General features: G+C 55.0%; 32 protein-coding genes and 7 pseudogenes across 39 annotated transcripts; all 39 read left to right on the top strand.

Moving 5' to 3' along the window:
• Positions 1-16,708: 16,708 nt before the first annotated feature.
• On the top strand, positions 16,709-17,121 carry LOC144735423 (histone H4). Its single transcript, XM_078617828.1, has one exon. It carries the CDS (start codon positions 16,758-16,760, stop codon positions 17,067-17,069), a length of 312 nt encoding a protein of 103 aa, XP_078473954.1. The 5' UTR covers positions 16,709-16,757; the 3' UTR covers positions 17,070-17,121.
• A 761-nt stretch (positions 17,122-17,882) lies between these two features.
• LOC144735218 (histone H2B type 3-B) lies at positions 17,883-18,559 on the top strand. Its single transcript, XM_078617700.1, has one exon. The coding sequence runs from the start codon at positions 17,948-17,950 to the stop codon at positions 18,347-18,349; it is 402 nt and encodes a 133-aa protein (XP_078473826.1). The 5' UTR covers positions 17,883-17,947; the 3' UTR covers positions 18,350-18,559.
• Positions 18,560-18,886: 327 nt separating this feature from the next.
• Positions 18,887-19,851, top strand: LOC144735409 (histone H3). Its single transcript, XM_078617804.1, has one exon. The coding sequence runs from the start codon at positions 19,191-19,193 to the stop codon at positions 19,599-19,601; it is 411 nt and encodes a 136-aa protein (XP_078473930.1). The 5' UTR covers positions 18,887-19,190; the 3' UTR covers positions 19,602-19,851.
• A 582-nt stretch (positions 19,852-20,433) lies between these two features.
• Positions 20,434-20,919, top strand: LOC144735414 (histone H2A-like). The gene has a single exon (XM_078617816.1). The coding sequence runs from the start codon at positions 20,492-20,494 to the stop codon at positions 20,870-20,872; it is 381 nt and encodes a 126-aa protein (XP_078473942.1). The 5' UTR covers positions 20,434-20,491; the 3' UTR covers positions 20,873-20,919.
• A 2,817-nt stretch (positions 20,920-23,736) lies between these two features.
• LOC144735210 (histone H1 pseudogene) lies at positions 23,737-24,541 on the top strand (annotated as a pseudogene). Its single transcript, XR_013588590.1, has one exon. The product of XR_013588590.1 is annotated as a histone H1 pseudogene (transcript).
• Positions 24,542-33,962: 9,421 nt separating this feature from the next.
• On the top strand, positions 33,963-34,358 carry LOC144735195 (uncharacterized). Its single transcript, XM_078617665.1, has one exon. The coding sequence runs from the start codon at positions 33,996-33,998 to the stop codon at positions 34,305-34,307; it is 312 nt and encodes a 103-aa protein (XP_078473791.1). The 5' UTR covers positions 33,963-33,995; the 3' UTR covers positions 34,308-34,358.
• A 765-nt stretch (positions 34,359-35,123) lies between these two features.
• On the top strand, positions 35,124-35,784 carry LOC144735188 (histone H2B type 3-B). The gene has a single exon (XM_078617651.1). The coding sequence runs from the start codon at positions 35,173-35,175 to the stop codon at positions 35,572-35,574; it is 402 nt and encodes a 133-aa protein (XP_078473777.1). The 5' UTR covers positions 35,124-35,172; the 3' UTR covers positions 35,575-35,784.
• A 130-nt stretch (positions 35,785-35,914) lies between these two features.
• On the top strand, positions 35,915-37,120 carry LOC144735181 (histone H3). The gene has a single exon (XM_078617638.1). The coding sequence runs from the start codon at positions 36,415-36,417 to the stop codon at positions 36,823-36,825; it is 411 nt and encodes a 136-aa protein (XP_078473764.1). The 5' UTR covers positions 35,915-36,414; the 3' UTR covers positions 36,826-37,120.
• Positions 37,121-37,545: 425 nt separating this feature from the next.
• On the top strand, positions 37,546-38,418 carry LOC144735205 (histone H2A-like). Its single transcript, XM_078617676.1, has one exon. It carries the CDS (start codon positions 37,716-37,718, stop codon positions 38,094-38,096), a length of 381 nt encoding a protein of 126 aa, XP_078473802.1. The 5' UTR covers positions 37,546-37,715; the 3' UTR covers positions 38,097-38,418.
• Positions 38,419-40,957: 2,539 nt separating this feature from the next.
• LOC144735142 (histone H1 pseudogene) lies at positions 40,958-42,412 on the top strand (annotated as a pseudogene). The gene has a single exon (XR_013588585.1). The product of XR_013588585.1 is annotated as a histone H1 pseudogene (transcript).
• Positions 42,413-42,787: 375 nt separating this feature from the next.
• LOC144735166 (histone H4) lies at positions 42,788-43,200 on the top strand. Its single transcript, XM_078617613.1, has one exon. It carries the CDS (start codon positions 42,837-42,839, stop codon positions 43,146-43,148), a length of 312 nt encoding a protein of 103 aa, XP_078473739.1. The 5' UTR covers positions 42,788-42,836; the 3' UTR covers positions 43,149-43,200.
• Positions 43,201-43,961: 761 nt separating this feature from the next.
• Positions 43,962-44,638, top strand: LOC144735158 (histone H2B type 3-B). Its single transcript, XM_078617600.1, has one exon. The coding sequence runs from the start codon at positions 44,027-44,029 to the stop codon at positions 44,426-44,428; it is 402 nt and encodes a 133-aa protein (XP_078473726.1). The 5' UTR covers positions 43,962-44,026; the 3' UTR covers positions 44,429-44,638.
• Positions 44,639-44,768: 130 nt separating this feature from the next.
• LOC144735151 (histone H3) lies at positions 44,769-46,238 on the top strand. The gene has a single exon (XM_078617588.1). The coding sequence runs from the start codon at positions 45,269-45,271 to the stop codon at positions 45,677-45,679; it is 411 nt and encodes a 136-aa protein (XP_078473714.1). The 5' UTR covers positions 44,769-45,268; the 3' UTR covers positions 45,680-46,238.
• Positions 46,239-46,398: 160 nt separating this feature from the next.
• Positions 46,399-47,272, top strand: LOC144735174 (histone H2A-like). Its single transcript, XM_078617626.1, has one exon. The coding sequence runs from the start codon at positions 46,570-46,572 to the stop codon at positions 46,948-46,950; it is 381 nt and encodes a 126-aa protein (XP_078473752.1). The 5' UTR covers positions 46,399-46,569; the 3' UTR covers positions 46,951-47,272.
• Positions 47,273-58,192: 10,920 nt separating this feature from the next.
• LOC144735330 (histone H1 pseudogene) lies at positions 58,193-59,647 on the top strand (annotated as a pseudogene). The gene has a single exon (XR_013588604.1). The product of XR_013588604.1 is annotated as a histone H1 pseudogene (transcript).
• Positions 59,648-60,022: 375 nt separating this feature from the next.
• Positions 60,023-60,435, top strand: LOC144735394 (histone H4). The gene has a single exon (XM_078617797.1). It carries the CDS (start codon positions 60,072-60,074, stop codon positions 60,381-60,383), a length of 312 nt encoding a protein of 103 aa, XP_078473923.1. The 5' UTR covers positions 60,023-60,071; the 3' UTR covers positions 60,384-60,435.
• A 761-nt stretch (positions 60,436-61,196) lies between these two features.
• LOC144735362 (histone H2B type 3-B) lies at positions 61,197-61,873 on the top strand. Its single transcript, XM_078617794.1, has one exon. The coding sequence runs from the start codon at positions 61,262-61,264 to the stop codon at positions 61,661-61,663; it is 402 nt and encodes a 133-aa protein (XP_078473920.1). The 5' UTR covers positions 61,197-61,261; the 3' UTR covers positions 61,664-61,873.
• A 130-nt stretch (positions 61,874-62,003) lies between these two features.
• On the top strand, positions 62,004-63,172 carry LOC144735346 (histone H3). The gene has a single exon (XM_078617793.1). The coding sequence runs from the start codon at positions 62,504-62,506 to the stop codon at positions 62,912-62,914; it is 411 nt and encodes a 136-aa protein (XP_078473919.1). The 5' UTR covers positions 62,004-62,503; the 3' UTR covers positions 62,915-63,172.
• Positions 63,173-63,762: 590 nt separating this feature from the next.
• LOC144735378 (histone H2A-like) lies at positions 63,763-64,458 on the top strand. Its single transcript, XM_078617796.1, has one exon. It carries the CDS (start codon positions 63,805-63,807, stop codon positions 64,183-64,185), a length of 381 nt encoding a protein of 126 aa, XP_078473922.1. The 5' UTR covers positions 63,763-63,804; the 3' UTR covers positions 64,186-64,458.
• Positions 64,459-75,420: 10,962 nt separating this feature from the next.
• LOC144735102 (histone H1 pseudogene) lies at positions 75,421-76,153 on the top strand (annotated as a pseudogene). Its single transcript, XR_013588581.1, has one exon. The product of XR_013588581.1 is annotated as a histone H1 pseudogene (transcript).
• A 1,084-nt stretch (positions 76,154-77,237) lies between these two features.
• On the top strand, positions 77,238-77,650 carry LOC144735135 (histone H4). The gene has a single exon (XM_078617564.1). The coding sequence runs from the start codon at positions 77,287-77,289 to the stop codon at positions 77,596-77,598; it is 312 nt and encodes a 103-aa protein (XP_078473690.1). The 5' UTR covers positions 77,238-77,286; the 3' UTR covers positions 77,599-77,650.
• Positions 77,651-78,411: 761 nt separating this feature from the next.
• Positions 78,412-79,088, top strand: LOC144735120 (histone H2B type 3-B). The gene has a single exon (XM_078617540.1). It carries the CDS (start codon positions 78,477-78,479, stop codon positions 78,876-78,878), a length of 402 nt encoding a protein of 133 aa, XP_078473666.1. The 5' UTR covers positions 78,412-78,476; the 3' UTR covers positions 78,879-79,088.
• Positions 79,089-79,218: 130 nt separating this feature from the next.
• Positions 79,219-80,387, top strand: LOC144735109 (histone H3). Its single transcript, XM_078617528.1, has one exon. It carries the CDS (start codon positions 79,719-79,721, stop codon positions 80,127-80,129), a length of 411 nt encoding a protein of 136 aa, XP_078473654.1. The 5' UTR covers positions 79,219-79,718; the 3' UTR covers positions 80,130-80,387.
• Positions 80,388-80,977: 590 nt separating this feature from the next.
• LOC144735129 (histone H2A-like) lies at positions 80,978-81,722 on the top strand. Its single transcript, XM_078617551.1, has one exon. It carries the CDS (start codon positions 81,020-81,022, stop codon positions 81,398-81,400), a length of 381 nt encoding a protein of 126 aa, XP_078473677.1. The 5' UTR covers positions 80,978-81,019; the 3' UTR covers positions 81,401-81,722.
• A 17,636-nt stretch (positions 81,723-99,358) lies between these two features.
• LOC144735061 (histone H1 pseudogene) lies at positions 99,359-100,149 on the top strand (annotated as a pseudogene). The gene has a single exon (XR_013588578.1). The product of XR_013588578.1 is annotated as a histone H1 pseudogene (transcript).
• A 1,022-nt stretch (positions 100,150-101,171) lies between these two features.
• On the top strand, positions 101,172-101,584 carry LOC144735085 (histone H4). The gene has a single exon (XM_078617493.1). It carries the CDS (start codon positions 101,221-101,223, stop codon positions 101,530-101,532), a length of 312 nt encoding a protein of 103 aa, XP_078473619.1. The 5' UTR covers positions 101,172-101,220; the 3' UTR covers positions 101,533-101,584.
• A 789-nt stretch (positions 101,585-102,373) lies between these two features.
• LOC144735079 (histone H2B type 3-B-like) lies at positions 102,374-103,016 on the top strand. Its single transcript, XM_078617480.1, has one exon. The coding sequence runs from the start codon at positions 102,411-102,413 to the stop codon at positions 102,810-102,812; it is 402 nt and encodes a 133-aa protein (XP_078473606.1). The 5' UTR covers positions 102,374-102,410; the 3' UTR covers positions 102,813-103,016.
• A 136-nt stretch (positions 103,017-103,152) lies between these two features.
• On the top strand, positions 103,153-104,321 carry LOC144735069 (histone H3). The gene has a single exon (XM_078617467.1). The coding sequence runs from the start codon at positions 103,653-103,655 to the stop codon at positions 104,061-104,063; it is 411 nt and encodes a 136-aa protein (XP_078473593.1). The 5' UTR covers positions 103,153-103,652; the 3' UTR covers positions 104,064-104,321.
• Positions 104,322-104,755: 434 nt separating this feature from the next.
• LOC144735094 (histone H2A-like) lies at positions 104,756-105,656 on the top strand. The gene has a single exon (XM_078617505.1). It carries the CDS (start codon positions 104,954-104,956, stop codon positions 105,332-105,334), a length of 381 nt encoding a protein of 126 aa, XP_078473631.1. The 5' UTR covers positions 104,756-104,953; the 3' UTR covers positions 105,335-105,656.
• A 2,547-nt stretch (positions 105,657-108,203) lies between these two features.
• LOC144734960 (histone H1 pseudogene) lies at positions 108,204-108,990 on the top strand (annotated as a pseudogene). Its single transcript, XR_013588576.1, has one exon. The product of XR_013588576.1 is annotated as a histone H1 pseudogene (transcript).
• Positions 108,991-110,030: 1,040 nt separating this feature from the next.
• On the top strand, positions 110,031-110,443 carry LOC144735024 (histone H4). Its single transcript, XM_078617434.1, has one exon. The coding sequence runs from the start codon at positions 110,080-110,082 to the stop codon at positions 110,389-110,391; it is 312 nt and encodes a 103-aa protein (XP_078473560.1). The 5' UTR covers positions 110,031-110,079; the 3' UTR covers positions 110,392-110,443.
• Positions 110,444-111,232: 789 nt separating this feature from the next.
• On the top strand, positions 111,233-111,875 carry LOC144735008 (histone H2B type 3-B-like). The gene has a single exon (XM_078617433.1). The coding sequence runs from the start codon at positions 111,270-111,272 to the stop codon at positions 111,669-111,671; it is 402 nt and encodes a 133-aa protein (XP_078473559.1). The 5' UTR covers positions 111,233-111,269; the 3' UTR covers positions 111,672-111,875.
• Positions 111,876-111,989: 114 nt separating this feature from the next.
• LOC144734992 (histone H3) lies at positions 111,990-113,355 on the top strand. Its single transcript, XM_078617432.1, has one exon. The coding sequence runs from the start codon at positions 112,512-112,514 to the stop codon at positions 112,920-112,922; it is 411 nt and encodes a 136-aa protein (XP_078473558.1). The 5' UTR covers positions 111,990-112,511; the 3' UTR covers positions 112,923-113,355.
• A 293-nt stretch (positions 113,356-113,648) lies between these two features.
• LOC144735054 (histone H2A-like) lies at positions 113,649-114,515 on the top strand. Its single transcript, XM_078617443.1, has one exon. It carries the CDS (start codon positions 113,813-113,815, stop codon positions 114,191-114,193), a length of 381 nt encoding a protein of 126 aa, XP_078473569.1. The 5' UTR covers positions 113,649-113,812; the 3' UTR covers positions 114,194-114,515.
• A 3,944-nt stretch (positions 114,516-118,459) lies between these two features.
• Positions 118,460-120,048, top strand: LOC144734976 (histone H1 pseudogene; annotated as a pseudogene). The gene has a single exon (XR_013588577.1). The product of XR_013588577.1 is annotated as a histone H1 pseudogene (transcript).
• A 375-nt stretch (positions 120,049-120,423) lies between these two features.
• Positions 120,424-120,836, top strand: LOC144735040 (histone H4). The gene has a single exon (XM_078617435.1). It carries the CDS (start codon positions 120,473-120,475, stop codon positions 120,782-120,784), a length of 312 nt encoding a protein of 103 aa, XP_078473561.1. The 5' UTR covers positions 120,424-120,472; the 3' UTR covers positions 120,785-120,836.
• Positions 120,837-129,976: 9,140 nt separating this feature from the next.
• LOC144734949 (histone H2B type 3-B-like) lies at positions 129,977-130,470 on the top strand. The gene has a single exon (XM_078617424.1). The coding sequence runs from the start codon at positions 130,014-130,016 to the stop codon at positions 130,413-130,415; it is 402 nt and encodes a 133-aa protein (XP_078473550.1). The 5' UTR covers positions 129,977-130,013; the 3' UTR covers positions 130,416-130,470.
• A 335-nt stretch (positions 130,471-130,805) lies between these two features.
• On the top strand, positions 130,806-132,390 carry LOC144734933 (histone H3). The gene has a single exon (XM_078617399.1). The coding sequence runs from the start codon at positions 131,256-131,258 to the stop codon at positions 131,664-131,666; it is 411 nt and encodes a 136-aa protein (XP_078473525.1). The 5' UTR covers positions 130,806-131,255; the 3' UTR covers positions 131,667-132,390.
• Positions 132,391-132,477: 87 nt separating this feature from the next.
• Positions 132,478-132,984, top strand: LOC144734940 (histone H2A-like). Its single transcript, XM_078617412.1, has one exon. It carries the CDS (start codon positions 132,557-132,559, stop codon positions 132,935-132,937), a length of 381 nt encoding a protein of 126 aa, XP_078473538.1. The 5' UTR covers positions 132,478-132,556; the 3' UTR covers positions 132,938-132,984.
• Positions 132,985-133,536: the final 552 nt, after the last annotated feature.

The raw sequence follows: 133,536 nt of genomic DNA, 5'->3' as shown, positions 1-133,536 counted from the left end.
TTCCAACAACAACGCCCACGGAAACGGTGACTCCTGGCGACTGGCTACGGGAGCTGGTGGCGGGGATCATGGGGGCCACGTCGCTGGTGGAAGGGGAGGTACACGGAGTGCGTACCCGAATTCTGCTGGACACGGGGGCGGTGGCCTCGCTCGTGAGCGCAGCGCACTGCAGCGCGATCGGGGTCGACGTGCGTCACCTGCAGGCACCGGACCGCGCGCTGCACACGGCGAGCGGAGCCGGAATGGGGCTGCTGGGGAGAGCCACCCTAGAGGTCCGCATAGGAAACCAGGTGTGCACACAGGAATTCTACGTTTCGAGTGTGTTGTGCCACGAGTGCATTGCAGGAACGGACCTCCTGGAAAAGTTGGGACTTAACGTACAGCCCCGGCAACGATGCGCTACGGTGGAGGGCAGCGGGGAGCGGATTCCGTTCCTAGGACAGGAGCCGAATCGCCCACGCTTCACACCCGTGGCCGCTACGCTGGTGTCGGCCGTCACCATCGGGCCTCTCGCCAAGATGCTGGTGCCAGTGGCAACCCTCTCCACCGACCCAACCCACCGACCATCGGGCGAGGTAATGCTGACTCCTCACCCGGAGTTGGCATCGCGATACGGGGTGGTAGGGTCAGCCACACTGGTAAACGCAGATGGGGGCCGGCTGTTTATACGTGTGTTTAACCCACACAGTACCCCGGCAATGATACGACGACGCACCCCGGTAGCCACCGTACACCCCCTGCATGCTCGCCACTCGAACGACTCGGTGTTCGCACTCTGGGCGGAGGACCCTGGCCGCCCCGAGGACAGCCAGGATCTGGCCTGGCGGGTCGGCCCGACCCCCCGAGCCGAGATTGTTCCCCTGCAGGATGCGTTACATGTGCCTTGGGCAGCCTTACCTAAGGGGGAGGCCGATCAGCTGCGCGGGTTATTGCGGGAGTACGCCGACGTGTTCAGTGAGCACGATTCGGACGTGGGCCGGACCGACCTGGTCAAGCACCAAATTGACACAGGTGCAGCCCGACCCATCAAACTCCCCGCATACCGAGTGGGCGCGCCTGAACGGACCCAGATCAAAGAGGCAGTCACGGATATGCTACGCGATAACATAATCCAGCCCTCCGCGAGCCCTTGGTCTGCCCCGGTGGTACTGGTAACGAAAAAGGATGGGTCAACCCGGTTCTGTGTCGATTACCGTAAACTAAATGCAGTCACGCTCGGCGATGCCTTCCCCATACCCCGCATCGACGACACCTTCGACAGTCTCGCAGGAGCGCGGTATTTTTCCACCCTCGATCTGGCGTCCGGTTACTGGCAGGTGGAGATGACGGAGGAAGATCGGCCGAAAACCGCATTCACCACCCCGATGGGACTATTCGAGTTTCGAGTACTCCCGTTCGGACTCACCAATGCGCCTGCGACGTTCCAGCGGCTGATGGAGTTGGTGATGCGGGGCTTGCAATGGGAACAGTGCCTGATTTACTTGGACGATGTGATAGTGTTCAGTAGATCTTTGTCTGAGCATTGGTCCAGGCTTCGAGAGGTGTTCCAGCGACTGCGAGCGGCTCATCTCAAGCTCAAGCCACGTAAGTGTTACATCGCACAACGCGAGGTGGGGTACCTCGGGCATCGCGTCAGCGAGGCAGGCGTGCACACCGATCCGGAGAAGGTACGCGCCATAGTGGAGTGGCCACGGCCAAGGAATCTGACGGAGATCAGATCATTTTTGGGGCTCGCCACCTATTATCGTCGATTTGTAAAGGGATTCAGCGAGATTGCACGCCCTCTCACCCAACTCACCTCCCCTAAGCACCCCTACCAGTGGACGGGGGCCTGCCAGACGGCCTTCACCACTCTCAAAGATCACCTCACCCACGCCCCCACCCTCGCTTTCCCCGATTTTACCACCGATTTTATTTTGGACACCGACGCCTGCAGCAGCGGGCTGGGCGCGGTGTTGTCACAGGTACAGGAGGGGACGGAACGAGTCATCGCGTACGCCAGCCGGACCTTGAGTGGGGCCGAGCTGAACTATTGCGTGACCCGCCAAGAGTTGTACGCCGTAATTTTCGCATGCAAACAGTTCCGGCCGTATTTGTACGGCAGGAGATGTCGCGTACGCACTGACCATTATGCTCTGCAGTTCCTTCTTACATTCAAGGAGCCGCGGGGGCAGATGGCCCGGTGGTTGGCGCAGTTGCAGGAATACAACCTGCAAATCGAGTATCGGGCTGGCCGGACGCATGCAAACGCGGACGCCTTGTCGAGGCGACCCACGGTGTTCGCCGAGACGAGGGCGGAGGAGGCCTGCCCGTGTTTCACGGGGGGACGCTGCCGGCAGGCAACGGACCCCCGAGCGGCCGCGGCCACTGACCCCCCCCAGCGAGAGAGAGTGCAGTGTGCGCCACAGAGACCCTCGCAGGTGGCACCGAGGATCCCGTCGACCGCCCGGCAAGCGCGGGACCCGCAGCTCGGGACCCGATCGGACGGATCCAGGAGGACGTCGGCTGCGCCTTCCCGGGCCTGAACGACGAGCAGCTGAGACAGACCCAGCAGCGAGATCCGGATCTGGCGGCGGTGGAGGCGGCACTGCGAGAGAAGGAGGATGCACTACCAGGGCCCTGGAGCGGTTTGTATGCCCGGTTGTGTGTGGAAAACGGGGTGGTGAGGGAACTGGCCGACGCTGGGCAGCCTGGGTGCATCTGCGTTCCCGCCCATGTGCGACCCCAACTACTACGACTGGTACACGACCACCCGCTCGGGGGCCATGATGGGGAACGGCGCACCCGGGAGACTCTGCGTCGCCAGTATCTCTGGCCTAAATTGGCGCAAGATGTGGCCGCCTGGGTGCAGGGCTGCCGGGCCTGTCAGCAGTGTGGGCAAAAGCCGGCGAGGTACCAGGTACCACTGAGGCCGTTCCGAGTCAGTCGGACGAATCAGTTGGTCGGAATCGACCTGCAGGGGCCCTTTCCACGATCCCACCGGGGCAACCGATATATTCTTGTAGCGGTGGAGTACTTCACCCGCTACCCCGTGGCGGTGGCTATCCCGGATAAAACAGCCCTCGTAGTGGCCCGGGCCTTCGTGGAAAACTACGTACTTAAGTGCGGGATCCCCGAACGAGTCATTACCGACCAGGGTAGTGAATTCGAGGCCGAACTATTCCAGGCGCTGTGCCGAGAGTTCGGGATCCAGAAGGACCGAACCACGGCATATCACCCCCAGGCGAACGGGATGGTAGAGAGGATGAACCAGACTCTGGCCGGGAAGCTTAAACGCATGGCGGCCGCGAATCAACAGGACTGGGACGAACACCTCCCCTATGCCCTGTTCGCCTACACCACCGCCGTTCACACATCTACAGGACAGACCCCGTTCCTAATGATGTTTGGTCGCGAGTCTCGCCTGCCCGCAGATCTGCTGTTCGGTGTCCCTCCGCCGCAACGGGAGGAAGGGAGCCACCCCGTGGAGCACTTGCTGGAGACCCTGCGAGGGGCCAGGGGCCGAGCCTACCCGAACGGAGAGGCCGCGCACCAGCGGCAAGAGCAGGGCGCCCGACCCCGTATGGAGCCCCCCTTCTACACTGCGGGCTCCGAGGTGTGGCTGTACACTCCCCGCGTCGGTGCCGGACAGGTGGGGAAGCTGACCACCTACTGGCGAGGACCCTGGATTGTGAGATGGCAGATCTCACCATGGACGGTGCTGATTCAGGGAGGAGAGAGGGGCCGGGAGATGGTGGTCAACATCCGCCGACTGAAGCCGTGGCGAGCAGCCCCCGAGGGGGGGAGCCCCGCCGTCCAAGTACCCCGAAACCCCGGGGTCCCCCCACCCCCCGTGCCCGGGGGCCTCGCGCAGTATATGGGCCCCACGGAGCCCCGGGCTCCGAGGGGCCCCGGGCGGGGCCGGGGGCGACGAGGACGGCGACCCTTAAACCCCACCGCCTCTGAGTTTGATCCCCAGCCCGCAGGTGCCAGAGACCGAGGGGAGCCGTTGGAATGGAGGAGGAGACCACCGCCGGAGCCCCAAGAGACGGAGCCGCCACCCCCGAGGCCAGCCACAAGGGCCGGGCGAATCCCGCGGACCCCACGGCGATACCTCGTGGGGGCAACCCAGGCGAGGTGCTCCAGTCAACCCGGGACGGGGACTGGCACCCCGGGGGGCTATGTGGTGCCACAGCGACGGAGCCGCTCGGCCGAGCCAGGGAGCTGCCCGGCTTCCACCGCCGCACTGCCCCCCATCACCCCCCCCACATAAACACGCACCCGCACCCACGTAGGGCCTCGTGGTCGGGTCACCTACCCTGAGTTTTCACCCGAGGGCCCCCTAGGGGGGTTACCCCACGGTTTCTCAGGGCCAGGGAATTGGACAGGACCCTTCCCAGGCCAAGTAACACTGCGGCGCCGTGGGCGGATTTGAGATCGCACGACCACGGCGAGCTCAGAGAGCCCCGCAGTTAGAAACGCATACAAACACAAACACGGGTCAGCAAGGCAGATAGCTGGGATCAGGACCCGGGACGACTGATTGGTCGAAAGTTCAAAGGCCGGCGGGATCGCAGGGGAGCGGGAAATCCTGGGCTCAGGATTGGTCGAGAGACCAAGGCGGTCGGGACGGGGGCGCCTAGCCTTTGATGTAAATAGTTTAAAAGAAAACGCAGGGGCAGTAGGGAACTCTCTTCTTCTGGAGTTTGGACACGGGGTCAGCGACGAAGGAGTCATCGGGCGAGCCGCTAGATTGTCTGCAGGACGATCTGAGCGCCGCAAGGTCACCAAGGACTACAGACGGTATCGTGTTGCGCGCCTTACAACACCTCAGAGCGGAGAGTAGGATCCGTGGGAGAGGGTTAGTTCGGGGTAAGGACGAGTAGGGAAGCGGTTTGGCAGAGAGCGCAGCATAGAATAGGGCTACACGGCACCAGAGTGTGGGTTAGAAGCGCCTTGCTGGCTCGCACACACACACGGGTGGCTCGGTTGGTTAGCAAGGGCTAATAAAATCTCGAGCGTAGTAACAAAACCGTGTTGTTGGGTGTTTTTGGAACGTGGTATTAGCGTGCACTGCATTCGCGAGTGTGTGGTCGTTGTATGCATAAAGGCCGTGGTCTCTGTACGATTGTGCGGGTACGGAGGTGTGTGCGTTAACGCCCGGGGGGAGCACTTTTGTGTGTTGGCGTGACTACGCAGCCGTGTGAGAGGAGAATCGTCCTTGTACGATATTTGTGTTGACGTGCACGCGCGAGTGGGGGAGGGGACGAGTCGTCGTGTCGGCGTGTGCCCCGCTTGCGTGTGCTCGTTACTTGCGTAAAGTGCGGCGCGGTGGTGGACCCCTGACCCCCGACCCCGCCGCTCGAGCGCGTAATCGGCTGCGCATTGTTGTACGGTTTGTCTCGCGCGCACGGCGGCGGCGGCGGCTTGAGTCGTTGTGTCGGCGTGTGCCCCGCTCGCGTGTGCTCGTTACTTGCGTAAGCTCTCGGCGTGCGTAATCGGCGTACCCCAGGTGCGCGATCGTAACGTGAGCGGCCAGCGTTGGGTGAGTGCCGTGCAGAGCTGTGTGTGGGTGTGCGCGTATGTGGTGCCACAGCGACGGGGCCGCTCGGCCGAGCCAGGGAGCCGCCCGGCTTCCACCGCCGCACTGCCCCCCATCACCACCCCCACATAAACACGCACCCGCACCCACGTAGGGCCTCGTGGTCGGGTCACCTACCCTGAGTTTTCACCCGAGGGCCCCCTAGGGGGGTTACCCCACGGTTTCTCAGGGCCAGGGAATTGGACAGGACCCTTCCCAGGCCAAGTAACACTGCGGCGCCGTGGGCGGATTTGAGATCGCACGACCACGGCGAGCTCAGAGAGCCCCGCAGTTAGAAACGCATACAAACACAAACACGGGTCAGCAAGGCAGATAGCTGGGATCAGGACCCGGGACGACTGATTGGTCGAAAGTTCAAAGGCCGGCGGGATCGCAAAAGAGCGGGAAATCCTAGGCTCAGGATTGGTCGAGAGACCAAGGCGGTCGGGACGGGGGCTCCTAGCCTTTGATGTGAATAGTTTAAAAGAAAACGCAGGGGCAGTAGGGAACTCTCTTCTTCTGGAGTTTGGACACGGGGTCAGCGACGAAGGAGTCATCGGGCGAGCCGCTAGATTGTCTGCAGGACGATCTGAGCGCCGCAAGGTCACCAAGGACTACAGACGGTATCGTGTTGCGCGCCTTACAACACCTCAGAGCGGAGGGTAGGATCCGTAGGAGAGGGTTAGTTCGGGGTAAGGACGAGTAGGAAAGCGGTTTAGCAGAGAGCGCAGCATAGAATAGGGCTACACGGCACCAGAGTGTGGGTTAGAAGCGCCTTGCTGTCCCGCACACACACACGGGTGGCTCGGTTGGTTAGCAAGGGCTAATAAAATCTCGAGCGTAGTAACAAAACCGTGTTGTCGGGTGTTTTTGGAACGTGGTATTAGCGTGCACTGCATTCGCGAGTGTGTGGTCGTTGTACGCATAAAGGCCGTGGTCTCTGTACGATTGTGCGGGTACGGAGGTGTGTGCGTTAACGCCCGGGGAGAGCACTTTTGGTGTGCTGGCGTGACTACGCAGCCGTGTGAGAGGAGAATCGTCCTTGTACGATATTTGTGTTGACGTGCACGCGCGAGTGGGGGAGGGGACGAGTCGTCGTGTCGGCGTGTGCCCCGCTTGCGTGCGCTCGTTACTTGCGTAAGCTCTCGGCGTGCGTAATCGGCGTGCCCAAGGTGCGCGATCGTAACGTGGGCGGCCAGCGCGGCGCAGAGCGGCGCAGGAGTGGGTATCGCGTGTGGAGCTGTATGCGTGTGTGCGCGCACGTTCACGGCGTGTGTAACACAGGTGCGCGATCCTAACGTGAGTGGTCAGGGTTGGGTGAGTGCCGTGCAGAGCTGTGTGTGGGTGTGCGCGTGCGTGGTTATCCATGCCTGCTACGCGGACCCGCGGTGGAGGGGAATCCTCGGGTGACGGCTCCCACACCCTGGGTGAGGAGCCTAGCGGCGGTTCGCTTAGCAGCGGGGGGGCGATTGATGATGTTAGTCCGGCCGTTAGTATTATCGAGGGAGGGATCTCGGGGGCTAGCGACCCCCACAAATTGGTGTCGGAAGCGGTACGGACCCCCGCGTTACCTCACGCTAAAATAAGACTGATATTTACCGGCCGGGGGGCCCCTTCGTGGAAGGCATTCGCCCGCAATCTCTTAGGGGCCAAGGAAATTAATGGATGGACGGACGCGCAGGCAGTACGTCAACTTAATATGAATCTTGATGGGCGGGCAGCCGATTTTGTAGAAGCGTTACCCGCGAGCGCACAGACACAGCTAGAGGAGCTGATGCGCCGACTCGATCAGCGTTTTGGCACACGGGACGAGGAGGAAGCAAAATCGGCCTTAGAGGCGCGCCGTCGCCAACCTGGCGAAGATCTCCGTGATTACGCCGAGGATGTGCGCGAGTTAACAAAGATCGCACGCCCGGGGTACGCAACTGAGGTTATTGAGGAACTGGCTGCCGAGAAAATCCAGCGGTACCTGTCTCGCACGGCGTGGTGGCAGCCAGACATGAGCTGCCCACGTCTTCCCTTTAACACCCTTGTCGAGCGCGCACGTAAGTGTGAAAGAATTCACAGCGAACGCGCGCAGCTCCGGGGGCTGGGACGAGAGCGCGCCATTGCGAGCCTGCTCTCGGAAGACGAGGAGGAGGAACAGGAGCTCGCGAGGACGGTAAGGGGCCGGGAAAGAGAACCTCCAGTGTCCCGCGAGACAACCCCGGGTTGGGTAGCTGGGTTACAGACCGGCATGGGAGATATAGCCGGCCAGGTAACCCAGGTGCAATCCTCCGTTGAGACCATCCGATCCGAAATGGGGGACATACGCGCCACGGTGGGAGGGTTATCTGGGAGGGTAGCCCGACTAGAGGCAGAGTCGGGGCAGCGGCGTGCCGGAGGGGGGATAGGAAACGGACGGGGGGGCTCCTACGGGACGGCCCCCCGTGCGTGTTACCTGTGTGACCGGCGAGGGCATCTCGTGAGAGACTGTCCGCAGATCGCCCGCGCTAGAAACGCGCCGGGGTTAAACCCCAACGCCCCCTAGAGAGTGGACCATCTGGGGGTGCATTCGAAGCGGTCCCGATGCAAAAAGACGGTAATAATGGCGAGCGAGTGATCTCCACACAGGTTCCAACAACAACGCCCACGGAAACGGTGACTCCTGGCGACTGGCTACGGGAGCTGGTGGCGGGGATCACGGGGGCCACGTCGCTCGTGGAAGGGGAGGTAAACGGAGTGCGTACCCGAATTCTGCTGGACACGGGGGCGGTGGCCTCGCTCGTGAGCGCAGCGCACTGCAGCGCGATCGGGGTCGACGTGCGTCACCTGCAGGCACCGGACCGCGCGCTGCACACGGCGAGCGGAGCCGGAATGGGGCTGCTGGGGAGAGCCACCCTAGAGGTCCGCATAGGCAGTCAGGTGTGCACCCAGGAGTTCTACGTGTCGAGTGCGTTGTGTCACGAGTGTATCGCAGGTACCGACCTCTTAGAACGGCTGGGACTCAACGTGCAACCCCGCCAGCGATGCGCCACCATGGAGAGCAACGGCGAGCGGATACCGTTCCTGGGACGAGAACCAACGCGCCCCCGCTTCGCACCTGTGGTCGCTATCCTGGCGACGGCAGTCACCATCGATCCACTCACCGAGATGCTGGTGCCGGTGGCAACATCCCCCACCGACCCCGCGCTCCGACCATCAGGAGAGGTAATGCTAACTCCTCACCCGGAGTTGGCAAAACGGTATGGGATAGTGGGATCCGCCACGTTGGTAAACGCAGATGGGGACCGCTTGTTTATACGTGTGTTTAACCCACACAGTACCCCGGCAATGATACGACGACGCACCCCGGTAGCCACCGTACACCCCCTGCACGCTCGCCACTCGAACGACTCGGTGTTCGCACTCTGGGCGGAGGACCCTGGCCGCCCCGAGGACAGCCAGGATCTGGCCTGGCGGGTCGGCCCGACCCCCCGAGCCGAGATTGTTCCCCTGCAGGATGCGTTACATGTGCCTTGGGCAGCCTTACCTAAGGGGGAGGCCGATCAGCTGCGCGGGTTATTGCGGGAGTACGCCGACGTGTTCAGTGAGCACGATTCGGACGTGGGCCGGACCGACCTGGTCAAGCACCAAATTGACACAGGTGCAGCCCGACCCATCAAACTCCCCGCATACCGAGTGGGCGCGCCTGAACGGACCCAGATCAAAGAGGCAGTCACGGATATGCTACGCGATAACATAATCCAGCCCTCCGCGAGCCCTTGGTCTGCCCCGGTGGTACTGGTAACGAAAAAGGACGGATCGACTCGGTTCTGCGTTGATTACCGAAAATTGAACGCAGTCACCCTCGGCGACGCTTTTCCCATCCCACGCATCGACGACACCTTCGACAGTCTCGCAGGAGCGCGGTATTTTTCCACCCTCGATCTCGCGTCCGGGTACTGGCAGGTGGAGATGACGGAGGAGGATCGGCCAAAAACAGCATTCACCACCCCGATGGGCCTGTTTGAGTTTCGAGTGTTGCCGTTCGGACTCACTAACGCGCCCGCGACGTTCCAGCGGTTGATGGAGTTGGTGATGCGGGGCTTGCAGTGGGAACAGTGCCTGATTTACTTGGACGATGTGATAGTGTTCAGTAGATCTTTGTCTGAGCATTGGTCCAGGCTTCGAGAGGTGTTCCAGCGACTGCGAGCGGCTCATCTCAAGCTCAAGCCACGTAAGTGTTACATCGCACAACGCGAGGTGGGGTACCTCGGGCATCGCGTCAGCGAGGCAGGCGTGCACACCGATCCGGAGAAGGTACGCGCCGTAGTGGAGTGGCCACGGCCAAGGAATCTGACGGAGATCAGATCATTTTTGGGGCTCGCCACCTATTATCGTCGATTTGTAAAGGGATTCAGTGAGATTGCACGCCCTCTCACCCAACTCACCTCCCCTAAGCACCCCTACCAGTGGACGGGGGCCTGCCAGACGGCCTTCACCACTCTCAAAGATCACCTCACCCACGCCCCCACCCTCGCTTTCGCCGATTTTACCACCGATTTTATTTTGGACACCGACGCCTGCAGCAGCGGGCTGGGCGCGGTGTTGTCACAGGTACAGGATGGGACGGAACGAGTCATCGCGTACGCCAGCCGGACCTTGAGTGGGGCCGAGCTGAACTATTGCGTGACCCGCCAAGAGTTGTACGCCGTAATTTTCGCATGCAAACAGTTCCGGCCGTATTTGTACGGCAGGAGATGTCGCGTACGCACTGACCATTATGCTCTGCAGTTCCTTCTTACATTCAAGGAGCCGCGGGGGCAGATGGCCCGGTGGTTGGCGCAGTTGCAGGAGTACAACCTGCAAATCGAGTATCGGGCTGGCCGGACGCACGCAAACGCGGACGCCTTGTCGAGGCGACCCACGGTGTTCGCCGAGACGAGGGCGGAGGAGGCCTGCCCGTGTTTCACGGGGGGACGCTGCCGGCAGGCAACGGACCCCCGAGAGGCCGCGGCCACTGACCCCCCCCCAGCGAGAGAGAGTGCAGTGTGCGCCACAGAGACCCTTGCAGGTGGCACCGAGGATCCCGTCGACCGCCCGGCAAGCGCGGGACCCGCAGCTCGGGACCCGATCGGACGGATCCAGGAGGACGTCGGCTGCGCCTTCCCGGGCCTGAACGACGAGCAGCTGAGACAGACCCAGCAGCGAGATCCGGATCTGGCGGCGGTGGAGGCGGCACTGCGAGAGAAGGAGGATGCACTACCAGGGCCCTGGAGCGGTTTGTATGCCCGGTTGTGTGTGGAAAACGGGGGTGGTGAGGGAACTGGCCGACGCTGGGCAGCCTGGGTGCATCTGCGTTCCCGCCCATGTGCGACCCCAACTACTACGACTGGTACACGACCACCCGCTCGGGGGCCATGATGGGGAACGGCGCACCCGGGAGACTCTGCGTCGCCAGTATCTCTGGCCTAAATTGGCACAAGATGTGGCCGCCTGGGTGCAGGGCTGCCGGGCCTGCCAGCAGTGTGGGCAAAAGCCGGCGAGGTACCAGGTACCCCTGAGGCCGTTCCGAGTCAGTCGGACGAATCAGTTGGTCGGAATCGACTTGCAGGGGCCCTTTCCACGATCCCACCGGGGCAACCGATATATTCTTGTAGCGGTGGAGTACTTCACCCGCTACCCCGTGGCGGTGGCTATCCCGGATAAAACAGCCCTCGTAGTGGCCCGGGCCTTCGTGGAAAACTACGTACTTAAGTGCGGGATCCCCGAACGAGTCATTACCGACCAGGGTAGTGAATTCGAGGCCGAACTATTCCAGGCGCTGTGCCGAGAGTTCGGGATCCAGAAGGACCGAACCACGGCATATCACCCCCAGGCAAACGGGATGGTAGAAAGGATGAACCAGACTCTGGCCGGGAAGCTTAAACGCATGGCGGCCGCGAATCAACAGGACTGGGACGAACACCTCCCCTATGCCCTGTTCGCCTACACCACCGCCGTTCACACATCTACAGGACAGACCCCGTTCCTAATGATGTTTGGTCGCGAGTCTCGCCTGCCCGCAGATCTGCTGTTCGGTGTCCCTCCGCCGCAACGGGAGGAAGGGAGCCACCCCATGGAGCACTTGCTGGAGACCCTGCGAGAGGCCAGGGGCCGAGCCTACCCGCACGGAGAGGCCGCGCACCAGCGGCAAGAGCAGGGCGCCCGACCCCGTATGGAGCCCCCCTTCTACACTGCGGGCTCCGAGGTGTGGCTGTACACTCCCCGCGTCGGTGCCGGACAGGTGGGGAAGCTGACCACCTACTGGCGAGGACCCTGGATTGTGAGACGGCAGATCTCACCATGGACGGTGCTGATTCAGGGAGGAGAGAGGGGCCGGGAGATGGTGGTCAACATCCGCCGACTGAAGCCGTGGCGAGCAGCCCCCGAGGGGGGGAGCCCCGCCGTCCAAGTACCCCGAAACCCCGGGGTCCCCCCACCCCCCGTGCCCGGGGGCCTCGCGCAGTATATGGGCCCCACGGAGCCCCGGGCTCCGAGGGGCCCCGGGCGGGGCCGGGGGCGACGAGGACGGCGACCCTTAAACCCCACCGCCTCTGAGTTTGTTCCCCAGCCCGCAGGTGCCGGAGACCGAGGGGAGCCGTTGGAATGGAGGAGGAGACCACCGCCGGAGCCCCAGGAGACGGAGCCGCCACCCCCCGAGGCCAGCCACAAGGGCCGGGCGAATCCCACGGACCCCGCGGCGATACCTCGTGGGGGCAACCCAGGCGAGGTGCTCCAGTCAACCCGGGACGGGGACTGGCACCCCGGGGGGCTATGTGGTGCCACAGCGACGGGGCCGCTCGGCCGAGCCAGGGAGCCGCCCGGCTTCCACCGCCGCACTGCCCCCCATCACCCCCCCCCACATAAACACGCACCCGCACCCACGTAGGGCCTCGTGGTCGGGTCACCTACCCTGAGTTTTCACCCGAGGGCCCCCTAGGGGGGTTACCCCACGGTTTCTCAGGGCCAGGGAATTGGACAGGACCCTTCCCAGGCCAAGTAACACTGCGGCGCCGTGGGCGGATTTAAGATCGCACGACCACGGCGAGCTCAGAGAGCCCCGCAGTTAGAAACGCATACAAACACAAACACGGGTCAGCAAGGCAGATAGCTGGGATCAGGACCCGGGACGACTGATTGGTCGAAAGTTCAAAGGCCGGCGGGATCGCAAAAGAGCGGGAAATCCTAGGCTCAGGATTGGTCGAGAGACCAAGGCGGTCGGGACGGGGGCTCCTAGCCTTTGATGTGAATAGTTTAAAAGAAAACGCAGGGGCAGTAGGGAACTCTCTTCTTCTGGAGTTTGGACACGGGGTCAGCGACGAAGGAGTCATCGGGCGAGCCGCTAGATTGTCTGCAGGACGATCTGAGCGCCGCAAGGTCACCAAGGACTACAGACGGTATCGTGTTGCGCGCCTTACAACACCTCAGAGCGGAGGGTAGGATCCGTAGGAGAGGGTTAGTTCGGGGTAAGGACGAGTAGGAAAGCGGTTTAGCAGAGAGCGCAGCATAGAATAGGGCTACACGGCACCAGAGTGTGGGTTAGAAGCGCCTTGCTGTCCCGCACACACACACGGGTGGCTCGGTTGGTTAGCAAGGGCTAATAAAATCTCGAGCGTAGTAACAAAACCGTGTTGTCGGGTGTTTTTGGAACGTGGTATTAGCGTGCACTGCATTCGCGAGTGTGTGGTCGTTGTACGCATAAAGGCCGTGGTCTCTGTACGATTGTGCGGGTACGGAGGTGTGTGCGTTAACGCCCGGGGAGAGCACTTTTGGTGTGTTGGCGTGACTACGCAGCCGTGTGAGAGGAGAATCGTCCTTGTACGATATTTGTGTTGACGTGCACGCGCGAGTGGGGGAGGGGACGAGTCGTCGTGTCGGCGTGTGCCCCGCTTGCGTGCGCTCGTTACTTGCGTAAGCTCTCGGCGTGCGTAATCGGCGTGCCCAAGGTGCGCGATCGTAACGTGGGCGGCCAGCGCGGCGCAGAGCGGCGCAGGAGTGGGTATCGCGTGTGGAGCTGTATGCGTGTGTGCGCGCACGTTCACGGCGTGTGTAACACAGGTGCGCGATCCTAACGTGAGTGGTCAGGGTTGGGTGAGTGCCGTGCAGAGCTGTGTGTGGGTGTGCGCGTGCGTGGTTATCCATGCCTGCTACGCGATTTGTGGGGGTCGCTAGCCCCCGAGATCCCTCCCTCGATAATACTAACGGCCGGACTAACATCATCAATCGCCCCCCCCCGCTGCTAAGCGAACCGCCGCTAGGCTCCTCACCCAGGGTGTGGGAGCCGTCACCCGAGGATTCCCCTCCACCGCGGGTCCGCGTAGCAGGCATGGATAACCACGCACGCGCACACCCACACACAGCTCTGCACGGCACTCACCCAACCCTGACCACTCACGTTAGGATCGCGCACCTGTGTTACACACGTCGTGAACGTGCGCGCACACACGCGTACAGCTCCACACGCGATACCCACTCCTGCGCCGCTCTGCGCTGCGCTGGCCGCCCACGTTACGATCGCGCACCTTGGGCACGCCGATTACGCACGCCGAGAGCTTACGCAAGTAACGAGCGCACGCAAGCGGGGCACACGCCGACACGACGACTCGTCCCCTCCCCCACTCGCGCGTGCACGTCAACACAAATATCGTACAAGGACGATTCTCCTCTCACAAGGCTGCGTAGTCACGCCAACACACCAAAAGTGCTCTCCCCGGGCGTTAACGCACACACCTCCGTACCCGCACAATCGTACAGAGACCACGGCCTTTATGCGTACAACGACCACACACTCGCGAATGCAGTGCACGCTAATACCACGTTCCAAAAACACCCAACAACACGGTTTTGTTACTACGCTCGAGATTTTATTAGCCCTTGCTAACCAACCGAGCCACCCGTGTGTGTGTGCGGGACAGCAAGGCGCTTCTAACCCACACTCTGGTGCCGTGTAGCCCTATTCTATGCTGCGCTCTCTGCTAAACCGCTTTCCTACTCGTCCTTACCCCGAACTAACCCTCTCCTACGGATCCTACCCTCCGCTCTGAGGTGTTGTAAGGCGCGCAACACGATACCGTCTGTAGTCCTTGGTGACCTTGCGGCGCTCAGATCGTCCTGCAGACAATCTAGCGGCTCGCCCGATGACTCCTTCGTCGCTGACCCCGTGTCCAAACTCCAGAAGAAGAGCGTTCCCTACTGCCCCTGCGTTTTCTTTTAAACTATTCACATCAAAGGCTAGGCGCCCCCGTCCCGACCGCCTTGGTCTCTCGACCAATCCTGAGCCTAGGATTTCCCGCTCTTTTGCGATCCCGCCGGCCTTTGAACTTTCGACCAATCAGTCGTCCCGGGTCCTGATCCCAGCTATCTGCCTTGCTGACCCGTGTTTGTGTTTGTATGCGTTTCTAACTGCGGGGCTCTCTGAGCTCGCCGTGGTCGTGCGATCTCAAATCCGCCCACGGCGCCGCAGTGTTACTTGGCCTGGGAAGGGTCCTGTCCAATTCCCTGGCCCTGAGAAACCGTGGGGTAACCCCCCTAGGGGGCCCTCGGGTGAAAACTCAGGGTAGGTGACCCGACCACGAGGCCCTACGTGGGTGCGGGTGCGTGTTTATGTGGGGGGGGGTGATGGGGGGCAGTGCGGCGGTGGAAGCCGGGCGGCTCCCTGGCTCGGCCGAGCGGCCCCGTCGCTGTGGCACCACACTACGCGGACCCGCGGTGGAGGGGAATCCTCGGGTGACGGCTCCCACACCCTGGGTGAGGAGCCTAGCGGCGGTTCGCTTAGCAGCGGGGGGGCGATTGATGATGTTAGTCCGGCCGTTAGTATTATCGAGGGAGGGATCTCGGGGGCTAGCGACCCCCACACGTACGTGGTTAACCATGCCTGCTACGCGGACCCGCGGTGGAGGGGAATCCTCGGGTGACGGCTCCCACACCATGGGTGAGGAGCCTAGCGGCGGTTCGCTTAGCAGCGGGGGGGCGATTGATGATGTTAGTCCGGCCGTTAGTATTATCGAGGGAGGGATCTCGGGGGCTAGCGACCCCCACAACTGCGCCAAAGAAGTGAATCCGATCGGACGATGCTCGATTCACTCCACCTCAACGGCTCTTTTCAGAGCCACCCACTTAGTTAAAAAAAGTGAACCAGGTGCTGCTGCGCTTCAATTAGTTCATCGTTAACACATGGCAGTGTATTACGTTGCTGTTGAATGCGTGCCATATTCTGTAAGTCAAACCCATTTACGGCGTGGCGATGGTTGCTCGCCTTGACTCGGCCCTGATCAAGGAGCTCGACGCTTGGTGCAGTTCAATCGTGAGGATTTGTGTAGATTGGATAAGTTTCGTACATTCGCCAAATTAACTGTATAACATTTTACCCACTCGATGTGTTTTAAGCATTGATGTGATGGGAGTAATCGAGCCCGAAAGCAGTAATCATAAACACAGGCGGGGCGGGTGGCAGCTCCCTCACTCGAACTGGGTGCAGAGTAATGTCAGCGACGTCAGCATTCTCGCTGGCGATTCTAATCTAAATCCAGATTCAAATCGATGCATTCTTGACGAACCTCCAATTTTGATTATGTGTTGCACCTCTTCATTCCGTCATCATGTTACTGGTGCCAAATATGGAATTTAGTCTAAAAATGTATTGATTCCAGACAGCTTTACTCAATTTGCCTTCATTCGCTCGTTCTCGCCTTTTCACTTTGTTTTTGTTTTGTAAACATTGCGGTGCACCATCTAAACTTCTCTATTAAAATAAATGTCTTTCTTACTTTGGGAGAACTAGTTGGTGACGTTCACTCAACTATTGTGTTGGAAGCCGTTTAGCTTCACACGATTATAAAGTTAGTTCATCTTGTTCACTTGAAAACAAGACCTTACACCGATTATTCACTCCACGTGCAATCTTGCAACAGATTGCGTTCCTCTCGCGTTCGCTGCGGGTGTGCCAATATCATTACAGAGTGCTTCGAAGAAGGGTCATTGCCCAAAACGTCGCATATTGTACATGTCACGGAAGTGTTTTTGACGACGGTGGAGGGTTTTCTTCGTCACAGAGGTTAAATGTCGAAGGTTTAAGGCGGAGCCATCGCGGAGGGCAGGGGTGGTCGGTGACGTCACCACGCTTCGGATATAAAGGTGGCTGCTGCTGCAAGCTGAGCGCGCATGTCTCTCGCGTGCTTTGTCAGAAGTAGTCGCAATGTCTGGACGCGGTAAAGGCGGTAAGGGGCTCGGCAAGGGAGGCGCAAAACGCCATCGCAAGGTGCTGCGCGACAACATCCAGGGCATCACCAAGCCCGCCATCCGCCGCCTCGCTCGCCGCGGCGGTGTGAAGCGCATCTCGGGCCTCATCTACGAGGAGACCCGCGGCGTCCTGAAGGTCTTCCTTGAGAACGTCATCCGCGACGCCGTCACCTACACGGAGCACGCCAAGCGCAAGACCGTCACCGCCATGGACGTGGTCTACGCCCTCAAGCGCCAGGGCCGCACTCTCTACGGCTTCGGAGGCTGAGCGCCCATCTCTCGCACATTAAGCCAACCCAAAGGCTCTTTTCAGAGCCACCCACCTCTTCGAAACTGCTTGCGCCAGTGTTGCCAAACACTTTCTAAATGGAGCACATGTCCTGGGTTATTGCGCGCCAATTCCTCGTGAGCGTGGTGGACGTTTGCTTGTTGAGTTGGCGAATCTTCATCTGCTTCCACATGAATGAAAGAAATCATGATATTCACGACACGTCACATTTAACAAGGCGTAATTCTTGAACGCATTAATACAGTACCCATTTCTGGTATTTTTGCGTGAATAATTTCCAGCTGCAGCCGATTCCGATATTACGTAGAGCATTTGGCGCCACAATCTTACAGCACACTCGTCCTAATTGACGTAGCGTGCCGGAACGCTAATCTCCACCTGTACAGCACAACAGCGAAGTTATTTTTCTCCACCGAGCGCTTGTATTTATCCAAATTGCGTTCATAAAACGCCCGTGTGCCGTATTAGACGAGTTGTGAAACAATCCTTCGTAAGAAACAAAAACACCCACACTCAAAACACAATATACTGTATTGGGTTTTCTAGTCATCCTTTTTAAAACAAAATCAATGGCCATGGCTGCAATTCACTAATATACATGTTTGGACATTACATTGTGTTATATTCACAAGTCATTTTTGCAGTAAAAACTATATTAAAGTGAACATCGCGTCCGCGTTTCTCATTGGAGGCTGATGGAGAGGGATGGTACTAAAAGAGCCACTCAGCAGCGCCGCGCACTACGATCCTCTGATTTGCATCTCGCCTCCTATAAAAGGAGCTCAACGCGCGACCGACATCCACATTCGCTTCCCGTCTGTTGTGAACTGACCCGAAGCTGCCTACGACGCGTCGACATGCCCGATCCTCCCGCATCAAAGAGCGCTGGGCCGGCTAAGGTTCCTGCTCCCAAGAAGGGCTCCAAGAAGGCTGTGACCAAGGCTACGCGCAAGGATGGCAAGAAGCGACGCCACCGCAGGAAGGAGAGCTACGCCATTTACATCTACAAGGTGATGAAGCAGGTGCACCCCGATACCGGCATCTCGTCCAAGGCAATGAGCATCATGAACTCGTTCGTCAACGACATCTTTGAGCGCATCGCTTCCGAGGCGTCCCGCCTGGCGCACTACAACAAACGCTCCACCATCACCTCTCGGGAGATCCAGACCGCAGTGCGACTGCTGCTCCCCGGCGAGCTGGCCAAGCACGCCGTGTCGGAGGGCACCAAGGCCGTCACCAAGTACACAAGCTCCAAGTGAAGCCTCGACTCCACCATTAATTACAAAGGCTCTTTTCAGAGCCACCCACCTCTCCGAACCTGCTATTACCAGTCCTAGCAGGAGTACAAAACGAAACTTCCAACAAAGTCCCGGTTCACGCGGGGACATTGTTCGCTCATTGAAATGGAGAGATCGATCGCATTTTGACCTGTTTCAACGTGAATAAAAGCGATAACAATATTCATGGCACATCATATTCACCAGCAGGCATTTATTGGACTTGTTTGTCCATTGATTTCATCTGCAGCCCATTCAGATATTACATTGGATATTTGGCGCCAAAACCTTGCAATGCAATATATTTAATTCGTGGTTGTATTTTCGGGCAGGAACTAACATTTTGCACGTGTACATATATGTAAAAGTAAGCGCCTAGCATGGATGACTCGTGCAGTATAATTGATGATCATCATCTCAATGCCAAGAGAATAGATATCTATCCCTGTGATCACCTCTTTCCGACATTTTTACGTATTACTGTTTCCAAATGAAGTGCAGTTTCTTCACACTTTATTTAGATCATGCAGAGCACTGTAAAGTCGTTTTCGGAAAGGTGTTTGCTTGAGAAAATAACATCCGTTAAAGACATCGACGGCGCTCAAACGGTACTACTGCATCGTGATACGGCATTCTGAAATGATCCAAACTGAACATTTTGTTGATTAAGAAGAGTTGACGACTCGAGATCATTGCACGCTGCCAACCAATCAGCACGCTCCCCGTCTTCGCACGTCACGACTCCGCTGACCAGTGAGCGCGCGCTCTGGGCTACATAAGCCGCCTTCTCCCCGCTTGTGAGAATCTTTGCCCACACCAAGCCATGGCTCGCACCAAGCAGACCGCTCGCAAGTCCACGGGCGGCAAGGCCCCACGCAAGCAACTCGCCACCAAGGCGGCCCGAAAGAGCGCTCCGGCCACGGGCGGCGTCAAGAAGCCTCACCGCTACAGGCCCGGCACCGTCGCTCTGCGCGAGATCCGCCGCTACCAGAAGTCCACCGAGCTGCTCATCCGCAAACTGCCCTTCCAGCGCCTCGTCAGGGAGATCGCGCAGGACTTCAAGACCGACCTGCGCTTCCAGAGCTCCGCTGTCATGGCTCTGCAGGAGGCCAGCGAAGCGTACCTTGTCGCGCTCTTCGAGGACACCAACCTGTGCGCCATCCACGCCAAGCGCGTCACCATCATGCCCAAGGACATTCAGCTCGCCCGCCGCATTCGTGGCGAGCGCGCTTGAACGCCCAGCTCGGCCCTCAAAGCACAACACAAAGGCTCTTTTCAGAGCCACCACTTACGCATGAAAAAGCTTCCATGTGTGTCCTTCAAAGTTCGGGTGCCGGAAACCTTCGTTTGCTGGTCACGGCTCTCACGAGTCGTCAGGCGTAAGCGACAATGAAGTTCATTTTATATACCCCGCCGCTCATTTTTCAACATCACACGTTGGTGTTGTATATAAGCGTTGTGAAACCATGTTTACATAATCTACAACAAATGGGTTATTTTGGTGAAATATATTTACTATTAAACCCAAAGATATGGGTTGATGTTGTTTCAATCCCGAGCTGATAAGAAGTTCACATTTTGCAAACTAAGAGACTGAATTATTCACGCACATATATTTTTAGGCATTGCCCGAACAGGCGGTTAAAGGAATATATATACACCGTATAGGCACGTGGGCGATCAATCACGAGCTCAAGGCTATCACAATGATTTCTTATAACCAATGAGGTCCCTCAAAATGATGATTATAATCAATAATACATTGATATTTGCGGAATCCGCTTATAAGTTTGACTTGCCAGCACGTGCCCATAAATTAACTCAATAATGCTTAAAACTTGAACCTATTAAGTACGTGTATCGCATTGTTTAATTCCTAAGATACGTGTCCGCATAAAAATATATATGGATAAAAATAATTAAAGTCAACATCGAATCCTCGCGTCCCGGCTTTTCATTGGTGGCTCAAGGAGAGGGCGGGACTCGACCGAGAGGAGCCAATCAGCAGCGGCGCGCTCTACGATCCTTGTCTCCGCTATAAAAGACGCTCCGGTGGTGCGTGTTAACGTCACAAATCGTTCGTACTTTGTCTCTATTGCTTTTTGCATCCTAGGTCCCTTAGCAATGTCTGGACGCGGCAAGACCGGTGGCAAATCTCGCGCCAAGGCAAAGTCCCGCTCTTCCCGCGCCGGCTTGCAGTTCCCCGTGGGTCGCGTTCACAGGCTGCTCCGCAAGGGCAATTACGCCCAGCGGGTCGGCGCTGGAGCACCCGTCTACCTGGCCGCCGTGCTCGAGTACCTTTCTGCCGAGATCCTCGAGCTGGCTGGCAATGCCGCCCGCGACAACAAGAAGACGAGGATCATCCCCCGACACCTGCAGCTCGCCGTGCGAAACGACGAGGAGCTCAACAAGCTCATGGGCGGCGTGACTATCGCCCAGGGCGGTGTGCTGCCCAACATCCAGGCCGTGCTGCTGCCCAAGAAGACCTCTCAGGCAAAGAAGTGAACGCGCCGCCGCCTCTACCACCACAACAACGGCTCTTTTCAGAGCCACCCACTTGCTTGCAAAGAGCTCGGACAGTCGTACACAGGGGTTTTGTTATTAATAAGGACACAGTCGTCGAGTTGCCCTCGTGCCAAATTGCTCGCAATTAAACAAATGCTCTGCTCATTCCAGTTACCCTTTATTATGTCTAATTTAGGAACGGTATTTGAGCAGCATTCCAACATTGCATCAATCATGGAACATGGTTTAGAATAAATTGGGATGCCTATTGGAAGAAAGTATCGTGTTTTTTAAAGAATAAAACTCGCTCTTTTTGAGCGGTCAGATTACATATGAAGAGGAGTCGGAGAATGGTTCAAGCACTTTAAGGGATCTGCGAGCCACCCTCACGCACCACGCAAACACGACATCCCCGCTCTCACGACAACACGCACCAATCACACGCGCGGGAAAGAGCTGGACGGGGGTGTCAGGGGTTAAAGGGCAGTGACGTCACCCGGAGCAGGCGTGCTGGACGCGGATGTGTATTGGGAGCGGAGATTGAGGAGTTAAAAGGGGCTGTGGGACGTGTGCCCGGGGTTGGTCTTGGAACGAGTATTGCTGTGCGTTGGTGAAAACAGGACCCTGCGGGGTGGGCTGGTAGGAACGAATAACCAAAGAATATAAACATAATGTATTATTACACTTGTTTAGCCAGGAAAGCCCCACTGAGACTAAAGGTTTTTGTAGGGTCCTGCCAAGTGTTTGCAGTAGGGGGCGATGTTGCTACACTGAATCGGACGATACGAAGGGAGAGTGTGAGGCCTAGGTCTAGGCTTTAGGCCTAGCTGTAGGCTTTAGGGCGCCGTGAGTTAATTTTTAATTTACCTGTTTTTATAATTTATGTAAAAGCTTTAAATTTAAATGTTTCTATTTAAAAGCATCAGGGAATGTAACATTGTTAAACATAACTCCCTTGCACACACGCAGGGGAACAATACGAAGGGAGAGTTTGAGGCGTTCGAGGCTTGAGGCCTAGCTGTAGGCTTTAGGCCGCCGAGAGTTAATTTTTAATTTAAATGTTTTTATTATTCATGTAAAAGCTTTAAATTTAAATGTTTATATTTAAAAGCATCAGGGAATGTAACATTGTTAAACATTAACTCCCTTGCACACACGCAGGGGTACGATACGAAGTCAGACTTTGAGGCCCAGTTCTAGGCTTTAGGCCTAGCTGTAGGCTTTAGGGCGCTGTGAGTTTTTTTTATTTAATTTCAAAGTTTTAATTAAAAGCTATCTCAGGGAATTATAAGGGAATGTTACACGTGTTTAGCCAGGAAAACCTCATTAATGTAAATGTTTTAATTAAAAGCTATCTTAGGGAATTATAAGGGAATGTTACACTTGTTTAGCCAGGAAAGTATCACAGAGTCTAAAGGTTTTTGTAGGGTCATGCCAAGTGTTTGCAATAGGGGGCGATGTTGCTACACGGACGGACGGACGGACGATATAATCTATTGTAGGCTGGTCCACTTCGTTGCTACCAGTATAAAGAAGTGCATAAACCATTCTACGACTCCTCTTCACATGCGCGTGGAATGAATGATTCTTGCATTCGTTCTAGATTTGAAGCTTTCGTGACTGCAATGATTCATACTCTTAGGTTTTTTCGGTAAAGTCACGTAGGTAAAACAATAATAATACATAATTTAAATAATATAAATAATAATTTAAATAATAAATCAGGGGGGGGGCAGAGGGGGGGGGGCCTTATCTGAATGTGGTTGCCGGGGAGTGGCGTGGGGTGTCGGGGCTAAAAGGGAACAAATGAGCACATCAGCTCAGGGTTGTGGCCAGTGTTAGCTGATAGTAAGCATAAAAGTACTGGTAAACGCTGGGGATGTCAACACTCGGTAAAGTATAATATTACCTGTCAAATAAGATGGTACAAATATGTGTCGTTAAATATTTTTACATGGTTAATAACATCTTTCCAATGATTACTCATTCGTGTTACTTAGTGCAGTAAATACGTGTTACTTATTGCAGTAAAAACAACTCATCGCATGAACCATCCTGCGCTCCTAGAATATCAACTCTGTCGGTGCATTAAACGTAAGATTATATATTTTCTTTAAACATTCGACTGCGGAGTCACTTGAGTTGAATTTGAGTGGTGATAATTGTGCACCGTGCCTCGATCTTGTTCAAGGCGCGCGACCCTTCTGCAGTGCGTGAGCTACTCACCTCTTGCCACGTAACATGTTAAACTTTCTATTTAATGTCGGTTAATTTTGAGTAATTTTCTTCAGTTTGTTGTCCATCTGAAAATCCATATATTTATTAATTTCAAAGTTCGATTAAAACGTCCAGTTAAAAGTTCGGTGACAAGGGACGGTTGGCATGGCGCGCAGTCCTCACCATAGCGCGAGAGGAGGAATCGCGAGCGCGCGAGGCAAAACTTAAATAGAAAATATTTCGTTGGAATTAAATACGAGTAGTCTGTTGAAGCATCTTGTCTTGCAAAACATTCGAGTGTGTTTTAAATAGTGTTCATCATTAACACTTTTGAAAAACGACAATCATCATATCTCGCCCTGACCGAACAATGTCTCCCAAATGTTGGTTGTTCACTTGTTTTGAATTATAATTTATATCGTGAGCATTGTCGTATATTGCATAAGTAACGTACATTAAAGAAGTGATCTTCGTGATAATGTATCAACTATATGCATGTAAGTATGAACGTTACGGGAGTAATCGAGCCCAAAGGCAGGCGTGATAAACACAGTGAGTATGGTGGCAACTTCCTCACTAGATCTGAGTGCTGGATGATCTCAGCGACGTCCGCATTCAGTACGCCGCTTCTATAATAACCTCGGGCCTGGAGGACGCTCGGTTTGAATCCGTGAGAGCGCTGATTTCGATTTCAAAGAGGCGAGGCGATAAAAGCGACGTTTTGAGATGGCGGAAACTGCTCCTGCTCAACCACCAGCTGCGGCTACTTCAGCGCCTAAAAGCCCCAAGAAGAAGCGCGCCGCTCCAAAGTCCAAGAAGGTCGGCCCCAGCGTGTCCGAGCTCATCCTCAAGGCTCTGGCCAGCAGCAAGGAGAGGAACGGCGTGTCTCTTCCTGCGCTCAAAAAGTCGCTTGCTGCCGGAGGATACGACGTGGAGAAGAACAATGCCCGCGTGAAGTTGGCCATCAAGAAGCTCGTGGCCAAAGACGCCGTGGCGCAAGTGAAGGGCAGCGGTGCATCTGGCTCTTTCAAACTCAACAAGGAAAAGGCTGCCGCAAAGGCGAAGCCCAAGTCGTCAACATCAAAGCCCGCAGCTAAAAAGCCCGCGGCAGCCAAGAAGGTGAAGAAGCCCGCGGCAGCCAAGAAGACCGCGCCCAAGAAGTCTCCCAAGAAAGCAAAGAAGCCCGCGGCTGCCAAGTCGGCCAAGAGCCCCAAAAAGGTGAAGTCGGCTGTTAAGCCCAAGAAGGTGGCGAAGAGCCCAGCCAAGCCCAAGGCTGCGAAGCCCAAGGTCGCTAAGCCCAAGACCGTCAAGGCCAAGGCCGCCAAACCCAAGGTGGCCAAGCCCAAGAAGGCCGCGGCCAAGCCCAAGAAGACTGCGCCAAAGAAGTGAATCCGATCGGACGATGCTCGATTCACTCCACCTCAACGGCTCTTTTCAGAGCCACCCACTTAGTTAAAAAAAAGTGAACCAGGTGCTGTGTGGGGGTCGCTAGCCCCCGAGATCCCTCCCTCGATAATACTAACGGCCGGACTAACATCATCAATCGCCCCCCCGCTGCTAAGCGAACCGCCGCTAGGCTCCTCACCCAGGGTGTGGGAGCCGTCACCCGAGGGTTCCCCTCCACCGCGGGTCCGCGTAGCAGGCATGGATAACCACGCACGCGCACACCCACACACAGCTCTGCACGGCACTCACCCAACCCTGACCACTCACGTTAGGATCGCGCACCTGTGTTACACACGTCGTGAACGTGCGCGCACACACGCATACAGCTCCACACGCGATACCCACTCCTGCGCCGCTCTGCGCCGCGCTGGCCGCCCACGTTACGATCGCGCACCTTGGGCACGCCGATTACGCACGCCGAGAGCTTACGCAAGTAACGAGCGCACGCAAGCGGGGCACACGCCGACACGACGACTCGTCCCCTCCCCCACTCGCGCGTGCACGTCAACACAAATATCGTACAAGGACGATTCTCCTCTCACACGGCTGCGTAGTCACGCCAACACACCAAAAGTGCTCTCCCCGGGCGTTAACGCACACACCTCCGTACCCGCACAATCGTACAGAGACCACGGCCTTTATGCGTACAACGACCACACACTCGCGAATGCAGTGCACGCTAATACCACGTTCCAAAAACACCCAACAACACGGTTTTGTTACTACGCTCGAGATTTTATTAGCCCTTGCTAACCAACCGAGCCACCCGTGTGTGTGTGCGGGACAGCAAGGCGCTTCTAACCCACACTCTGGTGCCGTGTAGCCCTATTCTATGCTGCGCTCTCTGCTAAACCGCTTTCCTACTCGTCCTTACCCCGAACTAACCCTCTCCTACGGATCCTACCCTCCGCTCTGAGGTGTTGTAAGGCGCGCAACACGATACCGTCTGTAGTCCTTGGTGACCTTGCGGCGCTCAGATCGTCCTGCAGACAATCTAGCGGCTCGCCCGATGACTCCTTCGTCGCTGACCCCGTGTCCAAACTCCAGAAGAAGAGAGTTCCCTACTGCCCCTGCGTTTTCTTTTAAACTATTCACATCAAAGGCTAGGCGCCCCCGTCCCGACCGCCTTGGTCTCTCGACCAATCCTGAGCCTAGGATTTCCCGCTCTTTTGCGATCCCGCCGGCCTTTGAACTTTCTACCAATCAGTCGTCCCGGTTCCTGATCCCAGCTATCTGCCTTGCTGACCCGTGTTTGTGTTTGTATGCGTTTCTAACTGCGGGGCTCTCTGAGCTCGCCGTGGTCGTGCGATCTCAAATCCGCCCACGGCGCCGCAGTGTTACTTGGCCTGGGAAGGGTCCTGTCCAATTCCCTGGCCCTGAGAAACCGTGGGGTAACCCCCCTAGGGGGCCCTCGGGTGAAAACTCAGGGTAGGTGACCCGACCACGAGGCCCTACGTGGGTGCGGGTGCGTGTTTATGTGGGGGGGGTGATGGGGGCAGTGCGGCGGTGGAAGCCGGGCGGCTCCCTGGCTCGGCCGAGCGGCCCCGTCGCTGTGGCACCACATAGCCCCCCGGGGTGCCAGTCCCCGTCCCGGGTTGACTGGAGCACCTCGCCTGGGTTGCCCCCACGAGGTATCGCCGCGGGGTCCGCGGGATTCGCCCGGCCCTTGTGGCTGGCCTCGGGGGTGGCGGCTCCGTCTCCTGGGGCTCCGGCGGTGGTCTCCTCCTCCATTCCAACGGCTCCCCTCGGTCTCTGGCACCTGCGGGCTGGGGAACAAACTCAGAGGCGGTGGGGTTTAAGGGTCGCCGTCCTCGTCGCCCCCGGCCCCGCCCGGGGCCCCTCGGAGCCCGGGGCTCCGTGGGGCCCATATACTGCGCGAGGCCCCCGGGCACGGGGGGTGGGGGGACCCCGGGGTTTCGGGGTACTTGGATGGCGGGGCTCCCCCCCTCGGGGGTTGCTCGCCACGGCTTCAGTCGGCGGATGTTGACCACCATCTCCCGGCCCCTCTCTCCTCCCTGAATCAGCACCGTCCATGGTGAGATCTGCCGTCTCACAATCCAGGGTCCTCGCCAGTAGGTGGTCAGCTTCCCCACCTGTCCGGCACCGACGCGGGGAGTGTACAGCCACACCTCGGAGCCCGCAGTGTAGAAGGGGGGCTCCATACGGGGTCGGGCGCCCTGCTCTTGCCGCTGGTGCGCGGCCTCTCCGTGCGGGTAGGCTCGGCCCCTGGCCCCTCGCAGGGTCTCCAGCAAGTGCTCCACGGGGTGGCTCCCTTCCTCCCGTTGCGGCGGAGGGACACCGAACAGCAGATCTGCGGGCAGGCGAGACTCGCGACCAAACATCATTAGGAACGGGGTCTGTCCTGTAGATGTGTGAACGGCGGTGGTGTAGGCGAACAGGGCATAGGGGAGGTGTTCGTCCCAGTCCTGTTGATTCGCGGCCGCCATGCGTTTAAGCTTCCCGGCCAGAGTCTGGTTCATCCTCTCTACCATCCCGTTCGCCTGGGGGTGATATGCCGTGGTTCGGTCCTTCTGGATCCCGAACTCTCGGCACAGCGCCTGGAATAGTTCGGCCTCGAATTCACTACCCTGGTCGGTAATGACTCGTTCGGGGATCCCGCACTTAAGTACGTAGTTTTCCACGAAGGCCCGGGCCACTACGAGGGCTGTTTTATCCGGGATAGCCACCGCCACGGGGTAGCGGGTGAAGTACTCCACCGCTACAAGAATATATCGGTTGCCCCGGTGGGATCGTGGAAAGGGCCCTTGCAGGTCGATTCCGACCAACTGATTCGTCCGACTGACTCGGAACGGCCTCAGGGGTACCTGGTACCTCGCCGGCTTTTGCCCACACTGCTGACAGGCCCGGCAGCCCTGCACCCAGGCGGCCACATCTTGCGCCAATTTAGGCCAGAGATACTGGCGACGCAGAGTCTCCCGGGTGCGCCGTTCCCCATCATGGCCCCCGAGCGGGTGGTCGTGTACCAGTCGTAGCAGCTGGGGTCGCACCTGGGCAGGAACACAGATACACCCCGGCTGGCCGGCCTCGGTTAACTCCCGTACCACTCCGTTCTGTACACACAACCGGGCATACAAACCGCTCCAGGGTCCTGGTAGGGCGCTCTTTTCCTCCCGCAGTGCCGCCTCCACTGCCGCCAGATCCGGATCTCGCTGCTGGGTCTGTCTCAGCTGCTCGTCGTTTAGGCCCGGGAAGGCACAGCCGACGTCCTCCTGGGTCCGTCCGATCGGGTCCCGAGCCGCGGGTCCCGCGCTTGCCGGGCGGTCGACGGGATCCTCAGTGCCACCTGCGAGGGTCTCTGTGGCGCACACTGCACTCTCTCTCGGGGGGGGGAGTTTAGTTTCCGCGCGCTCCTTGGGTTCTGCTGCCTGGCGGCAGCGTCCCCCCGTGAAGCACGGGCAGGCGTCTCCCTCCCTCGTCTCAGCGCGCACCGCGGGCCGTCTTGACAAGGCGTCCGCGTTCGCGTGTGTCCGCCCCGCTCGGTACTCGATCTGCAGGTTGTACTCCTGCAGCTGCGCCAGCCATCGAGCCATCTGCCCCCGCGGTTCCTTGAATGTAAGGAGGAACTGCAGTGCATAATGATCGGTGCGCACACGACATTTCCTGCCGTACAAGTACGGTCGGAACTGTTTACACGCGAAAATTACAGCATACAGTTCCTGACGGGTTACACAATAGTTCAGTTCGGCCCCGCTCAGGGTCCGACTGGCGTACGCGATGACCCGCTCCGTCCCACCCTGCACTTGCGACAGCACCGCGCCCAGCCCACTGCTGCAGGCGTCAGTGTCCAAAATAAAATCGGTGGTGAAATCTGGGAAAGCCAAGGTGGGGGTGTGGGTGAGGTGGTCTTTGAGTGTGGTGAAAGCCGTCTGGCAGGCCTCCGACCACTGATAGGGGTTCTTAGGGGAGGTGAGTTGGGTGAGGGGGCGTGCAATCTCACTGAATCCCTTTACAAATCGACGGTAATAAGTGGCGAGTCCCAAGAATGACCTGATCTCCGTCAGGTTCCTCGGCCGCGGCCAATCCACTACGGCACGCACCTTCTCGGGATCGGTGCTCACCCCTGCCTCGCTGACTCGGTGTCCGAGGTACCCCACCTCGCGTTGCGCAATGTAACACTTACGTGGCTTGAGCTTGAGATGGGCTGCTCGCAGTCGCTGGAATACTTCCCGCAGCCTGGACCAGTGTTCGGACAGCGACCTACTGAACACTATTACGTCGTCCAGGTAAATCAGGCACTGTTCCCACTGCAAGCCCCGCATCACCAACTCCATCAACCGCTGGAACGTCGCGGGCGCGTTAGTGAGTCCGAACGGCAACACTCGAAACTCAAACAGGCCCATCGGGGTGGTGAATGCTGTTTTTGGCCGATCCTCCTCCGTCATCTCCACCTGCCAGTAACCGGACGCCAGATCGAGGGTGGAAAAATACCGCGCTCCTGCGAGACTGTCGAAGGTGTCGTCGATGCGTGGGATGGGAAAAGCGTCGCCGAGGGTGACTGCGTTCAATTTTCGGTAATCAACGCAGAACCGAGTCGATCCGTCCTTTTTCGTTACCAGTACCACCGGGGCAGACCAAGGGCTCGCGGAGGGCTGGATTATGTTATCGCGTAGCATATCCGTGACTGCCTCTTTGATCTGGGTCCGTTCAGGCGCGCCCACTCGGTATGCGGGGAGTTTGATGGGTCGGGCTGCACCTGTGTCAATTTGGTGCTTGACCAGGTCGGTCCGGCCCACGTCCGAATCGTGCTCACTGAACACGTCGGCGTACTCCCGCAATAACCCGCGCAGCTGATCGGCCTCCCCCTTAGGTAAGGCTGCCCAAGGCACATGTAGCGCATCCTGCAGGGGAACAATCTCGGCTCGGGGGGTCGGGCCGACTCGCCAGGCCAGATCCTGGCTGTCCTCGGGGCGGCCAGGGTCCTCCGCCCAGAGTGCGAACACCGAGTCGTTCGAGTGGCGAGCGTGCAGGGGGTGTACGGTGGCTACCGGGGTGCGTCGTCGTATCATTGCCGGGGTACTGTGTGGGTTAAACACACGTATAAACAGCCGGCCCCCATCTGCGTTTACCAGTGTGGCTGACCCTACCACCCCGTATCGCGATGCCAACTCCGGGTGAGGAGTCAGCATTACCTCGCCCGATGGTCGGTGGGTTGGGTCGGTGGAGAGGGTTGCCACTGGCACCAGCATCTCGGCGAGAGGCCCGATGGTGACGGCCGACACCAGCGTAGCGGCCACGGGTGTGAAGCGTGGGCGATTCGGCTCCTGTCCTAGGAACGGAATCCGCTCCCCGCTGCCCTCCACCGTAGCGCATCGTTGCCGGGGCTGTACGTTAAGTCCCAACTTTTCCAGGAGGTCCGTTCCTGCAATGCACTCGTGGCACAACACACTCGAAACGTAGAATTCCTGTGTGCACACCTGGTTTCCTAGACGGACCTCGAGGGAGACCTTCCCCAGCAACCCCATCCCGGCTCCGCTTGCCGTGTGCAGCGCGCGATCCGGGGCCTGCAGGCAGCCCACGTCCACCCCGAGCATGCTGCAGTGCGCGGCGCTCATGAGAGAGGCCACGGCGCCCGTGTCCAACAGGATCCGGGTGCGCTGCCCGTTCACCTGGCCTTCCACCAGCGACGTGGCTCCCGTTATCCCTGCCACCAGCTCCCGCAGCCAATCGCCCGAGGTCCATGCGCCCTTGGGTGTTGTCGTTGTAACCTGTTTATGGATCACTCGCTCGCCATTATTATTACAGCTGGTTTGGGTCGGGTCTACGTCGATTTCATCCCCTGGTGGTCCCCTCTCTAGGGGGGGCTTAGTGTTTGACCTATGCATCGGCCTCGCACGGGCGCGCTGAGGGCAGTCCCTCATGAGATGCCCTCGACGGTCGCACACATAACACGTCCTGGGAGGAGTGGCGGCTCTGTGGCGAACTTTCTGCCCACTCCCTCCTCCCCCCGTGCGCTGTTGCTCATACTCTGCTTCTAGTCGGGCTATCCTCCCAGTTAATCCTCCTACCTCGGCCTGGACCGTCTCTACCATTGTCTCCAGCGCAGTCATGTGTGCCCGTACTTGGGTTACCTTGTTGTCTACTTGGGTTACCCTGTCACCTACCTGGGTTACCCTGTCACCTACCTGGGTTACCTGGCCGGAGACATCCTTTATACCCGTTTGTATACCGGCAACCCATCCCGGGGTTGTCTCGCGGGACACTGGAGGTTCTCTTTCCCGGCCCCTTACCGTCCTCGCGAGCTCCTGTTCCTCCTCCTCGTCTTCCGAGAGCAGGCTCGCAATGGCGCGCTCTCGTCCCAGCCCCCGGAGCTGCGCGCGTTCGCTGTGAATTCTTTCACACTTACGTGCGCGCTCGACAAGGGTGTTAAAGGGAAGACGTGGGCAGCTCATGTCTGGCTGCCACCACGCCGTGCGAGACAGGTACCGCTGGATTTTCTCGGCAGCCAGTTCCTCAATAACCTCAGTTGCGTACCCCGGGCGTGCGATCTTTGTTAACTCGCGCACATCCTCGGCGTAATCACGGAGATCTTCGCCAGGTTGGCGACGGCGCGCCTCTAAGGCCGATTTTGCTTCCTCCTCGTCACGCGTGCCAAAACGCTGATCGAGTCGGCGCATCAGCTCCTCTAGCTGTGTCTGTGCGCTCGCGGGTAACGCTTCTACAAAATCGGCTGCCCGCCCATCAAGATTCATATTAAGTTGACGTACTGCCTGCGCGTCCGTCCATCCATTAATTTCCTTGGCCCCTAAGAGATTGCGGGCGAATGCCTTCCACGAAGGGGCCCCCCGGCCGGTAAATATCAGTCTTATTTTAGCGTGAGGTAACGCGGGGGTCCGTACCGCTTCCGACACCAATTTGTGGGGGTCGCTAGCCCCCGAGATCCCTCCCTCGATAATACTAACGGCCGGACTAACATCATCAATCGCCCCCCCGCTGCTAAGCGAACCGCCGCTAGGCTCCTCACCCAGGGTGTGGGAGCCGTCACCCGAGGGTTCCCCTCCACCGCGGGTCCGCGTAGCAGGCATGGATAACCACGCACGCGCACACCCACACACAGCTCTGCACGGCACTCACCCAACCCTGACCACTCACGTTAGGATCGCGCACCTGTGTTACACACGTCGTGAACGTGCGCGCACACACGCATACAGCTCCACACGCGATACCCACTCCTGCGCCGCTCTGCGCCGCGCTGGCCGCCCACGTTACGATCGCGCACCTTGGGCACGCCGATTACGCACGCCGAGAGCTTACGCAAGTAACGAGCGCACGCAAGCGGGGCACACGCCGACACGACGACTCGTCCCCTCCCCCACTCGCGCGTGCACGTCAACACAAATATCGTACAAGGACGATTCTCCTCTCACACGGCTGCGTAGTCACGCCAACACACCAAAAGTGCTCTCCCCGGGCGTTAACGCACACACCTCCGTACCCGCACAATCGTACAGAGACCACGGCCTTTATGCGTACAACGACCACACACTCGCGAATGCAGTGCACGCTAATACCACGTTCCAAAAACACCCAACAACACGGTTTTGTTACTACGCTCGAGATTTTATTAGCCCTTGCTAACCAACCGAGCCACCCGTGTGTGTGTGCGGGACAGCAAGGCGCTTCTAACCCACACTCTGGTGCCGTGTAGCCCTATTCTATGCTGCGCTCTCTGCTAAACCGCTTTCCTACTCGTCCTTACCCCGAACTAACCCTCTCCTACGGATCCTACCCTCCGCTCTGAGGTGTTGTAAGGCGCGCAACACGATACCGTCTGTAGTCCTTGGTGACCTTGCGGCGCTCAGATCGTCCTGCAGACAATCTAGCGGCTCGCCCGATGACTCCTTCGTCGCTGACCCCGTGTCCAAACTCCAGAAGAAGAGAGTTCCCTACTGCCCCTGCGTTTTCTTTTAAACTATTCACATCAAAGGCTAGGCGCCCCCGTCCCGACCGCCTTGGTCTCTCGACCAATCCTGAGCCTAGGATTTCCCGCTCTTTTGCGATCCCGCCGGCCTTTGAACTTTCTACCAATCAGTCGTCCCGGTTCCTGATCCCAGCTATCTGCCTTGCTGACCCGTGTTTGTGTTTGTATGCGTTTCTAACTGCGGGGCTCTCTGAGCTCGCCGTGGTCGTGCGATCTCAAATCCGCCCACGGCGCCGCAGTGTTACTTGGCCTGGGAAGGGTCCTGTCCAATTCCCTGGCCCTGAGAAACCGTGGGGTAACCCCCCTAGGGGGCCCTCGGGTGAAAACTCAGGGTAGGTGACCCGACCACGAGGCCCTACGTGGGTGCGGGTGCGTGTTTATGTGGGGGGGGTGATGGGGGCAGTGCGGCGGTGGAAGCCGGGCGGCTCCCTGGCTCGGCCGAGCGGCCCCGTCGCTGTGGCACCACAGCTGCTGCGCTTCAATTAGTTCATCGTTAACACATGGCAGTGTATTACGTTGCTGTTGAATGCGTGCCATATTCTGTAAGTCAAACCCATTTACGGCGTGGCGATGGTTGCTCGCCTTGACTCGGCCCTGATCAAGGAGCTCGACGCTTGGTGCAGTTCAATCGTGAGGATTTGTGTAGATTGGATAAGTTTCGTACATTCGCCAAATTAACTGTATAACATTTTACCCACTCGATGTGTTTTAAGCATTGATGTGATGGGAGTAATCGAGCCCGAAAGCAGTAATCATAAACACAGGCGGGGCGGGTGGCAGCTCCCTCACTCGAACTGGGTGCAGAGTAATGTCAGCGACGTCAGCATTCTCGCTGGCGATTCTAATCTAAATCCAGATTCAAATCGATGCATTCTTGACGAACCTCCAATTTTGATTATGTGTTGCACCTCTTCATTCCGTCATCATGTTACTGGTGCCAAATATGGAATTTAGTCTAAAAATGTATTGATTCCAGACAGCTTTACTCAATTTGCCTTCATTCGCTCGTTCTCGCCTTTTCACTTTGTTTTTGTTTTGTAAACATTGCGGTGCACCATCTAAACTTCTCTATTAAAATAAATGTCTTTCTTACTTTGGGAGAACTAGTTGGTGACGTTCACTCAACTATTGTGTTGGAAGCCGTTTAGCTTCACACGATTATAAAGTTAGTTCATCTTGTTCACTTGAAAACAAGACCTTACACCGATTATTCACTCCACGTGCAATCTTGCAACAGATTGCGTTCCTCTCGCGTTCGCTGCGGGTGTGCCAATATCATTACAGAGTGCTTCGAAGAAGGGTCATTGCCCAAAACGTCGCATATTGTACATGTCACGGAAGTGTTTTTGACGACGGTGGAGGGTTTTCTTCGTCACAGAGGTTAAATGTCGAAGGTTTAAGGCGGAGCCATCGCGGAGGGCAGGGGTGGTCGGTGACGTCACCACGCTTCGGATATAAAGGTGGCTGGTGCTGCAAGCTGAGCGCGCATGTCTCTCGCGTGCTTTGTCAGAAGTAGTCGCAATGTCTGGACGCGGTAAAGGCGGTAAGGGGCTCGGCAAGGGAGGCGCAAAACGCCATCGCAAGGTGCTGCGCGACAACATCCAGGGCATCACCAAGCCCGCCATCCGCCGCCTCGCTCGCCGCGGCGGTGTGAAGCGCATCTCGGGCCTCATCTACGAGGAGACCCGCAGCGTCCTGAAGGTCTTCCTTGAGAACGTCATCCGCGACGCCGTCACCTACACGGAGCACGCCAAGCGCAAGACCGTCACCGCCATGGACGTGGTCTACGCCCTCAAGCGCCAGGGCCGCACTCTCTACGGCTTCGGAGGCTGAGCGCCCATCTCTCGCACATTAAGCCAACCCAAAGGCTCTTTTCAGAGCCACCCACCTCTTCGAAACTGCTTGCGCCAGTGTTGCCAAACACTTTCTAAATGGAGCACATGTCCTGGGTTATTGCGCGCCAATTCCTCGTGAGCGTGGTGGACGTTTGCTTGTTGAGTTGGCGAATCTTCATCTGCTTCCACATGAATGAAAGAAATCATGATATTCACGACACGTCACATTTAACAAGGCGTAATTCTTGAACGCATTAATACAGTACCCATTTCTGGTATTTTTGCGTGAATAATTTCCAGCTGCAGCCGATTCCGATATTACGTAGAGCATTTGGCGCCACAATCTTACAGCACACTCGTCCTAATTGACGTAGCGTGCCGGAACGCTAATCTCCACCTGTACAGCACAACAGCGAAGTTATTTTTCTCCACCGAGCGCTTGTATTTATCCAAATTGCGTTCATAAAACGCCCGTGTGCCGTATTAGACGAGTTGTGAAACAATCCTTCGTAAGAAACAAAAACACCCACACTCAAAACACAATATACTGTATTGGGTTTTCTAGTCATCCTTTTTAAAACAAAATCAATGGCCATGGCTGCAATTCACTAATATACATGTTTGGACATTACATTGTGTTATATTCACAAGTCATTTTTGCAGTAAAAACTATATTAAAGTGAACATCGCGTCCGCGTTTCTCATTGGAGGCTGATGGAGAGGGATGGTACTAAAAGAGCCACTCAGCAGCGCCGCGCACTTTGCATCTCGCCTCCTATAAAAGGAGCTCAACGCGCGACCGACATCCACATTCGCTTCCCGTCTGTTGTGAACTGACCCGAAGCTGCCTACGACGCGTCGACATGCCCGATCCTCCCGCATCAAAGAGCGCTGGGCCGGCTAAGGTTCCTGCTCCCAAGAAGGGCTCCAAGAAGGCTGTGACCAAGGCTACGCGCAAGGATGGCAAGAAGCGACGCCACCGCAGGAAGGAGAGCTACGCCATTTACATCTACAAGGTGATGAAGCAGGTGCACCCCGATACCGGCATCTCGTCCAAGGCAATGAGCATCATGAACTCGTTCGTCAACGACATCTTTGAGCGCATCGCTTCCGAGGCGTCCCGCCTGGCGCACTACAACAAACGCTCCACCATCACCTCTCGGGAGATCCAGACCGCAGTGCGACTGCTGCTCCCCGGCGAGCTGGCCAAGCACGCCGTGTCGGAGGGCACCAAGGCCGTCACCAAGTACACAAGCTCCAAGTGAAGCCTCGACTCCACCATTAATTACAAAGGCTCTTTTCAGAGCCACCCACCTCTCCGAACCTGCTATTACCAGTCCTAGCAGGAGTACAAAACGAAACTTCCAACAAAGTCCCGGTTCACGCGGGGACATTGTTCGCTCATTGAAATGGAGAGATCGATCGCATTTTGACCTGTTTCAACGTGAATAAAAGCGATAACAATATTCATGGCACATCATATTCACCAGCAGGCATTTATTGGACTTGTTTGTCCATTGATTTCATCTGCAGCCCATTCAGATATTACATTGGATATTTGGCGCCAAAACCTTGCAATGCAATATATTTAATTCGTGGTTGTATTTTCGGGCAGGAACTAACATTTTGCACGTGTACATATATGTAAAAGTAAGCGCCTAGCATGGATGACTCGTGCAGTATAATTGATGATCATCATCTCAATGCCAAGAGAATAGATATCTATCCCTGTGATCACCTCTTTCCGACATTTTTACGTATTACTGTTTCCAATGAAGTGCAGTTTCTTCACACTTTATTTAGATCATGCAGAGCACTGTAAAGTCGTTTTCGGAAAGGTGTTTGCTTGAGAAAATAACATCCGTTAAAGACATCGACGGCGCTCAAACGGTACTACTGCATCGTGATACGGCATTCTGAAATGATCCAAACTGAACATTTTGTTGATTAAGAAGAGTTGACGACTCGAGATCATTGCACGCTGCCAACCAATCAGCACGCTCCCCGTCTTCGCACGTCACGACTCCGCTGACCAGTGAGCGCGCGCTCTGGGCTACATAAGCCGCCTTCTCCCCGCTTGTGAGAATCTTTGCCCACACCAAGCCATGGCTCGCACCAAGCAGACCGCTCGCAAGTCCACGGGCGGCAAGGCCCCACGCAAGCAACTCGCCACCAAGGCGGCCCGAAAGAGCGCTCCGGCCACGGGCGGCGTCAAGAAGCCTCACCGCTACAGGCCCGGCACCGTCGCTCTGCGCGAGATCCGCCGCTACCAGAAGTCCACCGAGCTGCTCATCCGCAAACTGCCCTTCCAGCGCCTCGTCAGGGAGATCGCGCAGGACTTCAAGACCGACCTGCGCTTCCAGAGCTCCGCTGTCATGGCTCTGCAGGAGGCCAGCGAAGCGTACCTTGTCGCGCTCTTCGAGGACACCAACCTGTGCGCCATCCACGCCAAGCGCGTCACCATCATGCCCAAGGACATTCAGCTCGCCCGCCGCATTCGTGGCGAGCGCGCTTGAACGCCCAGCTCGGCCCTCAAAGCACAACACAAAGGCTCTTTTCAGAGCCACCACTTACGCATGAAAAAGCTTCCATGTGTGTCCTTCAAAGTTCGGGTGCCGGAAACCTTCGTTTGCTGGTCACGGCTCTCACGAGTCGTCATGCGTAAGCGACAATGAAGTTCATTTTATATACCCCGCCGCTCATTTTTCAACATCACACGTTGGTGTTGTATATAAGCGTTGTGAAACCATGTTTACATAATCTACAACAAAAGGGTTATTTTGGTGAAATATATTAACTATTAAACCCAAAGATATTGGTTGATGTTGTTTCAATCCCGAGCTGATAAGAAGTTCACATTTTGCAAACTAAGAGACTGAATTATTCACGCACATATATTTTTAGGCATTGCCCGAACAGGCGGTTAAAGGAATATATATACACCGTATAGGCACGTGGGCGATCAATCACGAGCTCAAGGCTATCACAATGATTTCTTATAACCAATGAGGTCCCTCAAAATGATGATTATAATCAATAATACATTGATATTTGCGGAATCCGCTTATAAGTTTGACTTGCCAGCACGTGCCCATAAATTAACTCAATAATGCTTAAAACGTGAACCTATTAAGTACGTGTATCGCATTGTTTAATTCCTAAGATACGTGTCCGCATAAAAATATATATGGATAAAAATAATTAAAGTCAACATCGAATCCTCGCGTCCCGGCTTTTCATTGGTGGCTCAAGGAGAGGGCGGGACTCGACCGAGAGGAGCCAATCAGCAGCGGCGCGCTCTACGATCCTCGTCTCCGCTATAAAAGACGCTCCGGTGGTGCGTGTTAACGTCACAAATCGTTCGTACTTTGTCTCTATTGCTTTTTGCATCCTAGGTCCCTTAGCAATGTCTGGACGCGGCAAGACCGGTGGCAAATCTCGCGCCAAGGCAAAGTCCCGCTCTTCCCGCGCCGGCTTGCAGTTCCCCGTGGGTCGCGTTCACAGGCTGCTCCGCAAGGGCAATTACGCCCAGCGGGTCGGCGCTGGAGCACCCGTCTACCTGGCCGCCGTGCTCGAGTACCTTTCTGCCGAGATCCTCGAGCTGGCTGGCAATGCCGCCCGCGACAACAAGAAGACGAGGATCATCCCCCGACACCTGCAGCTCGCCGTGCGAAACGACGAGGAGCTCAACAAGCTCATGGGCGGCGTGACTATCGCCCAGGGCGGTGTGCTGCCCAACATCCAGGCCGTGCTGCTGCCCAAGAAGACCTCTCAGGCAAAGAAGTGAACGCGCCGCCGCCTCTACCACCACAACAACGGCTCTTTTCAGAGCCACCCACTTGCTTGCAAAGAGCTCGGACAGTCGTACACAGGGGTTTTGTTATTAATAAGGACACCGTCGTCGAGTTGCCCTCGTGCCAAATTGCTCGCAATTAAACAAATGCTCTGCTCATTCCAGTTACCCTTTATTATGTCTAATTTAGGAACGGTATTTGAGCAGCATTCCAACATTGCATCAATCATGGAACATGGTTTAGAATAAATTGGGATGCCTATTGGAAGAAAGTATCGTGTTTTTTAAAGAATAAAACTCGCTCTTTTTGAGCGGTCAGATTACATATGAAGAGGAGTCGGAGAATGGTTCAAGCACTTTAAGGGATCTGCGAGCCACCCTCACGCACCACGCAAACACATCTCCGCTCTCACGACAACACGCACCAATCACACGCGCGGGAAAGAGCTGGACGGGGGTGTCAGGGGTTAAAGGGCAGTGACGTCACCCGGAGCAGGCGTGCTGGACGCGGATGTGTATTGGGAGCGGAGATTGAAGAGTTAAAAGGGGCTGTGGGACGTGTGCCCGGGGTTGGTCTTGGAACGAGTATTGCTGTGCGTTGGTGAAAACAGGACCCTGCGGGGTGGGCTGGTAGGAACGAATAACCAAAGAATATAAACATAATGTATTATTACACTTGTTTAGCCAGGAAAGCCCCACTGAGACTAAAGGTTTTTGTAGGGTCCTGCCAAGTGTTTGCAGTAGGGGGCGATGTTGCTACACTGAATCGGACGATACGAAGGGAGAGTGTGAGGCCTAGGTCTAGGCTTTAGGCCTAGCTGTAGGCTTTAGGGCGCCGTGAGTTAATTTTTAATTTACCTGTTTTTATAATTTATGTAAAAGCTTTAAATTTAAATGTTTCTATTTAAAAGCATCAGGGAATGTAACATTGTTAAACATAACTCCCTTGCACACACGCAGGGGAACAATACGAAGGGAGAGTTTGAGGCGTTCGAGGCTTGAGGCCTAGCTGTAGGCTTTAGGCCGCCGAGAGTTAATTTTTAATTTAAATGTTTTTATTATTCATGTAAAAGCTTTAAATTTAAATGTTTATATTTAAAAGCATCAGGGAATGTAACATTGTTAAACATTAACTCCCTTGCACACACGCAGGGGTACGATACGAAGTCAGACTTTGAGGCCCAGTTCTAGGCTTTAGGCCTAGCTGTAGGCTTTAGGGTGCTGTGAGTTTTTTTATTTAATTTCAAAGTTTTAATTAAAAGCTATCTCAGGGAATTATAAGGGAATGTTACACGTGTTTAGCCAGGAAAACCTCATTAATGTAAATGTTTTAATTAAAAGCTATCTTAGGGAATTATAAGGGAATGTTACACTTGTTTAGCCAGGAAAGTATCACAGAGTCTAAAGGTTTTTTTAGGGTCATGCCAAGTGTTTGCAATAGGGTGGCGATGTTGCTACACGGACGGACGGACGGACGATATAATCTAGTGTAGGCTGGTCCACTTCGTTGCTACCAGTATAAAGAAGTGCATAAACCATTCTACGACTCCTCTTCACATGCGCGTGGAATGAATGATTCTTGCATTCGTTCTAGATTTGAAGCTTTCGTGACTGCAATGATTCATACTCTTAGGTTTTTTTCGGTAAAGTCACGTAGGTAAAACAATAATAATACATAATTTAAATAATATAAATAATAATTTAAATAATAAATCAGGGGGGGGCAGAGGGGGGGGGGGCATATCTGAATGTGGTTGCCGGGGAGTGGCGTGGGGTGTCGGGGCTAAAAGGGAACAAATGAGCACATCAGCTCAGGGTTGTGGCCAGTGTTAGCTGATAGTAAGCATAAAAGTACTGGTAAACGCTGGGGATGTCAACACTCGGTAAAGTATAATATTACCTGTCAAATAAGATGGTACAAATATGTGTAGTTAAATATTTTTACATGGTTAATAACATCTTTCCAATGATTACTCATTCGTGTTACTTAGTGCAGTAAATACGTGTTACTTATTGCAGTAAAAACAACTCATCGCATGAACCATCCTGCGCTCCTAGAATATCAACTCTGTCGGTGCATTAAACGTAAGATTATATATGTTCTTTAAACATTCGACTGCGGAGTCACTTGAGTTGAATTTGAGTGGTGATAATTGTGCACCGTGCCTCGATCTTGTTCAAGGCGCGCGACCCTTCTGCAGTGCGTGAGCTACTCACCTCTTGCCACGTAACATGTTAAACTTTCTATTTAATGTCGGTTAATTTTGAGTAATTTTCTTCAGTTTGTTGTCCATCTGAAAATCCATATATTTATTAATTTCAAAGTTCGATTCAAACGTCCAGTTAAAAGTTCGGTGACAAGGGACGGTTGGCATGGCGCGCAGTCCTCACCATAGCGCGAGAGGAGGAATCGCGAGCGCGCGAGGCAAAACTTAAATAGAAAATATTTCGTTGGAATTAAATATGAGTAGTCTGTTGAAGCATCTTGTCTTGCAAAACATTCGAGTGTGTTTTAAATAGTGTTCATCATTAACACTTTTGAAAAACGACAATCATCATATCTCGCCCTGACCGAACAATGTCTCCCAAATGTTGGTTGTTCACTTGTTTTGAATTATAATTTATATCGTGAGCATTGTCGTATATTGCATAAGTAACGTACATTAAAGAAGTGATCTTCGTGATAATGTATCAACTATATGCATGTAAGTATGAACGTTACGGGAGTAATCGAGCCCAAAGGCAGGCGTGATAAACACAGTGAGTATGGTGGCAACTTCCTCACTAGATCTGAGTGCTGGATGATCTCAGCGACGTCCGCATTCAGTACGCCGCTTCTATAATAACCTCGGGCCTGGAGGACGCTCGGTTTGAATCCGTGAGAGCGCTGATTTCGATTTCAAAGAGGCGAGGCGATAAAAGCGACGTTTTGAGATGGCGGAAACTGCTCCTGCTCAACCACCAGCTGCGGCTACTTCAGCGCCTAAAAGCCCCAAGAAGAAGCGCGCCGCTCCAAAGTCCAAGAAGGTCGGCCCCAGCGTGTCCGAGCTCATCCTCAAGGCTCTGGCCAGCAGCAAGGAGAGGAACGGCGTGTCTCTTCCTGCGCTCAAAAAGTCGCTTGCTGCCGGAGGATACGACGTGGAGAAGAACAATGCCCGCGTGAAGTTGGCCATCAAGAAGCTCGTGGCCAAAGACGCCGTGGCGCAAGTGAAGGGCAGCGGTGCATCTGGCTCTTTCAAACTCAACAAGGAAAAGGCTGCCGCAAAGGCGAAGCCCAAGTCGTCAACATCAAAGCCCGCAGCTAAAAAGCCCGCGGCAGCCAAGAAGGTGAAGAAGCCCGCGGCAGCCAAGAAGACCGCGCCCAAGAAGTCTCCCAAGAAAGCAAAGAAGCCCGCGGCTGCCAAGTCGGCCAAGAGCCCCAAAAAGGTGAAGTCGGCTGTTAAGCCCAAGAAGGTGGCGAAGAGCCCAGCCAAGCCCAAGGCTGCGAAGCCCAAGGTCGCTAAGCCCAAGACCGTCAAGGCCAAGGCCGCCAAACCCAAGGTGGCCAAGCCCAAGAAGGCCGCGGCCAAGCCCAAGAAGACTGCGCCAAAGAAGTGAATCCGATCGGACGATGCTCGATTCACTCCACCTCAACGGCTCTTTTCAGAGCCACCCACTTAGTTAAAAAAAGTGAACCAGGTGCTGCTGCGCTTCAATTAGTTCATCGTTAACACATGGCAGTGTATTACGTTGCTGTTGAATGCGTGCCATATTCTGTAAGTCAAACCCATTTACGGCGTGGCGATGGTTGCTCGCCTTGACTCGGCCCTGATCAAGGAGCTCGACGCTTGGTGCAGTTCAATCGTGAGGATTTGTGTAGATTGGATAAGTTTCGTACATTCGCCAAATTAACTGTATAACATTTTACCCACTCGATGTGTTTTAAGCATTGATGTGATGGGAGTAATCGAGCCCGAAAGCAGTAATCATAAACACAGGCGGGGCGGGTGGCAGCTCCCTCACTCGAACTGGGTGCAGAGTAATGTCAGCGACGTCAGCATTCTCGCTGGCGATTCTAATCTAAATCCAGATTCAAATCGATGCATTCTTGACGAACCTCCAATTTTGATTATGTGTTGCACCTCTTCATTCCGTCATCATGTTACTGGTGCCAAATATGGAATTTAGTCTAAAAATGTATTGATTCCAGACAGCTTTACTCAATTTGCCTTCATTCGCTCGTTCTCGCCTTTTCACTTTGTTTTTGTTTTGTAAACATTGCGGTGCACCATCTAAACTTCTCTATTAAAATAAATGTCTTTCTTACTTTGGGAGAACTAGTTGGTGACGTTCACTCAACTATTGTGTTGGAAGCCGTTTAGCTTCACACGATTATAAAGTTAGTTCATCTTGTTCACTTGAAAACAAGACCTTACACCGATTATTCACTCCACGTGCAATCTTGCAACAGATTGCGTTCCTCTCGCGTTCGCTGCGGGTGTGCCAATATCATTACAGAGTGCTTCGAAGAAGGGTCATTGCCCAAAACGTCGCATATTGTACATGTCACGGAAGTGTTTTTGACGACGGTGGAGGGTTTTCTTCGTCACAGAGGTTAAATGTCGAAGGTTTAAGGCGGAGCCATCGCGGAGGGCAGGGGTGGTCGGTGACGTCACCACGCTTCGAATATAAAGGTGGCTGCTGCTGCAAGCTGAGCGCGCATGTCTCTCGCGTGCTTTGTCAGAAGTAGTCGCAATGTCTGGACGCGGTAAAGGCGGTAAGGGGCTCGGCAAGGGAGGCGCAAAACGCCATCGCAAGGTGCTGCGCGACAACATCCAGGGCATCACCAAGCCCGCCATCCGCCGCCTCGCTCGCCGCGGCGGTGTGAAGCGCATCTCGGGCCTCATCTACGAGGAGACCCGCGGCGTCCTGAAGGTCTTCCTTGAGAACGTCATCCGCGACGCCGTCACCTACACGGAGCACGCCAAGCGCAAGACCGTCACCGCCATGGACGTGGTCTACGCCCTCAAGCGCCAGGGCCGCACTCTCTACGGCTTCGGAGGCTGAGCGCCCATCTCTCGCACATTAAGCCAACCCAAAGGCTCTTTTCAGAGCCACCCACCTCTTCGAAACTGCTTGCGCCAGTGTTGCCAAACACTTTCTAAATGGAGCACATGTCCTGGGTTATTGCGCGCCAATTCCTCGTGAGCGTGGTGGACGTTTGCTTGTTGAGTTGGCGAATCTTCATCTGCTTCCACATGAATGAAAGAAATCATGATATTCACGACACGTCACATTTAACAAGGCGTAATTCTTGAACGCATTAATACAGTACCCATTTCTGGTATTTTTGCGTGAATAATTTCCAGCTGCAGCCGATTCCGATATTACGTAGAGCATTTGGCGCCACAATCTTACAGCACACTCGTCCTAATTGACGTAGCGTGCCGGAACGCTAATCTCCACCTGTACAGCACAACAGCGAAGTTATTTTTCTCCACCGAGCGCTTGTATTTATCCAAATTGCGTTCATAAAACGCCCGTGTGCCGTATTAGACGAGTTGTGAAACAATCCTTCGTAAGAAACAAAAACACCCACACTCAAAACACAATATACTGTATTGGGTTTTCTAGTCATCCTTTTAAAAACAAAATCAATGGCCATGGCTGCAATTCACTAATATACATGTTTGGACATTACATTGTGTTATATTCACAAGTCATTTTTGCAGTAAAAACTATATTAAAGTGAACATCGCGTCCGCGTTTCTCATTGGAGGCTGATGGAGAGGGATGGTACTAAAAGAGCCACTCAGCAGCGCCGCGCACTACGATCCTCTGATTTGCATCTCGCCTCCTATAAAAGGAGCTCAACGCGCGACCGACATCCACATTCGCTTCCCGTCTGTTGTGAACTGACCCGAAGCTGCCTACGACGCGTCGACATGCCCGATCCTCCCGCATCAAAGAGCGCTGGGCCGGCTAAGGTTCCTGCTCCCAAGAAGGGCTCCAAGAAGGCTGTGACCAAGGCTACGCGCAAGGATGGCAAGAAGCGACGCCACCGCAGGAAGGAGAGCTACGCCATTTACATCTACAAGGTGATGAAGCAGGTGCACCCCGATACCGGCATCTCGTCCAAGGCAATGAGCATCATGAACTCGTTCGTCAACGACATCTTTGAGCGCATCGCTTCCGAGGCGTCCCGCCTGGCGCACTACAACAAACGCTCCACCATCACCTCTCGGGAGATCCAGACCGCAGTGCGACTGCTGCTCCCCGGCGAGCTGGCCAAGCACGCCGTGTCGGAGGGCACCAAGGCCGTCACCAAGTACACAAGCTCCAAGTGAAGCCTCGACTCCACCATTAATTACAAAGGCTCTTTTCAGAGCCACCCACCTCTCCGAACCTGCTATTACCAGTCCTAGCAGGAGTACAAAACGAAACTTCCAACAAAGTCCCGGTTCACGCGGGGACATTGTTCGCTCATTGAAATGGAGAGATCGATCGCATTTTGACCTGTTTCAACGTGAATAAAAGCGATAACAATATTCATGGCACATCATATTCACCAGCAGGCATTTATTGGACTTGTTTGTCCATTGATTTCATCTGCAGCCCATTCAGATATTACATTGGATATTTGGCGCCAAAACCTTGCAATGCAATATATTTAATTCGTGGTTGTATTTTCGGGCAGGAACTAACATTTTGCACGTGTACATATATGTAAAAGTAAGCGCCTAGCATGGATGACTCGTGCAGTATAATTGATGATCATCATCTCAATGCCAAGAGAATAGATATCTATCCCTGTGATCACCTCTTTCCGACATTTTTACGTATTACTGTTTCCAATGAAGTGCAGTTTCTTCACACTTTATTTAGATCATGCAGAGCACTGTAAAGTCGTTTTCGGAAAGGTGTTTGCTTGAGAAAATAACATCCGTTAAAGACATCGACGGCGCTCAAACGGTACTACTGCATCGTGATACGGCATTCTGAAATGATCCAAACTGAACATTTTGTTGATTAAGAAGAGTTGACGACTCGAGATCATTGCACGCTGCCAACCAATCAGCACGCTCCCCGTCTTCGCACGTCACGACTCCGCTGACCAGTGAGCGCGCGCTCTGGGCTACATAAGCCGCCTTCTCCCCGCTTGTGAGAATCTTTGCCCACACCAAGCCATGGCTCGCACCAAGCAGACCGCTCGCAAGTCCACGGGCGGCAAGGCCCCACGCAAGCAACTCGCCACCAAGGCGGCCCGAAAGAGCGCTCCGGCCACGGGCGGCGTCAAGAAGCCTCACCGCTACAGGCCCGGCACCGTCGCTCTGCGCGAGATCCGCCGCTACCAGAAGTCCACCGAGCTGCTCATCCGCAAACTGCCCTTCCAGCGCCTCGTCAGGGAGATCGCGCAGGACTTCAAGACCGACCTGCGCTTCCAGAGCTCCGCTGTCATGGCTCTGCAGGAGGCCAGCGAAGCGTACCTTGTCGCGCTCTTCGAGGACACCAACCTGTGCGCCATCCACGCCAAGCGCGTCACCATCATGCCCAAGGACATTCAGCTCGCCCGCCGCATTCGTGGCGAGCGCGCTTGAACGCCCAGCTCGGCCCTCAAAGCACAACACAAAGGCTCTTTTCAGAGCCACCACTTACGCATGAAAAAGCTTCCATGTGTGTCCTTCAAAGTTCGGGTGCCGGAAACCTTCGTTTGCTGGTCACGGCTCTCACGAGTCGTCAGGCGTAAGCGACAATGAAGTTCATTTTATATACCCCGCCGCTCATTTTTCAACATCACACGTTGGTGTTGTATATAAGCGTTGTGAAACCATGTTTACATAATCTACAACAAAAGGGTTATTTTGGTGAAATATATTAACTATTAAACCCAAAGATATTGGTTGATGTTGTTTCAATCCCGAGCTGATAAGAAGTTCACATTTTGCAAACTAAGAGACTGAATTATTCACGCACATATATTTTTAGGCATTGCCCGAACAGGCGGTTAAAGGAATATATATACACCGTATAGGCACGTGGGCGATCAATCACGAGCTCAAGGCTATCACAATGATTTCTTATAACCAATGAGGTCCCTCAAAATGATGATTATAATCAATAATACATTGATATTTGCGGAATCCGCTTATAAGTTTGACTTGCCAGCACGTGCCCATAAATTAACTCAATAATGCTTAAAACGTGAACCTATTAAGTACGTGTATCGCATTGTTTAATTCCTAAGATACGTGTCCGCATAAAAATATATATGGATAAAAATAATTAAAGTCAACATCGAATCCTCGCGTCCCGGCTTTTCATTGGTGGCTCAAGGAGAGGGCGGGACTCGACCGAGAGGAGCCAATCAGCAGCGGCGCGCTCTACGATCCTCGTCTCCGCTATAAAAGACGCTCCGGTGGTGCGTGTTAACGTCACAAATCGTTCGTACTTTGTCTCTATTGCTTTTTGCATCCTAGGTCCCTTAGCAATGTCTGGACGCGGCAAGACCGGTGGCAAATCTCGCGCCAAGGCAAAGTCCCGCTCTTCCCGCGCCGGCTTGCAGTTCCCCGTGGGTCGCGTTCACAGGCTGCTCCGCAAGGGCAATTACGCCCAGCGGGTCGGCGCTGGAGCACCCGTCTACCTGGCCGCCGTGCTCGAGTACCTTTCTGCCGAGATCCTCGAGCTGGCTGGCAATGCCGCCCGCGACAACAAGAAGACGAGGATCATCCCCCGACACCTGCAGCTCGCCGTGCGAAACGACGAGGAGCTCAACAAGCTCATGGGCGGCGTGACTATCGCCCAGGGCGGTGTGCTGCCCAACATCCAGGCCGTGCTGCTGCCCAAGAAGACCTCTCAGGCAAAGAAGTGAACGCGCCGCCGCCTCTACCACCACAACAACGGCTCTTTTCAGAGCCACCCACTTGCTTGCAAAGAGCTCGGACAGTCGTACACAGGGGTTTTGTTATTAATAAGGACACCGTCGTCGAGTTGCCCTCGTGCCAAATTGCTCGCAATTAAACAAATGCTCTGCTCATTCCAGTTACCCTTTATTATGTCTAATTTAGGAACGGTATTTGAGCAGCATTCCAACATTGCATCAATCATGGAACATGGTTTAGAATAAATTGGGATGCCTATTGGAAGAAAGTATCGTGTTTTTTAAAGAATAAAACTCGCTCTTTTTGAGCGGTCAGATTACATATGAAGAGGAGTCGGAGAATGGTTCAAGCACTTTAAGGGATCTGCGAGCCACCCTCACGCACCACGCAAACACATCTCCGCTCTCACGACAACACGCACCAATCACACGCGCGGGAAAGAGCTGGACGGGGGTGTCAGGGGTTAAAGGGCAGTGACGTCACCCGGAGCAGGCGTGCTGGACGCGGATGTGTATTGGGAGCGGAGATTGAAGAGTTAAAAGGGGCTGTGGGACGTGTGCCCGGGGTTGGTCTTGGAACGAGTATTGCTGTGCGTTGGTGAAAACAGGACCCTGCGGGGTGGGCTGGTAGGAACGAATAACCAAAGAATATAAACATAATGTATTATTACACTTGTTTAGCCAGGAAAGCCCCACTGAGACTAAAGGTTTTTGTAGGGTCCTGCCAAGTGTTTGCAGTAGGGGGCGATGTTGCTACACTGAATCGGACGATACGAAGGGAGAGTGTGAGGCCTAGGTCTAGGCTTTAGGCCTAGCTGTAGGCTTTAGGGCGCCGTGAGTTAATTTTTAATTTACCTGTTTTTATAATTTATGTAAAAGCTTTAAATTTAAATGTTTCTATTTAAAAGCATCAGGGAATGTAACATTGTTAAACATAACTCCCTTGCACACACGCAGGGGAACAATACGAAGGGAGAGTTTGAGGCGTTCGAGGCTTGAGGCCTAGCTGTAGGCTTTAGGCCGCCGAGAGTTAATTTTTAATTTAAATGTTTTTATTATTCATGTAAAAGCTTTAAATTTAAATGTTTATATTTAAAAGCATCAGGGAATGTAACATTGTTAAACATTAACTCCCTTGCACACACGCAGGGGTACGATACGAAGTCAGACTTTGAGGCCCAGTTCTAGGCTTTAGGCCTAGCTGTAGGCTTTAGGGTGCTGTGAGTTTTTTTATTTAATTTCAAAGTTTTAATTAAAAGCTATCTCAGGGAATTATAAGGGAATGTTACACGTGTTTAGCCAGGAAAACCTCATTAATGTAAATGTTTTAATTAAAAGCTATCTTAGGGAATTATAAGGGAATGTTACACTTGTTTAGCCAGGAAAGTATCACAGAGTCTAAAGGTTTTTGTAGGGTCATGCCAAGTGTTTGCAATAGGGTGGCGATGTTGCTACACGGACGGACGGACGGACGATATAATCTATTGTAGGCTGGTCCACTTCGTTGCTACCAGTATAAAGAAGTGCATAAACCATTCTACGACTCCTCTTCACATGCGCGTGGAATGAATGATTCTTGCATTCGTTCTAGATTTGAAGCTTTCGTGACTGCAATGATTCATACTCTTAGGTTTTTTCGGTAAAGTCACGTAGGTAAAACAATAATAATACATAATTTAAATAATATAAATAATAATTTAAATAATAAATCAGGGGGGGGCAGAGGGGGGGGGGGGCATATCTGAATGTGGTTGCCGGGGAGTGGCGTGGGGTGTCGGGGCTAAAAGGGAACAAATGAGCACATCAGCTCAGGGTTGTGGCCAGTGTTAGCTGATAGTAAGCATAAAAGTACTGGTAAACGCTGGGGATGTCAACACTCGGTAAAGTATAATATTACCTGTCAAATAAGATGGTACAAATATGTGTAGTTAAATATTTTTACATGGTTAATAACATCTTTCCAATGATTACTCATTCGTGTTATGTGGGGGTCGCTAGCCCCCGAGATCCCTCCCTCGATAATACTAACGGCCGGACTAACATCATCAATCGCCCCCCCGCTGCTAAGCGAACCGCCGCTAGGCTCCTCACCCAGGGTGTGGGAGCCGTCACCCGAGGGTTCCCCTCCACCGCGGGTCCGCGTAGCAGGCATGGATAACCACGCACGCGCACACCCACACACAGCTCTGCACGGCACTCACCCAACCCTGACCACTCACGTTAGGATCGCGCACCTGTGTTACACACGTCGTGAACGTGCGCGCACACACGCATACAGCTCCACACGCGATACCCACTCCTGCGCCGCTCTGCGCCGCGCTGGCCGCCCACGTTACGATCGCGCACCTTGGGCACGCCGATTACGCACGCCGAGAGCTTACGCAAGTAACGAGCGCACGCAAGCGGGGCACACGCCGACACGACGACTCGTCCCCTCCCCCACTCGCGCGTGCACGTCAACACAAATATCGTACAAGGACGATTCTCCTCTCACACGGCTGCGTAGTCACGCCAACACACCAAAAGTGCTCTCCCCGGGCGTTAACGCACACACCTCCGTACCCGCACAATCGTACAGAGACCACGGCCTTTATGCGTACAACGACCACACACTCGCGAATGCAGTGCACGCTAATACCACGTTCCAAAAACACCCAACAACACGGTTTTGTTACTACGCTCGAGATTTTATTAGCCCTTGCTAACCAACCGAGCCACCCGTGTGTGTGTGCGGGACAGCAAGGCGCTTCTAACCCACACTCTGGTGCCGTGTAGCCCTATTCTATGCTGCGCTCTCTGCTAAACCGCTTTCCTACTCGTCCTTACCCCGAACTAACCCTCTCCTACGGATCCTACCCTCCGCTCTGAGGTGTTGTAAGGCGCGCAACACGATACCGTCTGTAGTCCTTGGTGACCTTGCGGCGCTCAGATCGTCCTGCAGACAATCTAGCGGCTCGCCCGATGACTCCTTCGTCGCTGACCCCGTGTCCAAACTCCAGAAGAAGAGAGTTCCCTACTGCCCCTGCGTTTTCTTTTAAACTATTCACATCAAAGGCTAGGCGCCCCCGTCCCGACCGCCTTGGTCTCTCGACCAATCCTGAGCCTAGGATTTCCCGCTCTTTTGCGATCCCGCCGGCCTTTGAACTTTCGACCAATCAGTCGTCCCGGTTCCTGATCCCAGCTATCTGCCTTGCTGACCCGTGTTTGTGTTTGTATGCGTTTCTAACTGCGGGGCTCTCTGAGCTCGCCGTGGTCGTGCGATCTCAAATCCGCCCACGGCGCCGCAGTGTTACTTGGCCTGGGAAGGGTCCTGTCCAATTCCCTGGCCCTGAGAAACCGTGGGGTAACCCCCCTAGGGGGCCCTCGGGTGAAAACTCAGGGTAGGTGACCCGACCACGAGGCCCTACGTGGGTGCGGGTGCGTGTTTATGTGGGGGGGGTGATGGGGGGCAGTGCGGCGGTGGAAGCCGGGCGGCTCCCTGGCTCGGCCGAGCGGCCCCGTCGCTGTGGCACCACATAGCCCCCCGGGGTGCCAGTCCCCGTCCCGGGTTGACTGGAGCACCTCGCCTGGGTTGCCCCCACGAGGTATCGCCGCGGGGTCCGCGGGATTCGCCCGGCCCTTGTGGCTGGCCTCGGGGGTGGCGGCTCCGTCTCCTGGGGCTCCGGCGGTGGTCTCCTCCTCCATTCCAACGGCTCCCCTCGGTCTCTGGCACCTGCGGGCTGGGGAACAAACTCAGAGGCGGTGGGGTTTAAGGGTCGCCGTCCTCGTCGCCCCCGGCCCCGCCCGGGGCCCCTCGGAGCCCGGGGCTCCGTGGGGCCCATATACTGCGCGAGGCCCCCGGGCACGGGGGGTAGGGGGACCCCGGGGTTTCGGGGTACTTGGACGGCGGGGCTCCCCCCCTCGGGGGCTGCTCGCCACGGCTTCAGTCGGCGGATGTTGACCACCATCTCCCGGCCCCTCTCTCCTCCCTGAATCAGCACCGTCCATGGTGAGATCTGCCGTCTCACAATCCAGGGTCCTCGCCAGTAGGTGGTCAGCTTCCCCACCTGTCCGGCACCGACGCGGGGAGTGTACAGCCACACCTCGGAGCCCGCAGTGTAGAAGGGGGGCTCCATACGGGGTCGGGCGCCCTGCTCTTGCCGCTGGTGCGCGGCCTCTCCGTGCGGGTAGGCTCGGCCCCTGGCCCCTCGCAGGGTCTCCAGCAAGTGCTCCACGGGGTGGCTCCCTTCCTCCCGTTGCGGCGGAGGGACACCGAACAGCAGATCTGCGGGCAGGCGAGACTCGCGACCAAACATCATTAGGAACGGGGTCTGTCCTGTAGATGTGTGAACGGCGGTGGTGTAGGCGAACAGGGCATAGGGGAGGTGTTCGTCCCAGTCCTGTTGATTCGCGGCCGCCATGCGTTTAAGCTTCCCGGCCAGAGTCTGGTTCATCCTCTCTACCATCCCGTTCGCCTGGGGGTGATATGCCGTGGTTCGGTCCTTCTGGATCCCGAACTCTCGGCACAGCGCCTGGAATAGTTCGGCCTCGAATTCACTACCCTGGTCGGTAATGACTCGTTCGGGGATCCCGCACTTAAGTACGTAGTTTTCCACGAAGGCCCGGGCCACTACGAGGGCTGTTTTATCCGGGATAGCCACCGCCACGGGGTAGCGGGTGAAGTACTCCACCGCTACAAGAATATATCGGTTGCCCCGGTGGGATCGTGGAAAGGGCCCTTGCAGGTCGATTCCGACCAACTGATTCGTCCGACTGACTCGGAACGGCCTCAGGGGTACCTGGTACCTCGCCGGCTTTTGCCCACACTGCTGACAGGCCCGGCAGCCCTGCACCCAGGCGGCCACATCTTGCGCCAATTTAGGCCAGAGATACTGGCGACGCAGAGTCTCCCGGGTGCGCCGTTCCCCATCATGGCCCCCGAGCGGGTGGTCGTGTACCAGTCGTAGCAGCTGGGGTCGCACCTGGGCAGGAACACAGATACACCCCGGCTGGCCGGCCTCGGTTAACTCCCGTACCACTCCGTTCTGTACACACAACCGGGCATACAAACCGCTCCAGGGTCCTGGTAGGGCGCTCTTTTCCTCCCGCAGTGCCGCCTCCACTGCCGCCAGATCCGGATCTCGCTGCTGGGTCTGTCTCAGCTGCTCGTCGTTTAGGCCCGGGAAGGCACAGCCGACGTCCTCCTGGGTCCGTCCGATCGGGTCCCGAGCCGCGGGTCCCGCGCTTGCCGGGCGGTCGACGGGATCCTCAGTGCCACCTGCGAGGGTCTCTGTGGCGCACACTGCACTCTCTCTCGGGGGGGGGAGTTTAGTTTCCGCGCGCTCCTTGGGTTCTGCTGCCTGGCGGCAGCGTCCCCCCGTGAAGCACGGGCAGGCGTCTCCCTCCCTCGTCTCAGCGCGCACCGCGGGCCGTCTTGACAAGGCGTCCGCGTTCGCGTGTGTCCGCCCCGCTCGGTACTCGATCTGCAGGTTGTACTCCTGCAGCTGCGCCAGCCATCGAGCCATCTGCCCCCGCGGTTCCTTGAATGTAAGGAGGAACTGCAGTGCATAATGATCGGTGCGCACACGACATTTCCTGCCGTACAAGTACGGTCGGAACTGTTTACACGCGAAAATTACAGCATACAGTTCCTGACGGGTTACACAATAGTTCAGTTCGGCCCCGCTCAGGGTCCGACTGGCGTACGCGATGACCCGCTCCGTCCCACCCTGCACTTGCGACAGCACCGCGCCCAGCCCACTGCTGCAGGCGTCAGTGTCCAAAATAAAATCGGTGGTGAAATCTGGGAAAGCCAAGGTGGGGGTGTGGGTGAGGTGGTCTTTGAGTGTGGTGAAAGCCGTCTGGCAGGCCTCCGACCACTGATAGGGGTTCTTAGGGGAGGTGAGTTGGGTGAGGGGGCGTGCAATCTCACTGAATCCCTTTACAAATCGACGGTAATAAGTGGCGAGTCCCAAGAATGACCTGATCTCCGTCAGGTTCCTCGGCCGCGGCCAATCCACTACGGCACGCACCTTCTCGGGATCGGTGCTCACCCCTGCCTCGCTGACTCGGTGTCCGAGGTACCCCACCTCGCGTTGCGCAATGTAACACTTACGTGGCTTGAGCTTGAGATGGGCTGCTCGCAGTCGCTGGAATACTTCCCGCAGCCTGGACCAGTGTTCGGACAGCGACCTACTGAACACTATTACGTCGTCCAGGTAAATCAGGCACTGTTCCCACTGCAAGCCCCGCATCACCAACTCCATCAACCGCTGGAACGTCGCGGGCGCGTTAGTGAGTCCGAACGGCAACACTCGAAACTCAAACAGGCCCATCGGGGTGGTGAATGCTGTTTTTGGCCGATCCTCCTCCGTCATCTCCACCTGCCAGTAACCGGACGCCAGATCGAGGGTGGAAAAATACCGCGCTCCTGCGAGACTGTCGAAGGTGTCGTCGATGCGTGGGATGGGAAAAGCGTCGCCGAGGGTGACTGCGTTCAATTTTCGGTAATCAACGCAGAACCGAGTCGATCCGTCCTTTTTCGTTACCAGTACCACCGGGGCAGACCAAGGGCTCGCGGAGGGCTGGATTATGTTATCGCGTAGCATATCCGTGACTGCCTCTTTGATCTGGGTCCGTTCAGGCGCGCCCACTCGGTATGCGGGGAGTTTGATGGGTCGGGCTGCACCTGTGTCAATTTGGTGCTTGACCAGGTCGGTCCGGCCCACGTCCGAATCGTGCTCACTGAACACGTCGGCGTACTCCCGCAATAACCCGCGCAGCTGATCGGCCTCCCCCTTAGGTAAGGCTGCCCAAGGCACATGTAGCGCATCCTGCAGGGGAACAATCTCGGCTCGGGGGGTCGGGCCGACTCGCCAGGCCAGATCCTGGCTGTCCTCGGGGCGGCCAGGGTCCTCCGCCCAGAGTGCGAACACCGAGTCGTTCGAGTGGCGAGCGTGCAGGGGGTGTACGGTGGCTACCGGGGTGCGTCGTCGTATCATTGCCGGGGTACTGTGTGGGTTAAACACACGTATAAACAGCCGGCCCCCATCTGCGTTTACCAGTGTGGCTGACCCTACCACCCCGTATCGCGATGCCAACTCCGGGTGAGGAGTCAGCATTACCTCGCCCGATGGTCGGTGGGTTGGGTCGGTGGAGAGGGTTGCCACTGGCACCAGCATCTCGGCGAGAGGCCCGATGGTGACGGCCGACACCAGCGTAGCGGCCACGGGTGTGAAGCGTGGGCGATTCGGCTCCTGTCCTAGGAACGGAATCCGCTCCCCGCTGCCCTCCACCGTAGCGCATCGTTGCCGGGGCTGTACGTTAAGTCCCAACTTTTCCAGGAGGTCCGTTCCTGCAATGCACTCGTGGCACAACACACTCGAAACGTAGAATTCCTGTGTGCACACCTGGTTTCCTAGACGGACCTCGAGGGAGACCTTCCCCAGCAACCCCATCCCGGCTCCGCTTGCCGTGTGCAGCGCGCGATCCGGGGCCTGCAGGCAGCCCACGTCCACCCCGAGCAGGCTGCAGTGCGCGGCGCTCATGAGAGAGGCCACGGCGCCCGTGTCCAACAGGATCCGGGTGCGCTGCCCGTTCACCTGGCCTTCCACCAGCGACGTGGCTCCCGTTATCCCTGCCACCAGCTCCCGCAGCCAATCGCCCGAGGTCCATGCGCCCTTGGGTGTTGTCGTTGTAACCTGTTTATGGATCACTCGCTCGCCATTATTATTACAGCTGGTTTGGGTCGGGTCTACGTCGATTTCATCCCCTGGTGGTCCCCTCTCTAGGGGGGGCTTAGTGTTTGACCTATGCATCGGCCTCGCACGGGCGCGCTGAGGGCAGTCCCTCATGAGATGCCCTCGACGGTCGCACACATAACACGTCCTGGGAGGAGTGGCGGCTCTGTGGCGAACTTTCTGCCCACTCCCTCCTCCCCCCGTGCGCTGTTGCTCATACTCTGCTTCTAGTCGGGCTATCCTCCCAGTTAATCCTCCTACCTCGGCCTGGACCGTCTCTACCATTGTCTCCAGCGCAGTCATGTGTGCCCGTACTTGGGTTACCTTGTTGTCTACTTGGGTTACCCTGTCACCTACCTGGGTTACCCTGTCACCTACCTGGGTTACCTGGCCGGAGACATCCTTTATACCCGTTTGTATACCGGCAACCCATCCCGGGGTTGTCTCGCGGGACACTGGAGGTTCTCTTTCCCGGCCCCTTACCGTCCTCGCGAGCTCCTGTTCCTCCTCCTCGTCTTCCGAGAGCAGGCTCGCAATGGCGCGCTCTCGTCCCAGCCCCCGGAGCTGCGCGCGTTCGCTGTGAATTCTTTCACACTTACGTGCGCGCTCGACAAGGGTGTTAAAGGGAAGACGTGGGCAGCTCATGTCTGGCTGCCACCACGCCGTGCGAGACAGGTACCGCTGGATTTTCTCGGCAGCCAGTTCCTCAATAACCTCAGTTGCGTACCCCGGGCGTGCGATCTTTGTTAACTCGCGCACATCCTCGGCGTAATCACGGAGATCTTCGCCAGGTTGGCGACGGCGCGCCTCTAAGGCCGATTTTGCTTCCTCCTCGTCACGCGTGCCAAAACGCTGATCGAGTCGGCGCATCAGCTCCTCTAGCTGTGTCTGTGCGCTCGCGGGTAACGCTTCTACAAAATCGGCTGCCCGCCCATCAAGATTCATATTAAGTTGACGTACTGCCTGCGCGTCCGTCCATCCATTAATTTCCTTGGCCCCTAAGAGATTGCGGGCGAATGCCTTCCACGAAGGGGCCCCCCGGCCGGTAAATATCAGTCTTATTTTAGCGTGAGGTAACGCGGGGGTCCGTACCGCTTCCGACACCAATTTGTGGGGGTCGCTAGCCCCCGAGATCCCTCCCTCGATAATACTAACGGCCGGACTAACATCATCAATCGCCCCCCCGCTGCTAAGCGAACCGCCGCTAGGCTCCTCACCCAGGGTGTGGGAGCCGTCACCCGAGGGTTCCCCTCCACCGCGGGTCCGCGTAGCAGGCATGGATAACCACGCACGCGCACACCCACACACAGCTCTGCACGGCACTCACCCAACCCTGACCACTCACGTTAGGATCGCGCACCTGTGTTACACACGTCGTGAACGTGCGCGCACACACGCATACAGCTCCACACGCGATACCCACTCCTGCGCCGCTCTGCGCCGCGCTGGCCGCCCACGTTACGATCGCGCACCTTGGGCACGCCGATTACGCACGCCGAGAGCTTACGCAAGTAACGAGCGCACGCAAGCGGGGCACACGCCGACACGACGACTCGTCCCCTCCCCCACTCGCGCGTGCACGTCAACACAAATATCGTACAAGGACGATTCTCCTCTCACACGGCTGCGTAGTCACGCCAACACACCAAAAGTGCTCTCCCCGGGCGTTAACGCACACACCTCCGTACCCGCACAATCGTACAGAGACCACGGCCTTTATGCGTACAACGACCACACACTCGCGAATGCAGTGCACGCTAATACCACGTTCCAAAAACACCCAACAACACGGTTTTGTTACTACGCTCGAGATTTTATTAGCCCTTGCTAACCAACCGAGCCACCCGTGTGTGTGTGCGGGACAGCAAGGCGCTTCTAACCCACACTCTGGTGCCGTGTAGCCCTATTCTATGCTGCGCTCTCTGCTAAACCGCTTTCCTACTCGTCCTTACCCCGAACTAACCCTCTCCTACGGATCCTACCCTCCGCTCTGAGGTGTTGTAAGGCGCGCAACACGATACCGTCTGTAGTCCTTGGTGACCTTGCGGCGCTCAGATCGTCCTGCAGACAATCTAGCGGCTCGCCCGATGACTCCTTCGTCGCTGACCCCGTGTCCAAACTCCAGAAGAAGAGAGTTCCCTACTGCCCCTGCGTTTTCTTTTAAACTATTCACATCAAAGGCTAGGCGCCCCCGTCCCGACCGCCTTGGTCTCTCGACCAATCCTGAGCCTAGGATTTCCCGCTCTTTTGCGATCCCGCCGGCCTTTGAACTTTCGACCAATCAGTCGTCCCGGTTCCTGATCCCAGCTATCTGCCTTGCTGACCCGTGTTTGTGTTTGTATGCGTTTCTAACTGCGGGGCTCTCTGAGCTCGCCGTGGTCGTGCGATCTCAAATCCGCCCACGGCGCCGCAGTGTTACTTGGCCTGGGAAGGGTCCTGTCCAATTCCCTGGCCCTGAGAAACCGTGGGGTAACCCCCCTAGGGGGCCCTCGGGTGAAAACTCAGGGTAGGTGACCCGACCACGAGGCCCTACGTGGGTGCGGGTGCGTGTTTATGTGGGGGGGGTGATGGGGGGCAGTGCGGCGGTGGAAGCCGGGCGGCTCCCTGGCTCGGCCGAGCGGCCCCGTCGCTGTGGCACCACAGTTACTTAGTGCAGTAAATACGTGTTACTTATTGCAGTAAAAACAACTCATCGCATGAACCATCCTGCGCTCCTAGAATATCAACTCTGTCGGTGCATTAAACGTAAGATTATATATGTTCTTTAAACATTCGACTGCGGAGTCACTTGAGTTGAATTTGAGTGGTGATAATTGTGCACCGTGCCTCGATCTTGTTCAAGGCGCGCGACCCTTCTGCAGTGCGTGAGCTACTCACCTCTTGCCACGTAACATGTTAAACTTTCTATTTAATGTCGGTTAATTTTGAGTAATTTTCTTCAGTTTGTTGTCCATCTGAAAATCCATATATTTATTAATTTCAAAGTTCGATTAAAACGTCCAGTTAAAAGTTCGGTGACAAGGGACGGTTGGCATGGCGCGCAGTCCTCACCATAGCGCGAGAGGAGGAATCGCGAGCGCGCGAGGCAAAACTTAAATAGAAAATATTTCGTTGGAATTAAATATGAGTAGTCTGTTGAAGCATCTTGTCTTGCAAAACATTCGAGTGTGTTTTAAATAGTGTTCATCATTAACACTTTTGAAAAACGACAATCATCATATCTCGCCCTGACCGAACAATGTCTCCCAAATGTTGGTTGTTCACTTGTTTTGAATTATAATTTATATCGTGAGCATTGTCGTATATTGCATAAGTAACGTACATTAAAGAAGTGATCTTCGTGATAATGTATCAACTATATGCATGTAAGTATGAACGTTACGGGAGTAATCGAGCCCAAAGGCAGGCGTGATAAACACAGTGAGTATGGTGGCAACTTCCTCACTAGATCTGAGTGCTGGATGATCTCAGCGACGTCCGCATTCAGTACGCCGCTTCTATAATAACCTCGGGCCTGGAGGACGCTCGGTTTGAATCCGTGAGAGCGCTGATTTCGATTTCAAAGAGGCGAGGCGATAAAAGCGACGTTTTGAGATGGCGGAAACTGCTCCTGCTCAACCACCAGCTGCGGCTACTTCAGCGCCTAAAAGCCCCAAGAAGAAGCGCGCCGCTCCAAAGTCCAAGAAGGTCGGCCCCAGCGTGTCCGAGCTCATCCTCAAGGCTCTGGCCAGCAGCAAGGAGAGGAACGGCGTGTCTCTTCCTGCGCTCAAAAAGTCGCTTGCTGCCGGAGGATACGACGTGGAGAAGAACAATGCCCGCGTGAAGTTGGCCATCAAGAAGCTCGTGGCCAAAGACGCCGTGGCGCAAGTGAAGGGCAGCGGTGCATCTGGCTCTTTCAAACTCAACAAGGAAAAGGCTGCCGCAAAGGCGAAGCCCAAGTCGTCAACATCAAAGCCCGCAGCTAAAAAGCCCGCGGCAGCCAAGAAGGTGAAGAAGCCCGCGGCAGCCAAGAAGACCGCGCCCAAGAAGTCTCCCAAGAAAGCAAAGAAGCCCGCGGCTGCCAAGTCGGCCAAGAGCCCCAAAAAGGTGAAGTCGGCTGTTAAGCCCAAGAAGGTGGCGAAGAGCCCAGCCAAGCCCAAGGCTGCGAAGCCCAAGGTCGCTAAGCCCAAGACCGTCAAGGCCAAGGCCGCCAAACCCAAGGTGGCCAAGCCCAAGAAGGCCGCGGCCAAGCCCAAGAAGACTGCGCCAAAGAAGTGAATCCGATCGGACGATGCTCGATTCACTCCACCTCAACGGCTCTTTTCAGAGCCACCCACTTAGTTAAAAAAAGTGAACCAGGTGCTGCTGCGCTTCAATTATTTCATCGTTAACACATGGCAGTGTATTACGTTGCTGTTGAATGCGTGCCATATTCTGTAAGTCAAACCCATTTACGGCGTGGCGATGGTTGCTCGCCTTGACTCGGCCCTGATCAAGGAGCTCGACGCTTGGTGCAGTTCAATCGTGAGGATTTGTGTAGATTGGATAAGTTTCGTACATTCGCCAAATTAACTGTATAACATTTTACCCACTCGATGTGTTTTAAGCATTGATGTGATGGGAGTAATCGAGCCCGAAAGCAGTAATCATAAACACAGGCGGGGCGGGTGGCAGCTCCCTCACTCGAACTGGGTGCAGAGTAATGTCAGCGACGTCAGCATTCTCGCTGGCGATTCTAATCTAAATCCAGATTCAAATCGATGCATTCTTGACGAACCTCCAATTTTGATTATGTGTTGCACCTCTTCATTCCGTCATCATGTTACTGGTGCCAAATATGGAATTTAGTCTAAAAATGTATTGATTCCAGACAGCTTTACTCAATTTGCCTTCATTCGCTCGTTCTCGCCTTTTCACTTTGTTTTTGTTTTGTAAACATTGCGGTGCACCATCTAAACTTCTCTATTAAAATAAATGTCTTTCTTACTTTGGGAGAACTAGTTGGTGACGTTCACTCAACTATTGTGTTGGAAGCCGTTTAGCTTCACACGATTATAAAGTTAGTTCATCTTGTTCACTTGAAAACAAGACCTTACACCGATTATTCACTCCACGTGCAATCTTGCAACAGATTGCGTTCCTCTCGCGTTCGCTGCGGGTGTGCCAATATCATTACAGAGTGCTTCGAAGAAGGGTCATTGCCCAAAACGTCGCATATTGTACATGTCACGGAAGTGTTTTTGACGACGGTGGAGGGTTTTCTTCGTCACAGAGGTTAAATGTCGAAGGTTTAAGGCGGAGCCATCGCGGAGGGCAGGGGTGGTCGGTGACGTCACCACGCTTCGGATATAAAGGTGGCTGCTGCTGCAAGCTGAGCGCGCATGTCTCTCGCGTGCTTTGTCAGAAGTAGTCGCAATGTCTGGACGCGGTAAAGGCGGTAAGGGGCTCGGCAAGGGAGGCGCAAAACGCCATCGCAAGGTGCTGCGCGACAACATCCAGGGCATCACCAAGCCCGCCATCCGCCGCCTCGCTCGCCGCGGCGGTGTGAAGCGCATCTCGGGCCTCATCTACGAGGAGACCCGCGGCGTCCTGAAGGTCTTCCTTGAGAACGTCATCCGCGACGCCGTCACCTACACGGAGCACGCCAAGCGCAAGACCGTCACCGCCATGGACGTGGTCTACGCCCTCAAGCGCCAGGGCCGCACTCTCTACGGCTTCGGAGGCTGAGCGCCCATCTCTCGCACATTAAGCCAACCCAAAGGCTCTTTTCAGAGCCACCCACCTCTTCGAAACTGCTTGCGCCAGTGTTGCCAAACACTTTCTAAATGGAGCACATGTCCTGGGTTATTGCGCGCCAATTCCTCGTGAGCGTGGTGGACGTTTGCTTGTTGAGTTGGCGAATCTTCATCTGCTTCCACATGAATGAAAGAAATCATGATATTCACGACACGTCACATTTAACAAGGCGTAATTCTTGAACGCATTAATACAGTACCCATTTCTGGTATTTTTGCGTGAATAATTTCCAGCTGCAGCCGATTCCGATATTACGTAGAGCATTTGGCGCCACAATCTTACAGCACACTCGTCCTAATTGACGTAGCGTGCCGGAACGCTAATCTCCACCTGTACAGCACAACAGCGAAGTTATTTTTCTCCACCGAGCGCTTGTATTTATCCAAATTGCGTTCATAAAACGCCCGTGTGCCGTATTAGACGAGTTGTGAAACAATCCTTCGTAAGAAACAAAAAAACCCACACTCAAAACACAATATACTGTATTGGGTTTTCTAGTCATCCTTTTTAAAACAAAATCAATGGCCATGGCTGCAATTCACTAATATACATGTTTGGACATTACATTGTGTTATATTCACAAGTCATTTTTGCAGTAAAAACTATATTAAAGTGAACATCGCGTCCGCGTTTCTCATTGGAGGCTGATGGAGAGGGATGGTACTAAAAGAGCCACTCAGCAGCGCCGCGCACTACGATCCTCTGATTTGCATCTCGCCTCCTATAAAAGGAGCTCAACGCGCGACCGACATCCACATTCGCTTCCCGTCTGTTGTGAACTGACCCGAAGCTGCCTACGACGCGTCGACATGCCCGATCCTCCCGCATCAAAGAGCGCTGGGCCGGCTAAGGTTCCTGCTCCCAAGAAGGGCTCCAAGAAGGCTGTGACCAAGGCTACGCGCAAGGATGGCAAGAAGCGACGCCACCGCAGGAAGGAGAGCTACGCCATTTACATCTACAAGGTGATGAAGCAGGTGCACCCCGATACCGGCATCTCGTCCAAGGCAATGAGCATCATGAACTCGTTCGTCAACGACATCTTTGAGCGCATCGCTTCCGAGGCGTCCCGCCTGGCGCACTACAACAAACGCTCCACCATCACCTCTCGGGAGATCCAGACCGCAGTGCGACTGCTGCTCCCCGGCGAGCTGGCCAAGCACGCCGTGTCGGAGGGCACCAAGGCCGTCACCAAGTACACAAGCTCCAAGTGAAGCCTCGACTCCACCATTAATTACAAAGGCTCTTTTCAGAGCCACCCACCTCTCCGAACCTGCTATTACCAGTCCTAGCAGGAGTACAAAACGAAACTTCCAACAAAGTCCCGGTTCACGCGGGGACATTGTTCGCTCATTGAAATGGAGAGATCGATCGCATTTTGACCTGTTTCAACGTGAATAAAAGCGATAACAATATTCATGGCACATCATATTCACCAGCAGGCATTTATTGGACTTGTTTGTCCATTGATTTCATCTGCAGCCCATTCAGATATTACATTGGATATTTGGCGCCAAAACCTTGCAATGCAATATATTTAATTCGTGGTTGTATTTTCGGGCAGGAACTAACATTTTGCACGTGTACATATATGTAAAAGTAAGCGCCTAGCATGGATGACTCGTGCAGTATAATTGATGATCATCATCTCAATGCCAAGAGAATAGATATCTATCCCTGTGATCACCTCTTTCCGACATTTTTACGTATTACTGTTTCCAATGAAGTGCAGTTTCTTCACACTTTATTTAGATCATGCAGAGCACTGTAAAGTCGTTTTCGGAAAGGTGTTTGCTTGAGAAAATAACATCCGTTAAAGACATCGACGGCGCTCAAACGGTACTACTGCATCGTGATACGGCATTCTGAAATGATCCAAACTGAACATTTTGTTGATTAAGAAGAGTTGACGACTCGAGATCATTGCACGCTGCCAACCAATCAGCACGCTCCCCGTCTTCGCACGTCACGACTCCGCTGACCAGTGAGCGCGCGCTCTGGGCTACATAAGCCGCCTTCTCCCCGCTTGTGAGAATCTTTGCCCACACCAAGCCATGGCTCGCACCAAGCAGACCGCTCGCAAGTCCACGGGCGGCAAGGCCCCACGCAAGCAACTCGCCACCAAGGCGGCCCGAAAGAGCGCTCCGGCCACGGGCGGCGTCAAGAAGCCTCACCGCTACAGGCCCGGCACCGTCGCTCTGCGCGAGATCCGCCGCTACCAGAAGTCCACCGAGCTGCTCATCCGCAAACTGCCCTTCCAGCGCCTCGTCAGGGAGATCGCGCAGGACTTCAAGACCGACCTGCGCTTCCAGAGCTCCGCTGTCATGGCTCTGCAGGAGGCCAGCGAAGCGTACCTTGTCGCGCTCTTCGAGGACACCAACCTGTGCGCCATCCACGCCAAGCGCGTCACCATCATGCCCAAGGACATTCAGCTCGCCCGCCGCATTCGTGGCGAGCGCGCTTGAACGCCCAGCTCGGCCCTCAAAGCACAACACAAAGGCTCTTTTCAGAGCCACCACTTACGCATGAAAAAGCTTCCATGTGTGTCCTTCAAAGTTCGGGTGCCGGAAACCTTCGTTTGCTGGTCACGGCTCTCACGAGTCGTCAGGCGTAAGCGACAATGAAGTTCATTTTATATACCCCGCCGCTCATTTTTCAACATCACACGTTGGTGTTGTATATAAGCGTTGTGAAACCATGTTTACATAATCTACAACAAAAGGGTTATTTGGGTGAAATATATTAACTATTAAACCCAAAGATATTGGTTGATGTTGTTTCAATCCCGAGCTGATAAGAAGTTCACATTTTGCAAACTAAGAGACTGAATTATTCACGCACATATATTTTTAGGCATTGCCCGAACAGGCGGTTAAAGGAATATATATACACCGTATAGGCACGTGGGCGATCAATCACGAGCTCAAGGCTATCACAATGATTTCTTATAACCAATGAGGTCCCTCAAAATGATGATTATAATCAATAATACATTGATATTTGCGGAATCCGCTTATAAGTTTGACTTGCCAGCACGTGCCCATAAATTAACTCAATAATGCTTAAAACGTGAACCTATTAAGTACGTGTATCGCATTGTTTAATTCCTAAGATACGTGTCCGCATAAAAATATATATGGATAAAAATAATTAAAGTCAACATCGAATCCTCGCGTCCCGGCTTTTCATTGGTGGCTCAAGGAGAGGGCGGGACTCGACCGAGAGGAGCCAATCAGCAGCGGCGCGCTCTACGATCCTCGTCTCCGCTATAAAAGACGCTCCGGTGGTGCGTGTTAACGTCACAAATCGTTCGTACTTTGTCTCTATTGCTTTTTGCATCCTAGGTCCCTTAGCAATGTCTGGACGAGGCAAGACCGGTGGCAAATCTCGCGCCAAGGCAAAGTCCCGCTCGTCCCGCGCCGGCTTGCAGTTCCCCGTGGGTCGCGTTCACAGGCTGCTCCGCAAGGGCAATTACGCCCAGCGGGTCGGCGCTGGAGCACCCGTCTACCTGGCCGCCGTGCTCGAGTACCTTTCTGCCGAGATCCTCGAGCTGGCTGGCAATGCCGCCCGCGACAACAAGAAGACGAGGATCATCCCCCGACACCTGCAGCTCGCCGTGCGAAACGACGAGGAGCTCAACAAGCTCATGGGCGGCGTGACTATCGCCCAGGGCGGTGTGCTGCCCAACATCCAGGCCGTGCTGCTGCCGAAGAAGACCTCTCAGGCAAAGAAGTGAACGCGCCGCCGCCTCTACCACCACAACAACGGCTCTTTTCAGAGCCACCCACTTGCTTGCAAAGAGCTCGGACAGTCGTACACAGGGGTTTTGTTATTAATAAGGACACCGTCGTCGAGTTGCCCTCGTGCCAAATTGCTCGCAATTAAACAAATGCTCTGCTCATTCCAGTTACCCTTTATTATGTCTAATTTAGGAACGGTATTTGAGCAGCATTCCAACATTGCATCAATCATGGAACATGGTTTAGAATAAATTGGGATGCCTATTGGAAGAAAGTATCGTGTTTTTTTAAAGAATAAAACTCGCTCTTTTTGAGCGGTCAGATTACATATGAAGAGGAGTCGGAGAATGGTTCAAGCACTTTAAGGGATCTGCGAGCCACCCTCACGCACCACGCAAACACATCTCCGCTCTCACGACAACACGCACCAATCACACGCGCGGGAAAGAGCTGGACGGGGGTGTCAGGGGTTAAAGGGCAGTGACGTCACCCGGAGCAGGCGTGCTGGACGCGGATGTGTATTGGGAGCGGAGATTGAGGAGTTAAAAGGGGCTGTGGGACGTGTGCCCGGGGTTGGTCTTGGAACGAGTATTGCTGTGCGTTGGTGAAAACAGGACCCTGCGGGGTGGGCTGGTAGGAACGAATAACCAAAGAATATAAACATAATGTATTATTACACTTGTTTAGCCAGGAAAGCCCCACTGAGACTAAAGGTTTTTGTAGGGTCCTGCCAAGTGTTTGCAGTAGGGGGCGATGTTGCTACACTGAATCGGACGATACGAAGGGAGAGTGTGAGGCCTAGGTCTAGGCTTTAGGCCTAGCTGTAGGCTTTAGGGCGCCGTGAGTTAATTTTTAATTTACCTGTTTTTATAATTTATGTAAAAGCTTTAAATTTAAATGTTTCTATTTAAAAGCATCAGGGAATGTAACATTGTTAAACATAACTCCCTTGCACACACGCAGGGGAACAATACGAAGGGAGAGTTTGAGGCGTTCGAGGCTTGAGGCCTAGCTGTAGGCTTTAGGCCGCCGAGAGTTAATTTTTAATTTAAATGTTTTTATTATTCATGTAAAAGCTTTAAATTTAAATGTTTATATTTAAAAGCATCAGGGAATGTAACATTGTTAAACATTAACTCCCTTGCACACACGCAGGGGTACGATACGAAGTCAGACTTTGAGGCCCAGTTCTAGGCTTTAGGCCTAGCTGTAGGCTTTAGGGTGCTGTGAGTTTTTTTATTTAATTTCAAAGTTTTAATTAAAAGCTATCTCAGGGAATTATAAGGGAATGTTACACGTGTTTAGCCAGGAAAACCTCATTAATGTAAATGTTTTAATTAAAAGCTATCTTAGGGAATTATAAGGGAATGTTACACTTGTTTAGCCAGGAAAGTATCACAGAGTCTAAAGGTTTTTGTAGGGTCATGCCAAGTGTTTGCAATAGGGTGGCGATGTTGCTACACGGACGGACGGACGGACGATATCATCTATTGTAGGCTGGTCCACTTCGTTGCTACCAGTATAAAGAAGTGCATAAACCATTCTACGACTCCTCTTCACATGCGCGTGGAATGAATGATTCTTGCATTCGTTCTAGATTTGAAGCTTTCGTGACTGCAATGATTCATACTCTTAGGTTTTTTTCGGTAAAGTCACGTAGGTAAAACAATAATAATACATAATTTAAATAATATAAATAATAATTTAAATAATAAATCAGGGGGGGGCAGAGGGGGGGGGGCCATATCTGAATGTGGTTGCCGGGGAGTGGCGTGGGGTGTCGGGGCTAAAAGGGAACAAATGAGCACATCAGCTCAGGGTTGTGGCCAGTGTTAGCTGATAGTAAGCATAAAAGTACTGGTAAACGCTGGGGATGTCAACACTCGGTAAAGTATAATATTACCTGTCAAATAAGATGGTACAAATATGTGTAGTTAAATATTTTTACATGGTTAATAACATCTTTCCAATGATTACTCATTCGTGTTACTTAGTGCAGTAAATACGTGTTACTTATTGCAGTAAAAACAACTCATCGCATGAACCATCCTGCGCTCCTAGAATATCAACTCTGTCGGTGCATTAAACGTAAGATTATATATGTTCTTTAAACATTCGACTGCGGAGTCACTTGAGTTGAATTTGAGTGGTGATAATTGTGCACCGTGCCTCGATCTTGTTCAAGGCGCGCGACCCTTCTGCAGTGCGTGAGCTACTCACCTCTTGCCACGTAACATGTTAAACTTTCTATTTAATGTCGGTTAATTTTGAGTAATTTTCTTCAGTTTGTTGTCCATCTGAAAATCCATATATTTATTAATTTCAAAGTTCGATTAAAACGTCCAGTTAAAAGTTCGGTGACAAGGGACGGTTGGCATGGCGCGCAGTCCTCACCATAGCGCGAGAGGAGGAATCGCGAGCGCGCGAGGCAAAACTTAAATAGAAAATATTTCGTTGGAATTAAATATGAGTAGTCTGTTGAAGCATCTTGTCTTGCAAAACATTCGAGTGTGTTTTAAATAGTGTTCATCATTAACACTTTTGAAAAACGACAATCATCATATCTCGCCCTGACCGAACAATGTCTCCCAAATGTTGGTTGTTCACTTGTTTTGAATTATAATTTATATCGTGAGCATTGTGTGGTGCCACAGCGACGGGGCCGCTCGGCCGAGCCAGGGAGCCGCCCGGCTTCCACCGCCGCACTGCCCCCCATCACCCCCCCCACATAAACACGCACCCGCACCCACGTAGGGCCTCGTGGTCGGGTCACCTACCCTGAGTTTTCACCCGAGGGCCCCCTAGGGGGGTTACCCCACGGTTTCTCAGGGCCAGGGAATTGGACAGGACCCTTCCCAGGCCAAGTAACACTGCGGCGCCGTGGGCGGATTTGAGATCGCACGACCACGGCGAGCTCAGAGAGCCCCGCAGTTAGAAACGCATACAAACACAAACACGGGTCAGCAAGGCAGATAGCTGGGATCAGGAACCGGGACGACTGATTGGTCGAAAGTTCAAAGGCCGGCGGGATCGCAAAAGAGCGGGAAATCCTAGGCTCAGGATTGGTCGAGAGACCAAGGCGGTCGGGACGGGGGCGCCTAGCCTTTGATGTGAATAGTTTAAAAGAAAACGCAGGGGCAGTAGGGAACTCTCTTCTTCTGGAGTTTGGACACGGGGTCAGCGACGAAGGAGTCATCGGGCGAGCCGCTAGATTGTCTGCAGGACGATCTGAGCGCCGCAAGGTCACCAAGGACTACAGACGGTATCGTGTTGCGCGCCTTACAACACCTCAGAGCGGAGGGTAGGATCCGTAGGAGAGGGTTAGTTCGGGGTAAGGACGAGTAGGAAAGCGGTTTAGCAGAGAGCGCAGCATAGAATAGGGCTACACGGCACCAGAGTGTGGGTTAGAAGCGCCTTGCTGTCCCGCACACACACACGGGTGGCTCGGTTGGTTAGCAAGGGCTAATAAAATCTCGAGCGTAGTAACAAAACCGTGTTGTTGGGTGTTTTTGGAACGTGGTATTAGCGTGCACTGCATTCGCGAGTGTGTGGTCGTTGTACGCATAAAGGCCGTGGTCTCTGTACGATTGTGCGGGTACGGAGGTGTGTGCGTTAACGCCCGGGGAGAGCACTTTTGGTGTGTTGGCGTGACTACGCAGCCGTGTGAGAGGAGAATCGTCCTTGTACGATATTTGTGTTGACGTGCACGCGCGAGTGGGGGAGGGGACGAGTCGTCGTGTCGGCGTGTGCCCCGCTTGCGTGCGCTCGTTACTTGCGTAAGCTCTCGGCGTGCGTAATCGGCGTGCCCAAGGTGCGCGATCGTAACGTGGGCGGCCAGCGCGGCGCAGAGCGGCGCAGGAGTGGGTATCGCGTGTGGAGCTGTATGCGTGTGTGCGCGCACGTTCACGACGTGTGTAACACAGGTGCGCGATCCTAACGTGAGTGGTCAGGGTTGGGTGAGTGCCGTGCAGAGCTGTGTGTGGGTGTGCGCGTGCGTGGTTATCCATGCCTGCTACGCGGACCCGCGGTGGAGGGGAACCCTCGGGTGACGGCTCCCACACCCTGGGTGAGGAGCCTAGCGGCGGTTCGCTTAGCAGCGGGGGGGCGATTGATGATGTTAGTCCGGCCGTTAGTATTATCGAGGGAGGGATCTCGGGGGCTAGCGACCCCCACAAATTGGTGTCGGAAGCGGTACGGACCCCCGCGTTACCTCACGCTAAAATAAGACTGATATTTACCGGCCGGGGGGCCCCTTCGTGGAAGGCATTCGCCCGCAATCTCTTAGGGGCCAAGGAAATTAATGGATGGACGGACGCGCAGGCAGTACGTCAACTTAATATGAATCTTGATGGGCGGGCAGCCGATTTTGTAGAAGCGTTACCCGCGAGCGCACAGACACAGCTAGAGGAGCTGATGCGCCGACTCGATCAGCGTTTTGGCACGCGTGACGAGGAGGAAGCAAAATCGGCCTTAGAGGCGCGCCGTCGCCAACCTGGCGAAGATCTCCGTGATTACGCCGAGGATGTGCGCGAGTTAACAAAGATCGCACGCCCGGGGTACGCAACTAATGTTATTGAGGAACTGGCCGCCGAGAAAATCCAGCGGTACCTGTCTCGCACGGCGTGGTGGCAGCCAGACATGAGCTGCCCACGTCTTCCCTTTAACGCCCTTGTCGAGCGCGCACGTAAGTGTGAAAGAATTCACAGCGAACGCGCGCAGCTCCGGGGGCTGGGACGAGAGCGCGCCATTGCGAGCCTGCTCTCGGAAGACGAGGAGGAGGAACAGGAGCTCGCGAGAACGGTAAGGGGCCGGGAAAGAGAGCCTCCAGTGTCCCGCGAGACAACCCCGGGATGGGTTGCCGGTATACAAACGGGTATAAAGGATGTCTCCGGCCAGGTAACCCAGGTAGGTGACAGGGTAACCCAAGTAGACAACAAGGTAACCCAAGTACGGGCACACATGACTGCGCTGGAGACAATGGTAGAGACGGTCCAGGCCGAGGTAGGAGGATTAACTGGGAGGATAGCCCGACTAGAAGCAGAGTATGAGCAACAGCGCACGGGGGGAGGAGGGAGTGGGCAGAAAGTTCGCCACAGAGCCGCCACTCCTCCCAGGACGTGTTATGTGTGCGACCATCGAGGGCATCTCATGAGGGACTGCCCTCAGCGCGCCCGTGCGAGGCCGATGCATAGGTCAAACACTAAGCCCCCCCTAGAGAGGGGACCACCAGGGGATGAAATCGACGTAGACCCGACCCAAACCAGCTGTAATAATAATGGCGAGCGAGTGATCCATAAACAGGTTACAACGACAACACCCAAGGGCGCATGGACCTCGGGCGATTGGCTGCGGGAGCTGGTGGCAGGGATAACGGGAGCCACGTCGCTGGTGGAAGGCCAGGTGAACGGGCAGCGCACCCGGATCCTGTTGGACACGGGCGCCGTGGCCTCTCTCATGAGCGCCGCGCACTGCAGCATGCTCGGGGTGGACGTGGGCTGCCTGCAGGCCCCGGATCGCGCGCTGCACACGGCAAGCGGAGCCGGGATGGGGTTGCTGGGGAAGGTCTCCCTCGAGGTCCGTCTAGGAAACCAGGTGTGCACACAGGAATTCTACGTTTCGAGTGTGTTGTGCCACGAGTGCATTGCAGGAACGGACCTCCTGGAAAAGTTGGGACTTAACGTACAGCCCCGGCAACGATGCGCTACGGTGGAGGGCAGCGGGGAGCGGATTCCGTTCCTAGGACAGGAGCCGAATCGCCCACGCTTCACACCCGTGGCCGCTACGCTGGTGTCGGCCGTCACCATCGGGCCTCTCGCCGAGATGCTGGTGCCAGTGGCAACCCTCTCCACCGACCCAACCCACCGACCATCGGGCGAGGTAATGCTGACTCCTCACCCGGAGTTGGCATCGCGATACGGGGTGGTAGGGTCAGCCACACTGGTAAACGCAGATGGGGGCCGGCTGTTTATACGTGTGTTTAACCCACACAGTACCCCGGCAATGATACGACGACGCACCCCGGTAGCCACCGTACACCCCCTGCACGCTCGCCACTCGAACGACTCGGTGTTCGCACTCTGGGCGGAGGACCCTGGCCGCCCCGAGGACAGCCAGGATCTGGCCTGGCGAGTCGGCCCGACCCCCCGAGCCGAGATTGTTCCCCTGCAGGATGCGCTACATGTGCCTTGGGCAGCCTTACCTAAGGGGGAGGCCGATCAGCTGCGCGGGTTATTGCGGGAGTACGCCGACGTGTTCAGTGAGCACGATTCGGACGTGGGCCGGACCGACCTGGTCAAGCACCAAATTGACACAGGTGCAGCCCGACCCATCAAACTCCCCGCATACCGAGTGGGCGCGCCTGAACGGACCCAGATCAAAGAGGCAGTCACGGATATGCTACGCGATAACATAATCCAGCCCTCCGCGAGCCCTTGGTCTGCCCCGGTGGTACTGGTAACGAAAAAGGACGGATCGACTCGGTTCTGCGTTGATTACCGAAAATTGAACGCAGTCACCCTCGGCGACGCTTTTCCCATCCCACGCATCGACGACACCTTCGACAGTCTCGCAGGAGCGCGGTATTTTTCCACCCTCGATCTGGCGTCCGGTTACTGGCAGGTGGAGATGACGGAGGAGGATCGGCCAAAAACAGCATTCACCACCCCGATGGGCCTGTTTGAGTTTCGAGTGTTGCCGTTCGGACTCACTAACGCGCCCGCGACGTTCCAGCGGTTGATGGAGTTGGTGATGCGGGGCTTGCAGTGGGAACAGTGCCTGATTTACCTGGACGACGTAATAGTGTTCAGTAGGTCGCTGTCCGAACACTGGTCCAGGCTGCGGGAAGTATTCCAGCGACTGCGAGCAGCCCATCTCAAGCTCAAGCCACGTAAGTGTTACATTGCGCAACGCGAGGTGGGGTACCTCGGACACCGAGTCAGCGAGGCAGGGGTGAGCACCGATCCCGAGAAGGTGCGTGCCGTAGTGGATTGGCCGCGGCCGAGGAACCTGACGGAGATCAGGTCATTCTTGGGACTCGCCACTTATTACCGTCGATTTGTAAAGGGATTCAGTGAGATTGCACGCCCCCTCACCCAACTCACCTCCCCTAAGAACCCCTATCAGTGGTCGGAGGCCTGCCAGACGGCTTTCACCACACTCAAAGACCACCTCACCCACACCCCCACCTTGGCTTTCCCAGATTTCACCACCGATTTTATTTTGGACACTGACGCCTGCAGCAGTGGGCTGGGCGCGGTGCTGTCGCAAGTGCAGGGTGGGACGGAGCGGGTCATCGCGTACGCCAGTCGGACCCTGAGCGGGGCCGAACTGAACTATTGTGTAACCCGTCAGGAACTGTATGCTGTAATTTTCGCGTGTAAACAGTTCCGACCGTACTTGTACGGCAGGAAATGTCGTGTGCGCACCGATCATTATGCACTGCAGTTCCTCCTTACATTCAAGGAACCGCGGGGGCAGATGGCTCGATGGCTGGCGCAGCTGCAGGAGTACAACCTGCAGATCGAGTACCGAGCGGGGCGGACACACGCGAACGCGGACGCCTTGTCAAGACGGCCCGCGGTGCGCGCTGAGACGAGGGAGGGAGACGCCTGCCCGTGCTTCACGGGGGGACGCTGCCGCCAGGCAGCAGAACCCAAGGAGCGCGCGGAAACTAAACTCCCCCCCCCGAGAGAGAGTGCAGTGTGCGCCACAGAGACCCTCGCGGGTGGCACTGAGGATCCCGTCGACCGCCCGGCAAGCGCGGGACCCGCGGCTCGGGACCCGATCGGACGGATCCAGGAGGACGTCGGCTGTGCCTTCCCGGGCCTAAACGACGAGCAGCTGAGACAGACCCAGCAGCGAGATCCGGATCTGGCGGCAGTGGAGGCGGCACTGCGGGAGGAAAAGAGCGCCCTACCAGGACCCTGGAGCGGTTTGTATGCCCGGTTGTGTGTACAGAACGGAGTGGTACGGGAGTTAACCGAGGCCGGCCAGCCGGGGTGTATCTGTGTTCCTGCCCAGGTGCGACCCCAGCTGCTACGACTGGTACACGACCACCCGCTCGGGGGCCATGATGGGGAACGGCGCACCCGGGAGACTCTGCGTCGCCAGTATCTCTGGCCTAAATTGGCGCAAGATGTGGCCGCCTGGGTGCAGGGCTGCCGGGCCTGTCAGCAGTGTGGGCAAAAGCCGGCGAGGTACCAGGTACCCCTGAGGCCGTTCCGAGTCAGTCGGACGAATCAGTTGGTCGGAATCGACCTGCAAGGGCCCTTTCCACGATCCCACCGGGGCAACCGATATATTCTTGTAGCGGTGGAGTACTTCACCCGCTACCCCGTGGCGGTGGCTATCCCGGATAAAACAGCCCTCGTAGTGGCCCGGGCCTTCGTGGAAAACTACGTACTTAAGTGCGGGATCCCCGAACGAGTCATTACCGACCAGGGTAGTGAATTCGAGGCCGAACTATTCCAGGCGCTGTGCCGAGAGTTCGGGATCCAGAAGGACCGAACCACGGCATATCACCCCCAGGCGAACGGGATGGTAGAGAGGATGAACCAGACTCTGGCCGGGAAGCTTAAACGCATGGCGGCCGCGAATCAACAGGACTGGGACGAACACCTCCCCTATGCCCTGTTCGCCTACACCACCGCCGTTCACACATCTACAGGACAGACCCCGTTCCTAATGATGTTTGGTCGCGAGTCTCGCCTGCCCGCAGATCTGCTGTTCGGTGTCCCTCCGCCGCAACGGGAGGAAGGGAGCCACCCCGTGGAGCACTTGCTGGAGACCCTGCGAGGGGCCAGGGGCCGAGCCTACCCGCACGGAGAGGCCGCGCACCAGCGGCAAGAGCAGGGCGCCCGACCCCGTATGGAGCCCCCCTTCTACACTGCGGGCTCCGAGGTGTGGCTGTACACTCCCCGCGTCGGTGCCGGACAGGTGGGGAAGCTGACCACCTACTGGCGAGGACCCTGGATTGTGAGACGGCAGATCTCACCATGGACGGTGCTGATTCAGGGAGGAGAGAGGGGCCGGGAGATGGTGGTCAACATCCGCCGACTGAAGCCGTGGCGAGCATCCCCCGAGGGGGGGAGCCCCGCCGTCCAAGTACCCCGAAACCCCGGGGTCCCCCTACCCCCCGTGCCCGGGGGCCTCGCGCAGTATATGGGCCCCACGGAGCCCCGGGCTCCGAGGGGCCCCGGGCGGGGCCGGGGGCGACGAGGACGGCGACCCTTAAACCCCACCGCCTCTGAGTTTGTTCCCCAGCCCGCAGGTGCCAGAGACCGAGGGGAGCCGTTGGAATGGAGGAGGAGACCACCGCCGGAGCCCCAGGAGACGGAGCCGCCACCCCCGAGGCCAGCCACAAGGGCCGGGCGAATCCCGCGGACCCCGCGGCGATACCTCGTGGGGGCAACCCAGGCGAGGTGCTCCAGTCAACCCGGGACGGGGACTGGCACCCCGGGGGGCTATGTGGTGCCACAGCGACGGGGCCGCTCGGCCGAGCCAGGGAGCCGCCCGGCTTCCACCGCCGCACTGCCCCCCATCACCCCCCCCACATAAACACGCACCCGCACCCACGTAGGGCCTCGTGGTCGGGTCACCTACCCTGAGTTTTCACCCGAGGGCCCCCTAGGGGGGTTACCCCACGGTTTCTCAGGGCCAGGGAATTGGACAGGACCCTTCCCAGGCCAAGTAACACTGCGGCGCCGTGGGCGGATTTGAGATCGCACGACCACGGCGAGCTCAGAGAGCCCCGCAGTTAGAAACGCATACAAACACAAACACGGGTCAGCAAGGCAGATAGCTGGGATCAGGAACCGGGACGACTGATTGGTCGAAAGTTCAAAGGCCGGCGGGATCGCAAAAGAGCGGGAAATCCTAGGCTCAGGATTGGTCGAGAGACCAAGGCGGTCGGGACGGGGGCGCCTAGCCTTTGATGTGAATAGTTTAAAAGAAAACGCAGGGGCAGTAGGGAACTCTCTTCTTCTGGAGTTTGGACACGGGGTCAGCGACGAAGGAGTCATCGGGCGAGCCGCTAGATTGTCTGCAGGACGATCTGAGCGCCGCAAGGTCACCAAGGACTACAGACGGTATCGTGTTGCGCGCCTTACAACACCTCAGAGCGGAGGGTAGGATCCGTAGGAGAGGGTTAGTTCGGGGTAAGGACGAGTAGGAAAGCGGTTTAGCAGAGAGCGCAGCATAGAATAGGGCTACACGGCACCAGAGTGTGGGTTAGAAGCGCCTTGCTGTCCCGCACACACACACGGGTGGCTCGGTTGGTTAGCAAGGGCTAATAAAATCTCGAGCGTAGTAACAAAACCGTGTTGTTGGGTGTTTTTGGAACGTGGTATTAGCGTGCACTGCATTCGCGAGTGTGTGGTCGTTGTACGCATAAAGGCCGTGGTCTCTGTACGATTGTGCGGGTACGGAGGTGTGTGCGTTAACGCCCGGGGAGAGCACTTTTGGTGTGTTGGCGTGACTACGCAGCCGTGTGAGAGGAGAATCGTCCTTGTACGATATTTGTGTTGACGTGCACGCGCGAGTGGGGGAGGGGACGAGTCGTCGTGTCGGCGTGTGCCCCGCTTGCGTGCGCTCGTTACTTGCGTAAGCTCTCGGCGTGCGTAATCGGCGTGCCCAAGGTGCGCGATCGTAACGTGGGCGGCCAGCGCGGCGCAGAGCGGCGCAGGAGTGGGTATCGCGTGTGGAGCTGTATGCGTGTGTGCGCGCACGTTCACGACGTGTGTAACACAGGTGCGCGATCCTAACGTGAGTGGTCAGGGTTGGGTGAGTGCCGTGCAGAGCTGTGTGTGGGTGTGCGCGTGCGTGGTTATCCATGCCTGCTACGCGGACCCGCGGTGGAGGGGAACCCTCGGGTGACGGCTCCCACACCCTGGGTGAGGAGCCTAGCGGCGGTTCGCTTAGCAGCGGGGGGGCGATTGATGATGTTAGTCCGGCCGTTAGTATTATCGAGGGAGGGATCTCGGGGGCTAGCGACCCCCACAATTGTCGTATATTGCATAAGTAACGTACATTAAAGAAGTGATCTTCGTGATAATGTATCAACTATATGCATGTAAGTATGAACGTTACGGGAGTAATCGAGCCCAAAGGCAGGCGTGATAAACACAGTGAGTATGGTGGCAACTTCCTCACTAGATCTGAGTGCTGGATGATCTCAGCGACGTCCGCATTCAGTACGCCGCTTCTATAATAACCTCGGGCCTGGAGGACGCTCGGTTTGAATCCGTGAGAGCGCTGACTTCGATTTCAAAGAGGCGAGGCGATAAAAGCGACGTTTTGAGATGGCGGAAACTGCTCCTGCTCAACCACCAGCTGCGGCTACTTCAGCGCCTAAAAGCCCCAAGAAGAAGCGCGCCGCTCCAAAGTCCAAGAAGGTCGGCCCCAGCGTGTCCGAGCTCATCCTCAAGGCTCTGGCCAGCAGCAAGGAGAGGAACGGCGTGTCTCTTCCTGCGCTCAAAAAGTCGCTTGCTGCCGGAGGATACGACGTGGAGAAGAACAATGCCCGCGTGAAGTTGGCCATCAAGAAGCTCGTGGCCAAAGACGCCGTGGCGCAAGTGAAGGGCAGCGGTGCATCTGGCTCTTTCAAACTCAACAAGGAAAAGGCTGCCGCAAAGGCGAAGCCCAAGTCGTCAACATCAAAGCCCGCAGCTAAAAAGCCCGCGGCAGCCAAGAAGGTGAAGAAGCCCGCGGCAGCCAAGAAGACCGCGCCCAAGAAGTCTCCCAAGAAAGCAAAGAAGCCCGCGGCTGCCAAGTCGGCCAAGAGCCCCAAAAAGGTGAAGTCGGCTGTTAAGCCCAAGAAGGTGGCGAAGAGCCCAGCCAAGCCCAAGGCTGCGAAGCCCAAGGTCGCTAAGCCCAAGACCGTCAAGGCCAAGGCCGCCAAACCCAAGGTGGCCAAGCCCAAGAAGGCCGCGGCCAAGCCCAAGAAGACTGCGCCAAAGAAGTGAATCCGATCGGATGATGCTCGATTCACTCCACCTCAACGGCTCTTTTCAGAGCCACCCACTTAGTTAAAAAAAGTGAACCAGGTGCTGCTGCGCTTCAATTAGTTCATCGTTAACACATGGCAGTGTATTACGTTGCTGTTGAATGCGTGCCATATTCTGTAAGTCAAACCCATTTACGGCGTGGCGATGGTTGCTCGCCTTGACTCGGCCCTGATCAAGGAGCTCGACGCTTGGTGCAGTTCAATCGTGAGGATTTGTGTAGATTGGATAAGTTTCGTACATTCGCCAAATTAACTGTATAACATTTTACCCACTCGATGTGTTTTAAGCATTGATGTGATGGGAGTAATCGAGCCCGAAAGCAGTAATCATAAACACAGGCGGGGCGGGTGGCAGCTCCCTCACTCGAACTGGGTGCAGAGTAATGTCAGCGACGTCAGCATTCTCGCTGGCGATTCTAATCTAAATCCAGATTCAAATCGATGCATTCTTGACGAACCTCCAATTTTGATTATGTGTTGCACCTCTTCATTCCGTCATCATGTTACTGGTGCCAAATATGGAATTTAGTCTAAAAATGTATTGATTCCAGACAGCTTTACTCAATTTGCCTTCATTCGCTCGTTCTCGCCTTTTCACTTTGTTTTTGTTTTGTAAACATTGCGGTGCACCATCTAAACTTCTCTATTAAAATAAATGTCTTTCTTACTTTGGGAGAACTAGTTGGTGACGTTCACTCAACTATTGTGTTGGAAGCCGTTTAGCTTCACACGATTATAAAGTTAGTTCATCTTGTTCACTTGAAAACAAGACCTTACACCGATTATTCACTCCACGTGCAATCTTGCAACAGATTGCGTTCCTCTCGCGTTCGCTGCGGGTGTGCCAATATCATTACAGAGTGCTTCGAAGAAGGGTCATTGCCCAAAACGTCGCATATTGTACATGTCACGGAAGTGTTTTTGACGACGGTGGAGGGTTTTCTTCGTCACAGAGGTTAAATGTCGAAGGTTTAAGGCGGAGCCATCGCGGAGGGCAGGGGTGGTCGGTGACGTCACCACGCTTCGGATATAAAGGTGGCTGCTGCTGCAAGCTGAGCGCGCATGTCTCTCGCGTGCTTTGTCAGAAGTAGTCGCAATGTCTGGACGCGGTAAAGGCGGTAAGGGGCTCGGCAAGGGAGGCGCAAAACGCCATCGCAAGGTGCTGCGCGACAACATCCAGGGCATCACCAAGCCCGCCATCCGCCGCCTCGCTCGCCGCGGCGGTGTGAAGCGCATCTCGGGCCTCATCTACGAGGAGACCCGCGGCGTCCTGAAGGTCTTCCTTGAGAACGTCATCCGCGACGCCGTCACCTACACGGAGCACGCCAAGCGCAAGACCGTCACCGCCATGGACGTGGTCTACGCCCTCAAGCGCCAGGGCCGCACTCTCTACGGCTTCGGAGGCTGAGCGCCCATCTCTCGCACATTAAGCCAACCCAAAGGCTCTTTTCAGAGCCACCCACCTCTTCGAAACTGCTTGCGCCAGTGTTGCCAAACACTTTCTAAATGGAGCACATGTCCTGGGTTATTGCGCGCCAATTCCTCGTGAGCGTGGTGGACGTTTGCTTGTTGAGTTGGCGAATCTTCATCTGCTTCCACATGAATGAAAGAAATCATGATATTCACGACACGTCACATTTAACAAGGCGTAATTCTTGAACGCATTAATACAGTACCCATTTCTGGTATTTTTGCGTGAATAATTTCCAGCTGCAGCCGATTCCGATATTACGTAGAGCATTTGGCGCCACAATCTTACAGCACACTCGTCCTAATTGACGTAGCGTGCCGGAACGCTAATCTCCACCTGTACAGCACAACAGCGAAGTTATTTTTCTCCACCGAGCGCTTGTATTTATCCAAATTGCGTTCATAAAACGCCCGTGTGCCGTATTAGACGAGTTGTGAAACAATCCTTCGTAAGAAACAAAAAAACCCACACTCAAAACACAATATACTGTATTGGGTTTTCTAGTCATCCTTTTTAAAACAAAATCAATGGCCATGGCTGCAATTCACTAATATACATGTTTGGACATTACATTGTGTTATATTCACAAGTCATTTTTGCAGTAAAAACTATATTAAAGTGAACATCGCGTCCGCGTTTCTCATTGGAGGCTGATGGAGAGGGATGGTACTAAAAGAGCCACTCAGCAGCGCCGCGCACTACGATCCTCTGATTTGCATCTCGCCTCCTATAAAAGGAGCTCAACGCGCGACCGACATCCACATTCGCTTCCCGTCTGTTGTGAACTGACCCGAAGCTGCCTACGACGCGTCGACATGCCCGATCCTCCCGCATCAAAGAGCGCTGGGCCGGCTAAGGTTCCTGCTCCCAAGAAGGGCTCCAAGAAGGCTGTGACCAAGGCTACGCGCAAGGATGGCAAGAAGCGACGCCACCGCAGGAAGGAGAGCTACGCCATTTACATCTACAAGGTGATGAAGCAGGTGCACCCCGATACCGGCATCTCGTCCAAGGCAATGAGCATCATGAACTCGTTCGTCAACGACATCTTTGAGCGCATCGCTTCCGAGGCGTCCCGCCTGGCGCACTACAACAAACGCTCCACCATCACCTCTCGGGAGATCCAGACCGCAGTGCGACTGCTGCTCCCCGGCGAGCTGGCCAAGCACGCCGTGTCGGAGGGCACCAAGGCCGTCACCAAGTACACAAGCTCCAAGTGAAGCCTCGACTCCACCATTAATTACAAAGGCTCTTTTCAGAGCCACCCACCTCTCCGAACCTGCTATTACCAGTCCTAGCAGGAGTACAAAACGAAACTTCCAACAAAGTCCCGGTTCACGCGGGGACATTGTTCGCTCATTGAAATGGAGAGATCGATCGCATTTTGACCTGTTTCAACGTGAATAAAAGCGATAACAATATTCATGGCACATCATATTCACCAGCAGGCATTTATTGGACTTGTTTGTCCATTGATTTCATCTGCAGCCCATTCAGATATTACATTGGATATTTGGCGCCAAAACCTTGCAATGCAATATATTTAATTCGTGGTTGTATTTTCGGGCAGGAACTAACATTTTGCACGTGTACATATATGTAAAAGTAAGCGCCTAGCATGGATGACTCGTGCAGTATAATTGATGATCATCATCTCAATGCCAAGAGAATAGATATCTATCCCTGTGATCACCTCTTTCCGACATTTTTACGTATTACTGTTTCCAATGAAGTGCAGTTTCTTCACACTTTATTTAGATCATGCAGAGCACTGTAAAGTCGTTTTCGGAAAGGTGTTTGCTTGAGAAAATAACATCCGTTAAAGACATCGACGGCGCTCAAACGGTACTACTGCATCGTGATACGGCATTCTGAAATGATCCAAACTGAACATTTTGTTGATTAAGAAGAGTTGACGACTCGAGATCATTGCACGCTGCCAACCAATCAGCACGCTCCCCGTCTTCGCACGTCACGACTCCGCTGACCAGTGAGCGCGCGCTCTGGGCTACATAAGCCGCCTTCTCCCCGCTTGTGAGAATCTTTGCCCACACCAAGCCATGGCTCGCACCAAGCAGACCGCTCGCAAGTCCACGGGCGGCAAGGCCCCACGCAAGCAACTCGCCACCAAGGCGGCCCGAAAGAGCGCTCCGGCCACGGGCGGCGTCAAGAAGCCTCACCGCTACAGGCCCGGCACCGTCGCTCTGCGCGAGATCCGCCGCTACCAGAAGTCCACCGAGCTGCTCATCCGCAAACTGCCCTTCCAGCGCCTCGTCAGGGAGATCGCGCAGGACTTCAAGACCGACCTGCGCTTCCAGAGCTCCGCTGTCATGGCTCTGCAGGAGGCCAGCGAAGCGTACCTTGTCGCGCTCTTCGAGGACACCAACCTGTGCGCCATCCACGCCAAGCGCGTCACCATCATGCCCAAGGACATTCAGCTCGCCCGCCGCATTCGTGGCGAGCGCGCTTGAACGCCCAGCTCGGCCCTCAAAGCACAACACAAAGGCTCTTTTCAGAGCCACCACTTACGCATGAAAAAGCTTCCATGTGTGTCCTTCAAAGTTCGGGTGCCGGAAACCTTCGTTTGCTGGTCACGGCTCTCACGAGTCGTCAGGCGTAAGCGACAATGAAGTTCATTTTATATACCCCGCCGCTCATTTTTCAACATCACACGTTGGTGTTGTATATAAGCGTTGTGAAACCATGTTTACATAATCTACAACAAAAGGGTTATTTGGGTGAAATATATTAACTATTAAACCCAAAGATATTGGTTGATGTTGTTTCAATCCCGAGCTGATAAGAAGTTCACATTTTGCAAACTAAGAGACTGAATTATTCACGCACATATATTTTTAGGCATTGCCCGAACAGGCGGTTAAAGGAATATATATACACCGTATAGGCACGTGGGCGATCAATCACGAGCTCAAGGCTATCACAATGATTTCTTATAACCAATGAGGTCCCTCAAAATGATGATTATAATCAATAATACATTGATATTTGCGGAATCCGCTTATAAGTTTGACTTGCCAGCACGTGCCCATAAATTAACTCAATAATGCTTAAAACTTGAACCTATTAAGTACGTGTATCGCATTGTTTAATTCCTAAGATACGTGTCCGCATAAAAATATATATGGATAAAAATAATTAAAGTCAACATCGAATCCTCGCGTCCCGGCTTTTCATTGGTGGCTCAAGGAGAGGGCGGGACTCGACCGAGAGGAGCCAATCAGCAGCGGCGCGCTCTACGATCCTCGTCTCCGCTATAAAAGACGCTCCGGTGGTGCGTGTTAACGTCACAAATCGTTCGTACTTTGTCTCTATTGCTTTTTGCATCCTAGGTCCCTTAGCAATGTCTGGACGAGGCAAGACCGGTGGCAAATCTCGCGCCAAGGCAAAGTCCCGCTCGTCCCGCGCCGGCTTGCAGTTCCCCGTGGGTCGCGTTCACAGGCTGCTCCGCAAGGGCAATTACGCCCAGCGGGTCGGCGCTGGAGCACCCGTCTACCTGGCCGCCGTGCTCGAGTACCTTTCTGCCGAGATCCTCGAGCTGGCTGGCAATGCCGCCCGCGACAACAAGAAGACGAGGATCATCCCCCGACACCTGCAGCTCGCCGTGCGAAACGACGAGGAGCTCAACAAGCTCATGGGCGGCGTGACTATCGCCCAGGGCGGTGTGCTGCCCAACATCCAGGCCGTGCTGCTGCCCAAGAAGACCTCTCAGGCAAAGAAGTGAACGCGCCGCCGCCTCTACCACCACAACAACGGCTCTTTTCAGAGCCACCCACTTGCTTGCAAAGAGCTCGGACAGTCGTACACAGGGGTTTTGTTATTAATAAGGACACCGTCGTCGAGTTGCCCTCGTGCCAAATTGCTCGCAATTAAACAAATGCTCTGCTCATTCCAGTTACCCTTTATTATGTCTAATTTAGGAACGGTATTTGAGCAGCATTCCAACATTGCATCAATCATGGAACATGGTTTAGAATAAATTGGGATGCCTATTGGAAGAAAGTATCGTGTTTTTTAAAGAATAAAACTCGCTCTTTTTGAGCGGTCAGATTACATATGAAGAGGAGTCGGAGAATGGTTCAAGCACTTTAAGGGATCTGCGAGCCACCCTCACGCACCACGCAAACACATCTCCGCTCTCACGACAACACGCACCAATCACACGCGCGGGAAAGAGCTGGACGGGGGTGTCAGGGGTTAAAGGGCAGTGACGTCACCCGGAGCAGGCGTGCTGGACGCGGATGTGTATTGGGAGCGGAGATTGAAGAGTTAAAAGGGGCTGTGGGACGTGTGCCCGGGGTTGGTCTTGGAACGAGTATTGCTGTGCGTTGGTGAAAACAGGACCCTGCGGGGTGGGCTGGTAGGAACGAATAACCAAAGAATATAAACATAATGTATTATTACACTTGTTTAGCCAGGAAAGCCCCACTGAGACTAAAGGTTTTTGTAGGGTCCTGCCAAGTGTTTGCAGTAGGGGGCGATGTTGCTACACTGAATCGGACGATACGAAGGGAGAGTGTGAGGCCTAGGTCTAGGCTTTAGGCCTAGCTGTAGGCTTTAGGGCGCCGTGAGTTAATTTTTAATTTACCTGTTTTTATAATTTATGTAAAAGCTTTACATTTAAATGTTTCTATTTAAAAGCATCAGGGAATGTAACATTGTTAAACATAACTCCCTTGCACACACGCAGGGGAACAATACGAAGGGAGAGTTTGAGGCGTTCGAGGCTTGAGGCCTAGCTGTAGGCTTTAGGCCGCCGAGAGTTAATTTTTAATTTAAATGTTTTTATTATTCATGTAAAAGCTTTAAATTTAAATGTTTATATTTAAAAGCATCAGGGAATGTAACATTGTTAAACATTAACTCCCTTGCACACACGCAGGGGTACGATACGAAGTCAGACTTTGAGGCCCAGTTCTAGGCTTTAGGCCTAGCTGTAGGCTTTAGGGCGCTGTGAGTTTTTTTTTATTTAATTTCAAAGTTTTAATTAAAAGCTATCTCAGGGAATTATAAGGGAATGTTACACGTGTTTAGCCAGGAAAGTATCACAGAGTCTAAAGGTTTTTGTAGGGTCATGCCAAGTGTTTGCAATAGGGGGCGATGTTGCTACACGGACGGACGGACGGACGATATAATCTATTGTAGGCTGGTCCACTTCGTTGCTACCAGTATAAAGAAGTGCATAAACCATTCTACGACTCCTCTTCACATGCGCGTGGAATGTGTGGTGCCACAGCGACGGGGCCGCTCGGCCGAGCCAGAGAGCCGCCCGGCTTCCACCGCCGCACTGCCCCCCATCACCCCCCCCACATAAACACGCACCCGCACCCACGTAGGGCCTCGTGGTCGGGTCACCTACCCTGAGTTTTCACCCGAGGGCCCCCTAGGGGGGTTACCCCACGGTTTCTCAGGGCCAGGGAATTGGACAGGACCCTTCCCAGGCCAAGTAACACTGCGGCGCCGTGGGCGGATTTGAGATCGCACGACCACGGCGAGCTCAGAGAGCCCCGCAGTTAGAAACGCATACAAACACAAACACGGGTCAGCAAGGCAGATAGCTGGGATCAGGACCCGGGACGACTGATTGGTCGAAAGTTCAAAGGCCGGCGGGATCGCAAAAGAGCGGGAAATCCTAGGCTCAGGATTGGTCGAGAGACCAAGGCGGTCGGGACGGGGGCGCCTAGCCTTTGATGTGAATAGTTTAAAAGAAAACGCAGGGGCAGTAGGGAACTCTCTTCTTCTGGAGTTTGGACACGGGGTCAGCGACGAAGGAGTCATCGGGCGAGCCGCTAGATTGTCTGCAGGACGATCTGAGCGCCGCAAGGTCACCAAGGACTACAGACGGTATCGTGTTGCGCGCCTTACAACACCTCAGAGCGGAGGGTAGGATCCGTAGGAGAGGGTTAGTTCGGGGTAAGGACGAGTAGGAAAGCGGTTTAGCAGAGAGCGCAGCATAGAATAGGGCTACACGGCACCAGAGTGTGGGTTAGAAGCGCCTTGCTGTCCCGCACACACACACGGGTGGCTCGGTTGGTTAGCAAGGGCTAATAAAATCTCGAGCGTAGTAACAAAACCGTGTTGTTGGGTGTTTTTGGAACGTGGTATTAGCGTGCACTGCATTCGCGAGTGTGTGGTCGTTGTACGCATAAAGGCCGTGGTCTCTGTACGACTGTGCGGGTACGGAGGTGTGTGCGTTAACGCCCGGGGAGAGCACTTTTGGTGTGTTGGCGTGACTACGCAGCCGTGTGAGAGGAGAATCGTCCTTGTACGATATTTGTGTTGACGTGCACGCGCGAGTGGGGGAGGGGACGAGTCGTCGTGTCGGCGTGTGCCCCGCTTGCGTGCGCTCGTTACTTGCGTAAGCTCTCGGCGTGCGTAATCGGCGTGCCCAAGGTGCGCGATCGTAACGTGGGCGGCCAGCGCGGCGCAGAGCGGCGCAGGAGTGGGTATCGCGTGTGGAGCTGTATGCGTGTGTGCGCGCATGTTCACGACGTGTGTAACACAGGTGCGCGATCCTAACGTGAGTGGTCAGGGTTGGGTGAGTGCCGTGCAGAGCTGTGTGTGGGTGTGCGCGTGCGTGGTTATCCATGCCTGCTACGCGGACCCGCGGTGGAGGGGAATCCTCGGGTGACGGCTCCCACACCCTGGATAAGGAGCCTAGCGGCGGTTCGCTTAGCAGCGGGGGGGCGATTGATGATGTTAGTCCGGCCGTTAGTATTATCGAGGGAGGGATCTCGGGGGCTAGCGACCCCCACAAATTGGTGTCAGAAGCGGTACGGACCCCCGCGTTACCTCACGCTAAAATAAGACTAATATTTACCGGCAGGGGGGCCCCTTCGTGGAAGGCATTCGCCCGCAATCTCTTAGGGGCTAAGGAAATTAATGGATGGACGGACGTGCAGGCAGTACGTCAACTTAATATGAATCTTGATGGGCGGGCAGCCGATTTTGTAGAAGCGTTACCCGCGAGCGCACAGACACAGCTAGAGGAGCTGATGCGCCGACTCGATCAGCGTTTTGGCACGCGTGACGAGGAGGAAGCAAAATCGGCCTTAGAGGCGCGCCGTCGCCAACCTGGCGAAGATCTCCGTGATTACGCCGAGGATGTGCGCGAGTTAACAAAGATCGCACGCCCGGGGTACGCAACTGAGGTTATTGAGGAACTGGCTGCCGAGAAAATCCAGCGGTACCTGTCTCGCACGGCGTGGTGGCAGCCAGACATGAGCTGCCCACGTCTTCCCTTTAACACCCTTGTCGAGCGCGCACGTAAGTGTGAAAGAATTCACAGCGAACGCGCGCAGCTCCGGGGGCTGGGACGAGAGCGCGCCATTGCATGCCTGCTCTCGGAAGACGAGGAGGAGGAACAGGAGCTCGCGAGGACGGTAAGGGGCCGGGAAAGAGAGCCTCCAGTGTCCCGCGAGACAACCCCGGGATGGGTTGCCGGTATACAAACGGGTATAAAGGATGTCTCCGGCCAGGTAACCCAGATAGACAACAAGGTAAACCAAGTAGGTGAGGAAACGAATAAAAATATGACCCAACTGCAATCCTCCGTTGAGACCATCCGATCCGAAATGGGGGACCTAGACTCCACGGTAGGAGGGCTAACTGGAAGGATAGCCCGACTAGAAGCAGAGTATGAGCAACAGCGCACGGGGGGAGGAGGGAGTGGGCAGAAAGTTCGCCACAGAGCCGCCACTCCTCCCAGGACGTGTTATGTGTGCGACCGTCGAGGGCATCTCATGAGGGACTGCCCTCAGCTCGCCCGTGCGAGGCCGATGCATAGGTCAAACACTAAGCCCCCCCTAGAGAGGGGACCACCGGGGGATGAAATCGACGTAGACCCGACCCAAACCAGCTGTAATAATAATGGCGAGCGAGTGATCCATAAACAGGTTACAACGACAACACCCAAGGGCGCAGGGACCTCGGGCGATTGGCTGCGGGAGCTGGTGGCAGGGATAACGGGAGCCACGTCGCTGGTGGAAGGCCAGGTGAACGGGCAGCGCACCCGGATCCTGTTGGACACGGGCGCCGTGGCCTCTCTCATGAGCGCCGCGCACTGCAGCATGCTCGGGGTGGACGTGGGCTGCCTGCAGGCCCCGGATCGCGCGCTGCACACGGCAAGCGGAGCCGGGATGGGGTTGCTGGGGAAGGTCTCCCTCGAGGTCCGTCTAGGAAACCAGGTGTGCACACAGGAATTCTACGTTTCGAGTGTGTTGTGCCACGAGTGCATTGCAGGAACGGACCTCCTGGAAAAGTTGGGACTTAACGTACAGCCCCGGCAACGATGCGCTACGGTGGAGGGCAGCGGGGAGCGGATTCCGTTCCTAGGACAGGTGCCGAATCGCCCACGCTTCACACCCGTGGCCGCTACGCTGGTGTCGGCCGTCACCATCGGGCCTCTCGCCGAGATGCTGGTGCCAGTGGCAACCCTCTCCACCGACCCAACCCACCGACCATCGGGCGAGGTAATGCTGACTCCTCACCCGGAGTTGGCATCGCGATACGGGGTGGTAGGGTCAGCCACACTGGTAAACGCAGATGGGGGCCGGCTGTTTATACGTGTGTTTAACCCACACAGTACCCCGGCAATGATACGACGACGCACCCCGGTAGCCACCGTACACCCCCTGCACGCTCGCCACTCGAACGACTCGGTGTTCGCACTCTGGGCGGAGGACCCTGGCCGCCCCGAGGACAGCCAGGATCTGGCCTGGCGGGTCGGCCCGACCCCCCGAGCCGAGATTGTTCCCCTGCAGGATGCGCTACATGTGCCTTGGGCAACCTTACCTAAGGGGGAGGCCGATCAGCTGCGCGGGTTATTGCGGGAGTACGCCGACGTGTTCAGTGAGCACGATTCGGACGTGGGCCGGACCGACCTGGTCAAGCACCAAATTGACACAGGTGCAGCCCGACCCATCAAACTCCCCGCATACCGAGTGGGCGCGCCTGAACGGACCCAGATCAAAGAGGCAGTCACGGATATGCTACGCGATAACATAATCCAGCCCTCCGCGAGCCCTTGGTCTGCCCCGGTGGTACTGGTAACGAAAAAGGACGGATCGACTCGGTTCTGCGTTGATTACCGAAAATTGAACGCAGTCACCCTCGGTGACGCTTTTCCCATCCCACGCATCGACGACACCTTCGACAGTCTCGCAGGAGCGCGGTATTTTTCCACCCTCGATCTGGCGTCCGGTTACTGGCAGGTGGAGATGACGGAGGAGGATCGGCCAAAAACAGCATTCACCACCCCGATGGGCCTGTTTGAGTTTCGAGTGTTGCCGTTCGGACTCACTAACGCGCCCGCGACGTTCCAGCGGTTGATGGAGTTGGTGATGCGGGGCTTGCAGTGGGAACAGTGCCTGATTTACCTGGACGACGTAATAGTGTTCAGTAGGTCGCTGTCCGAACACTGGTCCAGGCTGCGGGAAGTATTCCAGCGACTGCGAGCAGCCCATCTCAAGCTCAAGCCACGTAAGTGTTACATTGCGCAACGCGAGGTGGGGTACCTCGGACACCGAGTCAGCGAGGCAGGGGTGAGCACCGATCCCGAGAAGGTGCGTACCGTAGTGGATTGGCCGCGGCCGAGGAACCTGACGGAGATCAGGTCATTCTTGGGACTCGCCACCTATTACCGTCGGTTTGTAAAGGGATTCAGTGAGATTGCACGCCCCCTCACCCAACTCACCTCCCCTAAGAACCCCTATCAGTGGTCGGAGGCCTGCCAGACGGCTTTCACCACACTCAAAGACCACCTCACCCACACCCCCACCTTGGCTTTCCCAGATTTCACCACCGATTTTATTTTGGACACTGACGCCTGCAGCAGTGGGCTGGGCGCGGTGCTGTCGCAAGTGCAGGGTGGGACGGAGCGGGTCATCGCGTACGCCAGTCGGACCCTGAGCGGGGCCGAACTGAACTATTGTGTAACCCGTCAGGAACTGTATGCTGTAATTTTCGCGTGTAAACAGTTCCGACCGTACTTGTACGGCAGGAAATGTCGTGTGCGCACCGATCATTATGCACTGCAGTTCCTCCTTACATTCAAGGAACCGCGGGGGCAGATGGCTCGATGGCTGGCGCAGCTGCAGGAGTACAACCTGCAGATCGAGTACCGAGCGGGGCGAACACACGCGAACGCGGACGCCTTGTCAAGACGGCCCGCGGTGCGCGCTGAGACGAGGGAGGGAGACGCCTGCCCGTGCTTCACGGGGGGACGCTGCCGCCAGGCAGCAGAACCCAAGGAGCGCGCGGAAACTAAACTCCCCCCCCCGAGAGAGAGTGCAGTGTGCGCCGCAGGAACCCCTGCAGAAGGAGCCCGGGGACAGACGGATCATCCCACCCCAACCGGGCGGATCCAAGAGGATGTCGGCTGCGCCTTCCCGGGCTTGGACGACGAGCAGCTGCGACAAACCCAGCAGCGGGATCCGGATCTGGCGGCGGTGGAGGCGGCACTGCGAGAGAGGAAGGATGCACTACCAGGGCCCTGGAGCGGTTTGTATGCCCGGTTGTGTGTAGAAAACGGGGTGGTGAGGGAACTGGCCGACGCTGGGCAGCCGGGGTGCATCTGCGTTCCCGCCCATGTGCGGCCCCAACTACTACGACTGGTACACGACCACCCGCTCGGGGGCCATGATGGGGAACGGCGCACCCGGGAGACTCTGCGTCGCCAGTATCTCTGGCCTAAATTAGCGCAAGATGTGGCCGCCTGGGTGCAGGGCTGCCGGGCCTGTCAGCAGTGTGGGCAAAAGCCGGCGAGGTACCAGGTACCCCTGAGGCCGTTCCGAGTCAGTCGGACGAATCAGTTGGTCGGAATCGACCTGCAGGGGCCCTTTCCACGATCCCACCGGGGCAACCGATATATTCTTGTAGCGGTGGAGTACTTCACCCGCTACCCCGTGGCGGTGGCTATCCCGGATAAAACAACCCTCGTAGTGGCCCGGGCCTTCGTGGAAAACTACGTACTTAAGTGCGGGATCCCCGAACGAGTCATTACCGACCAGGGTAGTGAATTCGAGGCCGAACTATTCCAGGCGCTGTGCCGAGAGTTCGGGATCCAGAAGGACCGAACCACGGCATATCACCCCCAGGCGAACGGGATGGTAGAGAGGATGAACCAGACTCTGGCCGGGAAGCTTAAACGCATGGCGGCCGCGAATCAACAGGACTGGGACGAACACCTCCCCTATGCCCTGTTCGCCTACACCACCGCCGTTCACACATCTACAGGACAGACCCCGTTCCTAATGATGTTTGGTCGCGAGTCTCGCCTGCCCGCAGATCTGCTGTTCGGTGTCCCTCCGCCGCAACGGGAGGAAGGGAGCCACCCCATGGAGCACTTGCTGGAGACCCTGCGAGAGGCCAGGGGCCGAGCCTACCCGCACGGAGAGGCCGCGCACCAGCGGCAAGAGCAGGGCGCCCGACCCCGTATGGAGCCCCCCTTCTACACTGCGGGCTCCGAGGTGTGGCTGTACACTCCCCGCGTCGGTGCCGGACAGGTGGGGAAGCTGACCACCTACTGGCGAGGACCCTGGATTGTGAGACGGCAGATCTCACCATGGACGGTGCTGATTCAGGGAGGAGAGAGGGGCCGGGAGATGGTGGTCAACATCCGCCGACTGAAGCCGTGGCGAGCAGCCCCCGAGGGGGGAAGCCCCGCCGTCCAAGTACCCCGCAACCCCGGGGTCCCCCCACCCCCCGTGCCCGGGGGCCTCGCGCAGTATATGGGCCCCACGGAGCCCCGGGCTCCGAGGGGCCCCGGGCGGGGCCGGGGGCGACGAGGACGGCGACCCTTAAACCCCACCGCCTCTGAGTTTGTCCCCCAGCCCGCAGGTGCCGGAGACCGAGGGGAGCCGTTGGAATGGAGGAGGAGACCACCGCCGGAGCCCCAGGAGACGGAGCCGCCACCCCCGAGGCCAGCCACAAGGGCCGGGCGAATCCCGCGGACCCCGCGGCGATACCTCGTGGGGGCAACCCAGGCGAGGTGCTCCAGTCAACCCGGGACGGGGACTGGCACCCCGGGGGGCTATGTGGTGCCACAGCGACGGGGCCGCTCGGCCGAGCCAGAGAGCCGCCCGGCTTCCACCGCCGCACTGCCCCCCATCACCCCCCCCACATAAACACGCACCCGCACCCACGTAGGGCCTCGTGGTCGGGTCACCTACCCTGAGTTTTCACCCGAGGGCCCCCTAGGGGGGTTACCCCACGGTTTCTCAGGGCCAGGGAATTGGACAGGACCCTTCCCAGGCCAAGTAACACTGCGGCGCCGTGGGCGGATTTGAGATCGCACGACCACGGCGAGCTCAGAGAGCCCCGCAGTTAGAAACGCATACAAACACAAACACGGGTCAGCAAGGCAGATAGCTGGGATCAGGACCCGGGACGACTGATTGGTCGAAAGTTCAAAGGCCGGCGGGATCGCAAAAGAGCGGGAAATCCTAGGCTCAGGATTGGTCGAGAGACCAAGGCGGTCGGGACGGGGGCGCCTAGCCTTTGATGTGAATAGTTTAAAAGAAAACGCAGGGGCAGTAGGGAACTCTCTTCTTCTGGAGTTTGGACACGGGGTCAGCGACGAAGGAGTCATCGGGCGAGCCGCTAGATTGTCTGCAGGACGATCTGAGCGCCGCAAGGTCACCAAGGACTACAGACGGTATCGTGTTGCGCGCCTTACAACACCTCAGAGCGGAGGGTAGGATCCGTAGGAGAGGGTTAGTTCGGGGTAAGGACGAGTAGGAAAGCGGTTTAGCAGAGAGCGCAGCATAGAATAGGGCTACACGGCACCAGAGTGTGGGTTAGAAGCGCCTTGCTGTCCCGCACACACACACGGGTGGCTCGGTTGGTTAGCAAGGGCTAATAAAATCTCGAGCGTAGTAACAAAACCGTGTTGTTGGGTGTTTTTGGAACGTGGTATTAGCGTGCACTGCATTCGCGAGTGTGTGGTCGTTGTACGCATAAAGGCCGTGGTCTCTGTACGACTGTGCGGGTACGGAGGTGTGTGCGTTAACGCCCGGGGAGAGCACTTTTGGTGTGTTGGCGTGACTACGCAGCCGTGTGAGAGGAGAATCGTCCTTGTACGATATTTGTGTTGACGTGCACGCGCGAGTGGGGGAGGGGACGAGTCGTCGTGTCGGCGTGTGCCCCGCTTGCGTGCGCTCGTTACTTGCGTAAGCTCTCGGCGTGCGTAATCGGCGTGCCCAAGGTGCGCGATCGTAACGTGGGCGGCCAGCGCGGCGCAGAGCGGCGCAGGAGTGGGTATCGCGTGTGGAGCTGTATGCGTGTGTGCGCGCATGTTCACGACGTGTGTAACACAGGTGCGCGATCCTAACGTGAGTGGTCAGGGTTGGGTGAGTGCCGTGCAGAGCTGTGTGTGGGTGTGCGCGTGCGTGGTTATCCATGCCTGCTACGCGGACCCGCGGTGGAGGGGAATCCTCGGGTGACGGCTCCCACACCCTGGGTAAGGAGCCTAGCGGCGGTTCGCTTAGCAGCGGGGGGGCGATTGATGATGTTAGTCCGGCCGTTAGTATTATCGAGGGAGGGATCTCGGGGGCTAGCGACCCCCACAAATTGGTGTCAGAAGCGGTACGGACCCCCGCGTTACCTCACGCTAAAATAAGACTAATATTTACCGGCAGGGGGGCCCCTTCGTGGAAGGCATTCGCCCGCAATCTCTTAGGGGCTAAGGAAATTAATGGATGGACGGACGTGCAGGCAGTACGTCAACTTAATATGAATCTTGATGGGCGGGCAGCCGATTTTGTAGAAGCGTTACCCGCGAGCGCACAGACACAGCTAGAGGAGCTGATGCGCCGACTCGATCAGCGTTTTGGCACGCGTGACGAGGAGGAAGCAAAATCGGCCTTAGAGGCGCGCCGTCGCCAACCTGGCGAAGATCTCCGTGATTACGCCGAGGATGTGCGCGAGTTAACAAAGATCGCACGCCCGGGGTACGCAACTGAGGTTATTGAGGAACTGGCTGCCGAGAAAATCCAGCGGTACCTGTCTCGCACGGCGTGGTGGCAGCCAGACATGAGCTGCCCACGTCTTCCCTTTAACACCCTTGTCGAGCGCGCACGTAAGTGTGAAAGAATTCACAGCGAACGCGCGCAGCTCCGGGGGCTGGGACGAGAGCGCGCCATTGCATGCCTGCTCTCGGAAGACGAGGAGGAGGAACAGGAGCTCGCGAGGACGGTAAGGGGCCGGGAAAGAGAGCCTCCAGTGTCCCGCGAGACAACCCCGGGATGGGTTGCCGGTATACAAACGGGTATAAAGGATGTCTCCGGCCAGGTAACCCAGATAGACAACAAGGTAAACCAAGTAGGTGAGGAAACGAATAAAAATATGACCCAACTGCAATCCTCCGTTGAGACCATCCGATCCGAAATGGGGGACCTAGACTCCACGGTAGGAGGGCTAACTGGAAGGATAGCCCGACTAGAAGCAGAGTATGAGCAACAGCGCACGGGGGGAGGAGGGAGTGGGCAGAAAGTTCGCCACAGAGCCGCCACTCCTCCCAGGACGTGTTATGTGTGCGACCGTCGAGGGCATCTCATGAGGGACTGCCCTCAGCTCGCCCGTGCGAGGCCGATGCATAGGTCAAACACTAAGCCCCCCCTAGAGAGGGGACCACCGGGGGATGAAATCGACGTAGACCCGACCCAAACCAGCTGTAATAATAATGGCGAGCGAGTGATCCATAAACAGGTTACAACGACAACACCCAAGGGCGCAGGGACCTCGGGCGATTGGCTGCGGGAGCTGGTGGCAGGGATAACGGGAGCCACGTCGCTGGTGGAAGGCCAGGTGAACGGGCAGCGCACCCGGATCCTGTTGGACACGGGCGCCGTGGCCTCTCTCATGAGCGCCGCGCACTGCAGCATGCTCGGGGTGGACGTGGGCTGCCTGCAGGCCCCGGATCGCGCGCTGCACACGGCAAGCGGAGCCGGGATGGGGTTGCTGGGGAAGGTCTCCCTCGAGGTCCGTCTAGGAAACCAGGTGTGCACACAGGAATTCTACGTTTCGAGTGTGTTGTGCCACGAGTGCATTGCAGGAACGGACCTCCTGGAAAAGTTGGGACTTAACGTACAGCCCCGGCAACGATGCGCTACGGTGGAGGGCAGCGGGGAGCGGATTCCGTTCCTAGGACAGGTGCCGAATCGCCCACGCTTCACACCCGTGGCCGCTACGCTGGTGTCGGCCGTCACCATCGGGCCTCTCGCCGAGATGCTGGTGCCAGTGGCAACCCTCTCCACCGACCCAACCCACCGACCATCGGGCGAGGTAATGCTGACTCCTCACCCGGAGTTGGCATCGCGATACGGGGTGGTAGGGTCAGCCACACTGGTAAACGCAGATGGGGGCCGGCTGTTTATACGTGTGTTTAACCCACACAGTACCCCGGCAATGATACGACGACGCACCCCGGTAGCCACCGTACACCCCCTGCACGCTCGCCACTCGAACGACTCGGTGTTCGCACTCTGGGCGGAGGACCCTGGCCGCCCCGAGGACAGCCAGGATCTGGCCTGGCGGGTCGGCCCGACCCCCCGAGCCGAGATTGTTCCCCTGCAGGATGCGCTACATGTGCCTTGGGCAACCTTACCTAAGGGGGAGGCCGATCAGCTGCGCGGGTTATTGCGGGAGTACGCCGACGTGTTCAGTGAGCACGATTCGGACGTGGGCCGGACCGACCTGGTCAAGCACCAAATTGACACAGGTGCAGCCCGACCCATCAAACTCCCCGCATACCGAGTGGGCGCGCCTGAACGGACCCAGATCAAAGAGGCAGTCACGGATATGCTACGCGATAACATAATCCAGCCCTCCGCGAGCCCTTGGTCTGCCCCGGTGGTACTGGTAACGAAAAAGGACGGATCGACTCGGTTCTGCGTTGATTACCGAAAATTGAACGCAGTCACCCTCGGTGACGCTTTTCCCATCCCACGCATCGACGACACCTTCGACAGTCTCGCAGGAGCGCGGTATTTTTCCACCCTCGATCTGGCGTCCGGTTACTGGCAGGTGGAGATGACGGAGGAGGATCGGCCAAAAACAGCATTCACCACCCCGATGGGCCTGTTTGAGTTTCGAGTGTTGCCGTTCGGACTCACTAACGCGCCCGCGACGTTCCAGCGGTTGATGGAGTTGGTGATGCGGGGCTTGCAGTGGGAACAGTGCTTGATTTACCTGGACGACGTAATAGTGTTCAGTAGGTCGCTGTCCGAACACTGGTCCAGGCTGCGGGAAGTATTCCAGCGACTGCGAGCAGCCCATCTCAAGCTCAAGCCACGTAAGTGTTACATTGCGCAACGCGAGGTGGGGTACCTCGGACACCGAGTCAGCGAGGCAGGGGTGAGCACCGATCCCGAGAAGGTGCGTACCGTAGTGGATTGGCCGCGGCCGAGGAACCTGACGGAGATCAGGTCATTCTTGGGACTCGCCACCTATTACCGTCGGTTTGTAAAGGGATTCAGTGAGATTGCACGCCCCCTCACCCAACTCACCTCCCCTAAGAACCCCTATCAGTGGTCGGAGGCCTGCCAGACGGCTTTCACCACACTCAAAGACCACCTCACCCACACCCCCACCTTGGCTTTCCCAGATTTCACCACCGATTTTATTTTGGACACTGACGCCTGCAGCAGTGGGCTGGGCGCGGTGCTGTCGCAAGTGCAGGGTGGGACGGAGCGGGTCATCGCGTACGCCAGTCGGACCCTGAGCGGGGCCGAACTGAACTATTGTGTAACCCGTCAGGAACTGTATGCTGTAATTTTCGCGTGTAAACAGTTCCGACCGTACTTGTACGGCAGGAAATGTCGTGTGCGCACCGATCATTATGCACTGCAGTTCCTCCTTACATTCAAGGAACCGCGGGGGCAGATGGCTCGATGGCTGGCGCAGCTGCAGGAGTACAACCTGCAGATCGAGTACCGAGCGGGGCGAACACACGCGAACGCGGACGCCTTGTCAAGACGGCCCGCGGTGCGCGCTGAGACGAGGGAGGGAGACGCCTGCCCGTGCTTCACGGGGGGACGCTGCCGCCAGGCAGCAGAACCCAAGGAGCGCGCGGAAACTAAACTCCCCCCCCCGAGAGAGAGTGCAGTGTGCGCCGCAGGAACCCCTGCAGAAGGAGCCCGGGGACAGACGGATCATCCCACCCCAACCGGGCGGATCCAAGAGGATGTCGGCTGCGCCTTCCCGGGCTTGGACGACGAGCAGCTGCGACAAACCCAGCAGCGGGATCCGGATCTGGCGGCGGTGGAGGCGGCACTGCGAGAGAGGAAGGATGCACTACCAGGGCCCTGGAGCGGTTTGTATGCCCGGTTGTGTGTAGAAAACGGGGTGGTGAGGGAACTGGCCGACGCTGGGCAGCCGGGGTGCATCTGCGTTCCCGCCCATGTGCGGCCCCAACTACTACGACTGGTACACGACCACCCGCTCGGGGGCCATGATGGGGAACGGCGCACCCGGGAGACTCTGCGTCGCCAGTATCTCTGGCCTAAATTAGCGCAAGATGTGGCCGCCTGGGTGCAGGGCTGCCGGGCCTGTCAGCAGTGTGGGCAAAAGCCGGCGAGGTACCAGGTACCCCTGAGGCCGTTCCGAGTCAGTCGGACGAATCAGTTGGTCGGAATCGACCTGCAGGGGCCCTTTCCACGATCCCACCGGGGCAACCGATATATTCTTGTAGCGGTGGAGTACTTCACCCGCTACCCCGTGGCGGTGGCTATCCCGGATAAAACAGCCCTCGTAGTGGCCCGGGCCTTCGTGGAAAACTACGTACTTAAGTGCGGGATCCCCGAACGAGTCATTACCGACCAGGGTAGTGAATTCGAGGCCGAACTATTCCAGGCGCTGTGCCGAGAGTTCGGGATCCAGAAGGACCGAACCACGGCATATCACCCCCAGGCGAACGGGATGGTAGAGAGGATGAACCAGACTCTGGCCGGGAAGCTTAAACGCATGGCGGCCGCGAATCAACAGGACTGGGACGAACACCTCCCCTATGCCCTGTTCGCCTACACCACCGCCGTTCACACATCTACAGGACAGACCCCGTTCCTAATGATGTTTGGTCGCGAGTCTCGCCTGCCCGCAGATCTGCTGTTCGGTGTCCCTCCGCCGCAACGGGAGGAAGGGAGCCACCCCATGGAGCACTTGCTGGAGACCCTGCGAGAGGCCAGGGGCCGAGCCTACCCGCACGGAGAGGCCGCGCACCAGCGGCAAGAGCAGGGCGCCCGACCCCGTATGGAGCCCCCCTTCTACACTGCGGGCTCCGAGGTGTGGCTGTACACTCCCCGCGTCGGTGCCGGACAGGTGGGGAAGCTGACCACCTACTGGCGAGGACCCTGGATTGTGAGACGGCAGATCTCACCATGGACGGTGCTGATTCAGGGAGGAGAGAGGGGCCGGGAGATGGTGGTCAACATCCGCCGACTGAAGCCGTGGCGAGCAGCCCCCGAGGGGGGAAGCCCCGCCGTCCAAGTACCCCGCAACCCCGGGGTCCCCCCACCCCCCGTGCCCGGGGGCCTCGCGCAGTATATGGGCCCCACGGAGCCCCGGGCTCCGAGGGGCCCCGGGCGGGGCCGGGGGCGACGAGGACGGCGACCCTTAAACCCCACCGCCTCTGAGTTTGTCCCCCAGCCCGCAGGTGCCGGAGACCGAGGGGAGCCGTTGGAATGGAGGAGGAGACCACCGCCGGAGCCCCAGGAGACGGAGCCGCCACCCCCGAGGCCAGCCACAAGGGCCGGGCGAATCCCGCGGACCCCGCGGCGATACCTCGTGGGGGCAACCCAGGCGAGGTGCTCCAGCCAACCCGGGACGGGGACTGGCACCCCGGGGGGCTATGTGGTGCCACAGCGACGGGGCCGCTCGGCCGAGCCAGAGAGCCGCCCGGCTTCCACCGCCGCACTGCCCCCCATCACCCCCCCCACATAAACACGCACCCGCACCCACGTAGGGCCTCGTGGTCGGGTCACCTACCCTGAGTTTTCACCCGAGGGCCCCCTAGGGGGGTTACCCCACGGTTTCTCAGGGCCAGGGAATTGGACAGGACCCTTCCCAGGCCAAGTAACACTGCGGCGCCGTGGGCGGATTTGAGATCGCACGACCACGGCGAGCTCAGAGAGCCCCGCAGTTAGAAACGCATACAAACACAAACACGGGTCAGCAAGGCAGATAGCTGGGATCAGGACCCGGGACGACTGATTGGTCGAAAGTTCAAAGGCCGGCGGGATCGCAAAAGAGCGGGAAATCCTAGGCTCAGGATTGGTCGAGAGACCAAGGCGGTCGGGACGGGGGCGCCTAGCCTTTGATGTGAATAGTTTAAAAGAAAACGCAGGGGCAGTAGGGAACTCTCTTCTTCTGGAGTTTGGACACGGGGTCAGCGACGAAGGAGTCATCGGGCGAGCCGCTAGATTGTCTGCAGGACGATCTGAGCGCCGCAAGGTCACCAAGGACTACAGACGGTATCGTGTTGCGCGCCTTACAACACCTCAGAGCGGAGGGTAGGATCCGTAGGAGAGGGTTAGTTCGGGGTAAGGACGAGTAGGAAAGCGGTTTAGCAGAGAGCGCAGCATAGAATAGGGCTACACGGCACCAGAGTGTGGGTTAGAAGCGCCTTGCTGTCCCGCACACACACACGGGTGGCTCGGTTGGTTAGCAAGGGCTAATAAAATCTCGAGCGTAGTAACAAAACCGTGTTGTTGGGTGTTTTTGGAACGTGGTATTAGCGTGCACTGCATTCGCGAGTGTGTGGTCGTTGTACGCATAAAGGCCGTGGTCTCTGTACGACTGTGCGGGTACGGAGGTGTGTGCGTTAACGCCCGGGGAGAGCACTTTTGGTGTGTTGGCGTGACTACGCAGCCGTGTGAGAGGAGAATCGTCCTTGTACGATATTTGTGTTGACGTGCACGCGCGAGTGGGGGAGGGGACGAGTCGTCGTGTCGGCGTGTGCCCCGCTTGCGTGCGCTCGTTACTTGCGTAAGCTCTCGGCGTGCGTAATCGGCGTGCCCAAGGTGCGCGATCGTAACGTGGGCGGCCAGCGCGGCGCAGAGCGGCGCAGGAGTGGGTATCGCGTGTGGAGCTGTATGCGTGTGTGCGCGCATGTTCACGACGTGTGTAACACAGGTGCGCGATCCTAACGTGAGTGGTCAGGGTTGGGTGAGTGCCGTGCAGAGCTGTGTGTGGGTGTGCGCGTGCGTGGTTATCCATGCCTGCTACGCGGACCCGCGGTGGAGGGGAATCCTCGGGTGACGGCTCCCACACCCTGGGTAAGGAGCCTAGCGGCGGTTCGCTTAGCAGCGGGGGGGCGATTGATGATGTTAGTCCGGCCGTTAGTATTATCGAGGGAGGGATCTCGGGGGCTAGCGACCCCCACAAATGAATGATTCTTGCATTCGTTCTAGATTTGAAGCTTTCGTGACTGCAATGATTCAAACTCTTAGGTTTTTTCGGTAAAGTCACGTAGGTAAAACAATAATAATACATAATTTAAATAATATAAATAATAATTTAAATAATAAATCAGGGGGGGGCAGAGGGGGGGGGGCCTTATCTGAATGTGGTTGCCGGGGAGTGGCGTGGGGTGTCGGGGCTAAAAGGGAACAAATGAGCACATCAGCTCAGGGTTGTGGCCAGTGTTAGCTGATAGTAAGCATAAAAGTACTGGTAAACGCTGGGGATGTCAACACTCGGTAAAGTATAATATTACCTGTCAAATAAGATGGTACAAATATGTGTAGTTAAATATTTTTACATGGTTAATAACATCTTTCCAATGATTACTCATTCGTGTTACTTAGTGCAGTAAATACGTGTTACTTATTGCAGTAAAAACAACTCATCGCATGAACCATCCTGCGCTCCTAGAATATCAACTCTGTCGGTGCATTAAACGTAAGATTATATATGTTCTTTAAACATTCGACTGCGGAGTCACTTGAGTTGAATTTGAGTGGTGATAATTGTGCACCGTGCCTCGATCTTGTTCAAGGCGCGCGACCCTTCTGCAGTGCGTGAGCTACTCACCTCTTGCCACGTAACATGTTAAACTTTCTATTTAATGTCGGTTAATTTTGAGTAATTTTCTTCAGTTTGTTGTCCATCTGAAAATCCATATATTTATTAATTTCAAAGTTCGATTAAAACGTCCAGTTAAAAGTTCGGTGACAAGGGACGGTTGGCATGGCGCGCAGTCCTCACCATAGCGCGAGAGGAGGAATCGCGAGCGCGCGAGGCAAAACTTAAATAGAAAATATTTCGTTGGAATTAAATATGAGTAGTCTGTTGAAGCATCTTGTCTTGCAAAACATTCGAGTGTGTTTTAAATAGTGTTCATCATTAACACTTTTGAAAAACGACAATCATCATATCTCGCCCTGACCGAACAATGTCTCCCAAATGTTGGTTGTTCACTTGTTTTGAATTATAATTTATATCGTGAGCATTGTCGTATATTGCATAAGTAACGTACATTAAAGAAGTGATCTTCGTGATAATGTATCAACTATATGCATGTAAGTATGAACGTTACGGGAGTAATCGAGCCCAAAGGCAGGCGTGATAAACACAGTGAGTATGGTGGCAACTTCCTCACTAGATCTGAGTGCTGGATGATCTCAGCGACGTCCGCATTCAGTACGCCGCTTCTATAATAACCTCGGGCCTGGAGGACGCTCGGTTTGAATCCGTGAGAGCGCTGATTTCGATTTCAAAGAGGTGAGGCGATAAAAGCGACGTTTTGAGATGGCGGAAACTGCTCCTGCTCAACCACCAGCTGCGGCTACTTCAGCGCCTAAAAGCCCCAAGAAGAAGCGCGCCGCTCCAAAGTCCAAGAAGGTCGGCCCCAGCGTGTCCGAGCTCATCCTCAAGGCTCTGGCCAGCAGCAAGGAGAGGAACGGCGTGTCTCTTCCTGCGCTCAAAAAGTCGCTTGCTGCCGGAGGATACGACGTGGAGAAGAACAATGCCCGCGTGAAGTTGGCCATCAAGAAGCTCGTGGCCAAAGACGCCGTGGCGCAAGTGAAGGGCAGCGGTGCATCTGGCTCTTTCAAACTCAACAAGGAAAAGGCTGCCGCAAAGGCGAAGCCCAAGTCGTCAACATCAAAGCCCGCAGCTAAAAAGCCCGCGGCAGCCAAGAAGGTGAAGAAGCCCGCGGCAGCCAAGAAGACCGCGCCCAAGAAGTCTCCCAAGAAAGCAAAGAAGCCCGCGGCTGCCAAGTCGGCCAAGAGCCCCAAAAAGGTGAAGTCGGCTGTTAAGCCCAAGAAGGTGGCGAAGAGCCCAGCCAAGCCCAAGGCTGCGAAGCCCAAGGTCGCTAAGCCCAAGACCGTCAAGGCCAAGGCCGCCAAACCCAAGGTGGCCAAGCCCAAGAAGGCCGCGGCCAAGCCCAAGAAGACTGCGCCAAAGAAGTGAATCCGATCGGACGATGCTCGATTCACTCCACCTCAACGGCTCTTTTCAGAGCCACCCACTTAGTTAAAAAAAGTGAACCAGGTGCTGCTGCGCTTCAATTAGTTAATCGTTAACACATGGCAGTGTATTACGTTGCTGTTGAATGCGTGCCATATTCTGTAAGTCAAACCCATTTACGGCGTGGCGATGGTTGCTCGCCTTGACTCGGCCCTGATCAAGGAGCTCGACGCTTGGTGCAGTTCAATCGTGAGGATTTGTGTAGATTGGATAAGTTTCGTACATTCGCCAAATTAACTGTATAACATTTTACCCACTCGATGTGTTTTAAGCATTGATGTGATGGGAGTAATCGAGCCCGAAAGCAGTAATCATAAACACAGGCGGGGCGGGTGGCAGCTCCCTCACTCGAACTGGGTGCAGAGTAATGTCAGCGACGTCAGCATTCTCGCTGGCGATTCTAATCTAAATCCAGATTCAAATCGATGCATTCTTGACGAACCTCCAATTTTGATTATGTGTTGCACCTCTTCATTCCGTCATCATGTTACTGGTGCCAAATATGGAATTTAGTCTAAAAATGTATTGATTCCAGACAGCTTTACTCAATTTGCCTTCATTCGCTCGTTCTCGCCTTTTCACTTTGTTTTTGTTTTGTAAACATTGCGGTGCACCATCTAAACTTCTCTATTAAAATAAATGTCTTTCTTACTTTGGGAGAACTAGTTGGTGACGTTCACTCAACTATTGTGTTGGAAGCCGTTTAGCTTCACACGATTATAAAGTTAGTTCATCTTGTTCACTTGAAAACAAGACCTTACACCGATTATTCACTCCACGTGCAATCTTGCAACAGATTGCGTTCCTCTCGCGTTCGCTGCGGGTGTGCCAATATCATTACAGAGTGCTTCGAAGAAGGGTCATTGCCCAAAACGTCGCATATTGTACATGTCACGGAAGTGTTTTTGACGACGGTGGAGGGTTTTCTTCGTCACAGAGGTTAAATGTCGAAGGTTTAAGGCGGAGCCATCGCGGAGGGCAGGGGTGGTCGGTGACGTCACCACGCTTCGGATATAAAGGTGGCTGCTGCTGCAAGCTGAGCGCGCATGTCTCTCGCGTGCTTTGTCAGAAGTAGTCGCAATGTCTGGACGCGGTAAAGGCGGTAAGGGGCTCGGCAAGGGAGGCGCAAAACGCCATCGCAAGGTGCTGCGCGACAACATCCAGGGCATCACCAAGCCCGCCATCCGCCGCCTCGCTCGCCGCGGCGGTGTGAAGCGCATCTCGGGCCTCATCTACGAGGAGACCCGCGGCGTCCTGAAGGTCTTCCTTGAGAACGTCATCCGCGACGCCGTCACCTACACGGAGCACGCCAAGCGCAAGACCGTCACCGCCATGGACGTGGTCTACGCCCTCAAGCGCCAGGGCCGCACTCTCTACGGCTTCGGAGGCTGAGCGCCCATCTCTCGCACATTAAGCCAACCCAAAGGCTCTTTTCAGAGCCACCCACCTCTTCGAAACTGCTTGCGCCAGTGTTGCCAAACACTTTCTAAATGGAGCACATGTCCTGGGTTATTGCGCGCCAATTCCTCGTGAGCGTGGTGGACGTTTGCTTGTTGAGTTGGCGAATCTTCATCTGCTTCCACATGAATGAAAGAAATCATGATATTCACGACACGTCACATTTAACAAGGCGTAATTCTTGAACGCATTAATACAGTACCCATTTCTGGTATTTTTGCGTGAATAATTTCCAGCTGCAGCCGATTCCGATATTACGTAGAGCATTTGGCGCCACAATCTTACAGCACACTCGTCCTAATTGACGTAGCGTGCCGGAACGCTAATCTCCACCTGTACAGCACAACAGCGAAGTTATTTTTCTCCACCGAGCGCTTGTATTTATCCAAATTGCGTTCATAAAACGCCCGTGTGCCGTATTAGACGAGTTGTGAAACAATCCTTCGTAAGAAACAAAAACACCCACACTCAAAACACAATATACTGTATTGGGTTTTCTAGTCATCCTTTTTAAAACAAAATCAATGGCCATGGCTGCAATTCACTAATATACATGTTTGGACATTACATTGTGTTATATTCACAAGTCATTTTTGCAGTAAAAACTATATTAAAGTGAACATCGCGTCCGCGTTTCTCATTGGAGGCTGATGGAGAGGGATGGTACTAAAAGAGCCACTCAGCAGCGCCGCGCACTACGATCCTCTGATTTGCATCTCGCCTCCTATAAAAGGAGCTCAACGCGCGACCGACATCCACATTCGCTTCCCGTCTGTTGTGAACTGACCCGAAGCTGCCTACGACGCGTCGACATGCCCGATCCTCCCGCATCAAAGACCGCTGGGCCGGCTAAGGTTCCTGCTCCCAAGAAGGGCTCCAAGAAGGCTGTGACCAAGGCTACGCGCAAGGATGGCAAGAAGCGACGCCACCGCAGGAAGGAGAGCTACGCCATTTACATCTACAAGGTGATGAAGCAGGTGCACCCCGATACCGGCATCTCGTCCAAGGCAATGAGCATCATGAACTCGTTCGTCAACGACATCTTTGAGCGCATCGCTTCCGAGGCGTCCCGCCTGGCGCACTACAACAAACGCTCCACCATCACCTCTCGGGAGATCCAGACCGCAGTGCGACTGCTGCTCCCCGGCGAGCTGGCCAAGCACGCCGTGTCGGAGGGCACCAAGGCCGTCACCAAGTACACAAGCTCCAAGTGAAGCCTCGACTCCACCATTAATTACAAAGGCTCTTTTCAGAGCCACCCACCTCTCCGAACCTGCTATTACCAGTCCTAGCAGGAGTACAAAACGAAACTTCCAACAAAGTCCCGGTTCACGCGGGGACATTGTTCGCTCATTGAAATGGAGAGATCGATCGCATTTTGACCTGTTTCAACGTGAATAAAAGCGATAACAATATTCATGGCACATCATATTCACCAGCAGGCATTTATTGGACTTGTTTGTCCATTGATTTCATCTGCAGCCCATTCAGATATTACATTGGATATTTGGCGCCAAAACCTTGCAATGCAATATATTTAATTCGTGGTTGTATTTTCGGGCAGGAACTAACATTTTGCACGTGTACATATATGTAAAAGTAAGCGCCTAGCATGGATGACTCGTGCAGTATAATTGATGATCATCATCTCAATGCCAAGAGAATAGATATCTATCCCTGTGATCACCTCTTTCCGACATTTTTACGTATTACTGTTTCCAATGAAGTGCAGTTTCTTCACACTTTATTTAGATCATGCAGAGCACTGTAAAGTCGTTTTCGGAAAGGTGTTTGCTTGAGAAAATAACATCCGTTAAAGACATCGACGGCGCTCAAACGGTACTACTGCATCGTGATACGGCATTCTGAAATGATCCAAACTGAACATTTTGTTGATTAAGAAGAGTTGACGACTCGAGATCATTGCACGCTGCCAACCAATCAGCACGCTCCCCGTCTTCGCACGTCACGACTCCGCTGACCAGTGAGCGCGCGCTCTGGGCTACATAAGCCGCCTTCTCCCCGCTTGTGAGAATCTTTGCCCACACCAAGCCATGGCTCGCACCAAGCAGACCGCTCGCAAGTCCACGGGCGGCAAGGCCCCACGCAAGCAACTCGCCACCAAGGCGGCCCGAAAGAGCGCTCCGGCCACGGGCGGCGTCAAGAAGCCTCACCGCTACAGGCCCGGCACCGTCGCTCTGCGCGAGATCCGCCGCTACCAGAAGTCCACCGAGCTGCTCATCCGCAAACTGCCCTTCCAGCGCCTCGTCAGGGAGATCGCGCAGGACTTCAAGACCGACCTGCGCTTCCAGAGCTCCGCTGTCATGGCTCTGCAGGAGGCCAGCGAAGCGTACCTTGTCGCGCTCTTCGAGGACACCAACCTGTGCGCCATCCACGCCAAGCGCGTCACCATCATGCCCAAGGACATTCAGCTCGCCCGCCGCATTCGTGGCGAGCGCGCTTGAACGCCCAGCTCGGCCCTCAAAGCACAACACAAAGGCTCTTTTCAGAGCCACCACTTACGCATGAAAAAGCTTCCATGTGTGTCCTTCAAAGTTCGGGTGCCGGAAACCTTCGTTTGCTGGTCACGGCTCTCACGAGTCGTCAGGCGTAAGCGACAATGAAGTTCATTTTATATACCCCGCCGCTCATTTTTCAACATCACACGTTGGTGTTGTATATAAGCGTTGTGAAACCATGTTTACATAATCTACAACAAAAGGGTTATTTTGGTTAAATATATTAACTATTAAACCCAAAGATATTGGTTGATGTTGTTTCAATCCCGAGCTGATAAGAAGTTCACATTTTGCAAACTAAGAGACTGAATTATTCACGCACATATATTTTTAGGCATTGCCCGAACAGGCGGTTAAAGGAATATATATACACCGTATAGGCACGTGGGCGATCAATCACGAGCTCAAGGCTATCACAATGATTTCTTATAACCAATGAGGTCCCTCAAAATGATGATTATAATCAATAATACATTGATATTTGCGGAATCCGCTTATAAGTTTGACTTGCCAGCACGTGCCCATAAATTAACTCAATAATGCTTAAAACTTGAACCTATTAAGTACGTGTATCGCATTGTTTAATTCCTAAGATACGTGTCCGCATAAAAATATATATGGATAAAAATAATTAAAGTCAACATCGAATCCTCGCGTCCCGGCTTTTCATTGGTGGCTCAAGGAGAGGGCGGGACTCGACCGAGAGGAGCCAATCAGCAGCGGCGCGCTCTACGATCCTCGTCTCCGCTATAAAAGACGCTCCGGTGGTGCGTGTTAACGTCACAAATCGTTCGTACTTTGTCTCTATTGCTTTTTGCATCCTAGGTCCCTTAGCAATGTCTGGACGCGGCAAGACCGGTGGCAAATCTCGCGCAAAGGCAAAGTCCCGCTCTTCCCGCGCCGGCTTGCAGTTCCCCGTGGGTCGCGTTCACAGGCTGCTCCGCAAGGGCAATTACGCCCAGCGGGTCGGCGCTGGAGCACCCGTCTACCTGGCCGCCGTGCTCGAGTACCTTTCTGCCGAGATCCTCGAGCTGGCTGGCAATGCCGCCCGCGACAACAAGAAGACGAGGATCATCCCCCGACACCTGCAGCTCGCCGTGCGAAACGACGAGGAGCTCAACAAGCTCATGGGCGGCGTGACTATCGCCCAGGGCGGTGTGCTGCCCAACATCCAGGCCGTGCTGCTGCCCAAGAAGACCTCTCAGGCAAAGAAGTGAACGCGCCGCCGCCTCTACCACCACAACAACGGCTCTTTTCAGAGCCACCCACTTGCTTGCAAAGAGCTCGGACAGTCGTACACAGGGGTTTTGTTATTAATAAGGACACCGTCGTCGAGTTGCCCTCGTGCCAAATTGCTCGCAATTAAACAAATGCTCTGCTCATTCCAGTTACCCTTTATTATGTCTAATTTAGGAACGGTATTTGAGCAGCATTCCAACATTGCATCAATCATGGAACATGGTTTAGAATAAATTGGGATGCCTATTGGAAGAAAGTATCGTGTTTTTTAAAGAATAAAACTCGCTCTTTTTGAGCGGTCAGATTACATATGAAGAGGAGTCGGAGAATGGTTCAAGCACTTTAAGGGATCTGCGAGCCACCCTCACGCACCACGCAAACACGACATCTCCGCTCTCACGACAACACGCACCAATCACACGCGCGGGAAAGAGCTGGACGGGGGTGTCAGGGGTTAAAGGGCAGTGACGTCACCCGGAGCAGGCGTGCTGGACGCGGATGTGTATTGGGAGCGGAGATTGAGGAGTTAAAAGGGGCTGTGGGACGTGTGCCCGGGGTTGGTCTTGGAACGAGTATTGCTGTGCGTTGGTGAAAACAGGACCCTGCGGGGTGGGCTGGTAGGAACGAATAACCAAAGAATATAAACATAATGTATTATTACACTTGTTTAGCCAGGAAAGCCCCACTGAGACTAAAGGTTTTTGTAGGGTCCTGCCAAGTGTTTGCAGTAGGGGGCGATGTTGCTACACTGAATCGGACGATACGAAGGGAGAGTGTGAGGCCTAGGTCTAGGCTTTAGGCCTAGCTGTAGGCTTTAGGGCGCCGTGAGTTAATTTTTAATTTACCTGTTTTTATAATTTATGTAAAAGCTTTAAATTTAAATGTTTCTATTTAAAAGCATCAGGGAATGTAACATTGTTAAACATAACTCCCTTGCACACACGCAGGGGAACAATACGAAGGGAGAGTTTGAGGCGTTCGAGGCTTGAGGCCTAGCTGTAGGCTTTAGGCCGCCGAGAGTTAATTTTTAATTTAAATGTTTTTATTATTCATGTAAAAGCTTTAAATTTAAATGTTTATATTTAAAAGCATCAGGGAATGTAACATTGTTAAACATTAACTCCCTTGCACACACGCAGGGGTACGATACGAAGTCAGACTTTGAGGCCCAGTTCTAGGCTTTAGGCCTAGCTGTAGGCTTTAGGGCGCTGTGAGTTTTTTTTTATTTAATTTCAAAGTTTTAATTAAAAGCTATCTCAGGGAATTATAAGGGAATGTTACACGTGTTTAGCCAGGAAAACCTCATTAATGTAAATGTTTTAATTAAAAGCTATCTTAGGGAATTATAAGGGAATGTTACACTTGTTTAGCCAGGAAAGTATCACAGAGTCTAAAGGTTTTTGTAGGGTCATGCCAAGTGTCTGCAATAGGGGGCGATGTTGCTACACGGACGGACGGACGGACGATATAATCTATTGTAGGCTGGTCCACTTCGTTGCTACCAGTATAAAGAAGTGCATAAACCATTCTACGACTCCTCTTCACATGCGCGTGGAATGAATGATTCTTGCATTCGTTCTAGATTTGAAGCTTTCGTGACTGCAATGATTCATACTCTTAGGTTTTTTCGGTAAAGTCACGTAGGTAAAACAATAATAATACATAATTTAAATAATATAAATAATAATTTAAATAATAAATCAGGGGGGGGCAGAGGGGGGGGGGGGCCTTATCTGAATGTGGTTGCCGGGGAGTGGCGTGGGGTGTCGGGGCTAAAAGGGAACAAATGAGCACATCAGCTCAGGGTTGTGGCCAGTGTTAGCTGATAGTAAGCATAAAAGTACTGGTAAACGCTGGGGATGTCAACACTCGGTAAAGTATAATATTACCTGTCAAATAAGATGGTACAAATATGTGTAGTTAAATATTTTTACATGGTTAATAACATCTTTCCAATGATTACTCATTCGTGTTACTTAGTGCAGTAAATACGTGTTACTTATTGCAGTAAAAACAACTCATCGCATGAACCATCCTGCGCTCCTAGAATATCAACTCTGTCGGTGCATTAAACGTAAGATTATATATGTTCTTTAAACATTCGACTGCGGAGTCACTTGAGTTGAATTTGAGTGGTGATAATTGTGCACCGTGCCTCGATCTTGTTCAAGGCGCGCGACCCTTCTGCAGTGCGTGAGCTACTCACCTCTTGCCACGTAACATGTTAAACTTTCTATTTAATGTCGGTTAATTTTGAGTAATTTTCTTCAGTTTGTTGTCCATCTGAAAATCCATATATTTATTAATTTCAAAGTTCGATTAAAACGTCCAGTTAAAAGTTCGGTGACAAGGGACGGTTGGCATGGCGCGCAGTCCTCACCATAGCGCGAGAGGAGGAATCGCGAGCGCGCGAGGCAAAACTTAAATAGAAAATATTTCGTTGGAATTAAATATGAGTAGTCTGTTGAAGCATCTTGTCTTGCAAAACATTCGAGTGTGTTTTAAATAGTGTTCATCATTAACACTTTTGAAAAACGACAATCATCATATCTCGCCCTGACCGAACAATGTCTCCCAAATGTTGGTTGTTCACTTGTTTTGAATTATAATTTATATCGTGAGCATTGTCGTATATTGCATAAGTAACGTACATTAAAGAAGTGATCTTCGTGATAATGTATCAACTATATGCATGTAAGTATGAACGTTACGGGAGTAATCGAGCCCAAAGGCAGGCGTGATAAACACAGTGAGTATGGTGGCAACTTCCTCACTAGATCTGAGTGCTGGATGATCTCAGCGACGTCCGCATTCAGTACGCCGCTTCTATAATAACCTCGGGCCTGGAGGACGCTCGGTTTGAATCCGTGAGAGCGCTGATTTCGATTTCAAAGAGGCGAGGCGATAAAAGCGACGTTTTGAGATGGCGGAAACTGCTCCTGCTCAACCACCAGCTGCGGCTACTTCAGCGCCTAAAAGCCCCAAGAAGAAGCGCGCCTCTCCAAAGTCCAAGAAGGTCGGCCCCAGCGTGTCCGAGCTCATCCTCAAGGCTCTGGCCAGCAGCAAGGAGAGGAACGGCGTGTCTCTTCCTGCGCTCAAAAAGTCGCTTGCTGCCGGAGGATACGACGTGGAGAAGAACAATGCCCGCGTGAAGTTGGCCATCAAGAAGCTCGTGGCCAAAGACGCCGTGGCGCAAGTGAAGGGCAGCGGTGCATCTGGCTCTTTCAAACTCAACAAGGAAAAGGCTGCCGCAAAGGCGAAGCCCAAGTCGTCAACATCAAAGCCCGCAGCTAAAAAGCCCGCGGCAGCCAAGAAGGTGAAGAAGCCCGCGGCAGCCAAGAAGACCGCGCCCAAGAAGTCTCCCAAGAAAGCAAAGAAGCCCGCGGCTGCCAAGTCGGCCAAGAGCCCCAAAAAGGTGAAGTCGGCTGTTAAGCCCAAGAAGGTGGCGAAGAGCCCAGCCAAGCCCAAGGCTGCGAAGCCCAAGGTCGCTAAGCCCAAGACCGTCAAGGCCAAGGCCGCCAAACCCAAGGTGGCCAAGCCCAAGAAGGCCGCGGCCAAGCCCAAGAAGACTGCGCCAAAGAAGTGAATCCGATCGGACGATGCTCGATTCACTCCACCTCAACGGCTCTTTTCAGAGCCACCCACTTAGTAAAAAAAAGTGAACCAGGTGCTGCTGCGCTTCAATTAGTTAATCGTTAACACATGGCAGTGTATTACGTTGCTGTTGAATGCGTGCCATATTCTGTAAGTCAAACCCATTTACGGCGTGGCGATGGTTGCTCGCCTTGACTCGGCCCTGATCAAGGAGCTCGACGCTTGGTGCAGTTCAATCGTGAGGATTTGTGTAGATTGGATAAGTTTCGTACATTCGCCAAATTAACTGTATAACATTTTACCCACTCGATGTGTTTTAAGCATTGATGTGATGGGAGTAATCGAGCCCGAAAGCAGTAATCATAAACACAGGCGGGGCGGGTGGCAGCTCCCTCACTCGAACTGGGTGCAGAGTAATGTCAGCGACGTCAGCATTCTCGCTGGCGATTCTAATCTAAATCCAGATTCAAATCGATGCATTCTTGACGAACCTCCAATTTTGATTATGTGTTGCACCTCTTCATTCCGTCATCATGTTACTGGTGCCAAATATGGAATTTAGTCTAAAAATGTATTGATTCCAGACAGCTTTACTCAATTTGCCTTCATTCGCTCGTTCTCGCCTTTTCACTTTGTTTTTGTTTTGTAAACATTGCGGTGCACCATCTAAACTTCTCTATTAAAATAAATGTCTTTCTTACTTTGGGAGAACTAGTTGGTGACGTTCACTCAACTATTGTGTTGGAAGCCGTTTAGCTTCACACGATTATAAAGTTAGTTCATCTTGTTCACTTGAAAACAAGACCTTACACCGATTATTCACTCCACGTGCAATCTTGCAACAGATTGCGTTCCTCTCGCGTTCGCTGCGGGTGTGCCAATATCATTACAGAGTGCTTCGAAGAAGGGTCATTGCCCAAAACGTCGCATATTGTACATGTCACGGAAGTGTTTTTGACGACGGTGGAGGGTTTTCTTCGTCACAGAGGTTAAATGTCGAAGGTTTAAGGCGGAGCCATCGCGGAGGGCAGGGGTGGTCGGTGACGTCACCACGCTTCGGATATAAAGGTGGCTGCTGCTGCAAGCTGAGCGCGCATGTCTCTCGCGTGCTTTGTCAGAAGTAGTCGCAATGTCTGGACGCGGTAAAGGCGGTAAGGGGCTCGGCAAGGGAGGCGCAAAACGCCATCGCAAGGTGCTGCGCGACAACATCCAGGGCATCACCAAGCCCGCCATCCGCCGCCTCGCTCGCCGCGGCGGTGTGAAGCGCATCTCGGGCCTCATCTACGAGGAGACCCGCGGCGTCCTGAAGGTCTTCCTTGAGAACGTCATCCGCGACGCCGTCACCTACACGGAGCACGCCAAGCGCAAGACCGTCACCGCCATGGACGTGGTCTACGCCCTCAAGCGCCAGGGCCGCACTCTCTACGGCTTCGGAGGCTGAGCGCCCATCTCTCGCACATTAAGCCAACCCAAAGGCTCTTTTCAGAGCCACCCACCTCTTCGAAACTGCTTGCGCCAGTGTTGCCAAACACTTTCTAAATGGAGCACATGTCCTGGGTTATTGCGCGCCAATTCCTCGTGAGCGTGGTGGACGTTTGCTTGTTGAGTTGGCGAATCTTCATCTGCTTCCACATGAATGAAAGAAATCATGATATTCACGACACGTCACATTTAACAAGGCGTAATTCTTGAACGCATTAATACAGTACCCATTTCTGGTATTTTTGCGTGAATAATTTCCAGCTGCAGCCGATTCCGATATTACGTAGAGCATTTGGCGCCACAATCTTACAGCACACTCGTCCTAATTGACGTAGCGTGCCGGAACGCTAATCTCCACCTGTACAGCACAACAGCGAAGTTATTTTTCTCCACCGAGCGCTTGTATTTATCCAAATTGCGTTCATAAAACGCCCGTGTGCCGTATTAGACGAGTTGTGAAACAATCCTTCGTAAGAAACAAAAACACCCACACTCAAAACACAATATACTGTATTGGGTTTTCTAGTCATCCTTTTTAAAACAAAATCAATGGCCATGGCTGCAATTCACTAATATACATGTTTGGACATTACATTGTGTTATATTCACAAGTCATTTTTGCAGTAAAAACTATATTAAAGTGAACATCGCGTCCGCGTTTCTCATTGGAGGCTGATGGAGAGGGATGGTACTAAAAGAGCCACTCAGCAGCGCCGCGCACTACGATCCTCTGATTTGCATCTCGCCTCCTATAAAAGGAGCTCAACGCGCGACCGACATCCACATTCGCTTCCCGTCTGTTGTGAACTGACCCGAAGCTGCCTACGACGCGTCGACATGCCCGATCCTCCCGCATCAAAGACCGCTGGGCCGGCTAAGGTTCCTGCTCCCAAGAAGGGCTCCAAGAAGGCTGTGACCAAGGCTACGCGCAAGGATGGCAAGAAGCGACGCCACCGCAGGAAGGAGAGCTACGCCATTTACATCTACAAGGTGATGAAGCAGGTGCACCCCGATACCGGCATCTCGTCCAAGGCAATGAGCATCATGAACTCGTTCGTCAACGACATCTTTGAGCGCATCGCTTCCGAGGCGTCCCGCCTGGCGCACTACAACAAACGCTCCACCATCACCTCTCGGGAGATCCAGACCGCAGTGCGACTGCTGCTCCCCGGCGAGCTGGCCAAGCACGCCGTGTCGGAGGGCACCAAGGCCGTCACCAAGTACACAAGCTCCAAGTGAAGCCTCGACTCCACCATTAATTACAAAGGCTCTTTTCAGAGCCACCCACCTCTCCGAACCTGCTATTACCAGTCCTAGCAGGAGTACAAAACGAAACTTCCAACAAAGTCCCGGTTCACGCGGGGACATTGTTCGCTCATTGAAATGGAGAGATCGATCGCATTTTGACCTGTTTCAACGTGAATAAAAGCGATAACAATATTCATGGCACATCATATTCACCAGCAGGCATTTATTGGACTTGTTTGTCCATTGATTTCATCTGCAGCCCATTCAGATATTACATTGGATATTTGACGCCAAAACCTTGCAATGCAATATATTTAATTCGTGGTTGTATTTTCGGGCAGGAACTAACATTTTGCACGTGTACATATATGTAAAAGTAAGCGCCTAGCATGGATGACTCGTGCAGTATAATTGATGATCATCATCTCAATGCCAAGAGAATAGATATCTATCCCTGTGATCACCTCTTTCCGACATTTTTACGTATTACTGTTTCCAATGAAGTGCAGTTTCTTCACACTTTATTTAGATCATGCAGAGCACTGTAAAGTCGTTTTCGGAAAGGTGTTTGCTTGAGAAAATAACATCCGTTAAAGACATCGACGGCGCTCAAACGGTACTACTGCATCGTGATACGGCATTCTGAAATGATCCAAACTGAACATTTTGTTGATTAAGAAGAGTTGACGACTCGAGATCATTGCACGCTGCCAACCAATCAGCACGCTCCCCGTCTTCGCACGTCACGACTCCGCTGACCAGTGAGCGCGCGCTCTGGGCTACATAAGCCGCCTTCTCCCCGCTTGTGAGAATCTTTGCCCACACCAAGCCATGGCTCGCACCAAGCAGACCGCTCGCAAGTCCACGGGCGGCAAGGCCCCACGCAAGCAACTCGCCACCAAGGCGGCCCGAAAGAGCGCTCCGGCCACGGGCGGCGTCAAGAAGCCTCACCGCTACAGGCCCGGCACCGTCGCTCTGCGCGAGATCCGCCGCTACCAGAAGTCCACCGAGCTGCTCATCCGCAAACTGCCCTTCCAGCGCCTCGTCAGGGAGATCGCGCAGGACTTCAAGACCGACCTGCGCTTCCAGAGCTCCGCTGTCATGGCTCTGCAGGAGGCCAGCGAAGCGTACCTTGTCGCGCTCTTCGAGGACACCAACCTGTGCGCCATCCACGCCAAGCGCGTCACCATCATGCCCAAGGACATTCAGCTCGCCCGCCGCATTCGTGGCGAGCGCGCTTGAACGCCCAGCTCGGCCCTCAAAGCACAACACAAAGGCTCTTTTCAGAGCCACCACTTACGCATGAAAAAGCTTCCATGTGTGTCCTTCAAAGTTCGGGTGCCGGAAACCTTCGTTTGCTGGTCACGGCTCTCACGAGTCGTCAGGCGTAAGCGACAATGAAGTTCATTTTATATACCCCGCCGCTCATTTTTCAACATCACACGTTGGTGTTGTATATAAGCGTTGTGAAACCATGTTTACATAATCTACAACAAAAGGGTTATTTTGGTGAAATATATTAACTATTAAACCCAAAGATATTGGTTGATGTTGTTTCAATCCCGAGCTGATAAGAAGTTCACATTTTGCAAACTAAGAGACTGAATTATTCACGCACATATATTTTTAGGCATTGCCCGAACAGGCGGTTAAAGGAATATATATACACCGTATAGGCACGTGGGTGATCAATCACGAGCTCAAGGCTATCACAATGATTTCTTATAACCAATGAGGTCCCTCAAAATGATGATTATAATCAATAATACATTGATATTTGCGGAATCCGCTTATAAGTTTGACTTGCCAGCACGTGCCCATAAATTAACTCAATAATGCTTAAAACTTGAACCTATTAAGTACGTGTATCGCATTGTTTAATTCCTAAGATACGTGTCCGCATAAAAATATATATGGATAAAAATAATTAAAGTCAACATCGAATCCTCGCGTCCCGGCTTTTCATTGGTGGCTCAAGGAGAGGGCGGGACTCGACCGAGAGGAGCCAATCAGCAGCGGCGCGCTCTACGATCCTCGTCTCCGCTATAAAAGACGCTCCGGTGGTGCGTGTTAACGTCACAAATCGTTCGTACTTTGTCTCTATTGCTTTTTGCATCCTAGGTCCCTTAGCAATGTCTGGACGCGGCAAGACCGGTGGCAAATCTCGCGCCAAGGCAAAGTCCCGCTCTTCCCGCGCCGGCTTGCAGTTCCCCGTGGGTCGCGTTCACAGGCTGCTCCGCAAGGGCAATTACGCCCAGCGGGTCGGCGCTGGAGCACCCGTCTACCTGGCCGCCGTGCTCGAGTACCTTTCTGCCGAGATCCTCGAGCTGGCTGGCAATGCCGCCCGCGACAACAAGAAGACGAGGATCATCCCCCGACACCTGCAGCTCGCCGTGCGAAACGACGAGGAGCTCAACAAGCTCATGGGCGGCGTGACTATCGCCCAGGGCGGTGTGCTGCCCAACATCCAGGCCGTGCTGCTGCCCAAGAAGACCTCTCAGGCAAAGAAGTGAACGCGCCGCCGCCTCTACCACCACAACAACGGCTCTTTTCAGAGCCACCCACTTGCTTGCAAAGAGCTCGGACAGTCGTACACAGGGGTTTTGTTATTAATAAGGACACCGTCGTCGAGTTGCCCTCGTGCCAAATTGCTCGCAATTAAACAAATGCTCTGCTCATTCCAGTTACCCTTTATTATGTCTAATTTAGGAACGGTATTTGAGCAGCATTCCAACATTGCATCAATCATGGAACATGGTTTAGAATAAATTGGGATGCCTATTGGAAGAAAGTATCGTGTTTTTTAAAGAATAAAACTCGCTCTTTTTGAGCGGTCAGATTACATATGAAGAGGAGTCGGAGAATGGTTCAAGCACTTTAAGGGATCTGCGAGCCACCCTCACGCACCACGCAAACACGACATCTCCGCTCTCACGACAACACGCACCAATCACACGCGCGGGAAAGAGCTGGACGGGGGTGTCAGGGGTTAAAGGGCAGTGACGTCACCCGGAGCAGGCGTGCTGGACGCGGATGTGTATTGGGAGCGGAGATTGAGGAGTTAAAAGGGGCTGTGGGACGTGTGCCCGGGGTTGGTCTTGGAACGAGTATTGCTGTGCGTTGGTGAAAACAGGACCCTGCGGGGTGGGCTGGTAGGAACGAATAACCAAAGAATATAAACATAATGTATTATTACACTTGTTTAGCCAGGAAAGCCCCACTGAGACTAAAGGTTTTTGTAGGATCCTGCCAAGTGTTTGCAGTATGGGGCGATGTTGCTACACTGAATCGGACGATACGAAGGGAGAGTGTGAGGCCTAGGTCTAGGCTTTAGGCCTAGCTGTAGGCTTTAGGGCGCCGTGAGTTAATTTTTAATTTACCTGTTTTTATAATTTATGTAAAAGCTTTACATTTAAATGTTTCTATTTAAAAGCATCAGGGAATGTAACATTGTTAAACATAACTCCCTTGCACACACGCAGGGGAACAATACGAAGGGAGAGTTTGAGGCGTTCGAGGCTTGAGGCCTAGCTGTAGGCTTTAGTCCGCCGAGAGTTAATTTTTAATTTAAATGTTTTTATTATTCATGTAAAAGCTTTAAATTTAAATGTTTATATTTAAAAGCATCAGGGAATGTAACATTGTTAAACATTAACTCCCTTGCACACACGCAGGGGTACGATACGAAGTCAGACTTTGAGGCCCAGTTCTAGGCTTTAGGCCTAGCTGTAGGCTTTAGGGCGCTGTGAGTTTTTTTTTATTTAATTTCAAAGTTTTAATTAAAAGCTATCTCAGGGAATTATAAGGGAATGTTACACGTGTTTAGCCAGGAAAACCTCATTAATGTAAATGTTTTAATTAAAAGCTATCTTAGGGAATTATAAGGGAATGTTACACTTGTTTAGCCAGGAAAGTATCACAGAGTCTAAAGGTTTTTGTAGGGTCATGCCAAGTGTCTGCAATAGGGGGCGATGTTGCTACACGGACGGACGGACGGACGATATAATCTATTGTAGGCTGGTCCACTTCGTTGCTACCAGTATAAAGAAGTGCATAAACCATTCTACGACTCCTCTTCACATGCGCGTGGAATGAATGATTCTTGCATTCGTTCTAGATTTGAAGCTTTCGTGACTGCAATGATTCATACTCTTAGGTTTTTTCGGTAAAGTCACGTAGGTAAAACAATAATAATACATAATTTAAATAATATAAATAATAATTTAAATAATAAATCAGGGGGGGGCAGAGGGGGGGGGCCTTATCTGAATGTGGTTGCCGGGGAGTGGCGTGGGGTGTCGGGGCTAAAAGGGAACAAATGAGCACATCAGCTCAGGGTTGTGGCCAGTGTTAGCTGATAGTAAGCATAAAAGTACTGGTAAACGCTGGGGATGTCAACACTCGGTAAAGTATAATATTACCTGTCAAATAAGATGGTACAAATATGTGTAGTTAAATATTTTTACATGGTTAATAACATCTTTCCAATGATTACTCATTCGTGTTATGTAGGGGTCGCTAGCCCCCGAGATCCCTCCCTCGATAATACTAACGGCCGGACTAACATCATCAATCGCCCCCCCGCTGCTAAGCGAACCGCCGCTAGGCTCCTCACCCAGGGTGTGGGAGCCGTCACCCGAGGATTCCCCTCCACCGCGGGTCCGCGTAGCAGGCATGGATAACCACGCACGCGCACACCCACACACAGCTCTGCACGGCACTCACCCAACCCTGACCACTCACGTTAGGATCGCGCACCTGTGTTACACACGTCGTGAACGTGCGCGCACACACGCATACAGCTCCACACGCGATACCCACTCCTGCGCCGCTCTGCGCCGCGCTGGCCGCCCACGTTACGATCGCGCACCTTGGGCACGCCGATTACGCACGCCGAGAGCTTACGCAAGTAACGAGCGCACGCACGCGGGGCACACGCCGACACGACGACTCGTCTCCTCCCCCACTCGCGCGTGCACGTCAACACAAATATCGTACAAGGACGATTCTCCTCTCACACGGCTGCGTAGTCACGCCAACACACCAAAAGTGCTCTCCCCGGGCGTTAACGCACACACCTCCGTACCCGCACAATCGTACAGAGACCACGGCCTTTATGCGTACAACGACCACACACTCGCGAATGCAGTGCACGCTAATACCACGTTCCAAAAACACCCAACAACACGGTTTTGTTACTACGCTCGAGATTTTATTAGCCCTTGCTAACCAACCGAGCCACCCGTGTGTGTGTGCGGGACAGCAAGGCGCTTCTAACCCACACTCTGGTGCCGTGTAGCCCTATTCTATGCTGCGCTCTCTGCTAAACCGCTTTCCTACTCGTCCTTACCCCGAACTAACCCTCTCCTACGGATCCTACCCTCCGCTCTGAGGTGTTGTAAGGCGCGCAACACGATACCGTCTGTAGTCCTTGGTGACCTTGCGGCGCTCAGATCGTCCTGCAGACAATCTAGCGGCTCGCCCGATGACTCCTTCGTCGCTGACCCCGTGTCCAAACTCCAGAAGAAGAGAGTTCCCTACTGCCCCTGCGTTTTCTTTTAAACTATTCACATCAAAGGCTAGGCGCCCCCGTCCCGACCGCCTTGGTCTCTCGACCAATCCTGAGCCTAGGATTTCCCGCTCTTTTGCGATCCCGCCGGCCTTTGAACTTTCGACCAATCAGTCGTCCCGGGTCCTGATCCCAGCTATCTGCCTTGCTGACCCGTGTTTGTGTTTGTATGCGTTTCTAACTGCGGGGCTCTCTGAGCTCGCCATGGTCGTGCGATCTCAAATCCGCCCACGGCGCCGCAGTGTTACTTGGCCTGGGAAGGGTCCTGTCCAATTCCCTGGCCCTGAGAAACCGTGGGGTAACCCCCCTAGGGGGCCCTCGGGTGAAAACTCAGGGTAGGTGACCCGACCACGAGGCCCTACGTGGGTGCGGGTGCGTGTTTATGTGGGGGGGGTGATGGGGGGCAGTGCGGCGGTGGAAGCCGGGCGGCTCCCTGGCTCGGCCGAGCGGCCCCGTCGCTGTGGCACCACAGTTACTTAGTGCAGTAAATACGTGTTACTTATTGCAGTAAAAACAACTCATCGCATGAACCATCCTGCGCTCCTAGAATATCAACTCTGTCGGTGCATTAAACGTAAGATTATATATGTTCTTTAAACATTCGACTGCGGAGTCACTTGAGTTGAATTTGAGTGGTGATAATTGTGCACCGTGCCTCGATCTTGTTCAAGGCGCGCGACCCTTCTGCAGTGCGTGAGCTACTCACCTCTTGCCACGTAACATGTTAAACTTTCTATTTAATGTCGGTTAATTTTGAGTAATTTTCTTCAGTTTGTTGTCCATCTGAAAATCCATATATTTATTAATTTCAAAGTTCGATTAAAACGTCCAGTTAAAAGTTCGGTGACAAGGGACGGTTGGCATGGCGCGCAGTCCTCACCATAGCGCGAGAGGAGGAATCGCGAGCGCGCGAGGCAAAACTTAAATAGAAAATATTTCGTTGGAATTAAATATGAGTAGTCTGTTGAAGCATCTTGTCTTGCAAAACATTCGAGTGTGTTTTAAATAGTGTTCATCATTAACACTTTTGAAAAACGACAATCATCATATCTCGCCCTGACCGAACAATGTCTCCCAAATGTTGGTTGTTCACTTGTTTTGAATTATAATTTATATCGTGAGCATTGTCGTATATTGCATAAATAACGTACATTAAAGAAGTGATCTTCGTGATAATGTATCAACTATATGCATGTAAGTATGAACGTTACGGGAGTAATCGAGCCCAAAGGCAGGCGTGATAAACACAGTGAGTATGGTGGCAACTTCCTCACTAGATCTGAGTGCTGGATGATCTCAGCGACGTCCGCATTCAGTACGCCGCTTCTATAATAACCTCGGGCCTGGAGGACGCTCGGTTTGAATCCGTGAGAGCGCTGATTTCGATTTCAAAGAGGCGAGGCGATAAAAGCGACGTTTTGAGATGGCGGAAACTGCTCCTGCTCAACCACCAGCTGCGGCTACTTCAGCGCCTAAAAGCCCCAAGAAGAAGCGCGCCGCTCCAAAGTCCAAGAAGGTCGGCCCCAGCGTGTCCGAGCTCATCCTCAAGGCTCTGGCCAGCAGCAAGGAGAGGAACGGCGTGTCTCTTCCTGCGCTCAAAAAGTCACTTGCTGCCGGAGGATACGACGTGGAGAAGAACAATGCCCGCGTGAAGTTGGCCATCAAGAAGCTCGTGGCCAAAGACGCCGTGGCGCAAGTGAAGGGCAGCGGTGCATCTGGCTCTTTCAAACTCAACAAGGAAAAGGCTGCCGCAAAGGCGAAGCCCAAGTCGTCAACATCAAAGCGCGCAGCTAAAAAGCCCGCGGCAGCAAAGAAGGTGAAGAAGCCCGCGGCAGCCAAGAAGACCGCGCCCAAGAAGTCTCCCAAGAAAGCAAAGAAGCCCGCGGCTGCCAAGTCGGCCAAGAGCCCCAAAAAGGTGAAGTCGGCTGTTAAGCCCAAGAAGGTGGCGAAGAGCCCAGCCAAGCCCAAGGCTGCGAAGCCCAAGGTCGCTAAGCCCAAGACCATCAAGGCCAAGGCCGCCAAACCCAAGGTGGCCAAGCCCAAGAAGGCCGCGGCCAAGCCCAAGAAGACTGCGCCAAAGAAGTGAATCCGATCGGACGATGCTCGATTCACTCCACCTCAACGGCTCTTTTCAGAGCCACCCACTTAGTTAAAAAAAGTGAACCAGGTGCTGCTGCGCTTCAATTAGTTCATCGTTAACACATGGCAGTGTATTACGTTGCTGTTGAATGCGTGCCATATTCTGTAAGTCAAACCCATTTACGGCGTGGCGATGGTTGCTCGCCTTGACTCGGCCCTGATCAAGGAGCTCGACGCTTGGTGCAGTTCAATCGTGAGGATTTGTGTAGATTGGATAAGTTTCGTACATTCGCCAAATTAACTGTATAACATTTTACCCACTCGATGTGTTTTAAGCATTGATGTGATGGGAGTAATCGAGCCCGAAAGCAGTAATCATAAACACAGGCGGGGCGGGTGGCAGCTCCCTCACTCGAACTGGGTGCAGAGTAATGTCAGCGACGTCAGCATTCTCGCTGGCGATTCTAATCTAAATCCAGATTCAAATCGATGCATTCTTGACGAACCTCCAATTTTGATTATGTGTTGCACCTCTTCATTCCGTCATCATGTTACTGGTGCCAAATATGGAATTTAGTCTAAAAATGTATTGATTCCAGACAGCTTTACTCAATTTGCCTTCATTCGCTCGTTCTCGCCTTTTCACTTTGTTTTTGTTTTGTAAACATTGCGGTGCACCATCTAAACTTCTCTATTAAAATAAATGTCTTTCTTACTTTGGGAGAACTAGTTGGTGACGTTCACTCAACTATTGTGTTGGAAGCCGTTTAGCTTCACACGATTATAAAGTTAGTTCATCTTGTTCACTTGAAAACAAGACCTTACACCGATTATTCACTCCACGTGCAATCTTGCAACAGATTGCGTTCCTCTCGCGTTCGCTGCGGGTGTGCCAATATCATTACAGAGTGCTTCGAAGAAGGGTCATTGCCCAAAACGTCGCATATTGTACATGTCACGGAAGTGTTTTTGACGACGGTGGAGGGTTTTCTTCGTCACAGAGGTTAAATGTCGAAGGTTTAAGGCGGAGCCATCGCGGAGGGCAGGGGTGGTCGGTGACGTCACCACGCTTCGGATATAAAGGTGGCTGCTGCTGCAAGCTGAGCGCGCATGTCTCTCGCGTGCTTTGTCAGAAGTAGTCGCAATGTCTGGACGCGGTAAAGGCGGTAAGGGGCTCGGCAAGGGAGGCGCAAAACGCCATCGCAAGGTGCTGCGCGACAACATCCAGGGCATCACCAAGCCCGCCATCCGCCGCCTCGCTCGCCGCGGCGGTGTGAAGCGCATCTCGGGCCTCATCTACGAGGAGACCCGCGGCGTCCTGAAGGTCTTCCTTGAGAACGTCATCCGCGACGCCGTCACCTACACGGAGCACGCCAAGCGCAAGACCGTCACCGCCATGGACGTGGTCTACGCCCTCAAGCGCCAGGGCCGCACTCTCTACGGCTTCGGAGGCTGAGCGCCCATCTCTCGCACATTAAGCCAACCCAAAGGCTCTTTTCAGAGCCACCCACCTCTTCGAAACTGCTTGCGCCAGTGTTGCCAAACACTTTCTAAATGGAGCACATGTCCTGGGTTATTGCGCGCCAATTCCTCGTGAGCGTGGTGGACGTTTGTGGTGCCACAGCGACGGGGCCGCTCGGCCGAGCCAGGGAGCCGCCCGGCTTCCACCGCCGCACTGCCCCCCATCACCCCCCCCACATAAACACGCACCCGCACCCACGTAGGGCCTCGTGGTCGGGTCACCTACCCTGAGTTTTCACCCGAGGGCCCCTAGGGGGGTTACCCCACGGTTTCTCAGGGCCAGGGAATTGGACAGGACCCTTCCCAGGCCAAGTAACACTGCGGCGCCGTGGGCGGATTTGAGATCGCACGACCACGGCGAGCTCAGAGAGCCCCGCAGTTAGAAACGCATACAAACACAAACACGGGTCAGCAAGGCAGATAGCTGGGATCAGGAACCGGGACGACTGATTGGTCGAAAGTTCAAAGGCCGGCGGGATCGCAAAAGAGCGGGAAATCCTAGGCTCAGGATTGGTCGAGAGACCAAGGCGGTCGGGACGGGGGCGCCTAGCCTTTGATGTGAATAGTTTAAAAGAAAACGCAGGGGCAGTAGGGAACTCTCTTCTTCTGGAGTTTGGACACGGGGTCAGCGACGAAGGAGTCATCGGGCGAGCCGCTAGATTGTCTGCAGGACGATCTGAGCGCCGCAAGGTCACCAAGGACTACAGACGGTATCGTGTTGCGCGCCTTACAACACCTCAGAGCGGAGGGTAGGATCCGTAGGAGAGGGTTAGTTCGGGGTAAGGACGAGTAGGAAAGCGGTTTAGCAGAGAGCGCAGCATAGAATAGGGCTACACGGCACCAGAGTGTGGGTTAGAAGCGCCTTGCTGTCCCGCACACACACACGGGTGGCTCGGTTGGTTAGCAAGGGCTAATAAAATCTCGAGCGTAGTAACAAAACCGTGTTGTTGGGTGTTTTTGGAACGTGGTATTAGCGTGCACTGCATTCGCGAGTGTGTGGTCGTTGTACGCATAAAGGCCGTGGTCTCTGTACGATTGTGCGGGTACGAAGGTGTGTGCGTTAACGCCCGGGGAGAGCACTTTTGGTGTGTTGGCGTGACTACGCAGCCGTGTGAGAGGAGAATCGTCCTTGTACGATATTTGTGTTGACGTGCACGCGCGAGTGGGGGAGGGGACGAGTCGTCGTGTCGGCGTGTGCCCCGCTTGCGTGCGCTCGTTACTTGCGTAAGCTCTCGGCGTGCGTAATCGGCGTGCCCCAGGTGCGCGATCGTAACGTGGGCGGCCAGCGCAGCGCAGAGCGGCGCAGGAGTGGGTATCGCGTGTGGAGCTGTACGCGTGTGTGCGCGCACGTTCACGACGTGTGTAACACAGGTGCGCGATCCTAACGTGAGTGGTCAGGGTTGGGTGAGTGCCGTGCAGAGCTGTGTGTGGGTGTGCGCGTGCGTGGTTATCCATGCCTGCTACGCGGACCCGCGGTGGAGGGGAATCCTCGGGTGACGGCTCCCACACCCTGGGTGAGGAGCCTAGCGGCGGTTCGCTTAGCAGCGGGGGGGCGATTGATGATGTTAGTCCGGCCGTTAGTATTATCGAGGGAGGGATCTCGGGGGCTAGCGACCCCCACAAATTGGTGTCGGAAGCGGTACGGACCCCCGCGTTACCTCACGCTAAAATAAGACTGATATTTACCGGCCGGGGGGCCCCTTCGTGGAAGGCATTCGCCCGCAATCTCTTAGGGGCCAAGGAAATTAATGGATGGACGGACGCGCAGGCAGTACGTCAACTTAATATGAATCTTGATGGGCGGGCAGCCGATTTTGTAGAAGCGTTACCCGCGAGCGCACAGACACAGCTAGAGGAGCTGATGCGCCGACTCGATCAGCGTTTTGGCACGCGTGACGAGGAGGAAGCAAAATCGGCCTTAGAGGCGCGCCGTCGCCAACCTGGCGAAGATCTCCGTGATTACGCCGAGGATGTGCGCGAGTTAACAAAGATCGCACGCCCGGGGTACGCAACTGAGGTTATTGAGGAACTGGCTGCCGAGAAAATCCAGCGGTACCTGTCTCGCACGGCGTGGTGGCAGCCAGACATGAGCTGCCCACGTCTTCCCTTTAACGCCCTTGTCGAGCGCGCACGTAAGTGTGAAAGAATTCACAGCGAACGCGCGCAGCTCCGGGGGCTGGGACGAGAGCGCGCCATTGCGAGCCTGCTCTCGGAAGACGAGGAGGAGGAACAGGAGCTCGCGAGGACGGTAAGGGGCCGGGAAAGAGAACCTCCAGTGTCCCGCGAGACAACCCCGGGATGGGTTGCCGGTATACAAACGGGTATAAAGGATGTCTCCGGCCAGGTAACCCAGGTAGGTGACAGGGTAACCCAAGTAGACACCAAGGTAACCCAAGTACGGGCACACATGACTGCGCTGGAGACAATGGTAGAGACGGTCCAGGCCGAGGTAGGAGGATTAACTGGGAGAGTGGCTCGACTGGAGGCAGAGTCGGGGCAGCGGCGTGCCGGAGGGGGGATAGGGAACGGACGGGGGGGCTCCTACGGGACGGCCCCCCGTGCGTGTTACCTGTGTGACCGGCGAGGGCATCTCGTGAGAGACTGTCCGCAGATCGCCCGCGCTAGAAACGCGCCGGGGTTAAACCCCAACGCCCCCTAGAGAGTGGACCATCTGGGGGTGCATTCGAAGCGGTCCCGATGCAAAAAGACGGTAATAATGGCGAGCGAGTGATCTCCACACAGGTTCCAACAACAACGCCCACGGAAACGGTGACTCCTGGCGACTGGCTACGGGAGCTGGTGGCGGGGATCACGGGGGCCACGTCGCTGGTGGAAGGGGAGGTAAACGGAGTGCGTACCCGAATTCTGCTGGACACGGGGGCGGTGGCCTCGCTCGTGAGCGCAGCGCACTGCAGCGCGATCGGGGTCGACGTGCGTCACCTGCAGGCACCGGACCGCGCGCTGCACACGGCGAGCGGAGCCGGAATGGGGCTGCTGGGGAGAGCCACCCTAGAGGTCCGCATAGGCAGTCAGGTGTGCACCCAGGAGTTCTACGTGTCGAGTGCGTTGTGTCACGAGTGTATCGCAGGTACCGACCTCTTAGAACGGCTGGGACTCAACGTGCAACCCCGCCAGCGATGCGCCACCATGGAGAGCAACGGCGAGCGGATACCGTTCCTGGGACGAGAACCAACGCGCCCCCGCTTCGCACCTGTGGCCGCTACGCTGGTGTCGGCCGTCACCATCGGGCCTCTCGCCGAGATGCTGGTGCCAGTGGCAACCCTCTCCACCGACCCAACCCACCGACCATCGGGCGAGGTAATGCTGACTCCTCACCCGGAGTTGGCATCGCGATACGGGGTGGTAGGGTCAGCCACACTGGTAAACGCAGATGGGGGCCGGCTGTTTATACGTGTGTTTAACCCACACAGTACCCCGGCAATGATACGACGACGCACCCCGGTAGCCACCGTACACCCCCTGCATGCTCGCCACTCGAACGACTCGGTGTTCGCACTCTGGGCGGAGGACCCTGGCCGCCCCGAGGACAGCCAGGATCTGGCCTGGCGGGTCGGCCCGACCCCCCGAGCCGAGATTGTTCCCCTGCAGGATGCGTTACATGTGCCTTGGGCAGCCTTACCTAAGGGGGAGGCCGATCAGCTGCGCGGGTTATTGCGGGAGTACACCGACGTGTTCAGTGAGCACGATTCGGACGTGGGCCGGACCGACCTGGTCAAGCACCAAATTGACACAGGTGCAGCCCGACCCATCAAACTCCCCGCATACCGAGTGGGCGCGCCTGAACGGACCCAGATCAAAGAGGCAGTCACGGATATGCTACGCAATAACATAATCCAGCCCTCCGCGAGCCCTTGGTCTGCCCCGGTGGTACTGGTAACGAAAAAGGACGGATCGACTCGGTTCTGCGTTGATTACCGAAAATTGAACGCAGTCACCCTCGGCGACGCTTTTCCCATCCCACGCATCGACGACACCTTCGACAGTCTCGCAGGAGCGCGGTATTTTTCCACCCTCGATCTGGCGTCCGGTTACTGGCAGGTGGAGATGACGGAGGAGGATCGGCCAAAAACAGCATTCACCACCCCGATGGGCCTGTTTGAGTTTCGAGTGTTGCCGTTCGGACTCACTAACGCGCCCGCGACGTTCCAGCGGTTGATGGAGTTGGTGATGCGGGGCTTGCAGTGGGAACAGTGCCTGATTTACCTGGACGACGTAATAGTGTTCAGTAGGTCGCTGTCCGAACACTGGTCCAGGCTGCGGGAAGTATTCCAGCGACTGCGAGCAGCCCATCTCAAGCTCAAGCCACGCAAGTGTTACATTGCGCAACGCGAGGTGGGGTACCTCGGACACCGAGTCAGCGAGGCAGGGGTGAGCACCGATCCCGAGAAGGTGCGTGCCGTAGTGGATTGGCCGCGGCCGAGGAACCTGACGGAGATCAGGTCATTCTTGGGACTCGCCACTTATTACCGTCGATTTGTAAAGGGATTCAGTGAGATTGCACGCCCCCTCACCCAACTCACCTCCCCTAAGAACCCCTATCAGTGGTCGGAGGCCTGCCAGACGGCTTTCACCACACTCAAAGACCACCTCACCCACACCCCCACCTTGGCTTTCCCAGATTTCACCACCGATTTTATTTTGGACACTGACGCCTGCAGCAGTGGGCTGGGCGCGGTGCTGTCGCAAGTGCAGGGTGGGACGGAGCGGGTCATCGCGTACGCCAGTCGGACCCTGAGCGGGGCCGAACTGAACTATTGTGTAACCCGTCAGGAACTGTATGCTGTAATTTTCGCGTGTAAACAGTTCCGACCGTACTTGTACGGCAGGAAATGTCGTGTGCGCACCGATCATTATGCACTGCAGTTCCTCCTTACATTCAAGGAACCGCGGGGGCAGATGGCTCGATGGCTGGCGCAGCTGCAGGAGTACAACCTGCAGATCGAGTACCGAGCGGGGCGGACACACGCGAACGCGGACGCCTTGTCAAGACGGCCCGCGGTGCGCGCTGAGACGAGGGAGGGAGACGCCTGCCCGTGCTTCACGGGGGGACGCTGCCGCCAGGCAGCAGAACCCAAGGAGCGCGCGGAAACTAAACTCCCCCCCCCGAGAGAGAGTGCAGTGTGCGCCACAGAGACCCTCGCAGGTGGCACTGAGGATCCCGTCGACCGCCCGGCAAGCGCGGGACCCGCGGCTCGGGACCCGATCGGACGGATCCAGGAGGACGTCGGCTGTGCCTTCCCGGGCCTAAACGACGAGCAGCTGAGACAGACCCAGCAGCGAGATCCGGATCTGGCGGCAGTGGAGGCGGCACTGCGGGAGGAAAAGAGCGCCCTACCAGGACCCTGGAGCGGTTTGTATGCCCGGTTGTGTGTACAGAACGGAGTGGTACGGGAGTTAACCGAGGCCGGCCAGCCGGGGTGTATCTGTGTTCCTGCCCAGGTGCGACCCCAGCTGCTACGACTGGTACACGACCACCCGCTCGGGGGCCATGATGGGGAACGGCGCACCCGGGAGACTCTGCGTCGCCAGTATCTCTGGCCTAAATTGGCGCAAGATGTGGCCGCCTGGGTGCAGGGCTGCCGGGCCTGTCAGCAGTGTGGGCAAAAGCCGGCGAGGTACCAGGTACCCCTGAGGCCGTTCCGAGTCAGTCGGACGAATCAGTTGGTCGGAATCGACCTGCAAGGGCCCTTTCCACGATCCCACCGGGGCAACCGATATATTCTTGTAGCGGTGGAGTACTTCACCCGCTACCCCGTGGCGGTGGCTATCCCGGATAAAACAGCCCTCGTAGTGGCCCGGGCCTTCGTGGAAAACTACGTACTTAAGTGCGGGATCCCCGAACGAGTCATTACCGACCAGGGTAGTGAATTCGAGGCCGAACTATTCCAGGCGCTGTGCCGAGAGTTCGGGATCCAGAAGGACCGAACCACGGCATATCACCCCCAGGCGAACGGGATGGTAGAGAGGATGAACCAGACTCTGGCCGGGAAGCTTAAACGCATGGCGGCCGCGAATCAACAGGACTGGGACGAACACCTCCCCTATGCCCTGTTCGCCTACACCACCGCCGTTCACACATCTACAGGACAGACCCCGTTCCTAATGATGTTTGGTCGCGAGTCTCGCCTGCCCGCAGATCTGCTGTTCGGTGTCCCTCCGCCGCAACGGGAGGAAGGGAGCCACCCCGTGGAGCACTTGCTGGAGACCCTGCGAGGGGCCAGGGGCCGAGCCTACCCGCACGGAGAGGCCGCGCACCAGCGGCAAGAGCAGGGCGCCCGACCCCGTATGGAGCCCCCCTTCTACACTGCGGGCTCCGAGGTGTGGCTGTACACTCCCCGCGTCGGTGCCGGACAGGTGGGGAAGCTGACCACCTACTGGCGAGGACCCTGGATTGTGAGACGGCAGATCTCACCATGGACGGTGCTGATTCAGGGAGGAGAGAGGGGCCGGGAGATGGTGGTCAACATCCGCCGACTGAAGCCGTGGCGAGCAGCCCCCGAGGGGGGGAGCCCCGCCGTCCAAGTACCCCGAAACCCCGGGGTCCCCCTACCCCCCGTGCCCGGGGGCCTCGCGCAGTATATGGGCCCCACGGAGCCCCGGGCTCCGAGGGGCCCCGGGCGGGGCCGGGGGCGACGAGGACGGCGACCCTTAAACCCCACCGCCTCTGAGTTTGTCCCCCAGCCCGCAGGTGCCAGAGACCGAGGGGAGCCGTTGGAATGGAGGAGGAGACCACCGCCGGAGCCCCAGGAGACGGAGCCGCCACCCCCGAGGCCAGCCACAAGGGCCGGGCGAATCCCGCGGACCCCGCGGCGATACCTCGTGGGGGCAACCCAGGCGAGGTGCTCCAGTCAACCCGGGACGGGGACTGGCACCCCGGGGGGCTATGTGGTGCCACAGCGACGGGGCCGCTCGGCCGAGCCAGGGAGCCGCCCGGCTTCCACCGCCGCACTGCCCCCCATCACCCCCCCCACATAAACACGCACCCGCACCCACGTAGGGCCTCGTGGTCGGGTCACCTACCCTGAGTTTTCACCCGAGGGCCCCTAGGGGGGTTACCCCACGGTTTCTCAGGGCCAGGGAATTGGACAGGACCCTTCCCAGGCCAAGTAACACTGCGGCGCCGTGGGCGGATTTGAGATCGCACGACCACGGCGAGCTCAGAGAGCCCCGCAGTTAGAAACGCATACAAACACAAACACGGGTCAGCAAGGCAGATAGCTGGGATCAGGAACCGGGACGACTGATTGGTCGAAAGTTCAAAGGCCGGCGGGATCGCAAAAGAGCGGGAAATCCTAGGCTCAGGATTGGTCGAGAGACCAAGGCGGTCGGGACGGGGGCGCCTAGCCTTTGATGTGAATAGTTTAAAAGAAAACGCAGGGGCAGTAGGGAACTCTCTTCTTCTGGAGTTTGGACACGGGGTCAGCGACGAAGGAGTCATCGGGCGAGCCGCTAGATTGTCTGCAGGACGATCTGAGCGCCGCAAGGTCACCAAGGACTACAGACGGTATCGTGTTGCGCGCCTTACAACACCTCAGAGCGGAGGGTAGGATCCGTAGGAGAGGGTTAGTTCGGGGTAAGGACGAGTAGGAAAGCGGTTTAGCAGAGAGCGCAGCATAGAATAGGGCTACACGGCACCAGAGTGTGGGTTAGAAGCGCCTTGCTGTCCCGCACACACACACGGGTGGCTCGGTTGGTTAGCAAGGGCTAATAAAATCTCGAGCGTAGTAACAAAACCGTGTTGTTGGGTGTTTTTGGAACGTGGTATTAGCGTGCACTGCATTCGCGAGTGTGTGGTCGTTGTACGCATAAAGGCCGTGGTCTCTGTACGATTGTGCGGGTACGAAGGTGTGTGCGTTAACGCCCGGGGAGAGCACTTTTGGTGTGTTGGCGTGACTACGCAGCCGTGTGAGAGGAGAATCGTCCTTGTACGATATTTGTGTTGACGTGCACGCGCGAGTGGGGGAGGGGACGAGTCGTCGTGTCGGCGTGTGCCCCGCTTGCGTGCGCTCGTTACTTGCGTAAGCTCTCGGCGTGCGTAATCGGCGTGCCCCAGGTGCGCGATCGTAACGTGGGCGGCCAGCGCAGCGCAGAGCGGCGCAGGAGTGGGTATCGCGTGTGGAGCTGTACGCGTGTGTGCGCGCACGTTCACGACGTGTGTAACACAGGTGCGCGATCCTAACGTGAGTGGTCAGGGTTGGGTGAGTGCCGTGCAGAGCTGTGTGTGGGTGTGCGCGTGCGTGGTTATCCATGCCTGCTACGCGGACCCGCGGTGGAGGGGAATCCTCGGGTGACGGCTCCCACACCCTGGGTGAGGAGCCTAGCGGCGGTTCGCTTAGCAGCGGGGGGGCGATTGATGATGTTAGTCCGGCCGTTAGTATTATCGAGGGAGGGATCTCGGGGGCTAGCGACCCCCACACGTTTGCTTGTTGAGTTGGCGAATCTTCATCTGCTTCCACATGAATGAAAGAAATCATGATATTCACGACACGTCACATTTAACAAGGCGTAATTCTTGAACGCATTAATACAGTACCCATTTCTGGTATTTTTGCGTGAATAATTTCCAGCTGCAGCCGATTCCGATATTACGTAGAGCATTTGGCGCCACAATCTTACAGCACACTCGTCCTAATTGACGTAGCGTGCCGGAACGCTAATCTCCACCTGTACAGCACAACAGCGAAGTTATTTTTCTCCACCGAGCGCTTGTATTTATCCAAATTGCGTTCATAAAACGCCCGTGTGCCGTATTAGACGAGTTGTGAAACAATCCTTCGTAAGAAACAAAAACACCCACACTCAAAACACAATATACTGTATTGGGTTTTCTAGTCATCCTTTTTAAAACAAAATCAATGGCCATGGCTGCAATTCACTAATATACATGTTTGGACATTACATTGTGTTATATTCACAAGTCATTTTTGCAGTAAAAACTATATTAAAGTGAACATCGCGTCCGCGTTTCTCATTGGAGGCTGATGGAGAGGGATGGTACTAAAAGAGCCACTCAGCAGCGCCGCGCACTACGATCCTCTGATTTGCATCTCGCCTCCTATAAAAGGAGCTCAACGCGCGACCGACATCCACATTCGCTTCCCGTCTGTTGTGAACTGACCCGAAGCTGCCTACGACGCGTCGACATGCCCGATCCTCCCGCATCAAAGACCGCTGGGCCGGCTAAGGTTCCTGCTCCCAAGAAGGGCTCCAAGAAGGCTGTGACCAAGGCTACGCGCAAGGATGGCAAGAAGCGACGCCACCGCAGGAAGGAGAGCTACGCCATTTACATCTACAAGGTGATGAAGCAGGTGCACCCCGATACCGGCATCTCGTCCAAGGCAATGAGCATCATGAACTCGTTCGTCAACGACATCTTTGAGCGCATCGCTTCCGAGGCGTCCCGCCTGGCGCACTACAACAAACGCTCCACCATCACCTCTCGGGAGATCCAGACCGCAGTGCGACTGCTGCTCCCCGGCGAGCTGGCCAAGCACGCCGTGTCGGAGGGCACCAAGGCCGTCACCAAGTACACAAGCTCCAAGTGAAGCCTCGACTCCACCATTAATTACAAAGGCTCTTTTCAGAGCCACCCACCTCTCCGAACCTGCTATTACCAGTCCTAGCAGGAGTACAAAACGAAACTTCCAACAAAGTCCCGGTTCACGCGGGTACATTGTTCGCTCATTGAAATGGAGAGATCGATCGCATTTTGACCTGTTTCAACGTGAATAAAAGCGATAACAATATTCATGGCACATCATATTCACCAGCAGGCATTTATTGGACTTGTTTGTCCATTGATTTCATCTGCAGCCCATTCAGATATTACATTGGATATTTGACGCCAAAACCTTGCAATGCAATATATTTAATTCGTGGTTGTATTTTCGGGCAGGAACTAACATTTGGCACGTGTACATATATGTAAAAGTAAGCGCCTAGCATGGATGACTCGTGCAGTATAATTGATGATCATCATCTCAATGCCAAGAGAATAGATATCTATCCCTGTGATCACCTCTTTCCGACATTTTTACGTATTACTGTTTCCAATGAAGTGCAGTTTCTTCACACTTTATTTAGATCATGCAGAGCACTGTAAAGTCGTTTTCGGAAAGGTGTTTGCTTGAGAAAATAACATCCGTTAAAGACATCGACGGCGCTCAAACGGTACTACTGCATCGTGATACGGCATTCTGAAATGATCCAAACTGAACATTTTGTTGATTAAGAAGAGTTGACGACTCGAGATCATTGCACGCTGCCAACCAATCAGCACGCTCCCCGTCTTCGCACGTCACGACTCCGCTGACCAGTGAGCGCGCGCTCTGGGCTACATAAGCCGCCTTCTCCCCGCTTGTGAGAATCTTTGCCCACACCAAGCCATGGCTCGCACCAAGCAGACCGCTCGCAAGTCCACGGGCGGCAAGGCCCCACGCAAGCAACTCGCCACCAAGGCGGCCCGAAAGAGCGCTCCGGCCACGGGCGGCGTCAAGAAGCCTCACCGCTACAGGCCCGGCACCGTCGCTCTGCGCGAGATCCGCCGCTACCAGAAGTCCACCGAGCTGCTCATCCGCAAACTGCCCTTCCAGCGCCTCGTCAGGGAGATCGCGCAGGACTTCAAGACCGACCTGCGCTTCCAGAGCTCCGCTGTCATGGCTCTGCAGGAGGCCAGCGAAGCGTACCTTGTCGCGCTCTTCGAGGACACCAACCTGTGCGCCATCCACGCCAAGCGCGTCACCATCATGCCCAAGGACATTCAGCTCGCCCGCCGCATTCGTGGCGAGCGCGCTTGAACGCCCAGCTCGGCCCTCAAAGCACAACACAAAGGCTCTTTTCAGAGCCACCACTTACGCATGAAAAAGCTTCCATGTGTGTCCTTCAAAGTTCGGGTGCCGGAAACCTTCGTTTGCTGGTCACGGCTCTCACGAGTCGTCAGGCGTAAGCGACAATGAAGTTCATTTTATATACCCCGCCGCTCATTTTTCAACATCACACGTTGGTGTTGTATATAAGCGTTGTGAAACCATGTTTACATAATCTACAACAAAAGGGTTATTTTGGTGAAATATATTAACTATTAAACCCAAAGATATTGGTTGATGTTGTTTCAATCCCGAGCTGATAAGAAGTTCACATTTTGCAAACTAAGAGACTGAATTATTCACGCACATATATTTTTAGGCATTGCCCGAACAGGCGGTTAAAGGAATATATATACACCGTATAGGCACGTGGGCGATCAATCACGAGCTCAAGGCTATCACAATGATTTCTTATAACCAATGAGGTCCCTCAAAATGATGATTATAATCAATAATACATTGATATTTGCGGAATCCGCTTATAAGTTTGACTTGCCAGCACGTGCCCATAAATTAACTCAATAATGCTTAAAACTTGAACCTATTAAGTACGTGTATCGCATTGTTTAATTCCTAAGATACGTGTCCGCATAAAAATATATATGGATAAAAATAATTAAAGTCAACATCGAATCCTCGCGTCCCGGCTTTTCATTGGTGGCTCAAGGAGAGGGCGGGACTCGACCGAGAGGAGCCAATCAGCAGCGGCGCGCTCTACGATCCTCGTCTCCGCTATAAAAGGCGCTCCGGTGGTGCGTGTTAACGTCACAAATCGTTCGTACTTTGTCTCTATTGCTTTTTGCATCCTAGGTCCCTTAGCAATGTCTGGACGCGGCAAGACCGGTGGCAAATCTCGCGCCAAGGCAAAGTCCCGCTCTTCCCGCGCCGGCTTGCAGTTCCCCGTGGGTCGCGTTCACAGGCTGCTCCGCAAGGGCAATTACGCCCAGCGGGTCGGCGCTGGAGCACCCGTCTACCTGGCCGCCGTGCTCGAGTACCTTTCTGCCGAGATCCTCGAGCTGGCTGGCAATGCCGCCCGCGACAACAAGAAGACGAGGATCATCCCCCGACACCTGCAGCTCGCCGTGCGAAACGACGAGGAGCTCAACAAGCTCATGGGCGGCGTGACTATCGCCCAGGGCGGTGTGCTGCCCAACATCCAGGCCGTGCTGCTGCCCAAGAAGACCTCTCAGGCAAAGAAGTGAACGCGCCGCCGCCTCTACCACCACAACAACGGCTCTTTTCAGAGCCACCCACTTGCTTGCAAAGAGCTCGGACAGTCGTACACAGGGGTTTTGTTATTAAAAAGGACACCGTCGTCGAGTTGCCCTCGTGCCAAATTGCTCGCAATTAAACAAATGCTCTGCTCATTCCAGTTACCCTTTATTATGTCTAATTTAGGAACGGTATTTGAGCAGCATTCCAACATTGCATCAATCATGGAACATGGTTTAGAATAAATTGGGATGCCTATTGGAAGAAAGTATCGTGTTTTTTAAAGAATAAAACTCGCTCTTTTTGAGCGGTCAGATTACATATGAAGAGGAGTCGGAGAATGGTTCAAGCACTTTAAGGGATCTGCGAGCCACCCTCACGCACCACGCAAACACGACATCTCCGCTCTCACGACAACACGCACCAATCACACGCGCGGGAAAGAGCTGGACGGGGGTGTCAGGGGTTAAAGGGCAGTGACGTCACCCGGAGCAGGCGTGCTGGACGCGGATGTGTATTGGGAGCGGAGATTGAGGAGTTAAAAGGGGCTGTGGGACGTGTGCCCGGGGTTGGTCTTGGAACGAGTATT

Source organism: Lampetra planeri, chromosome 3, assembly GCF_965212315.1.
Source record: "Lampetra planeri chromosome 3, kcLamPlan1.2.h2, whole genome shotgun sequence".
NCBI classification, from domain to species: domain Eukaryota; kingdom Metazoa; phylum Chordata; class Hyperoartia; order Petromyzontiformes; family Petromyzontidae; genus Lampetra; species Lampetra planeri.
This window is presented reverse-complemented; position numbering and strand designations above follow the sequence as displayed.

Bases quoted from the DNA above. Each gene is read 5' to 3' on its own strand.
- LOC144735423 (XM_078617828.1), top strand. From the start codon at position 16,758: ATGTCTGGACGCGGTAAAGGCGGTAAGGGGCTCGGCAAGGGAGGCGCA.
- LOC144735218 (XM_078617700.1), top strand. From the start codon at position 17,948: ATGCCCGATCCTCCCGCATCAAAGAGCGCTGGGCCGGCTAAGGTTCCT.
- LOC144735409 (XM_078617804.1), top strand. From the start codon at position 19,191: ATGGCTCGCACCAAGCAGACCGCTCGCAAGTCCACGGGCGGCAAGGCC.
- LOC144735414 (XM_078617816.1), top strand. From the start codon at position 20,492: ATGTCTGGACGCGGCAAGACCGGTGGCAAATCTCGCGCCAAGGCAAAG.
- LOC144735195 (XM_078617665.1), top strand. From the start codon at position 33,996: ATGTCTGGACGCGGTAAAGGCGGTAAGGGGCTCGGCAAGGGAGGCGCA.
- LOC144735188 (XM_078617651.1), top strand. From the start codon at position 35,173: ATGCCCGATCCTCCCGCATCAAAGAGCGCTGGGCCGGCTAAGGTTCCT.
- LOC144735181 (XM_078617638.1), top strand. From the start codon at position 36,415: ATGGCTCGCACCAAGCAGACCGCTCGCAAGTCCACGGGCGGCAAGGCC.
- LOC144735205 (XM_078617676.1), top strand. From the start codon at position 37,716: ATGTCTGGACGCGGCAAGACCGGTGGCAAATCTCGCGCCAAGGCAAAG.
- LOC144735166 (XM_078617613.1), top strand. From the start codon at position 42,837: ATGTCTGGACGCGGTAAAGGCGGTAAGGGGCTCGGCAAGGGAGGCGCA.
- LOC144735158 (XM_078617600.1), top strand. From the start codon at position 44,027: ATGCCCGATCCTCCCGCATCAAAGAGCGCTGGGCCGGCTAAGGTTCCT.
- LOC144735151 (XM_078617588.1), top strand. From the start codon at position 45,269: ATGGCTCGCACCAAGCAGACCGCTCGCAAGTCCACGGGCGGCAAGGCC.
- LOC144735174 (XM_078617626.1), top strand. From the start codon at position 46,570: ATGTCTGGACGCGGCAAGACCGGTGGCAAATCTCGCGCCAAGGCAAAG.
- LOC144735394 (XM_078617797.1), top strand. From the start codon at position 60,072: ATGTCTGGACGCGGTAAAGGCGGTAAGGGGCTCGGCAAGGGAGGCGCA.
- LOC144735362 (XM_078617794.1), top strand. From the start codon at position 61,262: ATGCCCGATCCTCCCGCATCAAAGAGCGCTGGGCCGGCTAAGGTTCCT.
- LOC144735346 (XM_078617793.1), top strand. From the start codon at position 62,504: ATGGCTCGCACCAAGCAGACCGCTCGCAAGTCCACGGGCGGCAAGGCC.
- LOC144735378 (XM_078617796.1), top strand. From the start codon at position 63,805: ATGTCTGGACGAGGCAAGACCGGTGGCAAATCTCGCGCCAAGGCAAAG.
- LOC144735135 (XM_078617564.1), top strand. From the start codon at position 77,287: ATGTCTGGACGCGGTAAAGGCGGTAAGGGGCTCGGCAAGGGAGGCGCA.
- LOC144735120 (XM_078617540.1), top strand. From the start codon at position 78,477: ATGCCCGATCCTCCCGCATCAAAGAGCGCTGGGCCGGCTAAGGTTCCT.
- LOC144735109 (XM_078617528.1), top strand. From the start codon at position 79,719: ATGGCTCGCACCAAGCAGACCGCTCGCAAGTCCACGGGCGGCAAGGCC.
- LOC144735129 (XM_078617551.1), top strand. From the start codon at position 81,020: ATGTCTGGACGAGGCAAGACCGGTGGCAAATCTCGCGCCAAGGCAAAG.
- LOC144735085 (XM_078617493.1), top strand. From the start codon at position 101,221: ATGTCTGGACGCGGTAAAGGCGGTAAGGGGCTCGGCAAGGGAGGCGCA.
- LOC144735079 (XM_078617480.1), top strand. From the start codon at position 102,411: ATGCCCGATCCTCCCGCATCAAAGACCGCTGGGCCGGCTAAGGTTCCT.
- LOC144735069 (XM_078617467.1), top strand. From the start codon at position 103,653: ATGGCTCGCACCAAGCAGACCGCTCGCAAGTCCACGGGCGGCAAGGCC.
- LOC144735094 (XM_078617505.1), top strand. From the start codon at position 104,954: ATGTCTGGACGCGGCAAGACCGGTGGCAAATCTCGCGCAAAGGCAAAG.
- LOC144735024 (XM_078617434.1), top strand. From the start codon at position 110,080: ATGTCTGGACGCGGTAAAGGCGGTAAGGGGCTCGGCAAGGGAGGCGCA.
- LOC144735008 (XM_078617433.1), top strand. From the start codon at position 111,270: ATGCCCGATCCTCCCGCATCAAAGACCGCTGGGCCGGCTAAGGTTCCT.
- LOC144734992 (XM_078617432.1), top strand. From the start codon at position 112,512: ATGGCTCGCACCAAGCAGACCGCTCGCAAGTCCACGGGCGGCAAGGCC.
- LOC144735054 (XM_078617443.1), top strand. From the start codon at position 113,813: ATGTCTGGACGCGGCAAGACCGGTGGCAAATCTCGCGCCAAGGCAAAG.
- LOC144735040 (XM_078617435.1), top strand. From the start codon at position 120,473: ATGTCTGGACGCGGTAAAGGCGGTAAGGGGCTCGGCAAGGGAGGCGCA.
- LOC144734949 (XM_078617424.1), top strand. From the start codon at position 130,014: ATGCCCGATCCTCCCGCATCAAAGACCGCTGGGCCGGCTAAGGTTCCT.
- LOC144734933 (XM_078617399.1), top strand. From the start codon at position 131,256: ATGGCTCGCACCAAGCAGACCGCTCGCAAGTCCACGGGCGGCAAGGCC.
- LOC144734940 (XM_078617412.1), top strand. From the start codon at position 132,557: ATGTCTGGACGCGGCAAGACCGGTGGCAAATCTCGCGCCAAGGCAAAG.